We start from the raw sequence: 144,179 nt of genomic DNA, 5'->3' as shown, positions 1-144,179 counted from the left end.
TCTGATGGGAATGTGGGGAGTATGTGCTGTACGTTACCAACCTTCTGGAATACAAAAGTATTCCACCAAATGTCGATTGTGTACAAAATCACCGACTTGCTGGAGTGTGGAAGGATCCATGTTATTTCCACTCCACCACCCACTGTCCACTGTCCACTGTCCACACCCATTATATTGTTGGGCAGATAAGACCCCTCTGACTTCTTTTGCCCTCCCACTGTATGGAACTGAGCTCAAAGCTGTTTACTGGCAGTTAGTACAACATTAGATTAATGGTGACAAATAATAGTGTGACAGAACACCCCTGCACAAGAGCTAACAAGATCAGATTAGGAGGCGATTTTAGGTTGTTTTGAAAATGATATGCTAATTAGATGTGTGGTCACAGTATTAGACTTTCCTTTGTCATTAAAAATGATGAGCAAAAATTAGCTGTGCTTTCACTAGCTGCGGCAACATATTAAGAAAATAATTTTTCTACTTGCCTACCTGATTTAGAAACTGAAAGAGATGTCTTGTAATTTCCTATTAAATCATCCATTGTCTGTCTCCTCATTATTCAAAACATGTTCAATTATTTGTAATTAAGGTAATGAAAGGGACAGTGGCAGTAATGTGGAAGGTAATTGGAGGCAGCCTACTGAGAGAATCATAAACTGTTTCCATTTCATCAGAAGGCATCACAAATGATAAACAATTATTAAATGATGAAACTTTGAAAATTAAAGACACTCCCCTCTGCAGCCGTATTAAGATTTAGTAATGCTGCCACCAATCCGTGGAATGCCAATCTTAATTATAGATTAATCAAGTTACTGTTATCTTATGACCCAATTATATAAATATTGAATTTTCCAATTTCAAGTAATAGCCCCCAACCCTCCTCCTCTTTTCTTTCAATAGACAATAGACAATAGGTGCAGGAGGAGGCCATTCGGCCCTTCGAGCCAGCACCGCCATTCAATGTGATCATGGCTGATCATTCTCAATCAGTACCCCGTTCCAGCCTTCTCCCCATACCCCCTGACTCTGCTATCCTTAAGAGCTCTATCCAGCTCTCTCTTGAATGCATTCAGAGATTTGGCCTCCACTGCCTTCTGAGGCAGAGAATTCCACAGATTCACAACTCTCTGACTGAAAAAGTTTTTCCTCATCTCAGTTCTAAATGGCCTACCCCTTATTCTTAAACTGTGGCCCCTTGTTCTGGTCTCCCCCAACATTGGGAACATGTTTCCTGCCTCTAACGTGTCCAACCCCTTAATAATCTTATACGTTTCGATAAGATCTCCTCTCATCCTTCTAAATTCCAGTGTATACAAGCCTAGTCACTCCAGTCTTTCAACATATGACAGTCCCGCCATTCCGGGAATTAACCTAGTGAACCTACGCTGCCTGTGCACTCTCCCCCCAGTGCAATCCCATTTCTCCCACCATCTCTCTCCCATCACCCTGTTCCTTGCCCTCCTTTGTACATTTGTAAGATTTGAGAAGTTTTCCCTCATTCTGCAAGCAACACCAAACCAAAGAGCTGAGGTTTGGACATTTTAAACGGGAGACTGGGGCTGATAGCGGAGAAAGGCTGCGGTCAGTTTACCAAGGGATGTCACAATCCGTGGGTCCTAAGATGGCCGCAGGACCTCGTGACCAGCCACAAAAGCAAAAACCTTACAGCCCAGTCTCTAGGTTTCTGCAAAGCCACGGCCAGAACAATGGATGGATATTGGCCATGCAGAAACCTGCGAAACCAGGTCAAAGTCCAGACACTGGGGCGCTGACATCAGCATACTCACAATGCCCCAAGCCGACCGACACAGTTAATCTCGTTAAGGGGGCACAATAGCCCATAGAAAACTACCTGGTAGGTGATGGGAAACCAGTTAAACCCATCACCTCGCAACGAAATACCAATTAACACCGTCTGGCCATCCCCGGTAGCCCCTGGACATAAGCGCAGATCAGAGAGAAAACTCATACTATCTTTTTAACAAAGAGATCCCAAGATCTGGCGGGAGATAGGACGGGTCAGAATAGTATAACTGGCCACGACTTTTGGGTTTTAAACTCAAGTCAAACGGATGCAGGAGGAAGAAAAGACAGGCAAGAAGAAGCGAAGTGCCAGAGAGAGAGGAACCGGCACGCAACTCGAGAAGAAATACTGCAAGAAAACCTGCAAGGAACGCAAGAAACGGAAGGAAGAAACTCAGGGGACAAGCACGACCCTCACGGAAAGCAGTGGAGAAGCAGCATGAACAGCCAGTAACCCCAGTAATAGCCCCATGGTGAGCATGTACCCTGATCCTGCATATCCTGGACATAGTTTAGTGTAGAGGGGAGGGTGGTTTGAATAAACATGGGTGTGTAAATGAATATGTGTTGGTCAATTTTGCGATGTGTCGTACGTTCCCCATCTTACAGTCAAGTATATGTCTAATAGAACTGTGTCAAAGTATTCGTGTAGTTATGCATATGTCTTTTAGAACTGTGTAAAAGTATTCATGGACAATAGTCCCAAGCGCACAGTAAAAGCCTTTTCCATTTAAACCTTGGTCTTCAAATCTGGTCTGGTTGAATTTTTCTGCACTATAAACGCTCCTGCATCTAAGTCCAGTGTTTAGAACCGTAGGGGGTGAGTGGGTCGAACCACTCACGGGGAACCAGTGTGCGCGGCCTGGTCAAGGGATCAGAGCAAGGCACAGGGACCTTAGGTCGGGCGAAACTTCGGCGCAGAAACCCCTTACAGATAATGGCGACCACGAAGGGACACTGGCAGCAGGATGATAGTGTACCAGAAAAAGATTTTAAAATTAGGGATGTAATGGACGAGCGCATTGCGGACTATGTTTTTAGCAAGGTGAATATCACCAAACAATGGATGTGTGGTTTGTTGGAGGACAAGCGCCCACTGGATGCAGCGATCCGATGGACGGCCAGTAAAGCCCACAAGAAATCTGTAGAAAAGGCGGTCTGGCTGACCTGCTATAAAAAGCAGGTCCAGCTTTTGGACCGTGTGGTTGTGGCACAGGCAGCCCAGATCAGGGACCTTCAGGAGGAGGTAGAGGAGAAGGCTGCGGGTGGGCACCAGTTGATTGAGGCTCTGGACTCTTTAAACAAGGAGCGCCGGGTCGTGACCAACCGCCACAAGGCCAGGGTAGAGCTGATGGAGTGCCAGATCACTGAGGCTATGCGCAGTAAGGGCAAGCTCAGGGAGCAGTGCGCTTCCCTGAGCCACCAGCTGGAGACCCAGGAAGAGAACCTCAAGGGGGTTAGGGCAGCCTACAAAATGGTTTTGGAGGACAGGTCGGAAGGGGCCGACCACGGGGCCTGCCTGCAGGAGATAGAGGGTCTGCGGAGTGCTTTAAATAAAGCAAGTGGGCTGGTCTATCTAATGAACCCCCCAGCGAGCCAGTCGCTGGCGGTTGCGAAGGTCCCGGTTCCGGTCCCCAGAAAGACCGTGGTGGCTTCGGCCCCCAGACTCCACAATTCCCCTAGCTACGAGGCATCCTGGGAAAGGGGTAGTGTAGGGGAGAGAGAGAGAGGAGGAGCTCCCGGTCGAGGACTCGGCACCGGCGCCCATGTGCCCGGTCCTGGAAACCAGACGGGGACCCACCGCGCTGAATGGGGACACCGGACCCATTCAGAGCGAGATCGTGGTGCCCCACAGCTCCCAGCAGTTAAGAGCTATGATCGGGCATGTAGCAAAATTGTCCGAATCAGGGGACCCTTCATTGCATTTCAGGGAGATAGAACAAACCGCCGCAATCAACGGTTGCGACGAGAGAGAACGGGCAAAATTGTTGCTGTTCTCCCTGGACAGCTCAATCCTCCAATGCCTCTCAGATGAAAGTAAAAGAGGGACCAGGACCTACGATCTCCTATGGGACGAGGTCCTGGAAGTCTTGGGGATGGGCGATGAGGGTCCATTTGCCCGATTAGGGAAGAACCCCCAAAGGTTTTGCGGCGCAACTGTGGACAGTGTATCAGAGCAGCTGCCCGCACGTCCCCGCGCGGGATGTCCTGGTCAGGAATGGGAGAGCCCAGTGGCTCCGATGTTTGGTATCAAACAGCCTGGCGGCCGTCAGGGAGCAGGCGAAAGCCTGGTTTGATCCCACAAATAGCACGGAGGAGACGGTTTTGGACCGTCTCACGGTAGCGTATAGGAACACCCGGAGTACGTCTACCCGACTAGTAAAAGGGAAGGTGCACGTAGCGGAGGCTACTGCACCGGCCCAAAAGGGGTGGCGACAGGAGGGTAACCCTATCACACAGTCCAACTGTTTTAGGTGTGGTAAGGTGGGGCACTGGCGGAAGGATTACAGGGCCCACATCAAGGAAGATAGGGTTGGCACCACCCAGCGCGCCGATGTCCCAGTTAAGCCCGAGATCATCGAAACAATGATCGAGGTGATGCGGTCCCTCATGGCCGCCCAGGGGAAGGTGGCAGTCGCTACCGGCTCCCCGGGTGCGAGGGGGGCACTGAACATTCCCCAATGACATCAGCCCGCGCAGCCCGCCTATCTGTGTCCTCTCCGCTACGATGCGTGGAAGAGGCCGCTTGTGGAGATGGTAGTAGAGAGGCATAGGGGCAATTACCTGTTGGACACGGGGGCTTCATGCACGGTGGTCCACACAGAGGAACCCTTTGACGCTCCCCTGTCCACAGGGGTCCCTTTCGCACTGGCGGGGTTCACAGGGAAGGAACAGGCTGGCGCGCGTTCCATCCCGCTGTCCATTCATTTGGGAGCACTCCGCACCACATGGGAGTGTATCCTGATGAAGTGGACAGAAGGGGGTGGGAAGGGGATTAGGGAAAAAGAGAGGAAAGGGACTCTGTGCACCATGAAGCCGCCCAAGGGTTACGACCTCGAGCGCATGGTGGCGAGGTCCCGGCCAAACTGCAAGAGTGTGTGGGGAACAACCTGATCGTGTTTGCGACCCACAAACACGATTGTGGTAGGGTAGGTAGTTATAAGCCTGGAGCACAGGGGTCAACCACAGGGGCCAGCCCTGTGAGTGGGGACTCACAGCCAAGGATGAGGCAGGTCACGCAGACAGGCAAGGTTGCCTGCGTGAGGGGGGAGGACATTCTCCAGGAATGTAGAGTCTCGCGTTTTGGGTGGGATTCAGATGTGGAAGGGCCTGATCAGCTCGACCAGGGGCTGGATCCCATTACAGAGGAGGAGGAGTCGGAGGGGGACGACAGTAACGTCCCCGACTCAAGCACCAGGAAGGTGGGGGTAGCGGGCGGAGGCTCACCACCTGTAGGTACAGGCAGGGTGAGGCCGGATGCCACGGGTATACCCAGCACCAAGGGGGCAGAGCTGGATGAGGAGGGGCCAGGGTCGGCAGCTGCGGGGGGTACCCGAGCTGCGGCACAGCAGGAACCGGTCCTCAGCCAGGCTGTCCAGGGGGCAGTGCCTAAGGTGACTCTCCGTAGGTCTAGCAGGGAACCCCAACCTAGAAAGTTTTGGCCAGAGGTCAATCACGCCCCAAGGTACGGGAGCCAAGTGAGGAGGAGGGAGCTTACGTTTCAGAGGAGGTTTAGCCCTCGCCAGGCAGCGACAGGCTGCGGAGGATCAAAGGTGGGAGACAGCGTGGTGCAGCCGCAGGAGACGAACCGCTGCAGCCCTGACAGGGATTAGCTGAGCCGCCCTGGGAAGGCGGCGCTGTATTATATTTTAGATAGATAAGGATTAGGTAATATAGATAAGGATTAGGTAATTAGATAAGGATAAGTAATTTAGATAAGTTTTGTGGGGATAGTTGTAAATAAAGTTGATGCGTCCAGGATGTGTGGGTGTGGGGTGCAGGTTGGGGGTCAAGAGACCCGCCCGCAGGGGCGTTAACAAAGCCAAGCGCTCCCCAAGAGGCTGGCTATACCATATTTCTTTATCTGTTTTTCTGGAGTGGAAGGAGGCACTCGTATGGGGGATCGTTGCCACGGCGATCGGATGTGGGTGGGCCTATCGGGGCCGCACCAAGGACATCATCATTTACGGCTGCTCCGGGGACACGGCTCCCATCGCGACCGATGGGACTGGAAGGAGAGAAGCGGAGGAGACCGCAGTTCACTTCCATGAAGGCCGGTGGCCGGGGTGGCTGGGATCGAACTCTTCAGAGTATTCCAGCACCTCAGGCTTTGCTTATCGGGACACTTCGTTATTGTGCCCGAGAGTCAAGATCATCGCCCAAAGGGTAAGCGCCACCGTTGGCAAAAGGATCTGCCTGGTATGCACGGGGAAGGTCCCCACGAGCAGGCGGTGGTGGCTGAGGAAAACAAGCCAGACAATGGCCAACTCCACTGTTGAGTGGGAGAGACTTAACAACAACACTCACCGAACTATTTCTTGGACTAAAGAACAGTTGAGTGTGTGTTGGGACAAATGGTGGGAACCGGATGAGGGGATTTATATGTGTATGTGGGGTTCGAGGTATCGCTGCCCCACGGGCAACAGCATATTTTTCCAGAGACAGTGGCAGGATGACGGTAAGGGGATGAGGTGGGATGTTAGCTCGAGGGCTTGTGGGGTCCCCCTTTCCCCGATCCCGGTAAACGCCACTGAACTCATCACACGACCACGCATAACACCTCCCACAGTTCCGCTGGCAGTAGCACAAGAGGGTGAGTGCCCTAAAACCACTAAGGGACCCGGGAATGGCCTGGTACTGATACCGACTGACCAGGTATTGTACCAGGGGGTGCACTACGCGGTAGCCTCGGTGATTTTAAACCTCACCGAGGTGCGGTTGCCGGAGTGGTGCCCCAGGGAAACTGAAAGACTAACCGGGTATATCAAGGAGAATGGAGAGACCGTTACGTGCGGGTGGGCGAGCAGGACCCAGCCGCAAGCTGCTAGGAGGATGGGCCCCCTCCGCACCGAGTGAACTGTGTTTTGCATTGTCCTTTTTCAAAATTGTATAAAGAATGATTGTGTTGAAGGAATGTACAAAATGTATCGTTTTGCTGTTGTGTTGTTTTCATGTCCTACATTAAAGCTGACACCAGTAGGAGGATGGCGGAGGCATCAGCCTGGGACAAGGTGTAGGTGTATATGTCTGACATGAAAATGTAAATGTTTGTAATATAGTTTTGCCCAGGACACGGGCAGTAAAGGTCAGCCTAAAAGATGGGGACTGTACGTTCGCAATGGAACACTAGTTAGTTAAAACCTTAGGGGTCTGGATGTGGAGAATCGGGAAAACATTGCTCAACCACATTATTTAATTGGTTCGATAAGCTGGGGTTATGCAAATCAACAGGAGGGACTGTAAGATTTGAGAAGTTTTTCTCATTCTGCAAGCAACACCAAACCAAAGAGCTGCAGTTTGGACATTTTAATCGGGAGACTAGGGCTGATAGCGGAGAAAGGCTGCGGTCAGTTTACCAAGGGATGTCACAATCCGTGGGTCCTAAGATGGCCGCAGGACCTCGTGACCAGCCACAAAAGCAAAAACCTTACAGCCCAGTCTCTAGGTTTCTGCAAAGCCACGGCCAAAACAATGGATGGATATTGGCCATGCAGAAACCTGCAAAACCAGGTTGAAGTCCAGACACTGGGGCGCTGACATCAGCATACTCACAATGCCCCAAGCCGACCTACACAGTTAATCCTGTTAAGGGGGCACAATAGCCCATAGAAAACTACCTGGTAGGTGATGGGAAACCAGTTAAACCCATCACCTCGCAACGAAATACCAATTAACACCGTCTGGCCATCCCCGGTACCCCCGGACATAAGCGCAGATCAGAGAGAAAACTCATACATATCTTTTAAACAAAGAGATCCCAAGATCAGGCGGGAGATAGGACGGGTCAGAATAGTATAACTGGCCACGACTTTTGGGTTTTAAACTCAAGTCAAACGGATGCAGGAGGAAGAAAAGACAGGCAAGAAGAAGCGAAGTGCAAGAGAAAGGAACCGGCACGCAACTCGAGAAGAAATACTGCAAGAAAACCTGCAAGGAACGCAAGAAACGGAAGGAAGAAACTCAGGGGACAAGCACGACCCTCACGGAAAGCAGCGGAGAAGCAGCACGAACAGCCAGTAACCCCAGTAATAGCCCCATGGTGAGCATGTACCCCGATCCTGCATATCCTGGACATAGTTTAGTGTAGAGGGGAGGGTGGTTTGAATAAACGTGGGTGTGTAAATGAATATGTGTTGGTCAATTTTGCGATGTGTCGTACGTTCCCCATCTTACAGTCAAGTATATGTCTAATAGAACTGTGTCTAAGTATTCGTGTAGTTATGCATATGTCTTTTAGAACTGTGTCAAAGTATTCGTGTAGTTATGCATATGTCTTTTAGAACTGTGTATATGTATTCATGGACAATAGTCCCAAGCGCACAATAAAAGCCTTTTCCGTTTAAACCCTGGTCTTCAAATCTGGTCTGGTTGAATGTTTCTGCACTATAAACGCTCCTGCATCTAAGTCCAGTGTCTAGAACCGTAGGGGGTGAATGGGTCGAACCACTCACGGGGAACCAGTGTGCGAGGCCTGGTCGAGGGACCAGAGCAAGGCACAGGGACCTTAGGTCGGGCGAAAGCTCGGCGCAGAAACCCCTTACACATTCATCTTCCATCCCACGTTCCTTGTTTTTTTATAATCCTCCCTCTTCCCCATCGCCCGACTCCTTCCACTTATATCCCCCTGGCTTTATATTTCACTTCTCTCCTTTTCTGACACTTTTGCTTCATTTTCACCTCCAGCCTTTGTCACCTATTCCATCCATCTGCCATACAAACCCCCCCTCACCTGTATCCACCTATCACTTGCCAAGCTTTGTCCCACCCCTACCAGCTTTCTGCACCTTACTACAGTCAGTCTGAAGAAGGGTCCCAAGCCTGTCATTCTCTCCAAGGATGCTGGCTGACATAGAGTTGCTCCAGTACATTGTGTTTTACTCTATATTCCAGCATCTGCAGTTCCTTGTGTCTCCACTTAATTAAAGATTGCATCCTAAACCACCCATTTTAGTCATCTTAGGTAGGAAAAATTAAATTAAAAAGAAGCAAATTATCCAAATGGTGAAAAATGGCAAAGTTCCAAGATGTAGAGAGCTTGTGTTCAAGTGCAGCAAGTAATTAGAGAAAATAACAATTATGCCTTGTGCAAAAGGAATTGAATACTAAAGTAAGGTGGTTATTCTTCAGTTACATAAAGCAATTGTGACACCTCATCTGAAGTACTATTTATAGCATCAGTCTTTTTTTTAAGGAATGATGTTAAACCCTTATCTCTCTTCAGAGAATTGTGACTCTTCAGGGAAGATTTACTAAATTAATATCTGGATTGGATAGGTTGTCTCATCAGGAAACATTGATCAAACGAGGTTTGTCTTTGCTGGAATTTAGAAGAAAGAGACTCAGTTAGATCATATAACAGGTTGCTAAAACGCTTCCTCTTGTGGAGGAACCTAGAACTAGGGGGTCACTGTTCAGTTAGTTCGTTTATTTTATTGGTACATGTACCAAGGTACAGTGAAAATCTTTTTTTATTGCTCACTATACAGTCTACAGAAAGACTATACATGATTATAATCAAGCCGTCCACAGTGTGAAGATACAAGATAAAGGGAATAACGTTTAGTGCAAGATAAAATCTAATCATAAATAAAGGGTCATGCATTTGAGGCAGAGATGAGGTGGTTTCCTTCTCTCAGAGGGCTGTAGGTCCTTGGCATGTTTCTTCAAAGGGGAATGAAACCAGAGGCATTGAATCTTAGCATGGAAGTAGATAGGTGTTGATCAGCATGGATTTGAAAGATTACTGAGATTAGGCAGGAATGCAGAGTTGAGATTCCAATTAGATTAGCCATGATCTTATTGAACAGCAGCGGAGTTGAGTGTCCAACAACTGCTCCCGAACAATGTGTTCATAAATTCATAACTTGGAGCAATTTATGAAGTCATCAGGTTTGAGCTTTTAAGCAAATGTGATTAAAGAGGAATCTATATCGCCAGAGGGTGACAAATCTGTGGAATTCATTGACACAGACAGCTGTGGAGGACGAGACATTGGGTATTTTTAAAACGGGGATTGATGGGTTCTTGATGAGTAAAGGCATCAAAGGTTATGAGGAGAAGGCAGGGGAATGGGGTTGAAAAGGAAACATAGATCAACCATGATCAAATGGCGGAATAGACTTGATGGGCTGAAGGGCCTAATTATGTTCCTATCTCTTATGGTCTTATGGTCTTATAATCATGCACATGAGTTTGTAAGTTACTTATAATTGCTACCTTAATAGTTATGGGTATTATACAATTAAATTAAGTTTGAATCACTAAAGTTCATTAAAAGCATTATAATAAATTATTTCACCTGCACTGTTGGGATGCTTAACTGTCACCATACCACCCATTTAATGAAGGTGAAATTTGCCCTCAGTAAATGACAAGTGCAGCCTTCTGATGATGTGATGAAAATGACCAAGGAATAAATTAGCATGTATTTGCTCCTTAGAGTCAATGCTCTTTTTCCGCTTTAGTTTTCCTTCCCAACATGTCCCCTGTCGCCCTGTGCTCGATGGAGAGGATGGTTGAACCATGTGAGCAGGTGCTCAATGTAGGGGGGGAGAGTGATCGTGTCTGTGATGGCGAGGGTGGTTTGGTTCAGCAGGTCGACCAGCACCAAGTCAGCTCTAACAGCATGGATAATGAGTGTCAAGACACAGGGTGTTCCTTGCCAAAAATACAAGCGATGCTAACATCAGCACAATCGCCAGCCTGAGCTGTGGCATCACGCAACCTCATCCAGGTGTGTGAGGAAATAAAGAGCTCCAGGCAGAGCAAATGTTCCAGTACTGATATTTCTTATCAAAGGTTAAAATCTTTCACGGTGAGATTAATCCCTGCCTTGTGGAGCCTGAGCCAAAAGAAAACCCAAGTTAGCCATTAAACCGCTACTGAGAAGGTGGAGAACAGACACCAAGCATTCAAACCTCATTATAATGTTTAACAAATGCTGCTTTCAAGCAGAAAATCAGAAAAGGTTAACACATGGCTCTGAGGACCCCAAGTGGAGAACTCACGACAGAACAATAAATACACATTCCTATGAAAACTTGATCAATGCAATATTTTGTTTTCCTTTGCGACAGAATTATTAAGCTAAATTATTAAACTGGGGCAGCACAGTGGCTCAGCTGGTAGGAAGGAACTGCAAATGCTGGTTTAAACCAAAAATAGACACAAAATGTTGCAGTAACTCAGCGGGACAGGCAGCATCTCTGGAGAGAAGGAATGGGTGATGTTTCGGGTCGAGACCCTTCTTCAGTCTTGACCCGAAACGTCACCCATTCCTTCTCTCCAGACATGCTGCCTGTCACGCTGAGTTACTCCAGGTTTTTGTGTCTTTCATTGGCTCAGCTGGTAGGCTCAGAAGCCCAGGTTCAATCCTGATCTGGGGTGCTATTTGTACGATGTTACCGCACACTTTTCCCGTGACCGTGTGGATTTCTTCCGGGTGGGTATTCCAGTTTCCTCCCACACAGGGGTGCAGTGCTGCCGGAGCTCACCGGAGTGCTGTTCTGGCACCGCTGTGTAAAAAAAAAGACAAAATAAACAGCGGGGACAATTTAACTAGCGGGGAATACAACAGCGGCCGCATATTAAATAAAAGGGATTTTACGGAATATGTTTTATTGTACTAGTTATACACTGGGATGTAGTGATAGGCTATAATCTTGTTTAACCTTCTTGGGAGACTAGCCCCCAAGTAAAACCTGAAATGATGCCCCAGTTTGACAGCTCCGCCACCTAAAAAATTAGCACTGCAAACTGCTCCCACAACCCAAAGGCATGCACATTGACAGGTTAACTGACCATTGTAAATTACCTCAGTGTGTGGGTGAGTTGCAGAATCCAGGGGAGATGATGAAAATGTGGGGGAAATTTAAAAAAATAGGTTTTACTGTAGAATTAGTGGGTGGTTGACAGTTTGCACACTTGATGGGACTAATGGGCCACTTTCTGTATTGTATCTCCCTATGACTCTGTGACATTAAATAACATACCATTACACTAATTTCCTCAATAGATCATCAACATTACAGTATTTTCAGACTGGGATGCTCGAATGAACGCATGCTATTTTCTTAAGCCCACAATGGATCATGTTGCTGTTGTATCAGCTTACTTGTGTTCCTCAAGAAAAGGATGTTGCAGAAATATTCCCCTGAATTGTCAATTTGACAAAATGTGTACAGGCAAATTCAGAATTAGTTTTCCATTCAAAAAACAAAGTTAAGGCATGAACAGTACCAAGTCTGGGGATAACAATTAGTTTATTATTAATGTGTAGGAAGGAACTGCAGATGCTGGTTTAAACCACAGATGGACACAAAATGCTGGAGTAACTCAGCTGGACAGGCAGCATATCTAGAGAGAAGGAATGGGTGACGTTTCGGGTCTGAAGAAGGGTCTCGGCCCGAACGTCACCCATTCCTTCTCTCAAGTTTATTGTTAATGTTCTATAATTGACTTGATGCCACTCTTAACTGTCATTCTCAGTTCCTCTCCGGGAATAAGTGGGTGGATATAACTGGCAATAAGTATGTGGAGAATTAGCAATCATTTGACTTTTGCGAGAAAACAACGTGTTGTCCATCTTTGTCCAATGCCTCTTGTTACTGTGCATTCAGAACGTATTCAGACCACTTCACGTTTTCCACATTTTGTTACGCTACAGCCCTTGTTTTAAAATAGTTTTTTTTTTTATCATCAATCTACACACAATATCCCATAATAGAAAAGTGAAAACAGGTGTTTAGAAATTTTTGCAAAGTAATTAAAAAGAAATAACTGAACTATCACATTTACATAAGTATTCAGACCCTTTACTCAGTACTTTGTTGAAGCACGTTTAGCAGCGATTACAGCCACAAGTCTTCTTGGGTATGACGTTACAAGCTTGGCACACCTGTATTTGGGTAATTTCTCCCATTCTTCTCTGCAGATCCTCTCAAGCCCTGTCAGTTTGGATGGGGAGTGTCGATGCACAGCTATTTTCAGGTCCCTCCTGATGTTCGATCGGGTTCAAGTCCGGGCTCTGGCTGGGCCAATCAAGGACATTCACAGGTTTGTCACAAAGCCATTCCTGCATTGGCTTGGCTGTGTGCTTAGGGTCATTGACCTGTTGGAAGGTGAACCTCCACCCCAGTCTGAGGTCCAGAATGTTCTGGAGCAGGTTTTCATCAAAGATCTCTCTGTACTTTGCTCCGTTCATCTTTCTCTTGATCCTGACTAGTCTCCCCGTTCCTGCCACTTTAAAACATCCCCACAGCATGATGCTGCCACCACCATGCTTCACCGTAGGTATGGTATTGGCCAGCAGTGCAGTGCCATTTTGCATTCAGACCAAAGAGTTCAATCTTGGTTTCATCAGACCAGAGAATCTTGTTTCTCATGGTCTGAGAGTACTTTAGGTGCCTTTTAGCAAACTCCAAACAGGCTGTCATGTGCCTTTTACTGAGGAGTGGCTTCCATCTGGCCACTCTACCATAAAGGCCTGATTGGTGGAGTGCTGCAGATATAGTTGTCCTTCTGGAAGGTTCTCCCATCTTCACAGAGGAACTAGACCTCTGTCAGAGTGACCATTGGGTTCTTGGTCACCTCCATGACCAAGGCCCTTCTCCCACGATTGCTCAGTTTGGCCAGGCGGCCAAATCTATGAAGAGTCCTGGTGGTTCCAAAGTTCTTCCATTTAAGTATGACAGAGGCCACTGTGCTCTTCAGGACCTGCAATGCTGCAAAAATTGTTTTATATCCTTCCCCAAATTTGTGTCTCGACACAATCCTGTATCGGAGGCCTACGGACAATTCCCTCGTCTTCATGGCTTGGTTTTTGCTCTGACGAGCACTGTCAACTGTGGGACCTTATATAGACAGGTGTATGCCTTTCAAATCATGTCCAATCAATTTAATTTACCACTGGTGGACTCCAATTAAGTTGTAGAAACATTGCAAGGGTAATCAATGGAAACAGGATGAACATAAGCTCAATTTTGAGTGTCATAGCAAAGGGTCTGAATACATATAAATGTGATATTTCAGTTATTTCTTTTTAATCACTATGCAAAATTTTCTAAACACCTATTTTTGCTTTTTTATTATGGGGTATTGTGCGTAGATTGATGATTAAAATTTTTTAATTAATCCATTTTAAAATAAGGCTGTAACATAGCAAAATGGGAAAAGGTGAAGGGGTCTGAATACTTTCTGAATGCACTGTACTTATCCCAGAGCAGCAATGGCGGAAAGCAAAAAGCAGTCCGTAATAAAAGTTGTGTAGGAAGTAACTGAAGATGCTGGACACTGAAGACACACATAAAATGCTGTAAAGTATGTATTTCTATTCATACACATCTTATTATTGAGCTACAATGATATTTGAAGTCACTGGTTAACAACATTAAAAAAGAAGTCCCCAGATTACGCTGATCAAATTGCTGAACCACTTCTCAATAGGTTTACACTGTTGGGTGTAAAAAATGCAGAATTTAAATGTTGCTGCAGAAATTAGATTTGCATTCTGCTAATCACACGGCTAAGCACAAACATTGAGGAGTAAAATAAATTTATTTGGAATCCTGGAAGCGAACAAAGTGTTGCCTTCCCTGAAACCGTCATCAAAGACAGTCGTCTCCTGACATGCATTCTGTCCGAACCAATGAGACCAGGAGCTGCATGTCAGCAGGTGTTATTTTATTCCTGTGAAATTAATCAACTCAACAACCCATGAAACATCAGCGGACAGGAAAATTCATTTAAATGGGATATGATCTGCGTGCATGGGTGACTTCTGAGAAGTGGTATGAACATGATGGGGGAGGGCAAAGCATCTCGGGGACACAAAAGCAAACAGGCACGTCTCCCAAATACTGCCTGCTCTGATGGATCAGGTCCACTCCAATGGAAAACAAGGAGAGTAACCTTCTGTTAAATAAATGAGGGCATCGCAGGATGTTAGTTAAACTGGTATTGCTATGTGGTTCTTAATGCATTGCATTAGTACTGCCTTTCTCTTAGTGTGACATGAAAAACCTTTGACTTGATTTCCAGTCTGTTGATCTGCTCACCTGATTTATGAAGTGGAAAAACTAGATGCCTTCTTACTCAAGGGAGGTTTATTAATATGTTCCATAGTTTTGGACCTAATGGACGTAATCACACTTCAACCATCCACTTTTGAGCAGATTATTTTTATTTCAAAAATGATGATAAAACTGGTGATTGGAGTGTTAGTAAATGATGATTTATTCACAATAAAAACTGTGTAAAAACTCTTCACATGTGTTCGAAGCATTCAATAGCATTATGCTCAATAGCGTTTGCACTTTTCTTAAAACAAAAGACCCTTACCACTCAAGTGGCCCCATGGGGTAATATCCCTTCCCTAGTTTAGGGGTGTCCCACCAGACTCAGACCTTCAATATCCAGCAGAGGACGAAGGACCCTAGACTGTGGTCCTCCCCTGAGAGTCTTTGTGTTGACTGCGCCAAGCTTCAGCTCATCCCTCAGAACATTTTCGCTCAGAAGCTGTGGAATTCTCTCTCTCAGAAAGCAGTGGAGGCCAATTCTCTGGATGCTTTCAAGAGAGTTAGATAGAGCTCTTAATGATAGCGGAGTCAGGGGATATGGGGAGAAGGCAGGAACGGGGTACTGAATGGCCTATTCCTGCACCTATTGTCTATTGTCATACTCCTGCAGTCTGGAATGGGCAACATTCCCTGGTGGACATCTCACTGTAAAGATAAAAGGGGAAAAAAGGGAATTCAGGGATAGGAGATGAGTGTACGGAAGAAAGAGGGAAATGAAGCATGGTGATTGGAGTGTTGGTAGATGGTGGAAGAAAAGTGAATGGGGGAGGGGAAGTGATGGGTGGGGGGGGGGGGGGTAGAGTAGGTGGTGTATTACTTGAAATTGGAGAATTCAGTTTGTGTTTGGCCTCACTCTGGCAATGGAGGAGGCCAAGGATAGAAAGGGTAGTATGGAGAGTGGAAAGGGGAGTTAAAATGAGTTAGCAACTGGGAATTCCGGCAGGCCAAGGCAAACCAAGTGCAATTGTAAGAGGCAAGGACGGGTTTTGTGCAGTGCTCTGGATATACCCCTCATTGACAACCTAGCACGTTTTTGCACCAGGCTCAGCCTTGTCTTTCTTTCTTTTTTTACCCAGCTTTGGTGATAGGTGAATGTGCTATCCAGGGTGACGGAAACTTAGGGTGAGCTTCTTTAGACTTTAGACTTCAGAGGCACAGTGTGGAAACTTGCCCATCAGTCCGAAAGAGTCCACACCGACCAGCGATCACCATATGAACTAGCACTATCCCACACATAAGGGACAATTTACAAGTTTTCCCAAAGCCAATTAACCTACAAACCTGTACCTCTTTGGTGTGTGAGAGAAAACCAGAGCGCTTGGAGAAAACCCACGTGGTCACTGAGAGAAAGTACAGACACCATACTGACAGCATCTGTAGTCAGGATTGAACCCGGATCTCTGGCGCTGTAAGGTAGCAACTCTACCGCTGTGCCACTGTGCCACCCCACAACTCTTTCTGTTGTAAAGACTTTAATTATTTTCCAGTATTTTTGTTAAGGAAGAATGTTTCACAACTGTCTTATCTCAATTGGGCCGACGTGCTATGCCTTAAAATTACATTCCAATCAGGGCACGTTGCATGCAAGCATCCTCTGCAAATGTGCAATGACACCAGTAGAATTGAACGCAGTTTAATATGAGACACATTTGCTGTGTAGATGCTGGGAAGGGCAGCTACAAGCAATAACCCCTGCAACAGGCCATTGTTGAGTGTTCACATTCAGCTGGTCTTGTCACTGGGATTAGTTTTAGTATTTATTTTACTCAATGGCTGATCATTTCCATTTACCTGCCATTAAAGTTCGAGATCGCAGCCACACTGTTGTGGTTGCATCAATGAATTTGATAGCATCAAAAGATTTGTGATGTGCCTTGTATAACAATTACTCCCATCCCAAAATACATTGTGAAATGGTGCCTTGCACATGGGGTCGTGCACTAAAGTTGGACCATTGCAGTTTCTCAGGAGCAGTGCAAATGCCTTAAAACTGCTGCTTCATTGCAAGAGTGACCTCTGGGAAGCAAGTTAAAACTTAAATAGCTCTCCCCGTGACAACCAGAGAACAGGTTGAAGCAAAGGCTGCCACAGAGGTGAATGAGGGGGCAAATATTAATCTCCTCTGTGCCTGGGCATCCCCCGTGCAATTGACTCGTGTGCCTTGAGCAGCTTCAAGTGAGGGTCATGTAACTCAGAACTGATTTGTGCAGAAGAGCTATGAACAGTATAAGGACCACCACTGATGCAGTTCCCATAGTGCTGACTGTTGAAAACCGAGGCTGTCAGTTGCAGTGTGCAAGACATTAGTGTCACAGCGCAGATCCTTAATTGACACCTCATTGCCGATTCCAGCTGGACGTGTTCTTAGTGTTTTTGTGAGTGTTTATTAAAGGTCATAGGTTGCATCCAAAAGCTCCAATTTATGCCAATGAAAGAAACATGGGATGTATGGCCTATGACATCATTAGGTGTACATCTATCACATGCTGACATGAATTGCATATGAAAGTGCTTTTTCCCATTTCCTAATGGAGATGATTTCACCTGGAAATGATTGCTGCTCTGATCCAACCATGGTAAAATCACTTTAAAATGTGGTTTGCACATGGAAATGTGTGTAAGTGAATCCATTTTCCTAGGTTTTGGTGTCAATTCCTAACAAATGCTCAGTAATTAGCATCCTGGATTTGAGCCACAAGCCAGCAATTTCTTAGGCTGAATATTTGATCTATCCTGAGTTAATGAACTGATCTGATCGTCAGTGTTCTTAGAAATGACACCTTGCATTTATGTATTACCTTAAAATCTGAAAGACTAGTATTTATATCATAGTCTTCATAACCTCACAATTTCCCAAAATGTTTTACAACCGTCAAAAAGCTTTTAAGCATAATTACCTCTGGTGGAATGACAGCCAAATCGAGCGCAGCAGGTGAAATATTCAATTGCACTGGAAAGCATGCATGGGAATCATGATCCACATTGTATATGGACCAGCTCGACCAAGTGCAACCGAGAAGTTAAGCATGCATCTTGCATGCATGATTGTCGTACCAGACAGCATATGAGCACATGATCACAAGGAATTCAAGCTGCACCAAACAGGCACTGGTAAAAATCACAGCCGCACCCCTGAACGGATCAGTGCTCATTAGCCTCATTAGCCTTGCCTATGCCCCATAAACAGAGGAGCTCATTGCCTTCAACCAAGACTGGAAATCAGGGTATGGCTTTTGAATGCTTCCGACATGCATCTGGGCACCCCATTTTTCGGTCTCTACCTCTAGACATGATTCTTTCTAATCATGTATTGTCTTTCCGCCGACTGGATAGAACACCACAAAAGTTTTTCACTGTACCTCGGTACACGTGACAATAACTAAACTGAACTAGACACAGGTGGGAAAAGTATACAAGAGAGTCCCTCCTTCCCATGTTCTCAGAAATCCCTCAAGATCAGCAGGTAGAAGGGCAATAGAAAAATTCCTGTGTTGCCACGGGAATGGATGCAGTATATTAAAAAAAATAATGAGTCTTCACCCACAATTAAGGTCAGTGAACAGATAGTAAATCTCACCTTGCAATATTTCCTCACCTTGCAATAACCTCTCAAAGCTCTATAGCTCCATTACTACATGGGCGGCATGGCGGCACAGCGGTAGAATTGCTACCTTACAGCGCCAGAGGCTCGGGTTCAATCCTGACTACGGGTGCTGTCAGTACGGAGTTTGTACGTTCTCCCCATGACCAGCGTGGGTTTTCTCCGCGATCTTTAGTTTCCCCCCACACTCCAAAGACGTACAGGCCTATAGGTTAATTGGCTTGGTATAAATGTAAATTGTCCCTAATGTGTGTAGGATAGTGTTAATGTGCGGGGATCACAGGTTGGTGCTGACTCGGTGGGCCAAACAGCCTGTTTCCGCACTGTATCACTAAACTAAACTAAACTAAACTTCAATCAATCAGGACACTTCATGATGATGGAAACCCCATCACATTCCTCCAACATTCATACCAAAATCTCACAGGCGACACACTGCCAGCCATTTAACCATGTCAGATTCATCACTTGGACAATTTCAAGCACAGGCACATTTCAAAAACACATCCCTCCTTCTAGCATGCAACCTCCAAGATCAACAATCATTGGCAAATGAGTCATGCCAAGTGGATCGGCTCGGCAGCCTGGACAACAGCAGTTATTGGGACGGTCTCCACCAAGCCAGAGAACACTTAGATTTGGGTGGCACAGTGATGCAGCAGTAGAGTTGCCGCCTCATGGTGCCAGAGACTCGGGTTCAAGCCCAATGTGGAGTTTGCACGTTCTCCCTATGATTGCGTAAGGTTTCCTCTGGTTCCTTCAGTTTCCTCCCACATCTCACGTGCAGGTTTATAGTTTAATTGGCCACTGTAAAATTACCCCTGATGTGTAGGAAGTGGATATGAAAATGGGATGACAGAGTAGCGTGGACTGGTTGAACCAAAGGACCTTCTTCCATGCTGCATCTCTAAACTAAACAAACAGAAAAAAATAATAATGGTGAACGGTTGGTGAACAATAATAATAATGGTGAACAATTCTCCTGCTCATATACTTCTCGCCCAGCCCACAAAATCCTGATATGCAAGGAGCGGACAATTTAAATGTTTATTTGCTTTCCACCCTTTCTCACACCACACCTGTGCCCTTACACCTTTCTCATTTCAGATACCTAAAAATTAGCCCCACTTCTGCCATTCAATGTGATCATGAGTGATCTGTCCCAGATCTCAACTCCTCTTCTGTGCAGTTCCCCATGACCTTCAATTCCCCAAGCTTTCAAACATCTATCTATCTCCTTTTTAAATACCTCCATTGATCTGTATTGGGAAGGAGGGGGGGAAAGAGAAGGGGAAGGGGAGGGGAAGGGGGAGGGGAAAGGGGAGGGGAAGGCAGAGAGGGATCGGGAGGGGGAGGGGAAGGTGGATGGGTCCTACTTTCTTATGTGTGTTTTACACAGATCTTAGATATGTTCACAAAGCCCAGCTTGCCAGGGCAATTTATCCATCAGCATTGCCCAATGACTGAGACTGTCAAACTCTGCCTTGCATGTGATTGCAAGATTCAATTTGCTAAGTAGCACATGACAGAATAAAAAATTATAATCAAATTGGGATCCATGACATTAAGGGTAAAGTGCTATTCAATACAAATTCATAAACAGTAAGTTCTCATGTAATAATGTATAAATAAATTATATTTTAGTGATGTTGATTGAAGGATAAATGTTGAAGGAATTCTTGTGCTGAAAGGCAGTCTGACAACTTTAACTTCAACAGAACTTTTGGCAGGAAGCCTATCTTCGGCTAAATTAAGGCAGTGAAGCAAGAGGAAGTTCACAACATAAGCCATTTTGCTGCAAAGTGACAATTTGTAGCAATTTATGGAGCACCACATGAGGCAGACATTTCTCAGGAATACACAAATATTTTAATATGAACGTGGATTTGAAAGTATAAAGTGGCACTAAAAATATACTGCAGTTTTGTAAGAATTTATGCAAATCAAATCTCAGAATTCCAAATGACTCAAAAAAAATCCCCTCAGCCCATCTAAGAGAAAATTAATGTCATATGGATATTCAACTGTACTAATGAAAATGTCTGAGTGGAATTTATGTTCACTACAATAGCTTTCATCAGGCAGAACCTCATGGTGACCTGAATGGAAGTGAAATTATGTTATAATTATATTTCTGGTTATTATATAGATAAATCCATTCTTTTCTTGCTAATCAGGCCAACATTTAAGCACCAGCTGTGACTAAAATGTCTCTATCTACTTTTGCATTAAAAGGACCTCACATGAATTGGAAGTCATCTCTATTGCACTGAAAGTACTTTCCTGTATTAAAAAGGGCCTCTCCCAATTAAATAAAACCAGTTCAGTTCAAATCAAGTTTTCTGTCAGTAACCTCCTGATCTCTTCTCTGTGAAAGGAGTTATTAGATTAAACCCTCAAGATGTGCTTCCATGAATCAACATATTAGAGGAGAATATTCTGTAAATGGCAATACATGTAAATAGGAAAAGCATAATCCTTAATTTAATAATTTAAAAAGGAAAATATTCAAAAATAAAATTGAAATCTGAATTAAAAGTAGAATGTTTAGATTCATGAGAACACATGATGGAGTCCTTCAGGCAACTGAGTGGAGAAAGTATGGTGAAGGCATCTTTGCAAACTGTTCATTAGCGGGTCCCATGAAATAAAGTTAGAATAGTCGAAGATGAGACTGGAAATTTCAATGACAAATCATGTGAAGAGATCAAAGGGTGCAGAGACATAGTTCCTTAAAAGTGGCGACACAGGAAAAACAGGGTGGTGAAAAAGCTACTTCCCTTCATCGGTCAGGGTATTCACCAGAGGAGTAGATACATCATTCCTTTTGCGTTCTTGCACAAGGAATTGATAAGGCCACACTTGGATACATTTCTGCATACATTTCTGATCGCCTGCTACAGGAAGGATGTTTAGTTCAGTTTAGTGTAGTATGTTATCGTCACATGTACCGAGGTACAGTGAAAAGCTTTTTGTTGCGTGTTATCCAGTCAAAGAAAAGATGATACATGATTATAACAAGCTGTCCACTGTGTACAGAAAGGACAAAGGGTACAATATTTAGTGCAAAATAATGTCTGATAAAGTCCAATTAAAGATAATTCAAAGGTCTTGAATGAGATAGATGTGATGCCAGGGCTGCACTCAAGTTAGTGAGAGGACAGTTAAGTTGCTTGATAACAGTTGGGAAGAAACTGTCCCTGAATCTGGAGGTATGCATTTTCACACTTCTGTACCTCTTGTCTGATGGGAGACAAGGGAGTGACCAGGGTAAGACTGATCCTTGAATATGCCAGTGGCCTTGCGTGAGGTGAGTGAGGTACAGATTAAGTCAATAGAAGGGAGGTTGGTTCACGTGATGGTCAGGGATATGTCCAAAACTCTGCAATTTCTTGTGGTAACTGGAGGGAGTACAAAAAAGATTAAAAATGGTGTAACTGGGTCTGGCAGGTTTGAGTTACAAGGAGAGACTGGACGGGCCAGGGCTTTTTTCCCTGGAGAGCAGGTGGCTGAGGGGTGACTTTATAGAGGTTTATGAAATTATGAAGGGCATAGATAAGGTGAATAGCCACAGTCTTTTCCCCAGGGTAAATGAGTCTAAAACTAGAGGGCAAATGTTTAAAGTGAGGGGAGGAGAACATTTAAAGTGGACCTGAGGTGCAACTTTTGTACACAGAGGGATGCTGCATACATTTAACTAGCTGCCATAGGAAATGATAGGCACAGATACAATTATGATATTTGAAAGACACTTAAACGGGTATGTCGATGGGAAAGGTCTAGAAGGATATGGGACAAGCGGAGGCAAAGTGGCACTAGCTTCATCAGGCAACTTGGTTGCCATGAATAGGTTGGGCCAATGGGCCTGTTTCCTTGAATCCGAAGAATGGTCACTGCCCGAAACGTCACCCATTCCTTCTCTCCAGAGATGCTGCCTGTCCCGCTGAGTTACTCCAGCATTTTGTGTCTATCTTCGGGCCTGTTCCCGTGCTGTATACTATGATGACTAGGCCTCTATTACCTCAATATCTTTTTTACACCTAACAAGTCAATTGTTTTCTCTTTTCATGGGGTAATGGAAAACACTGCAGAGTAATATTAACTCCATATCACATGATTATTTTAATAAGAAAAAATCTATCAGTCTCTTCCTTGAATTTACTTATCTCTCATTCTTATAAACCTAAGAAATTAAAGGCCTTAAACAAAAAGACACAAAGTCCGAGAGTAACTCAGCATGTCAGTCAGCATCTCAGGAGAACATGGATGTGTTGTTTCAAACCCTGTTTCAAACTGATTCAGATCCATAGGCAATATTCCAGATGTGGTATCACCAGGGTATTGAATAATAGGAACAATCTGTCTCCACTCTTACTCTCAAATCCACTTGCAATAAAAGCCAACATAGAATTTCCCTTCCTAATTTCCTGCTGATTCATATATATTAACTTTTAGTGATTTATGTAAAAGCATATCCAAGTCCCATGTTGTTGGTACCAATAAAGGATTAACTATGGCATTGGAATAATAACAAAAGATATATGACCTGTACAAATGGAGCCTCAGTCATGAATCATTCTGGTTCATTGCAAGAGTCAAAACAAGCTCAAATATGCACAAGAGCTTTCAAACTATAAGCAAACACAAAGTGCTGGAGTAACACAGAAACGGTTAGACAGCATCTGTGGAGGGGAGCGTACAGATGACGTTTCAGGTTGGGACCCTTCTTCAGGCAGTGTGAAGGGTCCTGTTCCAAAACGTCACCTCTCCATTCCCTCCGCCGATGCTGCCTGACCTGCTGAGTTATTCAGTTTTGCTTAATGACAAAAGAAGTATGACTTGTATAAAATCATTCAGCGTTCACCACAAAAGTCAAAAGAAGCTCAAACATGCACAAGAGTTAGAACATAGAACAGCGCAGCAGGGAAACGGGCCCTTCAGCCCACAATGTCTGTGCCAAACATGATGCCAAGTTAAACTGATCACATCTGCCTGTTCATGATCCATATCACCCTGTTCCCTGCACCTCCGTGTGCCTGAACCCCACTATCATATCGGTCTCCTCCACCACCCCAGGCAGTGCATTCCAGGCCCACACTCTAGGTAAAAAACTAGAGATGTCCTGCACATCTCTATTAGTTTCCTCCTCTCACTTTATAGCTGTACTCTCCAGTATTGAACATTTCTATCCTTGTAGTTCTCAAACGATGGTGCTAAAGTGATCATGAGAAGTGACTTGCTTACATTTCTCTTATGTTAGGAATAAATCAATCCCAACACTTAAACTGCACACTTTGCTAAAAGAACATAAAAAATGTGGCAGAGAAAATAATATTGGAGAGAGAAAAAGAGAGAGAGAGAGAGAGAGAGAGAGAGAAAGAGGGAGGGAGGGAGGGAGAGAGAGAGAGAGAGAGAGAGAGAGAGAGAGAGAGAGAGAGAGAGAGAGAGAGAGAGAGGGAGGGAGAGAGGGAGAGAGGGAGAGGGAGAGAGAGAGAGAGAGAGAGAGGGAGAGAGGGAGAGAGAATGTGTTTCATTGTCAAATGTTCCAAAATGGAACAATGAAATTCTTAATTGAAGAAAAGAAGTTTGAGTTGGGACTATATTTCATCCCCAATAATTCATGAGTTATTTTGCATTCTTTCTCCATGGGAGAGAATGGCTGAATAGCTACTCTCTGGGTTCTGTCGATGTCATTTCGCTGTTAATCATTATGAGATGGGGGGGGGATGGGTGGTCACACGATGCTTTACTTTCTTCATAAATCAATGTGCTGGCCCTGCACTCAGCAGCTCTCCACAATGCCATTGTTGAGATCAGGAGATCAGGGTGACAGGAATCACAAATTAACACCAAGCTGAGCTTTAGAAATCATCAACTCTTCAGCGATCATGTTGGAGAAAAGGACAACAGGTTGCGGAATAAGGTAGGAAAGAACTGCAGATGCTGGTTTAAATCGAAGGTAGACACAAAATGCTGGAGTAACTCAATGGGACAGGCAGCATCTCTGGAGAGGAGTGGGTAATGTTTCGGGTCGAGACTATAAGGTTGTCTTTTCACAGATGTCAATATTGCACAAAACTGTCTTAAGTGTGTTGCGCCTTTAGCTCTATCAATTATATGAATGTTATCTGTGAGGATTGATAAATATCTCATATTATAGTAGCCAATCCACACAATTCTTCCATAGAAGAACAATTGCTGTTCATGATACATTTAATGATGTATATTGTTATTCATTAGTGGAGTGACTCTTCAGTGTTTTTTGGCACACCTCAAATACTCAAGCATGTAGGTCAGCAATCTTTTAACTGGATGTTCAAACAGTCATTATGGATCACCACGTTTAATTATTTCCTCACTACACTAAATTACTTAATCACATTAACTTCCATCTACATTCAATTAATACTCAACGAGGGTTCCTAAGGTGCCAGCGTTAATGCATTATCTATTGTATTATGCTTGCATCACTCTGCTAATAAAAAAATAGAATTTCTATTCCACTATCTGAAATAATTTTGCATTAGCTCAACTGGGCATGTTCAATGGAGATAAATGAGATATGAGCACATCACTTAAGGGCAGGCAACCTCAAGATCCACAGTGTGTCTTAAAAATGTTTCCAATGTACATGCAAGGTTTCAAAAGCTTAGCTTTTAAAATAAAAATGGATATTGCTGGAAGCACTCAGTGGGTCAAGCCGCAAATAGTCAACGTTTCAGATGAGGGCCCTTCATCAGAACGAGAAAAGTGAATTGTTCCAGGGAGAAGGAGGAGTGAAGAGAACAAGGGCAATGGGTCACAAGCAAGTTCTAAAGCTCATGATTACACTTGTTGAAGAGAGATAAGAATAAAGAAACAAACTGAAACAAAGATGTACAGCCACATACATGGGGAGAGGAAAATGAGTGAGTTTAGTTTAGTTTAGTTGTTTAGTGTAGTTTAGTTTAGTATAGTAAAGTATAGTTTAGAGCTACAGCATGGAAACAGGCATTTTGGCCCACCGAGTCGAATCAGACAATCGATCACCCGTTCACACTAGTTCTGTATTATTCCACTCCCTACAAACACGGGGCAATTTGCAGAGGTCAATTAACCAATGAGCCCATGCATCTTTGGGATGTGGGAGGAAACTGAGCACCTGGAGGAAACCCTCGTGGTCACAGGGAGAATGTGCAAACTCTGCACAGACAGCACCCGAGGTCAAGATCGAACCCTTCAACCAGCTGCTGCTCCACAGCACCAAAATTGTAATCTTCAGTATTAGGTCCATGCAGCTTCAATATACAAGACAGAAAATGAAATCAACTCCTTAAGCTTACACTGGGCAGTGTGGAAGGCCACAAATAAATTCCAGGTGACTGCAAGCTCAGGATCAGTTTTGCAAATTGTCTGCAAATTGTTTGCAGTCGTCTGTAAATTGATCATCCAGTCCCAATTTTGTTTCTCCAGTGCAGAGAATGCCACTAAATTATAAGAAGTCCAAGTGAGTTACTGTCGCACTTGGAAGGACTACTTGAATTGCTGGCGAGGAAGGAAGGAAGGGATAGATTGTCAAATGCAGCTTCTTCTGCAATTACATGGGAAGTGCCACAAGAAGAGGAGTGGTTGATGGAAATGGAAGAGAGGGCCAGGGAGTTGCAATCAAATAGGTCTTTCAGAACACTGAGCATTCAGTACAAAAGGTAGGATATCATGATGCAGCTCTACAAGTCTTTGGTGAGATGACACTTGGAGTAATGTGTGCAGTTCTGGTCATCCAGCTATAGGAAGGATGTAATTAAGTTTGTGAGGGTGTAGAAATTCGCCAGGATAGAAACATAGAAACATAGAAAAATAGGTGCAGGAGGAGGCCATTCGGCCCTTTGAGCCAGGACCGCCATTCATTGTGATCATGGCTGATCGTCCCCAATCAATAACCGTGCCTGCCTTCTCCCCATATCCCTTGATTCCACTAGCCCCATGAGCTCTATCTAACTCTCTCTTAAATCAATCCAGTGATTTGGCTTCCACTGCCCTCTGTGGCAGAGAATTCCACAAATTCACAACTCTCTGGGTGAAAAGGTTTTTTCTTACCTCAGTTTTAAATGGCCTCCCCTTTATTCTAAGACTGTGGCCCCTGGTTCTGGACTCGTCCAACATTGGGAACATTTTTCCTGCATCTAGCTTGTCCAGTCCTTTTATAATTTTATATGTTTCTATAAGATCCCCTCTCATCCTTCTAAACTCCAGTGAATACAAGCCTAGTCTTTTCAATCTTTCCTCATATGACAGTCCCACCATCCCAGGGATCAATCTCGTGAACCTACGCTGCACTGCCTCAATTACAAGGATGTCCTTCCTCAAATTAGGAGACCAAAACTGTACACAATATTCCAGATGTGGTCTTACCAGGGCCCTATACAACCGCAGAAGAACCTCTTTATTCCTATACTGAAATCCTCTTGTTATGAAGGCCAACATTCCATTAGCTTTCTTCACTGCCTGCTGTACCTGCACGCCAACTTTCAGTGACTGGTGTACAAGGACACCCAGGTCTCGCTGCACCTCCCCCTTACCTAACCTAACACCATTGAGATAATAATCTGCCTCCTTGTTTCTGCCGCCAAAGTGGATAACCTCACATTTATCTACATTATATTGCATCTGCCATGCATCTGCCCACTCACTCAACCTATCCAGGTCACCCTGCAACCTCCTAACATCCTCTTCACAGTTTCCACTGCCACCCAGCTTTGTGTCATCTGCAAACTTGCTAGTGTTGCTTCTAATTCCCTCTTCCAAATCATTAATATATATGGTAAACAGTTGCGGCCCCAGCACCGAGCCTTGTGGCACTCCACTCGCCACTGCCTGCCATTCTGAAAAGTACCCGTTTACTCCTACTCTTTGCTTCCTGTCTGCCAACCAATTTTCTATCCATGTCAACACCCTACCCCCAATACCATGTGCTCTAATTTTAGTCACCAATCTCCCATGCGGGACCTTATCAAAGGCTTTCTGAAAGTCTAGATACACTACATCCACTGGCTCCCCTTCATCCATTTTACTTTCAAATTCCAGAAGATTAGTCAAGCATGATTTCCCTTTCATAAATCCATGCTGACTTGGACTTATCCTTTTACTGCTATCCAAATGCACCGTTATTACCTCTTTAATAATTGACTCCAGCATCTTTCCCACCACCGAAGTCAAGCTAACTGGTCTGTAATTCCCCGTTTTCTCTCTCGCTCCTTTCTTGAAAAATGGGATAACATTAGCTATCCTCCAATTCACAGGAACTGATCCTAAATCTATTAAACATTGGAAAATGATCACCAATGCGTCCACTATTTCTAGAGCCACCTCCCTGAGGACCCTGGGACGCAGACCATCAGGCCCAGGGGATTTATCATCCTTCAGTCCCATTAGTCTACCCAATACTATTTCTCGCCTAATGAAAATTTCTTTCAGTTCCTCTACCCCCCTAGATCCTCTGTCCTCCAGTACATCTGGGAGATTGTTTGTGTCTTCCTTAGTGAAGACAGATCCGAAGTACCCGTTCAACTCTTCTGCCATTTCATTGTTACCCATAATAATTTCACCTGTGTCTGCCTTCAAGGGACCCACATTTGACTTTGCTACTCTTTTTCTCTTAACATATCTAAAGAAGCTTTTACTGTCCTTCTTTACATCCTTGGCCAGCTTCCCCTCGTACTTCATCTTTTCAGCCCATATTGCCCGTTTTGTTACCTTCTGTTGTCCCAAAGTTTCCCAATCCTCTGGCTTCCCGCTACTCTTTGCTGTGTTATACATCTTTTATTTTAGTTTTATTCCATCCCTAACTTCCCTTGTCAGCCAGGGTTGCCTCCTACTCCCCTTAGAATCTTTCTTCCTTTTTGGAATGAAATGATCCTGCATATTCCGGATTATGCCCAGAATTTCCTGCCATTGCTGTTCCACCATCAATCCTGCTAGGATCCCTTTCCAGTCTATTTTGGCCAGCTCCTCTCTCATGTCTTCATAGTCCCCTTTGTTCAACTGTAACACTGACACTTCCGATTTAACCTTCTCCTTCTCAAATTGCAGATTAAAACTAATCATATTATGATCACTACCTCCAACCTGTTAGCTGGCCGTGCAGGCTTTGATTCGCAAAGACTTTTTTCTTTGTAGCGTAGGAGGTTGAGGGATGACCTTATTGAGGTGTGCAACATCATCAGGGCATGGATAAAGTGAACACTCACTGTCCTTTTCCTCGGGAAGAGGATTTTAAAACTAGACGGACCTCAGGGCAATTTTTCCACTCAAAGGATAGTCTATATCTGGAACAAGCTAAAGAGGAAGTTATGGAACGATATAAATATGACTTTGAAAGGATATTTGGACAGGGTTTAGAGACTATGGGCCAAATGCAGGTAAATGAGATTAGCCCAGTATGCAAACTTGGACAGAATGAACATGGTGGGCCAAAGGGTCTGTTTTTATGCTCTACAGCATTTTTATGCTCTGTGAAACTATGACTCTATGGCTTGAAATCCTTATTGTTCCTCTATAAGAACAGACAAACTTTTGACTGCTCCAGAGCTGAACGACCGCCAGGCCTCTGAGAACTAACAGGGACCCGTAGGCCCCTCTGCCACGTGCGGCAGCAGGCCTTGTTTACCGCTGCAAGAAAATAAGACTGAAGTACGAACTTTTGAAACTTTGTCGGTGCCAGAAACGTGGTGACTCTTTGTGTACTGCCTAGGTGAAATCTGCTGTATGATTTTACTGGATTGTATGCAAAAACAAAGCATTTCACTGTCCCTAGGTACATGTGACAATAAAGTACCATCACATTGTTATGACAATAATGTGATAATTATATGTGACATAAATTACCATAGCTCTTCGGGCTAACGGAATCAAGGGATATGGGGAGAAAGCAGGAACGGGGTACTGTTTTTGGATGATCAGCCATGATCATATTGAATGGCGGTGCAGGCTCGAAGGGCCGAATAGGCTACTCCTGCACCTATTTTCTATGTTTCTATGTTTCTACATTGAATCGTTGATATAACCTCATTCAAGAGATATTGTAGCACTTCCACAGCAGTCAGCCCAGATTATGTGATAGGTGACAGGAATGGGATTTGGATCCACAGTCACTGACTCAGAGGCAAGAAAACACTCCCACTGAGACAGATCTGTCAGCCTAAGGCAAAAGGCAGGGGTCTGAGAATACAGACTACATGTTCAATTAATGATAGATGATCGAGGAAGAAATAAATATCAACAGATCAGCTTTCTCAGTAATCTAGCAGTGATCTCACAGCAGCGTGGCACTCTTAATATTTTATGTCACAAGGTGGAGCATTCAAGTTTCCATAAAGTTTTAAAGTTCTGGTGTGTCATTTTTTTCTCTGATTTTTTTCTTAATGTCTACAATGGATCAAACCCAAACCTTTAATGTGCAATTGTACCGGGAGATGCAACCTAGCAGTTTAAATTAGTCTAAACGTTGATAAAATTCAGTGACTTCTGCTTTGCAAACAATTGTTAATTAAATTTAAAATATAAGATCCGCTACAGCTAAAGGTGAAAGTTTTTATTCTGAAATGTGTCCGGAAATCTATTGCTAGAATGTCTCACTTTCCACATGAGAATTAATCTAGTCTCAAAAAGTAGTAACTTTATAAATCCAAACATCCCTTTTCATTCATTTTTGCGTTTTGGCCATTTGTCCAAGGTCATCCTTAAGTACCCATGCCTAACTGGTCACGAAATGATGGTGCCACACCATTCTTTTGAACTACAACATCCATTCAGGCAAGGTACTCTCACAAAACTATTGGGTAGGAAGATCCAAAAAACAACAGATTGGCAAAAAAAGACCCAAAGTTCCAGAGTAACTCAGCGGGCCAAGCAACATCTCTCAAGAACATGGGTAGACCACGTTTGGGTCGAGATCCTTCTTCAGACTGATTGCAGCAGGGGGGAGAAAGCTGGAAAAGAGGTGGGGTTAGGACAATGCCTGGCAAGTGATAGGTGGACACAAAATGCTGGAGTACCTCAGCGGGTCAGGCAGCATCTCTGGAGAGAAGGAATGGGTGGCGTTTCGGGTCGAGACCCTTCTTCAGACTGATGTCAGGGGAGGGGGTGGGATAAAGATAGGATGTAGTCGGAGACAGGAAGACGAGTGGGAGAACTGGGAAGGGAGAGGGGATAGAGAGGGAAAGCAAGGACTATCTGAAGTTAGAGAAGTCAATGTTCATACCGCTGGGGAGTAAACTACCCAAGCGAAATATGAGGTGTGTCTACCTTCGATTTAAACCAACATCTGCAGTTAAAGGGATAGGTGGATGCTGGTGAGGGTGGGGGGGTAATTAATCAGCAGATGGTTGGATGAAGGCCTGAAATGGAAATACAAAAGTATGATCCTTGTGTCTAAAGGATTGACAATATATTTACAAGTCAGGATGGCATGTTATTTGGATGAACACCGGCTCCCCGGGCCTTTTAAAGATAGAGTTAGTAGATTTGGGAGGTTTTAAAGACCAGCTTCAGTGAGTAAATGCAGCACATTTTATGCATTGAGTCATGGAGTCATACAGGTGGAAACAGGCCCTTCATCCCAACTTACCCATGCTGACCAACATGCCGCATCTACACGTCCCACCTGCCTGCATTTGGCCCATAACCTCAACCTATCCTATCCATGTACCTGTCCAATTTCCCTCATCATCCAAGCTTCCTTACACCAACCTGCCTTGTCCTTCACCCTAACAGGAACATGCATGCTTGAGCTTCATCAGCACACTTAAAAAAATATTCCCATTGCCAGAAGTTCCTTTTCCTGGAAACAACCTGCTTCAAACAACTTGAGCAAGTTCCTGTCTAATACCTTCAAAGTTGGCCTTGCCCCAATTTGGAATTTTAACCCTGTCTTTATCCATAACTGGCTTAAAGCTAATAGAACAGCGGTTGTTGGTCCCAAAAGGCTCGTCCACGAACACTTCATCCATTTGCCCGTCCCAATTTCGTAAGACTAGATCAGGCATTACCTTCCCCCATTTTGGGCCCTCTGGGGAAACCTTCCAGAACACATTTGACAAATCTGCCCCATCTAAACCTTTTGCACAATGATAGTCCCAGTCAATATTGGGGAATTTAAAATCCCCTACTATGGCAACCTTATTAGTCTTGCAGCTGCCTGCCTGTAGTACACTCCCAACAAGCTGATCATCCCTTTCTTATTTCTCAGCTGCACCCATAGAGCCTCACTGGATGAACCATGAGTACCGTCATCTCTGACCATTGACGTGACATCCTTCTTAATCAATAAAGCAACACTCCCTCCTCTTTTACCCCCACCTCTATCTCTCCTGTAGGATCTGTACCCTGGAACATTAAGCTGTTGGTCTTATCCCTCTCTTAACCAGATTTCTGTCACAGCTACAATCCCCTAGTCACACGTACCAATCCATGCCCCAAGTTCATCTGCCTTACACGTCAGACCTCTCACATTAAAATAAGTGCAATCCAAACCAATAGTGCTTCCTCGTTCCCTGCCATTCTCATACCTATTCTGTCCACTGAAATTTCTTTACTGACTTCCAGCCTCTCACCTGCCTCGATCCTGCAAAGGATCCCATCCCGTGCCAGTCTAGTTTAAACCCACCTGTGTAGCACAAGGGAACCTGCCTGCACACAACAGTCGCACAGTGCTGGTGGTGAAATGAATGAATAATTATGGAGGTTTAAACAGCATTTAAGCATTTCCAACATTCTCTAACCTGACCTCAGATGCTTTATCACAAAACAGGTGCCATGTAAGGTGTTGTATCAGCCACAATGTTACATCACTCAAATCTCCTGTGTTGGTGCTTTGAGACTGAATTGTAACAGTTCTAACATTAACCTGGAAATATACCCTATCATGTGATGCTCCAGGTGGTTAGACAGTAAGTTAGGAATTGCAATATAGTTGACAAAGATTCCATGGGGAAAAAAATGTGTATAGTGATTCTTTTGAGTCTTTTTGGAATTATATGATCCATTGCTTGATTCTTTCACAGTCACAAGGAAACGTACACCCTGTTGGCCCCTGGCTTTTAGCAATTAAGCAATAATTTTCAAATAATGAAACAGCCAGAGGGGTTTGATCAATGACCTGTGTCTCAGGCATGTTGTTCTGAGAAAACCACATCTGCCAACATAAAGTATTGAAGCAATCATAGCTCAGTGAACGCCATAATAAGCAACTGTTATACTGGAACCATCAGTCATGTTTGGTTACAGACCTGCAAGGATATGACACCTCAGGGAGCAATGTCCTTCCATAAATCTGGGCAGCAATGAATAATGATTTGCAATCAAGTGCCGAAGAAGGTGAGAGAGAGAGAAAAATGCATATGAATGTACACTATGGTTATAAAATGCAAAAAAAATGGCAATGTTACCTTGTTATGTAAAGTATATGGCCGTTGAAGTAATAAAGATGCAATATTATGGGATTTTATCTCAGTTTGTTAATCATGCTACGTCCCATCTATAAAGTGACCACAAAGTGACCTATAAAGTGACCACAACTCCGCTGCCCGTCTACTCACCCACACCCCGATCCGTGACCATATCACCCCCGTCCTTTACAAACTCCACTGGCTCCCCATCCTCCAGAGAATCCAGTACAAAATCCTCCTCATGACCTACAAAGCCCTCCATAACCTGGCCCCATCCTACCTGACTGACCTCCTCCACAGGCACACTCCCACCTGCACCCTCCGCTCTGCTGCTGCCAATCTCCTATCCCCCCCATCCGGACCAAACTCAGATCCTGGGGGGACAGGGCTTTCTCCATCGCTGCTCCCACCCTATGGAACTCACTACCCCAAACCGTCAGAGACTCCTCCTCACTCACCACATTCAAAACATCACTGAAGTCTCACCTGTTCAGTACTGCCTTCAACCACTGAAGGTCACCTCACCCTCTGTCTCCTTTCTCTGTTCGTTTACTTATTTATCTATTTATTCACTTCCCTATGTTCTTTAAATCCCTGTAAAGCGTCTTTGAGTGTATGAAAAGCGCTATATAAATGTAATGCATTATTATTATTATTATTATTATGTTCAACATAAACAATTCAGTCTAACTCAATCGAAACAGTTGATTAACTTTCTGGCATGCATATATAGCAAAACATAATATTCATTTTACCCAGGACAAGTGGGAAAAATTAACATCAATTGACAAGTTGGAAATAATTAGAAATTAGTAGAGTTCTGGGACTTTGCAAGTGATGGCCGCTTTCCACAGTATTGAAAACATATTGGCTCTTTTGATCTCAGACCGTCCTAATGCACAGTGCATCCTGCCTGCGTTCGGAAGTTCCTGCCATCATGCAGTGTGTAAAGAATGTGAAGCTTCTCAGGAGAGACATTAGATTGCTAACAGAACACTGCAGCAGATGGTTCTAGGCTGTCATGTGCTTCCCATCAAGCTGACATGAAAATTACACCTGAACATTTTATGAGCTGCAATTCAGAGCAATTGGGTGCGATCTTCAAAAAAAAAAGAGCACCCGAAAATTATTGGGTTATAACTCAGTTCTCATATCACAATAATGAAAAATAAATTACATTAAAAAGAGGAATGACAGCAGGTGTCCTTTAAAGCTTTAGTTAAACCGTCCCAAAAAGTAAAAATAGGATTTCAAAGTCGAGTAGTTCAATCATGGTTATCATCTCTGGTTAAAAGGATGCCTTGAGTTTTACACCCTACCTCCATTTTCAAGTGCCCAGTCCAACACCCTTTTATTCTTTTGCCAATATCTTTATGATTCATTAATGAAACAGATCAAAGAAAAAGAAAAACATATCCTTTTAATGCCCTGGGGTTGATCTCTAATTTCATGAAAACTAAGGGATAAATGGAAGATCGACGACCCTAGGTCCAATGCTTCCAATTTGTTATATCAATGGCACCTGAGAAAAAGAGGCTTAATTCTCTGGTTTTTATTTGCTAACTATATATATATTCATGGTGAATTCTAATAAAATAAGTATATATAAATCGAAGTCACCCTCTAATCAAATGCAAAAGTTTGGTATGTGTTCCTCTATATGATTTTAGGGCACTACTTTGTAAAAGAGAAAGGGACGTGTCCTGATGTCCAGTCAAATTTTATCCTCTGCCAAAATCACTTTAAAAAACCTGGTTTTGTCATTATTATTTTGCACTTTAAGGAAACTTTTGGTATGAAAATTGAATGCTGAACATCCTACACAATAACAGTGACAAAGCCTCCAAAATATCTATACAGCCACATAAAACATCCTGAAGGAGATGTATGGTTTCTGTTTAAATGCATATCCTGTTCCTTCTTTCTCTAGAAGATTCAGGGAAAGAAAATGAGTAGAGTTGTGCTTGTTTTATCATCACGCTGATGAACCTATAACGTAAGGGTAGGCTGGAAAATGCAGGACAAACTACAATATAGGATTAGGCTGCCACTGGAAGCATGACAAAAGTTACAGGTGAAGCCTGTGCTAGATTAAACTTGGTCCCAAGATCTCTTCCTTTGTCTTAAAGACTGTTTTCCTTTCCCCAATATACCATCAGAAATAGGTGAAAAACTTCAGTGTTGAATTTGTAGTCATCAGCAAATCAAAGGTGTTCATCACTGACCTTGAGAAAAGACCTCCATGACGAGCTAATGATCTCTGAGGTGAGAACTTCCTTTTTACCAAAGGGACCTTGGTGCGCAGGTGTTGAGATATATTCGATCTGGCTGAGCAGAAAAATCATAAGAAAATATTCACACAGACAGCATCGCAGGATGCAAGTTTTAATTAATTTGTGAATCATTATGCAAAGATATTGGACATACATTGGTGATTAAAATAGATGAAATGCCAGAAAGAAACCATTCAAAATTAATAAAATAGAATTTTAACAGCACGCTCTGAAATATTCCTCAGAATAAACTAAATATTCACCATTAATCTGATTTTTATAGGGCCTCATAGTTTTTTTTGCAGTAATTACAGTTTAGTATATCTTGAAAATCTTAGACTGTGTTTAACTAATTTTCACTATTTTACAGCAGTAGTATTTCATAAATGCTGAAATTTATACCGGTTTAAAATATTTTCCCTTGTGTTGAAAGAGTTTGCAAACAGCTCAGTCTGTAGCTTACACCCCAGTGGTACGAACATTGACTTCTCTAACTTCAAGTAACCCTTGCTTTCCCTCACTCTCCATCCTTCCCCTTCCCAGTTCTCCGGCCAGTCTTACTGTCTCCAACTACATTTTATCTCTGTTTGCTTTGTTGTTATCTTCTCCCAGCTAACAATGATCTATTCTACATTTTCCTTGATTTTGCATTCCCTTTGACCTATTTTCACACCTTACACTTCCTTATCTATGTATCTTCCTCTCCCCTGACATCAGTCTGAGGATGGGTCTCGACCCAAAACGTCATCCATTCCTTCTCTCTAGAGATGCTGCCTGTCCAGCAGAGTTACTCCAGCATTTTGTGTCTATCTTCGGTTTTAAGCCAGCATCTGCAGTTCCTACCTGCACAGCTCACTGTGTCGTGCAGGCTGAACGACTGACTGAAACTTTGGGAATTCCACGTTAATTAATTTTGAGATCTCAATGTTAAAACCTGTTTCATAGAAATATAATGGCAAATGCCAGTAGTTTCACCACATTTTCTTCCACAGAATCGAACTCATTATATTCATTTACAATATCCTGAGGGAACCACTTAACACTGCTCCAATGACAATCCCACTGAGCTTCTTAAAAGCACAGCAACTTTTGACTTGATCCCAGGGTAATTTAGTTTTCAGTTTATTACCATTTTAGGAGTATAATGAATACGTGCTGCTATTTTAAAATGACCAAGTGTTTAAATAATAATAGAAATAAATTCCATTTAAAATATATCCACTTCAAGAGATTTTGCTAGAGGAAGTGGGAAATTAAATCTATTGTGTCAGCAAATGAATTCATCTACTGATCACTGGAAAACCTAATGATAAAATACAACCATAATGTTGGATAACAATATCCTTTGACAAGCATTAAGTGACGGTGAGAAGGGGAAAGATTTTTCAGCCAACCCTAATTAGTAATTTTAATGATTAGCTTTAAAAAGTGAAAGCAAAGAATAGTATTATGGATCAAAGGTCTGATTGATCTGTTAACATCTCGTGCTTCAGAATGAAAGCATGAATTCATCTTTCTAGCTACAATTATTCTTCACTCTAAGCTCAGCTGAATGTTTCAGGAAGAACTCCCAAGCAAATGAAATATGTTTCCCCTGGGAGGAACGAATAAGACTATTGTATATTAAGCTGTTGGAGTGCAAAGTGACACCAATGTGCGTTGATATTTCTGCCTCAACCTCTGATTGGCATCACATCCTGCTCGGCCATTTCAACAATGAACAGTTCTAACCCCAGGCAAGCCATTACAAGTAAAGCTTAAGAGGGCATTGAACTGCTCAAGGAAAGATAGATAGAATATTTGGAAACAAATCCTGATACAAGCAAGAGGAATAGAAGACAAAAGTATTGGAAGGGAACGAGGTGGAATAGAGAAGCAGGAGTAGGAGGTGGAAGGCGAAGGTACGCAGGATGATCAGGCACAAGAACAGAAGGAGGAAGGAGGAAAAGAGGAGAAGCGAGAGGTAAAAGAAGAACAGGAGGAGATGAATGACAGAACTGAGTGGAGGAGAAAGAAGAGGACTGGAGATAAGCCACACAGCAGTAGCAAAGAACCAAAGACTTAAGGTTGAACTTGGAGAAAATTGTGGCAGACATGCTGGAAGGAATCCTTACACTCCTCGAACACTTTGTAGATCAAGAACATTATGCTATATAAGAAAATAACTGCAGATGCTGGTACAAATCAATTTATTCACAAAATGCTGGAGTAACTCAGCAGGTCAGGCAGCATCTCGGGAAAGAAGGAATGGGTGACATTTCGGGTCGAGACCCTTCTTCAGACTGATGTCAGGGGGGCGGGACAAAGGACGGATATAGGTGGAGACAGGAAGATAGAGGGAGATCTGGGAAGGAGGAGGGGAAGGAAGGGACAGAGGAACTATCTAAAGTTGGAGAAATCGATGTTCATACCACTGGGCTGCAAGCTGCCCAGGCGAAATATAAGGTGCTGTTCCTCATGTCCTCCAAAGAACATTATGCTGCCGATTCTCTGAAGAGCAGATCATGTGAAAGCTTTGGACCTTTGCAGAACCAATGACAAGATTGTGTTGCATCATTTAGGATGTCCTATCATCAACAGGTAAAATTCGAGCAGTTTTCACTGTTTTCTCCATCGTGAAAATACATACATCGATATTTCGAAGGATATATGGAGACTAAGTGTTAGGGTTTCAGATCAGTCCAGACTGCTGATATCGTAAAGCCCACTATGTCACTGCAGACTGTTGAAGCTCTGTCAAACATTTCCTGGATGCTTGTGACATACATCCAACAATTCCTGATGTACTGATATCAACTTCATTGCAGTCTTCAGATAAACTCTGCTGCCTCCTGCAATTTCCCATCTTCTCATTAGTAAGAAATAGAGGTCATTTAGCCCCTCGTACCCGTCCCACCATTCAAAAGGACCAGGATGGATCTATTACCGCAGGGCTACTGTGCTGCACTTAGCTCATCTCCTGAGTCACATAATATAAAATGTAATGATTTGGTCCTTATCTTCAACAATATTCAGCAAATGAGACACCAAATCCATCTTTGATGGAGAATTTCAAAGATTTGCCAGCTTTGGGGTAAACAAATTTCTGTCCTGAACGGCCAACCCCATGTTAGGTGACTTTCAAGCACGCAGTTTCCTAATGGCAGAGTTTGAGCTAGTAATGATCTTCAGCATGAACTGTTCATGAACCACAAAGGTATAGAAGTGTGAAAGTGCATACCTTCAGATTCAGGGACACTTTCTTCTGTTATCAGTCAACTGAACCATCCTACCACAACTAGAGAGCAATCCTGAGCTACTATCTATCTCATTTGAGACCCTTGGACTGTATTTGATTGGACTTTACTGGACTTTATCTTGTACTAAACATTATTCACGTTATTCCTTTTATCATAGAAACATAGAAACATAGAAAACAGGTGCAGGAGGAGGCCATTTGGCCTTTTGAGCCAGCACCGCCATTCATTGTGATCATGGCTGATCATCTACAATCAGTAACCTGTGTCTGCCTTCTCCCCATATCCCTTAATTCCACTAACCCCTAGAGCTCTATCTAACTCTCTTTTAAATTCATAAAGTGAATTGGCCTCCACTGCCTTCTGTGGCAGAGAATTCATCAAATTCACAACTCTCTAGGTGAAAAAAATTCTTCTTAGCTCAGTTTTAAATGGCCTCCCCTTTATTCTTAGACTGTGTCCCCTGGTTCTGGACTCCCCCAACATTGGGAATCTTTTTCCAGCATCTAGCTTGTATACTCCTTTATAATTTTATACATCTCTATAAGATCCCCTCTCATCCTTCTAAACTCCAGTGAATACAAGCCTAGTCTTTCCAATCTTTCCTCATATGACAGTCCCTCCATCCCAGGGATTAACCTCGTGAACCTACACTGCACTGCCTCAATAGCAAGGATGTCCTTCCTCAAATTAGGAGACCAAAACTGCACACAATACTCCAAATGTGGTCTCACCAGGGCCCTATACAACTGCAGAAGGACTTCTTTGCTCCTGTACTCAAATCCTCTCATTATAAAGGCCAACATGCCATTAGTTTTCTTCACTGCCTGCTGTACCTGCACACTTACTTTCAGTGACTGGTGTACAAGGACACCAAGGTCTCGTTGCACTTCCCCTTTACCTAATCTGACACCATTGAGATAATAATGTACCCGTTCACTGTGGATGGGTCGATTGTAATCAAGTATTGTCTTTCCGCTGACTGGTTAGCATGCAACAAAAGCTTTTCACTGTACCTCAGTACACGTGACAATAAACTAAACTCAAACTTGGGTAAAATCAAAATGTTACTCTGGGGACAGTTGTCATGAAGATGAGATGATCACCCACCTCTTTGTAGACTGTGCATTTTTAAAGGTGGTCTGGAAAAGGATGCTCAGGTTCTTGTTGAGGTTCCTCCCAAGCAGCTGCATTACAGAGGACCCATTGATGTACTTGGTGTTTCAGAGGATACGTACTAGGACAAACGTCAAGTGCTACTGGAAGATGATTAACCTGGTGAAAGATGCGCTATCGTTTGCTCAAAACCTGTTGGTCTTCCGGTACAACGAGTTGTCCAACAGCCAACCCAACGTGACCTGCGTGGATTTTCTCCAAGACCTTTGGTTTCCTCCCACACTCCAAAGGCGTACAGATTTGTAGGTTAATTGACAGTATGTGTAAATTATCCCTAGTCTGTGTAGGATACTATCAATGTGCGGGGATTGCTGGTCGGTGTGGACTCGGTGTACCGAAGGGCTTGTTTTCGCACTGTATCTCTAAACTAAACTAAACTAAGCCAAATTCCAGGTTACAGGGATACATGCTAAGGGATGCACTGAAGCCTGGTACAACCACCACAAAGGCTTTGTGGGGAAAGAATGCACCCAAAGGACTCCTACGGTTAGACTTTAGGGGCTGTTAAAGGCTTCTCAAACTTTGAAGTTTTGTTTCTGCCAAAAGGGGCCACATGAGTGACAATATTGCTCTGTACACAGATACCTGTAATGTTCACATTCAAATGAACAGAACTAATAGTGACATGAATGTGTAGACTGAACAACATTGTGAATGTCAAGGAAGCCATGCACTTAAAAAATAAATCTTGTATATATTTTCATGAATATTGTTTATTTCAAATAAAGAAAATCAAAGAAAATCAAGAAAATAAATTGTGGTACCAAAAAGATGAGTGTCATGTAATTCAGTTATTTGGCTGGTAAATGGAAAAGGGTTCAACTGAAATTATTGACTTTGAAAAGAAAAAAATTCCAAATTTAGTTTTAATTAAAAGTTTGCGTTGTAAAACTGATCAACTCATGTAATACTAATAAAACATCTCTGATGGAAGCACACGTTATGTTTATAATAGCTGTATGCTACAGTGATCACAATGGGTATTTAATGTCATATTTAAGTGTTCATTTCAATTTTGTAATGTCTTTACTTCAAGAATCATCTTTTCTCTGTCTGTTATGTTGTTAGTGTTTCACAAACCTATGAAATTAATTCAGCAAAATTACCTCGTTAATTTAACAAGAACCATCATGTTCCTCTGGCGCTCGGGGTAGTAAAATAGTATCCCCCTAAACAATTAAAAGAGCTATTGTGATTTACTTTATTAATTACACATCATGTTTACTACAATCCACAATTAGATTACTATAGAATATCATTTCATTTGATTACAAAATGCTAAAGGATACCTCCCTTGAGCTCAAGATGCTGATGGAGGTTTGATGGCAAATTTGGGTATATCACATTTTTGTGCAAATTCAGATCAAGTTTTCATCCCATTCAAAAATAACAAAGCACATGCTTTATCCAATGGAAATGAATATTTCTTCTGCCTACCTCCTTGCATTGTCATTGGAAGATAGGGAAAATCTAGAGCATTCTCAGGCTCTCCTTGCAGTGTCACCAAGACTGTAAGGTTATTAAAAGGTACCTGTAAGGTAAGGTAAGCTTCACCCAGTAAGGTGAAGGGGAAACGATTTAATAGGAAACGGAGGGGTGACTTTTTCACACAAAGGGTGGTGTGTGTATGAAACAAGCTGCCAGAGGAGGTAGTTGAAGCTGGGATTATCTACCTCCATAACCTGGCCCCATCCTACCTGACTGACCTCCTCCACGGACACACTCCAACCCGTAACCTCCGCTCTGCTGCTGCAAACCTCCTGTCCCCCCCATCCGGACCAAACTCAGATCCTGGGGGGACAGGGCTTTCTCCATCGCTGCTCCCACACTCTGGAACTCACTACCCCAAACCGTCAGAGACTCCTCCTCACTCACCACATTCAAAACATCACTGAAGTCTCACCTGTTCAGCACTGCCTTCAATCACTGACCGTCACCTCACCTTCTTTTTCCTTTTCTCTTCGTTTACTTATTTATCTATTTATTTTCTTTTATGTTTTAGTAAACCTTGTAAAGCATCTTTGAGTGTTTAGTAAAGCGCTAAAAAAATGTAATGCATTATTATTATTATTATTATTATTATTATTATCCCAATGTTTCAGAAACAGTTACACAGGTACATGGAAAGGACAAGTTTGGAGGGATATGGACCAAATGCGGGCAGGTGGGACCAGTGTTGCTGGGACATGTTGGCCGGTGGGCAAGTTGGGCTGAAGGCCCTGTTTCCACATTGTATCACTCTATGACTCTATGAGTCTATAACTAGCACATAAGAGTGGCAGCAATGCAGTTTTGTTGTAGGGACTGACAAGAGCCACAACTACAGACAATCAATTCCAGAAGAATCAGTAAGGATATAACCATTAGGGATTAAAAATTAATTAATTAATTTTTAGATGAATGCATCCTTTGGCAAGCTGTCATTTCATGATTCTATATGTGTCTGTAAAGCTACATTGCTATTAGATTACTACAAGCCCAGGCAAAAGTCTCCGCCCCTGCAGGGGTTTCTCCTAAATAGACTAACTCCCATCTCCTTAGATACCTAAAACACATGACTAGCTTTCTCAGTAATCCGTAACATAAAACTGACATGTGAATTGAATTCTCCAGCATTGTTACTCAGAGCTCTTGAGTGCTTAACCTTTGGAAGTAAAAACTGTGGCAGCTTCGAAAATTTTGCCATTGGGCATTTCCAGGCTACTGCCAGAGATTATACTGCGGAGCTCAGAGTACAACATCACATTCTATGCGGAAGGTGGTTAAAGCTTTCACGGTATATTATTCACGCTTCAATCATTTTTCCTTGAGAAGGTGATCTAATACAGTGAAGCCAGAAGAGTTCCATCTAGTAGTGGGAGCTCCAAGCAACTATACATGCATCAATATATATGAAAACCTTTGATATTCCTATGGTCAATTGCATTTCCTGCACACAAAGTTCAGAGAAATGCGCAAGATTTAAAATGCGTGTTCCATTTTTCATTCACCAAGTTAGCATGGGACTCCTTCATTTTCTACATTCATTTTGCATTACTTGTGAATAATTATTTGTTGACTCGTCACCATTTGGGCTAAAATCAATTATGATTGCTTACAGCATTTTGTCCTTGCCAATGTCACAGCTTTATAATCTCTATCTTCCAGCAAACCTTTTTTCTGCTTACAGGCAGGGCCGGATTAAGCTAGTGCAGGGACCGTAGCATATGTTATAAAGGGGCCTCAAATACGGGACAAGGTTACGTCACCTCACGTGACCTCACCCAGCCAGCGGCCACGTGCTCCAGCTCCACCAATGACGGCCGCCCGGGCCGGGAGGCGGGTTGCAACCTCCTCCACTAACACACTCGGCGCCGCTCCCCGAATACACTCGGCCCCTCTCCCCGAACTCCGTTAACGTCAACGAGCACCGTTAGCCTATATTGTCCAGGCCTACAGCGTCGGGGCCTGCAGCGGCCTAATACGGGACTCTCAGAGAGTATGTGATGGAGTGGTTTAGTTTAGAGATACAGTGCGAAAACAGGCCCTTGGCCCACCGTCCGTACCGACCAGCGATTCCCGCACACACTAGGAACAATTTTACACATACACCAAGCCAATTAACCTACAAACCTGTATATCTTTGGAGTGTGGGAGGAAACCAAAGATCTCGGAGAAAACCCACGCGGTCACGGGGAGAACATACAAACTCCATACAGACAGCACCCGTGATTGGAATCGAACCCAGGTCTCCGGTGCTGCAAGCGCTGTAACACAGCAACTCTACCACTGCGCCACCATGGGGAGAATGACAGAGGATTGCGAGAAGAAGGCCAGAAAAGTGGGAGCCGAGGGTGCCAGAGAAGTAGAGACAGGGAGGGCCGGAGGAATGTGGAAAAGATAGGGCCAGAGGAGTGAATAGAGGCGGGACTGAAGGTATAGGAGTGAGTGGGATAGAGTAGGGGTAGGACATTGGAGCAGTGGATGCCGAGAGGCATGCAAGGTGTGGGTAAAGGAGGTGGTAGAAGAGTGGAGGAGGAGATAGGGCCTGGGAAGTGAGAAGAGGCTGGGGGATTGTGAGAAAGAGGGCCCGTACTTTTGGGATGGGTGAGAGGGAGTCACAGGATTTTAGGAGTATGGGCCTGAAGAGTAGAGAGAGAGAGAGAGAGAGAGAGAGAGAGAGAGAGAGAGAGAGAGAGAGAGAGAGAGGGAGGGAGGGAGGGAGGGAGGGAGGGAGGGAGGGAGGGAGGGAGAGAGAGAGAGAGAGAGAGAGGGAGGGAGGGAGGGAGGGAGAGGGAGAGAGAGAGAGAGAGAGAGAGAGAGAGAGAGAGAGAGAGAGAGAGAGAGAGAGAGAGAGAGGGAGGGAGGGAGGGAGGGAGGGAGGGAGGGAGGGAGGGAGGGAGGGAGAGAGAGAGAGAGAGAGAGAGAGAGAGAGAGAGAGAGAGAGAGAGAGAGAGAGAGAGAGAGAGAGGGAGAGAGGAGAGAGGAGAGAGAGAGAGAGAGAGAGAGAGAGAGAGAGAGAGAGAGAGAGAGAGAGAGAGAGCGAGAGAGAGAGAGAGAGAGAGAGAGAGAGAGAGAGAGAGAGAGAGAGAGGTACGGACGGGTAGGGGCTGAGAAAAGGCCGAAATTGTGTGGGAAAGTGCCTATAGAAATGGAAAGTAGAGGCCAGGGTGGGGGGGGGGGGATGGAAGGAGGTGTGGGGGAAAGAGGTTAGGAGGAAACGGGGAGAGCGTGATGGAGATGCGCAGAGAGGAGGGTGAGGTGCAGAAGAGGAGAGAGAGTGGGACAGAAGACTGGGAATAAAGGGGGGAGGTAGATTGGTGGAAGAGAGGACTGGAACAGTAGCTATTTGGAGGGACGAAAGTCTGGGAGGCGAGAGGGAAGGGGGTTTGGGGAGAGAGACGCCCAGTGGAGTGGGGAGAAGGAGAGAGCCGGAGTGGGGAGAGAGCAAAGACTGCAGGAGTGAAAGGAGAGAGAAGGCCCAGCAAGGAGAGGGAGGGGCGGAAGGGTAGGGAAAGAACAGATGGGAGATATGCTGAAGAGTGAGCAGCGGAGGATTCGGCGGAACAAGTGTCAGAGGAGTGGAGAAGAAAGTGCCGGAGGAGTAGTTTAGTTTAGAGATACAGCGCGGAAACAGGCCCTTCGGCCCTCCAAGTCCGTGCCGCCCAGTGATCCCCGTACATTAACACTATCCTACACCCACTAGGGACAATTTTTACATTTACCCAGCCAATTAACCTACACACCTGTACGTCTTTGGAGTGTGGGAGGAAACCGAAGAGCTCGGAGAAAACCCACGCAGATCACAGGGAGAACGTACAAACTCCGTACAGACAGCACCCTTAGTCGGGATCGAACCCGGGTCTCCGGCGCTGCATTCGCTGTAAAGCAGCAACTCTACCGCTGCACCACCGTTTTGAAGAAGGGCTGGAGCAGTGGGAGAGATGGGGAAGGGGGTGGGGGGGGGTGATGATACGGTGAAGTGGTGAAAGTGGCCGGAGGACTTGAGAGAAAAGAGCCGATGAGCGAGGAGTGAGAGGGCTGGGATGTGTGGGGAGCCAAGGCCAACATTCGAGCAGAGAGGTCCGGAGGAGTGAGTTGTTTGGGTGAGGCCGGAGGTGTGTGGAGTAAGAGGGCCGGAGACTAGGCGGTTGGGTGGTGACATGCCGGCTGCCCATTGGTCCGTGCAGCCCGCCACCAACACATTCTAACCGCGGCGGTAGGGGAGCAGCGTGCACAACACAGCGTCCCTCAGTGGGACGCCGATTTCAAGCATTTAGCAAGGAGCCCTTGAAAGCACGGGGCCCGTAGCAAATGCTACTTTTGCTGCTATGTTTATCCGGCACTACTTACAGGCCAGTCTTAAACACAGACAAAGCAAAGATATGCTTGAATTTCACTGATTTGGGGGCAATAGATGTGAAGTGAGAATACCGGGGCGGGGAGGGGGTTCCAGTTAGATTTAGTTAAGTATTCAATTAATTGTTTTCTATCCATAGTAGTGGATCAATAGACCATATACTCCTTATGTGCAGTATACTTGACTTTCTAAAGCACTTATTTGCTTGTGATCAATTATTTGCTCCCCCAAAGCTTTGCTTCTCACATCTAATGGGGACAATATCTCTTTGACCTTGAATGTGGACACCTGATGCAGTTCTCTAAGGATAAATGAACATGGCTTATAGGATAATCCATCACCTTTCCTTAGTTTCCTGTTTGTACAGCTCTGGTCATTTATTTTAGTGAACATGAATATACAGCTTTGATCTTGGATGGACTTTCAAATGAGCACAAAAGTTGCATAGAACATAAGAATGTTGTCGACAAAGGGTAAATGAATGTTTCCAAATGAGAGTGAATCACTAAGAATAAGAATACATAAGGAATGCTGAAAATATTGCTTTCAGCTATTCTACAGTCATATTAAAAATCTAATGCTCTAATTACATTTTTGAATATCATAACATAAAATATAGTTCCGAATACTATCACCCAAATGACTAGTATTACATTGCCCTCCATTGTTTCAGTGGCATACAAAACGTTTTGTTGGTGTTTATTGGTGTTTGGTGTTTGCAGAGAACTGTGTTTACATATCTGTTGTGCTGCTGCAAGTAAGAATTTCATTGTTCTCTTTTGGGACATATGACAATAAAAACCTCTTGACTTGACTTGACTTGACATTAACAAAACAGTCAATCATGATTATGGGCCTATGGGTATAATGGTGGTGATCTGCCATCAAAAGTGCAGATACCTGAGTTCAATTACACCAAGATGGTCACGGTCTGTAAATTTAGTTAATGACCTGGAACTACAAAAATAAAATGACGAGCGGTAATTATAACCACAACATTACTTGATTCCTGCAGAACACATCTGGTTCGCTGATGCACTTCAGGGGAAGGATATCTGCCATTTATGCTTGATACGGCCAACGTGTCTTCAGAATGGTACGTGGCCTGGCAAGCCACCCAATTAAAAGGCAATGATGGATAATAAATGCTGGATTTGCCAATGATATCCACATGCTAAAACCTAAGGAGATGGGATTCCTTCATTTTCTACATTTGTTTTGCATTATGAGTGTAAACAATGATTTGGTGACTGGGTATATGACTTTAGAATAAAAATAACTGTGATTGCTTTAAAACCTTTTTCCCTTGACAATGTTATGATCTTTTTAAAAAATGTTAATTTAATTTTAATTTACCCCGTAGGGAATGCTCGAATAAAGCTGATATGGTTGCACAGAAGCCTTCATGGGCAAAATGTGGTGCAAGGCTAAATTCAAGAACTTGGGCACAGGTCCAATTGGAACATAGCCAGAGTTTAAGAGGATATTGGAGCCTTGGATTTAATGGTGGGGTGAAGGGAGAGAGATAGTGCTGAAAGTCTGATACCAGTCTTTGTTAACGTGCAGGTGGATGGTTGGGAATAAGAGATGTAAATACAGCTTTACACTATACCTCGGTACATGTGAAAATAATAAACTCAACTAAACAAAACTAAAGGAGAAGAAGGCGTCGGATCAGTGAGCCATGAGTGGGTGTGTAGGAAGGAACTGCAGATGCTGGTTTAAACCGAAGATAGACACAAAATGCTGGAGTAACTCAGCGGGACAGCAGTATCTCTGGAGAGAAGGAATGAGACCCTTCTTCAGATTCTAATCTATTCTACATTTCAAATCTATTCTACATTGTTCTTGATCTCCATCCCCTTCTCCTTGTTTCCACACTTTACACTTCCTTATCTCTGTATCTCCCTCTCCCCTGACTTCAGTCTGAAGAAGGGTCTTGACCCGAAACATTCCTTCTCTCCAGAGATGCTGCTTGGCCCGCTCAGTTACTCCAGCATTTTGTGTCTATCTTCAGCCATGAGTGGGTGTTTGAGTTTGGATCATAAAGTCAGATATCACAGGAACTAGCTCAGTTAGGCAACTTGGTCAGTATGGGTGAGTTGGGCCGAAGGCCCTGTTTCCATGTTGTATAGCTCTATGATTCTCTGATTCTAAAATTGCTTTTGGACAGTTGGGGGAAGCCGAATGCTCTGCACTATCTAACCATGACCCATGTCAGGTCAAGCCCTTTTCTAATGTCAAAGAAGGCCTCAAACTCTTGAATGAAAGATGTCAATGTCCTCACTGGCTTTCTAAAATTGTGAGAATTCAAACAAACATTGTTTTCCATTGAACATCACTGCACACGTGCAGGTTAGCACATCAAGTGCATGAAGTGCCAGCCATTGAGGTCTGTGCTCTTCTGTGTCGCCCTGATAATAACCAGCCTAACCTTACAGTTTGGGCACCCCAAGTCTCAACTATGCTTCACTTGGAATGAACTAAAATTGAGTTGTGATCTCCTGACCAATTCACACTTGAATTGCATAAAACTACTGATGATATATACATGCCAGTGTTTCATGGAATCTGCATTTTATCTTTTGTGGGGTTGGTGCCTTGATATCATGCTTCCATAACATAGGCCTGGTGCAGTTAGTTGCCTTACAATAGAATGAGTAACTGAGGATGCAGACATTCTTCTTTGTGATTCTGGGTGATGTCTCACAAAATCTTCCACAATGAGATAAAGCAATCTTTTTAGGATATATGGAGCAGAACCTTGTGCACAAAGGCCTAAATGGTAACTCGGCTTTAGTTAATGACCCTCAGTACAAGGCAGCAGTTTTTTAAAGAGGGTCATTGCATTCTCAGGTTGCTGCTGCTGAAAGTGATGAAGTGCTCAACAGTGCATGTGTAATCTCTTTGATACATTTGTGTACTCCCAATGAGCTGACGCAGAAAATGTCTATGGCTAATCTAGAGGGAACCGACGCACGATAATTGATGTATGGTCATTGTGGGCTTCACTGAGCCTGAAGGTATTGACAAAACCATATAAATGTTTCATGTTTTACAGCATTCTTTCTAAATAATGTTCTCTATAAACTTTAGCATCCTTAGAAATATTTCTACAGCCATTACTATTTAGGTATGCCTAATATAGGAAATTTATCACGTACTATAACAGGAACTGGACTGGTCGCCATTTTGGCATTCAGATTCAAACATCCCTCTCCCACACATGTTGTTCACTCTGTGCTAAGGTCAGTTCTACAATAAAGTTCTATTCGTCAACAAATACTCGAGGTAACTCAGGTACCCCCTGGTTGTTAACCTTTTGTCCCTTCAACATCACCCACAGTCCTGTTGGATACCATTGAAAATTAAATAAAGCTTCAGGTCAAACCTCAAATACTTTAAGTGCATCTCATTGGTGAATCAGCGCACATATAATTGCTTTTGGCACAGTTTGAAATAAAAATGTTGTTGCCTAACAAATTATTATTATTATAATGAAGTGCTGAGTAGATTCAGATTTCAATGGTTGTGGAGAGAGTCAAGGGTTTAATGTTCCTGGGTGTGCATATCTTTGAAGATCTGTCCTGGCTCCAGCACATAGATGCCAACAGAAATTGTCCATCAAATGCTTCAACTTTCTTTGAAGTTGAAGCATTCGATATGTCACCAAATATTTTAACAAATCTCTGCATGTGTACACGAGAGAACATAGTGACTGTTTGCATCACAACCTGGTTTGATAACGGCACAGAAACGAAGGAGACTGCAGAATGTGGTGGTCATTCCTGGTCCATTACAGGAATTCACCTCCTCACCATTGAAGGGATCTATAGGAGGCGCTGCCAAAAACGGCAGCTAATATCGTCATTGGTCCATACACCCTGGCCAGGCTTTCATCTCTCTGCACCATGGGAAAGAATGCATGGAAGCCTGAGAAACGTAACCTTCTGGTTCAAGAACAGCTTCTTCCGAGCAAACACCAACCAGGCTCTTATACCATCCTGCACAACCCTAACCACCACACTATTTCAGCAACATTTTACCATGGAGTAAAATACAAAATGCTGGAGGAACTCAGTAGTTCAGGCAGCATCTGTGGAGGGAATGGATAGATGGTGGTTTGGGTCATGTCCTTATTCAGACTGAAGAAATGTCGCCTGTCAATACTCTCCACAGAAGCTGCCTGATCTGCTGAGTTCCTCCAGCATTTTGTGTTTTAGACTTCAGGTTATTATAGATTTATTTAAATGATCAAAAGCCTGAAACTCTAACAAAAAGGAATTAATCCCTAAATAATGAAATAAAGGGAATTAACCAATAATTCCTTTACACGTCAGCCACAGAGTGAAAAGAGATCAAACCCTATAGTCTGACAGTTCTGTATGAATGCTGGAAAGATTTGAGACAGTGATGCCAATGCTGAAGACCCAATTTACGTACTGAGCTCCACCGGTAAAGCCAGGACATATTGATACTCACCGACATTGCAGCAGAAGATTTTCTTTCTTGGATTTGCAAACCAAGGAAAGTATACTTCACTTCACTTTATTTTATTTTTTTTCCTGAGGCCTAATGGGTTAAATGGCTTATTCTTGCATTGTTCTAAGTAAAAGCAAGTGTTTTCTACATACTTTGTTTAAAGTAAATAAATAGTGTTAAATCATATCGTGCCCTGTTGTCGTTTGACGCTCATTGAATGGTTCCACATTTGACTTTGGTGCCATCTGGGCCAGGAACATCTGTGTCCAGGATTCAGATAAGATCATTTCAGGAAAATGGGCAATTTAGGAGGCAAGTGCATATTGAGATCATTGCATTTGGATCTGGAATTTTTAACACATTGATGGTTGTTTCCAAATGGCAAGTTTCTTTATTGTTCAGGTGACTGGGGGTGAACCATACCAAGAGTGGTTTTCCAGTCTTAGTTTTGGAATATGTCATTCAGACAATGTTACCTCCACTCCACTCTGAAAATATCGTTCAGTGTAACAATTCCTTCCTTTCCTGGTAGTTACTTGTTAAATTTAGTGTGAAACAGTAACAGATGTTTGTATTCTTTTGACATGTCTCACTGGTAGCTGAGATTGCCAAAGCTAATTTCATGTAGTAGCTTTTAGGAGCCAATAAGGAAAATACTTGAACCCAAGCCCACAAGTAAACTGAGAGATCTCTACATTGTAGTTCCCTGTTCAACTCCAGTCCAATTGAATTTCAGATCTTACAAATCATACAAGACAAATAGACTGCCCTCTAAACTAAAGCAACTGAATAGCTGTAACCTGATTCTTGATTACAAAAAAGGCAATCTAGAAATGTATTTAAAGTTAGCATTTTACTTAAACACATGCTAAAGAGAGTTTAAAATAACAGTAAGCTTTCTTCCCATTTGCAACATTTTGAATGAAAACACCCTGAATATTACGTTAACCAGCTCGTAGCAGGAAACCTGCAGTTTGTCTTGGAGACTCTACTAGATATTACTGTCCAAAGTGGCCAAATGTAAAATATGAAGCCCACCCAAAGCAACCCATTTAATGCTCCTAAAATTGTAACTAGTTAGTCTGGTGCACTTTAGCTACATAGGTGACAGAGGTGCCTCAAATATTGTTCAGCCACATCAGTCACACTTTTATCACATTGTTTAAAAAATACCTCAGTGGTGAATGTCATAAATTTGCATATCAATAATTAAAGTGTACCAAGCAGCCATTTCACGGAACATCAAGATATTTTGACCAAATAAGTGTTAAAACATCAGTACATTACAAGCCAATTTTCCCTTTACACCCTTCAATGAGATGTGACTACTTCTGGCAAATCCAGGACTTATCACCATCCTTTCTCCCACTGAATGGAATGGAATACTTTATTGTCACATGTGACGAGGCACAGTGAAATTCTTTGCTTGCATACACAAGGTATGCAAATAGTCACCACATAAATGGCGCTGACAAAGTTACAAAGTACCCCCGCCGTCTCCTCCTTTGTTCTTCCCCCCCCCTCCCACACAGCAGTCCCTGATGCCAGGTCTTCCATTGTCCTTCCCCCCACCCTCATGGCAGTCCCCCACGCCCTCATCGACCGCCAACAGCAGGTCGACCTGCGAGGCTTTCCCGCCACCATGAGGCTTCATCGCCATCGAGGCCCAAACTACTGTGAGCCTTCACCACTGCTGGGCCCCAACTGCCGTGAGGCTTCACCACTGCCGCCGCCGCTTCACCACCACCGAGGCTTCACCGCCGCCGAGGCCCCACTGCTGTTGAGGCTTCATTTGGCCCAGGCAGGCTTCAACAGCCTGGGAGGCCTGTGGGGGCAGGTCGGGCCTACCAGGTGGGTTCCGGTCTGCGGCACAGTTGTGAGGTAGATGAGAACATGGCAATGAGCAAACTTCCCGAATTGCTGTGGTTTGTTCGATGAAAGCACTCCCACAGTGTTGCTAGGGAGGATGTTTCAGGGTTTGTGACAGTGATGGAGCAGCTATGTATTTCAAGTCGGAATAATGTGCGCCTTTGTGGGAACTGGCAGCTGGGTCACTGTTGCAATGGACTTCCTGTCTTGGTCATTCTAGGCTTTGGAGGTCCCAGGTATAGTATGTTGCATTGGAGAAAGAATGAGTTTGTATGATGCATCTTGTTAATGGATCATGCTACAAGTCAAGAGTATCTATTTCTGGACTTATGTTTGCTAAACTATTTTTCAGGTGGCCCATTTTAACGATATGGTTTACCCACACAATAAAACATGTTGCTTGATACAAGCAACAACCAGCCTTCTGACTAATTTCATTAAACCTAATGATATTTAAATGACTGGTTTTTGTAAGTTACCAGGTACAGCGATGGAAAGACTATTCTGAAATGTTACACAGCAGAAGCCATTCTCTGCCTCTTCTGTGCACGTTCAAGCCATGAATAAGATATATTTTGGCATTCCCTTTGTTAACTTGTATGAGTCACCCAGATGTTGTGATTCCCCACTTTGTAAAGCTCAGTTCTAAATGATGAAAAGGCTATAGCGAGGTGGGGCATGTTTTACCTCAGAATACTCTACAACTGACCTGCTTTTCTGACCCAAACTTTATTCTGCTGCACCTTTCGGGTTACCAGGATGTTGATGGTGGTGAAATGTAATTGTCAATGTTCTAGATAGGTGGTTAGATTCTCCAGAAGGGATATTCATTGTTTGGCACAGTATGCCTGGAACATTGTTTGCCATATTACCCAAGCTTGAACAATATCTAGCTCTTGCTGCAGGAGGGAGATATGTCGCTTTACGATTTGAAGTGTTGCGATTGACAAATGAACACCATGAAATTATTAGTGACCATTATCAGCTCTGATTCCATGAAGGAGTTGACGATTCCCCTTGACTGACAATCCAACCCAAGCCACCCCCATCTGATGCCTTTTCCCCAGCATTCCAGATCTTTGAGCAACATTTCCTTCTCAAGGGCAAACCAAATGGAGAAAAGGCCTTTGGAAAGGTCTCTGAATGCTCTCTGCATTGCAGCCAAAACCTCCTTCAGTGTTAGGATTCGACCCTCTGTCAACATCTGGCCAGCCCCCATCACCCTGCCACCCATTGAATCCATTACTTTTGGACTAACATAGAGCTAATACATATTTCATCAGCCAAATGCCTTTCTTTCATGTTGTAACCATTCTGTAATTTTGTGAAGAATACTTTAAGATTTTTGCCTTTCTGGGATTTGTGGTCAACCTGTTGATGAGGGATTCTGGAAGTTCACTCGATCTATCTGGGTGACCTGAGTTTACTTGGACATTGTGAGTAAAATTAGATCCAAGGAAAAATAAAATGGGTTCCAACCATTTGCGAGACACCGTTTTCACGTAACAATTTAGAATATATTGAACACCGTAATAATTACATTTACCACTTTGCAGCTTGCTGGAGAGGTTTCATAATGTAGTAAAAGTGGTAAGCGTAATTATTATTGTGCTTAATATATTCTAAATTGTTGGCTGTAGTTTCAGCAGCAATTGAAGTAATGGCCTGTTATTGGACAAACTCCACGACAAACTTCTACCCCTATGATTTTTGCATTATATCCTCAGGTGACTGAAAAAACAGGATGGCTGCTATGATATTTTACATTTTTTATCCATCCCCAAGATAAGGCATCATTAGCAAAGTCACCATTTCTTGCCTGTCCCTAGTCATCCTCAGGAAGCTGGTAAAATCATTGCAGCCCATGTGGGAAAGCCTCTGCCACAGAAATGAGAGGTCTCAAATTTGCACCGAGCTATTATGAAGAAATTACGATTTATGATTCAAGCCAAGATAGTGAATAGCTGGAAGGGGAACAAGGCCAAGAGAGTTCTCGTAAATCACTTGCCCTTGTCTTTTTAGGAAGTGAAGGTTGTGAGTTTGATTTTATTGATTCCACTTTCTCTGCTTCCAATTGTTTATTGTTATTTCTTTTAGCCACCTTGTTAAAGCTAGATTTCCCATCTGCTTGTTCATTTGTGGATTTATACTGGTTCATTAATGGTTTATTCAACCACCTTTATTCGGTTGATGATAATTTTTTTGTTTCTTCATAATCCAAAAAAAATGTTTCGAGACAAATAGAATATAAAAAACATCAACATTCATGCTTACCAAAAACAGAATCAAGACTCATTCTTGGGTGGTTGGACTTGATCTGAGTAGAGATTGGGTCAGACAGATTTGTGTTTGCTTGAGTTTAAGGATGAGAGGGGATTTGATTAAAGCTTACAAAATTCAGACAGGACTAGACAGATTGAACGCGGAAAAATGTTTGGGCTCTCTAAATGAGAGATCACACTCTCAGGTTAAAAAGCAAGGGATTTAGAACTAAAATGAGGAGAAATATCTTCACACAGAGGACAGTGAACCTGTGGAATTTATTACCACAGAGAGTATAATTAAGAAGGCGATAGATGAGCTTCTAAATACAAAAGGTATTACAAGTTAGGGGGAGCACTGAAATATTGTTTTGAAATTGATGATCAACTATGAATTTACTGAATGGTAGTGTAGTGTGAAGGGCCAAAATGCCCACTTTTGCACTTATTTTCTTCTGTGCCTATGTAACTATTGACATAGTTTAGGATGCAATGATTGAAGGACTTCATTACTTTGTTACGTAACTTGTATTATTGTTTGCAAAACTATTGTGCATTATAGTAATTATTAACGGTTGCTAAAGTTGACCAAGTCACAACATATTCATATATTGCTTTACTGTGGCTTAGACAACTACTCCAGATTTATTACTTTGTATTAGTCTGACAGGCCAAGACTTTAAGAAATCCAACTCAAACATGATTTACAGCACACATTACGAGAAAGTTGCTGGTTGGCTTATTTTAGTCATGCCCGCCCCCTCAATAATTGCTTTAATTAGTGTTTTAGTCATTGCGCATTAGTCCACTAAAGCCGTGTTTAATTCAGTGTAGCAAATGGGAAATGACTGTAATTATACTTCAAGCAGTGTCTTCTACAAAACAGCCATACCTCTGTAGGTACTATTTATGGCACATTACCACATGAAGGCCATTTCAAGCCATTTATATTTACTGAAAGCATTCATGCCACATCTTTCTCGTCAGCTGAATAATTTCTATATATACTTCTAATCAATCTGCTATATATTGACAGGTTATGAAATATTAGAAGGAATATCTTTAACAGAATCAAATATTTAATTTATTTACTGTAAAATTGTATAACAGAACATACCATTCTGCCCCAAAAGTAAAAATGACACAAATGAAAATTATTGAAAAAGATGCTTTCACTATATAATACCTAGAATTACATTATGCTATAAGCATTTATACACCACAAAACCACTTAATTTTAAGGCTACTTTCCAGCCTCCTACAATGTAGTATTTTGAGTTCAACAATTACATAAAAGACTAATTAAGTGTGACCAGTAGTTTCACATCAGTTAATACCACAAATTAACAAAATATAACTTCTATTTGGATTCTTGAAGTGACCGATTATAGTTTAATAATTATTTTACATTACCTTTATAATTTTGCTAGATAGTTAAATTGCTCTTGACATGATTGGTATAGAAACAACATCACATTTTATTCAAATGGATTAAAACTGAACAAAATAGTTTGCTATTCAAACAGTTGCTAAGAATCACAATAGATTTTTAGATTGAAGCTTTTTTCCCCTTTTGTTTTGGTAGAAACACAAGAAGATGCCATAGGATGGCACACCTTCCCTGCTCCACTGAATATGATTGATTTTTCTTAAAGAGACACTCATATAAAATAAAACCGACAGAGTGATTTCTCAACTGTGTCTGTGCCCATTGAAGCATGTGGCTTGGATCATCATTTGAAACAGGAGGTCACACCATTCTAGGGATAAATGCTTTCCATTCACTGGAGCATAGCGTAAACAATCCGTAGAACATGATTGTCTGAATCGCCCAACCGTAACCAATGAAAATAAAATCTAACAATGACTTTAACTGTTCACTAAGCAAGTCTGAGAACTAGCAGACACTCAATACACTGCACATTGTGCTGGCTTATAATTGCCACAATAGGGTGAAAACAAAGCTGATTATTTGTTTCTTGAAGCTTATTGCTGAAGGCCAAATATGGTGAATGTAATCCATTTGAATGAGTTACTTTTGATTTCAATTTGGGAGACATATAGATTGGACTGTTGGATATTTGGATTTATTGAAATGACTGATTATAGCCTAATAATTAGTTTGTATTATCAATACCATTTTACTAAACAGATGTTAAATAGATCTTAAAAGGTGCATGGCACAAACATCATATTTTATTCAAATAGATTAAGGCTGAAAATGTATGAAGAATTAATATTTATTGCTTTAAACTTTCTTTGGCTTTGCCTAGATCTTGTACCTCTGGTTAAAAGCAAAATGGATGCTTAAGGTTAGATGCATATCATTGATTCAATTTCTCACTGTGTAATTGGATATAAATCTCAAATAAAATATTTAACTTAACATTTGCTATGTGCACCAAACATTGACAGAAATTATGTTAAAAGACAAAATAATGGCTCCCAAGCAGTCAGTAAATGTGATGAATGTTAGAATAGAAACTCGAACACTGGAACTTTCTAAATCGGGAAAAATCAATTCTAAATTACAGCTCTCGAGGCAGGAAAAATTGCCTTCCACTTGTTTTAAATCATCATTTTGAAAACAGTAAAGGCACAGTAAAAGCACATTTTCACAAATACTGAACTGGCAATAGTGACCCAGAATATAATGATGTAAACATGTTACACATTCAGACACTGGGAATGAATTTAAAACAAAAATGGAATAGAAAATGTAAAATAAGTAAATTCAAGTGTAATTAAGACATTTTAATTGGACCAGTTTGGTGTCCAATTGCTGATGATGCCAGTGGACCAATGACATGCATCTGAAAAATAATTGTTTACATTCTCTCTTCTTGAAATTGGATATTGTCTGGCACTTGGATGGTGTATTTCTTGGTTTTCATTTAACTGTCCCTAACCTGAACAATGTTCAGCAAGCAATGACAGGTTGTTCCAACCTCTGAGGGTCTTGGAATGGAACTGAGAACTAGTCAATCATTAGCAAATGTCCCAGCTACTGACAACAAATAGAGGAAAGGTCACTTACAAAACAGAAGAAGGTTGTTTAAATGTCAGTGTTGGAGATACAGCATAGAAACAGGCACTTCAGCCCATCAAATGCACACGAAACATTGATCACCCGTTCGCACTAGTTCTTTGTCCTACATACCTGGGGCAATTTGCAGAACCCAATTAACCTACTAACCCGCAAGTCTTTGGAATGTGGGAGGAAACCGGAGCACCCAGAGGAAACCCACGGGGTCACAGGGAGAATGTGCAGACTCCACACAGACAGCACCCATGGTCAGGATCAAACCCGGGTCTCTAGTACTGTAAGGCAGCAGCTCTACCGCTGCTCCACGATGTCCAGGACTCTTGGCCTGAGCTTCTCTTGAAACATTGGCAAAGATTTTTAACCGCCAATAACCACAATTATTTTCCTACGTGTTGTGATGATTCCGGCCAGCAAAGAGAATGGAGAGTTTCTCCTTGATTCTCCCTGACTTCAGTTTTATCAGGCTTCCTTCATACCACACTTGGTAAAACGCTGCTTTGAATGTTAAGGGCAGACATTCTCATTTCATCTCTGGAATTTAGACTCCTTTGTCCCTACTTGAACCAGATCTTTAATGTGGTTTGAAGCCGAGTATCCTGGAGAAAGCCAAAGAGAGCATCAGTGTGTACATTATAAATGAGTGGTGTGCCACTTGATAATGCATTCAGTAACACCTAATATTACGCTGCTGAAGACTGTCAGTAGACTGACACAATCGTAAATAGCTGGATTGGATTTGTATAGCTTTTTTTATACAGTACATGACTGGGAAATGTTCCATGGTACAAGATATTTGCCAATGTTGCACTGGAACAACTTGGCCAGAGGAACACTAGTTCTGGAACGTAGGTTTTCCATACCACAGATGGAAAACGGTCTAATCCCATAGTCTTTGCTCTACCGTGTTTGCAGCTGTTTCCTGCTACCACATAGGGTGAACTGAACCTGTCAGTAGGAGCCCAAGATGGATCACACCCTCTGCACTTCTGTCTGAAGTGATCACAAATGCTTTAGCGTGAGCACAGTAAACTGTAGGGTTCTGGTGGAGTATTGTAGCACTGAAGTATTTAGGAGTATGGGGACATAATTCCCTGAAAGTGGCATCACGAGTGGATAGGACAGGTTTGGAGGGATATGGACCAAATGCTGAAAGATGGAAGTAGTGTAGCTGGGACATGTTGGCCGGTGTGGGCGTGTTGAGCCGATGGGCCTGGTTTCACACGGTATCACTCTATGGCTCTATGACTAAGTAGAAAGGTCGATGATGAAGGGTTTTGGCATCAGTCAGGGAACTGAGCATAAAAAGATGAACGTTAAGTTGCAGTTGTACAAGATATTGGTGAAGTTGCGATTGGAGTAGTATATTCTGTTTTGATCACCATGCTCTTGGAAGATGTATGAGGACAATGCCAGGACTCAAGGCTCTGAGGTACAGGGAGAGGTTAGGCAGACCAATAATTTATTCTTTGAAGCACAGGAAACTGAGAGGAGATCTTATAGAGGTATATAAAATCATGAGGAACACAGATACGGTGAATGCATAGGGTTTAGGAATCAAAAACTAGAGGGCATAGGTTTAAGGTGAGAGGGGAAATTTTTTGCAGGAACCTGAGGGACATTTTTTTACAAATAGAGGGTGGCTGGTGTATGGAATGAGCTGTCTAAGGAAGTAGTTAAGCCAGGTACAATTACAACATTTAAAAGTCATTTGGACAGGTACACGGATAGGAAAGGTTTGAGGGATATAGGCTTAATGAAGGAAGATGGGACTAGCTTAGATGGGGCATTTAAGTTGGCATGGACAAATTGGGCTTAAGGGCCTGTTTCAATGCATTATAATGCTATGACTATTTCACTTGATATATGGCAACATTTAGGTCGGAGATATTCCTGGAACCTCTTCCTCTTTTAGCAATTTAATAGCTCATGATAATTCACAAGCGGGTGTGGTGGATCTGCAAAGATTTGCTCAGCATTTCTAGAGAGCCCATCAGTGAAGCGGATTTGAACTTTTGAAGAGCATAGATAGGATGAATGCATAGGGTAGGAGTATCAAAAAAACTAGGTGCCACTAACATCAGTCTTCAGTTGGATCCTTGAAAAGTGGGAGAACGATGACTAGAGGATAAAGTACAGTTCCACCAGTAGATGGGTGGAAATGTCAAAGACCAGAGGGCATACCTTTAAGGTGAAAGAGTTCATCGTTGAAGGGAACGTGCAGAGCAGATTTATTCTACAGAGGGTGGTGGGTGTTTGGGTTGGTGACAGGGGCAGACTCAATTGTGATGTTGAAGAGGCTTTTAAATAGTCACATGCAGGAATATGCAGGAAATGGAGAGAGATGGAGAGATGTGCAGGCAGGAGAGTTTACCTTGGCATCATGTGCAGCACAGACGTTGTGGGCCAAATGGCCTATTCATGTGCTGCACTTTTTTATGTTCTTTGTTCAATGATCAATGCAGTCAGGAGGTGGTTAAATGTAGCCAGGGAATGGTTCTTGATACTGCTATTGTATGGCTTTCAGTAATCCTTTAAGGATTCCTGGTTAAGCTTGAACGTATCAGATCTTGCACCAAAGAGGATTCAGATGGTACCTGAGCCTCCTCTCCATTTGTTAAGAGCTTTCCACCTGCCTCAAGATTTCCCAATTAGGTTGCATTTGCATTAATTAGTTTACATTAAAGTACAGATAAAGTTCAGTCACCTTTGGTCAGAATAGAATGTTATATTTTTCCCATCAGGTAATTTTGAACAGACAATAAATAACCAAATAGTCCAGCATTCTATGGCTGTATCTCAATTAATTCAAAATGCATGTTTTGGGGAACTTAAAATTATATTGGTGCACTTCTACATACAGATTGCAACAACTGTACAATATAGAAAACAGCAATAAAAAGGTTTGCAGATTAAATCTATGTAGCTAAATTTTGTAATGTTATGTAGGCCAGGTCTAGTGGATGAAATATAAGCCTGCCTTTAAATTATGAAATTGTGAAAAAAACAAGATATTGATAACGCAGAGAATCCCAGGGTGAAGAAAAAGGGTTTCAATTAAATTAAAGCATATGTGGTGTTTTCTATTTTAATTTCAGATTTTCAGTATTTAGTATTTTTTCTTGTTGGTTTACAATTAGTAGAGTAAAAAATCTAGACCAGGACAGGATGTCTCTTATATTCACCTCGTTCAAAAATAACAGTAAAATCAGAACCCGCTACAATGGTGTTAACAATAGATGCACTGGAATTGCCAAGGGAACGCAGGACAATGTAACATCATCTCACCTGGCAGAGAAGCAGTGACATTGTCACTGCTTCCATTTAACTGTGCTAAACATAGTCTGGTGATGATCAGAAAGGCAGGTGGCAAGTTCACTTGCTCTTTAATAGCTCACAAATTGCTTTGAAAACTGCATACGTCCATGCGGTGCAGAATATAGTTAACATTTTTAATACATTATCAGAGAAAGGTTAGTGATCCACATCTGCCATTATGCTGCTGTAAATGAAGGATTGGGTCAGACTGTCTCCTTGTCTTCAGCACTTCAAGGTTAAGGAAATTGTAATCTTTGGCTCTTCCTTCGCTCTCACTTCATGGTTGTCTAGATTTCCAAGTGACTCACAGGAAAGACAAATAATCTATGCAGCTGCATTACTTCTTTATAAATGCCCCAATAGAGTGATAGTCAGAGGCACTTATAAAGAAATACTGTTGCTGGATAATGACATGTTCTTTTTGTTTTATTCGTCATTGGGTTTGCAATATTAGAGTGCCTTACTTGTCACGATGCTCACCACACATTATTAATGAGGCAACATATCAATAGTTTAGCAGTGCGATGGAAAAACTCCAGAAAACTAAAATCACACTTTAGAATGTAAAATAATTTGAAGATAGGAAGGAAGATTATGGCCGCCTTCTCTGCCTCCAAATGATCTTGGCATGTGTCTTGTTCCCTTCCAAATCCTTAGAGTGCCTCAGTATAACCCCTCCACAATTCGTTATACAGAAGCAATCTTCAGCGGAACAGAAGATTAATCAGCCCTTTTTTGGGATACCATGAGTCTTCCAATAATGTGATGTTTGTTGCTTGAAGTCCCCAGAAAAAAATCCAGCCCGATACATTAATACTGGTTTTATAACATTCCCATAAACAAGAGAAACATAAATTCATCTCCTTCCATGCTCAGACAGTTTCTTGTATTAGGATGTTATTCCTATCACAGGATTTGCCCCTGATTTTACACTCATCCAGTGCCCTCAAGCCTTTGCTGATGAATGAAGATAGTACAGTGCCACGGGCACATTTCTGGTTCATTTGGCAGCTCGCAAAAGGAAACAATATCTTCTGTCTGCTACAGATAGAGTGGGCTCAGCTGTGGTTGAGTGGAGTCTTTCTGATGAAGATCCAATAATTTTTTTGCTTCTTTTTCTAAGGCTGTCAGGACCATGTAATTGAACTTTAGACTTTAGATCATAGAGGTACAGGACAGAAACAGGCCCTTCAGCCCACCCAGTCCACACCGACCAGCAATCACCCCATACAATAACACTATCCTACACACAAGGGACAATTTACAATTTTACCGAACCAAATTAACCTACAAACCTGTACTTTTTTGGAGTGGTGGGAGGAAGCCGGAGCACTCGGAGAAAACCCACGCAATCACAAGGAGAAATTACAAATTACATGCAGACAGCGCCCCTAGACAGGATCAAACCCATGCCTCTGGAGCTGTCAGGCAGCAACTCTACTGCTGCATCGCTGTGCTATCTCTACAAAAGCTTTGCATCCTGATTGAGCCAGTAAAGTGGATACTCCTGTGAAAGAGAGTCCATTCCCCTAACCTGATCCAATGTTGGCCCCGACAGCATCTCTCTTGTTAGGAGGATGTACCTGTTGGTGTCTGTTAACATCCCAATACAGTGATGGGGCAAAAGTACTGGAAGCTTTAGGAAATTCAGGTAATTTCACCTTATGTAGAATTCTATGACAACAATACTATTTGGAAACGATTTTATTTGTAGAAAAAATAGTTAACTTGTGCAGGCTGAGGCATTTTTAGAATCATGTTTATATATTGCAAACACTGTATGAAAAACAATGAAGCTCAAGTTAGGCACCACTGCCCCCTAATGGGAAATTGCAAGACTAACTTTTGACTTTTAAAATCGTAAACAGTTAAAGCATGGAAAATACATGGCACAGAAGGAGGCCATTCAATCTCCGTGGCCAACCCAGTCGAAGCCCAGCCCTACTTTCTGGCTCCTGTTCCATGGCTCTGTCCATTCACAGCTTAGTTTTTAGTTTAGTCAAACAGCATCTAAACGGACATTTTGACCCTCCGAGTCCACACCAACCAACAATCCCCCATATAATTGTTCTATCCTACACACTAGAGACAATTTACAGAAGCCAATTAACCTACAAATCTCCACATATATTTGGAATGTGGGAGGAAACCCATATGGCACCTGGAGGAGGCCCATATGGTCATGTAACAACTCCATACAGACAGCAACCGCAGTCAGGACCAAACCCAAGTATCTTGCACGGTAAGGCAGGAACTCTACCGCTGCGCCACCGTGCCGACCTTGTGCCTGCACTGTTCCTTCTCACCATCTCCAGGCAATTTTTAAATCTGAACCCTTTCAAATGGTAAGTCCCGGACCCCTGCCACATTCTAGGTGCTAAAACCTTTCTGTATTTTTCCACCAAATTCTTTTAATGTATGCTCCCACATTTTGACCAGTCAGCCAAGGAAAATGGATCTTTTCATATTGAACAGCTCAATTGTTTTGACTCATCGTCTTTGTTCCAAAACAAACAGTCCGAAGCAAAAAATGCATTCTGGAAATAATAGGCCATTTGAATATTTTAAATTGTTATTGAATGAAATGTAGCTGATTTTAGTATACTGCTGAACAAACTCTCTGACACTGAAGACATAATTTAATTAACAATTTTAACTTCCACATCTTTTTAAAGTGTGTAAGAAGGAACTGCAGATGCTGGTTTAAACCAAAGATAGACACAAAAAGCAGGAGTAACTCTAAAGTCTGGTTTAAACTCTAAAACCAGCATCCAAGGTTCCCAAAACTTATCATCCTTGTCTTTCTTCCTCAGAGGAATGTGTTAGTTCTGAACTCTGACAAGCTGCCATTTATATGACTCCCACATGTCATAAAGTCATAAGTGATCGGAGCAGAAGTAAGCCATTCGGCCCATCAAGTCTACTCTGCCATTCAATCATTGCTGATCTATCTCTCCCTCTTAATCCCATTCTCCTGCCTTCTCCCCATAACCCCTGACACCTGTACTAATAGATCTATCTATCTCTGCCTTAAAAATATCCATTGACTTGGCCTCCACAGCCTTCTGTGAAAAATAATTCCACAGATTCACCACCCTCTGACTAGACAAATTCTTTGTCATCTCCTTCCTAAAGGAAATTCCTTTAATTCTGAGGCTATAACCTCGTGTCTTAGACTCTCCCACTCATGGGAGCATCCTCTCCAATCCACTCTATCCAAGCCTTTCACTATTCGGTACGTTTGCCCCTAATGGCAGATGTGGGCTTACCCAATAACAGCAGTTCCCAATCAACCCTCCCCAGCTCTTGTTAAATATAGTTGTAATTAGACCACTCCCGATCTAGTACTTTCCCCTGGTATCCAGTTTCATCCTTATCCATAATTTTCTGAAAACGTGCAGGATTATGATCATTGTTCACAAAAAGCCCTCCCACTGAAACAACGAGAACATTCCAAAGTTCACTTCTCGATAATTATTCTTTATTCTACCACAATGCAATGTAATTGAAATACTAGGTTAGATTGACTGAGCATTGAAAGAATCATTATTGCATTCCATACCAGAATTATTTTTTTAATAATCTTATCTGTAGTAGACAATGAATAGTTCTAATTTCTGAATCATTACTTTAAAAAGATAGACACAAAAAGCTAGAGTAACTCAGGCAGCATCTCTGGAGAGAAGGAATGGGTGACGTTTCGTGTCGAGACCCTTCTTCAGACTGGTTAGGGATAAGGGAAACAAGATATATAGATGGTGATGTGGAGAGATAAAGAACAATGAATGGCAGATATGGAGGTACAGGAGCCAGAGACTTACCTCCAGGCTTAGAAACAGCCTCTTTCCATCAAGCATCAGGTTCTCGAACCACCCTGCACAACCACTACCACAACCCTATCTCAGCACTGAACCACTACGGACTTTTGCACTACTACAGTTGGTCTACACACTTTTGTTTTTACACTATCCTGATCTGGTCTGGTTTACTTTAAATAGCTGACAATTTATTATATATTTATTGTTGTTGTTGCATCTAATGTGCCTGCAAAGCTGCAGCAAGTGAGAATTTCATTGTTCTGGTTCATATCCGGTGCATGTGACAAACAAACACTCTAGAGATGAACACAAACCATCCAGTGCAACCAGACTTCATCTGACAACGTAAGGTTCATGCTATCAAAGCAAACTGCTTCGAGATAATAAATCTGCCAAATGAAAGACATATTGCGCATCCCACTAGCCCTCCAACATTTTAAACAGTTCACCCAGATAGTATTTTTAAAGAAGCAGTTTATTCTTGGCATACTTATATATACCTTGCTTCCTTGGTTTGGGAAGGGAACTTGCTAGCAAATTTATTTAAACAAGATTGATTCATGATAGCTGTAGGGAACAGAAAGGAATGAATCCTTCAATAAAAGACAGATAAAGAGTACAATGAATACACTGGGGTGCAATTATGAAACAAAAGTAAACATTTTCCAGTGTTGTCAAGTTCAAAAATCTAACATTCATTAGAGACCAATTAAGCAACAACTACTAATTGCACATGCCTAATTATTTACGTGCATAAATGTTTTCTTCATTGTTAGGCACCTGAAGACTGATAATATTCCCAAGTGAAAGATGTGGGTAATGAGCATTTCTAGGCCATTTCACCTCATCCAGAAAATTCAATCAACATTTCCTCCATCAGTCACTTTTGAGACACAAACATGATTTCCTCATCAGGGGCATCTGGGTGATGTCATTCTAAAGTATCCTTTTAGGGCATTTTAGAAAAATTCAGATCACACTGTGCCCGGAATGCTAAACATTGGGAACTCCCAGGATAACAAGATCTCTGAGCTGGCAGAGAGGCAAGTTAAATAGTTAGCAAGAATTATCTGACTATCTGAAGAAAGGTCCCAAACTGAAACGTCACCTACCCATTTTCTCCAGAGATGCTGCCTGACCCGCTGAGTTACTTCAGCATTTTAGTTTAGTTTAGTTCAGTTTAGAGATACAGTGCAGAAACAAACCTATCGGCCCACCAAGTCTATGCTGACCAGCAATCCCCGCACAATAACACTATCCTACGCACACAAGGGACAATTTACAATTTTTGACCAAAGCCAATTAAATCTGTACGTCTTTGGAGTGTGGGAAGAAACTGGAACACCCGTAGAAAACCCATGCAGATCACGAGGAGTACGTACTAAATCTGTACAAACAGCCCCCTTGGTCAGGATAGAACCTGGATCTCTGGCATTGTAAGGCAGCAAATCTAACACTGCGCCATCATGCTGCATTTTGTGTCTATCTTTGGCATAAACCAGCATCTGCAATTCATTTTTGTTACATTAAGTAATTACCAACATCCCTGAATCCCTCCGTCATACACTGAAACAGACACCTACCCCTTCCAACATTCCACAGAGTCTAGGCTATGCAACTTGAGGAACTCATTACTGTACAATTTCCCTCTACCAGTTCTTCCTGATTCCCCACATCTTCTCATCCCTAAGAACAACACCAGTCTCCCCACCCAATTCCCCCAAATAATGCAGGAACAACAGGATGACGGTGATGAGAATGTTTCACAACCACTTGATGAGATGCTGACGCTGTGTGTGATTTCAAGGAAAGTATTCAGCCAGAAAGAAAGAGAGATGTGCAGGTGGGGCAGTGGGCAAGGACAATGTTTTGTTTAGTTTAGTTTAGTTTAGTTTAGTTTAGTTTAATTTAGAGATACAGCGTGGAAAAAGGCCCTTTGGCCCACCAAGTCCGCACCGAGCACTGAGCAGATAACACTAGTTCTATGTTATTCCAGTTTCACATCCTACACTCTCGGAGCAATTTACAGAAGCCAATTAACCTACAAACCTGCAACATCTTTGGAATGTTGGATGAAACCGGAGCACCCGGAGAAAACCCATGCGGTCACAGAGAGAACATACAAACACCGTACAGACAGCACTCACAGTCAGGATCGAACCCGGGTCTCTGGCGTTGTAAGACAGCAACTCTAACATTGTGCCACTGTGAATTCCAGATTGATTCTTTTTACAGGATATCACCCTATGAGAAAGGATAAAGCAGGCATAACTAAACTCTCTAGAATTTCAAGGATGAAATATGACCCTTTTAAAACATTCAACATTTTACCAGGTTTTATATGATAGTTTCTAGGCTGGGGTGTCAAAAATCAAGGGTCTCAAAGGAAAGCCTCAGCTCCAGGACTGAGATGAGAGGGAATTACTTCACTGTTTGTGAATCTTTGTCATCTGTGAGCATCTGTGGAGGTTCAGGCTCTGGGTATATTAAAAGCAAGGATGGATAGGATTTTTGATATTAAGGGAATTGAGGGATATGGGGTTAATGTAGGGAATATTGCAAGATAAAAGAACAGCCATGACCTTTCTGAAAAAATATTTAATTAAAAAATTCAATTTGATATATTTTATGGTTACTTTTATTACTGCATTATCACCAAGCACAATCTTTGATGATCTGTGTTAGATGAAGGTGAGGTTTGTAAAAGGGGAATTGAAATGCAGTTGCTATTGTTACATTCTGAAGATTTATTCATGCTGGCTGAGTACAAAGGATCTGTCCTCGTTCCCCTTTCCCTCTTGCTCGCTCTTCTATGTAACTGCTTTTCAAATGGCTGGTGTTGAGTCCTGTCCCTGTAAGGGTGTGCAACATAGAATAGACTTTCAAATCTTAACACCTATTATGTCAAGTCAACCCAACTGTACAGGCAGACAGTAAGAATGAGGTATTAGCATGCCTGAGCTATCAACTTTCAAGGTTTATTTAAACTTTAATGGTAACCCAACATTTAAGACAATGCTGTCCTGGGTTTGCCTCTCTTTCAGGATAGGTTGGTGGAGCTTAAATTAAGAATTCAATGAGCATTTCAACTTTCAACAGAAACCTATCTTACCTGAAAGGTTTTGATTGACTGATTGACGGAAAGATACAGCATGGAAACAAGCACTTCGGTCCACCGAGTTTACGCCGATCATCAATCTCCCATTCACACTATGTGTAGGAAAGAACTGCAGATGCTGGTTTAAATCGAAGGTAGACACAAAATGCTGGAGTAACTCAGCGGGACAGGCAGCATCTCTTGGAGGTCTCTCCAGCATTTTGTGTCCCATTCACACTAGTTCTATGTTATCTCACATTCGCATCTACTCCCTACACACGAGGGACAATTTATAGCGGCCAATTAACCTCAAATTTGCACGTTTTTGGGATGTGGGAGGAAACTGTTGGATTGCAATCAATGGATTGGTTGTAATCATGTATTGTCTTTCTGCTGACTCGTTAGCACACAACAAAAAGCTTTTCACTGTACCTCGGTACACGTGACAATAAACTAAACTGAACTGAACTGAAGTGAACAGAGAGCATGCGTTGACTCTTTCAAAGAATCAGCGTCTGATCTGACTGGTAACTCAACACCCAATTCCTGCTCGATCCAATCTGCTGTCAGTGCTGAACTACTATCTACCTCATTGGTGACCGTCGGACTATCCTTGATCAGACTTGATCGGACTTTACTGGCTTTACCTTGCGCTGAACGTTATTCCCTTATCATGTATCTATACACTGTTATGGCTCAATTGTAATAATGTATTGTCTTTCTGCTGACTGGATAGCACTCAACAAAAGCTCTTCACTGTACCTCAGTACACGTGACAATAAACTAAACTGAAATGAAAACGGAGTACTCGGAGGAAACCCACACGGTCAGAAGGGGAATGTGCAAACTCCACACAGACAGGACCCAATGTTCAGATTGAACCCGGATCTCTGGCAGTCTGATGCTGCAATTGAATCTGTTGTGCCACAGGCCGCCAATACCGGTGTTGATCAACCTTTACCAATCTGCAGTGCACACATGGATTGTGATTAAAGCCATAACACAAACTGCACCTTTTAGGGGAGCATCTGCTTTTGCATCAATCCATTCTCCATATGTTCAGTAATGCATTTTTCAAAGCAGCAATTAAAGAGGGAACTATCTCTCTCACCATGTGTTGGTCGAGCATTAGAAGTGACGAGGCAAAGCTGCGCGTATTATCCCTATATTTACAGGAGATAAAACAGAATGAAAGAAAGCTTTGAGACAACTGAAATGATGGAGCATTCAGAGCCAGGATATTTAAAGACTGAGTGTTGCCAGCTGATTTCTTTGTCCTTTCATCACATCAAAATGATCTTCAGTCATCCAGTGCCTCTGAAGAAAATTAGACTTGCTGGCCCATCTGTTTCACTCTGATGTAGCCCTAATGAGGCATGGCAACAAATTCATCATATATCGTGAATCACGTTCTCAGATGTTTTAATCAAGCGCGAAGGTTGTTTTGAACAGGGTTAATGCTTTTAACAGATTGAACTGTACAGAAGGCGAAATTAAATCAACAGTGCATCAATCTAATAATGTTCAGTGTATTGTTCATTAATGGCACGCAGAACATGCTGAGATGCCCATGTGGTGAGGGTACAGCGACTGATGTACTGTGACTGGCATGGCAGTGCAAAGCCACGGTGATGGAATGATGGTCAGGTCCAAGAGCAGGCAGCGATGAATCATTCAACAATATATCCTTGCTCACTGAGCGTGCAATACGCAATCACTTACAATCATTTGTATGTCACTTGGCAGACTCAGAAACATTTGCATTTTATGCTTCTCTGCTGCCTTCCAAGTGTGGAAGTGTAAATATGAATATTTCTATGAGGTTAATTTGTTTCTTCTTGTTTTAGGTTGTACAGGGTCATACTTTTTCAGAGAAAAACGTTTCAGTTCATTGAATGTTTATGATTAGATTTTTTTTTAAATCTTCAATCATTAGCATAACAAGAAAATATGTTCCCCCAGTACATCTTTACGCTAACAAATAATGCTAGACTTTGTGAGCAGGAACAGAGTATTGTAAAATATTTTGTCCCACTATATCTCCATTTTGTTCAGGGCAGCAAACTTGACCTTTCGACATTGTAACCTTTATTTATTTATAGTGAGACCGTTCTGTATCATAATGTCATGAATTATTTTCTTTTACCACCAACAACTGAACATTTAACCAATTTAAGTTCACCCAGCATCAAAATATTTTTGTGGAGAGATTGTTCCTTATTTTCATTGCCTCTCGCTCAATGTCAGCAAGACAAAAAAGCTAGTTATCGAATTCTGGAAGCATGGTGGAGTATATGCCTCAGACAGCTAAATGGTGCCTGTGGAAATGGTCGAGAGCTTTAACTTCCTTTGCGTTAATATTACCAATGAACTGTCGTGAACCGACCACATTGATACAACAGCCAAGAAGGCATACCAATGCCTCTATTGCTTGAAGAGACTGGGGAACTTTGCCATGTCTCCAATGACATTTACAAACTTCTATAGATACACCATAGAAAGAATACTGTCGGGATATATCACAACTTGCTTTAGGAACAGCTCTTCCAAGAAATTGTAGAGAATTGTAAATGCCGGTCTCAACCCGGTCTTTCATTCTTCTCCCTACTCCCATCTGGCAGACGGTTCAGAATCTTGAAAGCCTACACCACCAGGTGCAGGAACAGCTCTTTCCCTCTGTTATCAGGCTTTTCAATGGTCCTTTCATAAGCTACTGTCCGATTCACCTCTACCCCATTGTGGACATTGGACTTTGTCAATGAAACTGAGAATTATACTTGCCACTCCGTATCTTCCCCTTTGCTCCATCTATTGCACCTGTTTGACTTGATTGTATTTATGTTCACTATATCCGATCTGTTTGGACAGCTTGCAAAACAAAGCTTTTTACTATACCTTGACAATAACGAGCCTAAACCTAAAGGTAAAGAACGATTAACTGGATAAGGTGAGTGGAAGGAAGAGAGGAAGAAAGAGTCTTATCAGGAGATCATATCCTCATGCCATGATTAGGTCACATTAGACCTACCGTAACCTCAGACGGGACCAACATGTAAGATGTGTGCCCTTTGATATTAAAGATAGACACAATGTGCTGGATTAATTCAGCAGGCTAGGTATCATCTCTGGAGAAAAAGGATGGGTGATGTTTCGGGACCTACAAGTTCTTTTTTCTCCAGAGATGCTGCATGACCTGCTGAGTTACTCCAGCGGTTTGTGCCGATCTTTGGTATAAGCTAGCATCTGCAGTTCGTTGTTTCTGCCTTTTGATATTGTTGCTTCAACTGAAATCTGCCAGATTCTACAAATACTCCTACAATTTTGGAGCAGAATAAGAATTATATTACCAATGTGTGTCAAGTAGAACAAGCAATGTTTTTAATGCAGCTGTACGTTTCAGGGCTGGAGCTGTAGATATTTGCAACATCTTTTTGTTTGCCATCCTGTGTCTCATAAGTGGGGTCGTTGAGTCTCTCTTATCAAGGAGAGCTGAATATATTTCATTCTCTCTCGTCAGACACAATGCTTCAATGGTACTTAATTGTCAAGTGCACCTAACTGCAATGAAATTCTTCTTTTGCATACAGTTCAGTGATAATCCTACTATATATTGGGCATTATCAAAGTGTGCAAGGCTGTAAGATAGTAGACCACACTGAGTCAGCACACAAAGTGTGCAAGGCTGTAAGATAGTAGACCACACTGAGTCAGCACACAAGAGTTGCTACATTTTAGGCACCATCTTGAACACTTCAAGGTCAATTTTTTAAAAAAATGTTATGATCTTAACTTGCCCATAAAGACCCATTGTTCTAGCAATAGCACTGGGTTGGAGTTTCAGCAGTTGTCCTGGCCAGGTGATGTGTCGATGTGCTCTACCACCGCTCCACCACTCCGTGCTGCTGTAGTCTGCAGCTGTTAAGCATGTTTGGCCATTTGGAGCGGTGCCCAACCTAATGCAGCCCCAGGTTGCTGCAGCGTCTTCAGTGGCCCTCTCTGCCGAGTCAACCACCCTGACAACTTCTCGACATTGGCTCGTGAATGCATTGTCCTTCACCTCAGATGGCCATCGTTCAGCTTCCGTGCCCCAGGGAATGAGTGGGTTAACATTTGATGAGCAATTGACGGCACCCGGGCCTCTGCTCGCTGGATTGTAGAAGGATGAGGGGTGACCTCATTGAAACTTGCCGAATAGTGAAAGGCTTGGATAGAGTGGATGTGGAGAGGATGTTTCCACTCGTGGGGGAGTCTAGGACCAGAGGTCATAGCCTCAGAATAAAAGGACATTCCTTTAGGAAGGCAATGAGGAGGAATTTCTCTAGTCAATGGGTGGTGAATCTGTGGAATTCATTGCCACAGTAGGTTGTGGAGGCCAAATCAATGGATATATTTAAGGCAGAGATAGATATTGATTAGTACGGGTGTCAGGGGTTATGGGGAGAAGGCAGGAGAATGGGTTGAGGGGGAGAGTTAGAAATAATCGAACTAATCTAACTAATTCCATTCGGTCATGTCCCTAGTTATAAGAGTTGTCGAGAAGAAAGTTTGTAATTTACAAAAGTCAGTGAACGTCAGTGCGCACTTCTTTTCCATAAATCTGGGAGATTCATAGTTTAAAAACAGTAATTAAACCATTATATAAAGCTATTTTGAGAAAAGGGGTCTAAACTTCAAAGGATATAAAAGTTTTCTCCACTTCTGAAAACGGATCTATTTCTTGGCGATGTTCCAAACAGGGACAACAGTTTCCATTTATCCTCTCCCCCAATATTCTAAGACTTAGACCAAATTAGACCTTCGAAAACTTCTAAATTCTACGGAGTGTTGTGGTAGTTAATACAATCACACTTAGGTTCAGGTATCATTCTAGTCTATCAATGCTATTCTCCGAGGAAAGCCAGTTTCTATTTCATCAGATGAGGTGTCCACATCTCCCTACTTCCCACCTCCCCACCAGCGAAGGAATCTGCAGGAGGCGCTACCTCAAAAAGGCAGCCAGTTAGCTCTCAGGGCTAAGGGAATCAAGGGATATGGGGAAAAAGCCGGAACGGGGTACTGATTTTGGATGATCAACCATGATCATATTGAATGGTGGTGCTGGCTCGAAGGGCCGAATGGCCTGCTCCTGCACCTATTTTCTATGTTTCTATTTTTCTATGTTTCTATGTTTCTATCAAGGACCCACACCTCCCTAGCCATGCTCTAATTTCACTCCTGCCATCAGGAAGAAGGTCTAGGAGCCTGAAAACCCTAACATCCAGCTGCAAGAGTTGCTTCTTCCAATCAACCATTAGGCGATTGAACATTACGAACTCTAACTAAGCCCGAACTACGAACTGCTTTGGTTGCACTAGGGATTGGGGGCTTTATTTTTGGTTTTGCACAATGTTGCTTTTTTTTTGTTGCATTATATATTTATATAAAGTATTATATAATATATATAGTACTATGTTTACATATCTGTTGTGCTGCTGCAAGTAAGAATTTCATTGTCCTGTTTCGGGACACATGACTATAAAACACTCTTGACTCTTGCCACAATTGCTTACGGTCCTACAGCGGTGATTGAAGAACTGCATTCCTGCACCTTGTTTCAATGTTGTTGCACTCCTGTATTCTAAATATAAAGTCATTATTTCATAATCCCTTCTGATTGTTCTTTCACAGCAGGTGGCATTTTAATGTTCTATAAAAAGGCATTCCTTTCACTGCTTTATATAATCTTTTGCATTTCTGTCTTCTATCTGACTGTTTTTAATAGGGGGTATTCTTGTTCCTTAGGGGTATAAACTGGTTAAGTATCTTATTAAAATTATCTTTGAATACCTCCCTTGATTTTCAATCACTTTACCCATTAATAGGTTTACCTAGTTTACCGTGAACTATCCCATTAAAGTCAGCCTTGCCTAAAACTAGAATCTTTGTGGCTGTTTCACATTTCTCCCTTCAAATCATTGCAATAAAATAGATCAGATTATGACTGCTATTAGATAATGTGTCATGCTCATGCACCATTAGGCTGTTAACTAAAACAGGCTCATTACTTTTTACTAATTTATTGTGACCTGCTCCCTTGTTGATTCTGCGACATAATGCTCCACACAATTATCATGAATATATTCCAGTAATTCACTGCCTTGAAACCAGCCTGTCGATATTGAAAGCTTGTACATTCACTGCATTTATACATTCTACCACTCCACAGCTACATTTGAGACCCATACACAGCAATGGTACCATTTTAAATCCTTTCCCATTTCTTAATTCTATCCATAAGCTCTCCACTGCCAACTTTCATAGAAACATAGAAATATAGAAACAAAGATGAAGAAAGATTCTAAGGGGAGTAGGAGGCAACCGTGGCTGACAAGGGAAGTTAGGGATGGAATAAAACTAAAAGAAACGGTGTATAACAAAGCAAAGAGTAGTGGAAAGCCAGTGGATTGGGTAACTTTCAAAGGACAACAGAACGTAATAAAAAGAGTAATATGGTGTGAAAAGATGAAGTATGAGGGTAAGCTGGTCAAAAATATAAAGAAGGATGGTAAAAGCTTCTTTAGGTATGTTAAGAGAAAAAGATCAGTAAAGACAAATGTGGGTCCCTTGAAGGCAGAGACAGGTGAAATTATTACGGGGAACAAGGAAATGGCATAAGAGTTGAACAGGTACCTTGGTTCTGTCTTGACTAAGGAAGACATGAACAATCTCCCAGATGTTCTAGAGGATAGAGGATCTGGGGAGACAGAGGAACTGAAAGAAATTTGCATTAGGCGAGAAATAGTATTGGGCAGACTGATGGGACTGAAGGCTGATAAATCCCCAGGGCTTGGTGGTCTGCATCCCAGGGTACTCAAGAAGGTGGCTCTAGAAATCGTGGATGCATTGGTGATCATTTTCCAATATTCTATAGATTCAGGACCAGTTCCTGGGGAATGGAGGGTAGCTAATGTTATCCACTTTTCAAGAAAGGAGCGAGAGAGAAAACAGGGAATAATAGACCAGTTTGCCTGACATCGGGGGTGGGGAAGACACTGGAGTCAATTATTAAAGAAGTAATAATGGCACATTTGGAAAGCAGTAAAAGGCTTGGTCCAAGTCAGTATAGATTCATGAAGGGGAAATCATGCTTGACTAACCTTCTGGAAGTTTTTAAGAATGTGACAAGTAAAATGGATGAAGGAGAGCCAGTGGATGTGGTGTATCTGCACTTTCAGAAAGCCTTTGATAAGGTCCCACACAGGAGATTAGTGGGCAAAATTAGAGCACATGGTATTCGGGGGTAGGACATGGAAAGAGAAATGGTTGGGCAGACAGGAAACAAAGAATAGGAATCAACGGGTCCCTGTCAGAATGGCAGGCAGTGGTGAGTGGAGTGCCGCAAGGCTCGGTGCTGGGGCCGCAACTTTTTACGATATATATTAATGATTTAGATGATGGGATTAAAAATAACACTAGCAAATTTGCAGATGACACAAAGCTGGGTGGCAGTGTGAACTGCAAAGTGGAAGCTAGGAGGTTGCAGGGTGACTTGGATAGGTTGAGTGAGTGGGCAGATGCATGGCAGATGCAGTATAACGTAGATAAATATAAGTTTATCCACTTTAGCGGCAAGAACAAGGAGGCAGATAATTATCTCAATGGTCTCAGATTAGGAAAAAGGGAAGTGCAATGAAACCTGGGTTTTTATTTGTACACCAGTCACTGAAAGTAAACATGCAGGTACAACAGGCAGTGAAGAAAGCTAATGACATGTTGGCCTTCATAACGAGAGGATTTGAGTATGGGAGTAAAGAGGTCCTTCTGCAGTTGTACGGGACCCTGGTGAGACCACATCTGGAGTATTGAGTGCAGTTTTGGTCTCCTAATTTGAGGAAGGACATCCTTGCTATTGAGGAAGTGCAGCGTAGGTTCACAAGGTTAATCCCTGGGATGGTGGGACTGTCATATGAGAGATTGCAAAGACTGGGCTTGTATTCACTGGATTTTAGAAGAATGAGAGGGGATTTTATAGAAACATATAAAATTATAAAAGGACTGGACAAGCTAGATGCAGGAAAAATGTTCCCAATGTTGAGGGAGTCCAGAATCAGGGGCTACAGTCTAAGAATAAAGGGGAGGCCATTTAAAACTGAGATGAGAAAAAACATTTTCACCCAGAGAGTTGTGAATTTATGCAATTCTCTGCCACAGTAGAGACCAATTCACTGGATGAATTTAAAAGAGAGTTAGATGCTCTAGGGGCAAGCGGAATCAAGGGATATGGGGAGAAGGCAGGCACGGGTTACTGATTGTGGATGATCAGCCATGATCACAATGAATGGTGGTGCTAGCTCGAAATCCCAAATGGCCTCCTCCTGCACCTATTTTTTCTATGTTTCTATGTTTCTAGGAGACTGCAGAAATCTTAATGAAGATCTTTGCTTCTTTAGTCATAGGCGAGTTCCTGAGCACTGGCGAGTAGCTGACGTTGTTCCTTTGTTTAAGAAGGAAAGTAGAGTGAACCCAAGGAATTATAAGCCATTGAGCCTCACGTCAATGGTAGGAAAACTATTGGGGAGGTTTCTTCGGAATAAGATTTATTCCCATTTGGAAGAGAATGGGATAATTAGAGAAAGTCAGCATGGCTTCGTACGTGACAGGTCATGTCTTACAAACTTCATCGTGTTTTTGAGAAGGTGATGAAGGTGATTGATAAGGGTGGGGTGATGGATGTCGTCTACATGGATTTTAATAAGGCATTTGATAAAGTCCCCCATGGTAGGCTGATCCAGAAATTTAAGAAGCATGGGCTTATCAGTGACTTGGTGATGTGGATTCATACTGGCTTACTGTTAGAACGGTTATGGTGGAGGGACAATATTCAGGCTGGAGGTCTGTGACCAGTGTGTCGCTGGAATTCCACCAGGATCTGTGCTGGGAGCTCTGCTGTTTGTGACATATAAATGACTTGGACATAAACATGGACGGGTTGGTAAATAAGTTTGCTGATGACACCAAGATTGCTGGGTTCATTAATGAGGAAGGTTCTGAAAGAATACAGCAGGAAATGGATCTGCTACAGAAATGGGTAGAGAAATGACAGATGGGGTTTAGATCAAGCAAGCATCAGTTCTTTGGGTCTAAATCCATAACACAGTAGCACAGCAGGTAGAGCTGCTGCTCACAGCACCAGAGACCCTGGTTCAAGCTTGATCTTGAGTGCTATCTGTGTGGAGTTTGACGTTCTCTCTCTGATTGCGTGGGTTTCCTCCACGCGCTCCAGTTACCACATCACAAAGACTTATGGGTTTGCAGGCTGCCCCTAACGTGTAAGGAGTGGATGAGAAAGTGCAATAACAGAACTACTGTGGACAGATGATCAATGGGCAGCATGGACACGGTCGACCTAAGGGCCTGTTTCCATCATGTATCTCTGAATTAAACTAAACTAAACTAAACTAAATTTCCTGAAAGTGGCAACATGAGTAGATAGAGTGGAAAAAGCATATGGTATGCTTGCCTTCATTGTTTTGGGCATTGAATATAAGAATCAGGAAGTCATGATGCAGCTTATTAGGCTTCATTTGGAGTATTGCCTGCATTTCAGGTTGCCCCATTACAGGAAGGATGAGGAGGCTTTAGAAAAGGTGCAGAGGATGTTTACCAGAATGATGCCTGGTTCAGGGGGTGTTAGGGACAAGGAGAGGTTGGAGAGACTTGGATTATTTTCTCTGGAATGCTGGAGGTTGAGGGGCGAACCTGATAAAAGTTTATGACGTTATGAGAGGCATAGATAAGATAGACAGTCTGAACTTTCCCCAGGGTGGAAATATGAAAAGTCAGAAGGCATCGATTTAAGGTGTGAGGGGCAAAGTTTAAAGGAGATGTGCAAGGCAAGTTTTTTACATAGGAGCTGATGAGTGCCTGGAAATAGCTTCTGGGGGAGTGGTGGAGACAGGTACAATAGTGACATTTAAGAGGCTTTTAGTTTGGCACATGGATATGCAGGGAATGGATGAATATGGATTACGTGCAGACAGATTAGAACTGGTCTGGGAATTGGCCACAGTGGCGCAGCGGTAGATTTGCTGCCTTACAGCATTTGCAGCGCCAGAGACCCGGGTTCGATCCTGACTACGGGTGCTGTCTGTACGGAGTTTGTATGTTCTCCCCATGACCACGTGGGTTTCCTCCGAGATCTTCGGTTTCCTCCCACACTCCAAAGACGTACAGGTTTGTAGGTTAATTGGCTTGGTATAAGTGTAAATTGCCTCCAGTGTGTGCAGGATATTTTTTTTTTGTGTTAGTTTTATTGAGAGACTTCTGCTTTTAAACAATGAAATTTAATTGCGGGAAAACAAATAGTTCAATGAGAGCATCAATTCTTGTCACGTTGTTCATCCCCCCATCTGTTCCAAGTATCATATGTGCAGCTGTACTTTCTCATCCCATTAATTGATGCCAATAACTCATTGAAATAGTAATTCATTATGAATTCCATCAATGGCCTTGCCAGTGAAGGTGGAATAGCTTTGTCAGTTTTTTCAAGGATATCAACTCGAATGAGTTGTTCTTTCCAGAATATCCTTGGTTAGCGTAAACCAGAGGTATTGTTTCACAAAGTGAAAGTATTAAACCACAGGGTGTGAATTCTGTAACTGCAACTGCTTGGAGTTCCACACAGAATTGTCATAGTCATCGCATTTATGTGCTTGGGGGGTTCAGGGTACATTAGATCACAAGAGGTCATGGATGAGGGGCTCATTGAAAAGAAGGCACGGTAGCGCTGCGGTAGAGTTGCTGCTTTACAGCGAATGCAGCGCCGGAGACTCAGGTTCGATCCTGACTACGGGTGCTGCACTGTAAGGAGTTTGTACGTTCTCCCCGTGACCTGCGTGGGTTTTCCCCGAGATCTTCGGTTTCCTCCCACACTCCAAAGACGTACAGGTGTGTAGGTTAATTGGCTGGGTAAATGTAAAAATTGTCCCTAGTGGGTGTAGGATAGTGTTAATGTACGGGGATCACTGGGCGGCACGGACTTGGAGGGCCGAAAAGGCCTGTTTCCGGCTGTATATATATGATATAAGGTATTAGAAAGTCTGGCTATACTTAATCCAAAGACGTACAGGTATGTAGGTTAATTGGCTGGGTAAATGTAAATATTGTCCCTAGTGGGTGTAGGATAGTGTTAATGTACGGGGATCGCTGGGCGGCACGGACTTGGTGGGCCGAAAAGGCCTGTTTCCGGCTGTATATATATGATATGATATGATATGATATGATATGATATGATGATAAACACGTCACTGAGAGAGGTGAGAGAAGAGCGGGTGAAGGTTGCCATGGGGTGATAATGATCTTCCAATCCCTTAGCAAGTCAGGTCGCATCTCTCTCTCTCTCTCTCTCTCTTTCTCTCTCTCGCTCTCTCTCTCTCTCTCTCTCTCTCTCTCTCTCTCTCTCTCTCTCTCTCTCTCTCTCTCTCTCTCTCTCTCTCTCTCTCTCTCTCTCTCTCTCTCTCTCTCTCTCTCTCGCTCTCTCGCTCTCTCTCTCTCTCTCTCTCTTGCTCTCTCTCTCTCTCGCTCTCTCTCTCTCTCTCAGCAATGAGAGAGAAAGAGAACTAGCATTTCAGGCTGACGACCTTTCATATAGCAAACATCCTGAAAACTTTTGATTTCCAGTATTGCAATATTTTTCGATCTTCCCTCGTTGACAGTCAGTTGGAAAATGGTGACTTTGTGACTCTTTTTTCAAAAGTGAAGTGAGAATATGCCAGGACAAGCTTAGTGGTTTGATAATATTTTTTCACTCTGTCCGTAGCAAATAGCTTTAAAATGAGATGGGCAATGTTTAAAGGAGATATGTAGGGCAAGGTTTTTACACATATTGGTAGGTGCCTGGAATGTGTTACCAGGGGTGGTGGTGGAGGCAGATACAATAGTGGCCTTTTAGAGACTTTTAGATAGGTACATGGATATGCAGGGAATGCAGAGATATGGATCACGTACGGGCACATACGATTAATTTATCTTGGCATCATTGTGGAATGAAGGGCATGTTCCTGTGCTGTACTGTTCTAAGTTCTATGTAATGACAAATTTTGAAGTTTAGTACAATGCAAACAGTGGTTAGATGATAAAGTTATAAGCAGAATCAGGCCATTCGGCCCATCAAGTCTCCACCATTCAATCATGGCTGATCTATCTCTCCCCCCTAACCCCATTCTCCTGCCTTCTCCCATAACCCCTGACCCCCGTACTAATCGAGAATCTATCTATCTCTGCCTTAAAAGTATCTATTAACTTGGCCTCCACAGCCTTATGTGCCAAAAAATTCCACAGATTCACCTTCTGACTAAAGAAATTCCTCCTCATCTCCTTCCTAAAGGGATGTCCTTTAATTCTGAAGCTATAACCTCTAGTCCTAGACTCTCCCACTAGTGGAAACATCTTTCCACATCCACTGTAACCAAGCCTTTCACTATTCGGTACATTTCAATGAGGTCCCCCCTCATTCTTCTTAACTTTTAGCGAGTACAGGCCCAGTGCCGTCAAATGCTCATCATATGTTAACCCACTAATTCCTGGGATCATTCTTGGAAACTTCCTCTGGACCCTCTCCAGCGCCAGCACATCCTTCCTCAGATATGGTGCCCAAAATTGATCGCAATACTCCAAATGCGGTCTGACTAGCACCTTATGGAGCCTCAGCATTACATTCCTGTTTTTGCATTCTAGCTATTTATTCCAGGATACTCATTCACTGGCCCTTTGCTCTTCTTCTTGCATCACAATTGGCCAGGACTTGAAACTCTGGACATTATAAAACAAATAGGTTCTAAGCATAAGACTCCACTTTTCCTGCCATAAAAACTTCATCAACTTTGTTCTTTTTCCATCTCCTCTCCTCTCCTGTTGTCATATCCACTTCATCACTAATTGTACAATTTTGTTCCTAAACCTTACTCTGTGCCATTCAATTTAACAGAGCTATCTCTTCGCAGCCTCCATATCATCTTACTTCCATCTCATGCTCATCTATGGTGTGCAACAATCTTTATCTTCTATTAAGGAGCTCTTTGAACCATGGAGCTGATGCAATTTCCCGAGTCAGGAACAAAAGCAAGGTTTTTCTCACATCCTGCTTTTCACTGAATGCGTGATGATCTAAAATAAACTTGACAATCTGTACAAATCAAAAGCCGGTCTCCATATTACCAAAATAAAATTGCAGTATCCTGTGCTGTACAGGGAATAAAATCTGGATAATTTAAATACACTTGCCATGATAAAATGGGCAAAGCAATAATTTTACTTTAACTGCACTCTGAAAAATTACAAGCCTTGACTTAGCTGGATATAATGCTCCACAAATCTGATCAGATAACTGATTAGCCACAATCTCCACACGAGTGAGGTAATTTGTGATATGTGGCTGAGCACATTTCATGTTAATAACACTACAATTAGATTCTCAAATGGAAATATATTTCATTTTAATGAGCTTTTCTGTTTCTTGGGGAAATCATTTGAAGCCGCCTGACATTGTGTTATCACATCTATAAAAGTATGACTTGTTTTTGCTCATTTGCTCCCTCGCAATATGTTTAACTTGATTCAAGTGGATTTGTTAATATACATAAACTATATTACATAGGTAATGTAAAATGTAATGTTTTTATTCACGTTAGTGTGCTTTCTAAAATCAGAATATAATAAGTGAAATTGTCCTTTATCTCTGATCTTTTAAAGTCAATTACTGAAAATTATCTGTCTGAAGAAGGACCCCGACCCATAAGGGCCCCAACCTGTTCATTCCCTCCACAGATGCTGCCTGGCACGTTGAGTTCCTCCAGCACTTTGCGTTTTGCTCAAGATTCCAGCATCTTCTGTTCCTTGTGTCTATAGCATCCATTTTGGATTTGTGCCAACTAGAACTGTTTTGCTTGAAGCAATAATCCATGAATATTTCCCTAAATATTGATATCAAATCTCAAACATTTCACAAATACAACGTAGAACATAGAACATAGAACAGTACAGCACAAGAACAGAGCCTTCGGCCCACTATGTCTGTGCTGAATATGATACCAAGAACAACCCTTATCTGCCTGCACATTATCCATATCCTTCCATTCCCTGCATATCCATGTGCTTATCCTTAACTGTCACTGTTGTATCTGCCTCCACCACCAACCCCACAGGGCATTCCAGGCCCCCACCACCCTCTGTGGAAATAACGCCCTGTGCATCTCCCTTAAACGCTGTCCCTCTCACCTTAAAGCTACACTGTCTAGTACTTGATATTTCTATCCTCGTAAATAGGTTCTGATCATCTATCCTATCTTTCTTTCTGTCATGGGCCTCCTCCAGTGCCATAGTGAGGCCCATCGGAAATTGGAGGAATAGCACCTCATATTTCGTCTGGGCAGCTTGCAGCCCAGTGGTATGAACATCGACTTCTCCAACTTTAGATAGTCCCTCTGTCCCTCTCTTCCCCTCCCCCTTCCCAGTTCTCCCTCTATCTTCCTGTCTCCACCTATAACCTTCCTTTGTCCCGCCCCCCTGACATCAGTCTGAAGAAGGGTCTCGACCCGAAACGTCACCCATTCCTTCTCTCCTGAGATGCTGCCTGACCTGCTGAGTTACTCCAGCATTTTGTGAACAAATACCTTCGATTTGTACCAGCATCTGCAGTTATTTTCTTATACTATCTATCCTATCAATACCTGATATTGCTTGCCATTGTCTTTGTTAACTTTCACTGTGCTCTTTGTTGTTGGTAAGCTGCTGTGTTCAGTTACATGTGCGTTAGTATCCCATGCAGTCCTACTTTCACTGCGAATCATGATTTCCATCTGGAGGTTTATTTTGCAAATGTACATGAAAGGTGAAAAGCACTGGAAAGCAAGTATTTTTTGACATACAGCAGTGAGTAAAATCCCACCTGTCTTTAGGGACCTTATGCAGTCAAATCTTTTGCATCATAAAGAAGTTACTTATATCATAAATTTGCCATCCTTGATGCAAAATGACTCATTACCTGTTTGGGGTTTTTGCTTTTGCAAAGTCCCATTGTGACTTATCTCAGTTTCTCTCCCTGTAACTAAATACAAACTATTTAAAAAGAAAATAATTTATAAATTTACTCAAACATTATTACTATTAAATCATAAGTGATACGAGCAGATTTAGGCCATTCGACCCATCAAGTCTACTCCGCCATTCACTCATGGCTGATCTATCTCTCCCTCCAAACCCGATTTTCTTCCCATCCGCCCATAACCCCGGACACCTGAAATAATCAAGAATCTATCTATCTCTGCCTTAAAAATATCCACTGACTTGGCCTCCACAGCCTTCACTGGCAAAGAATTCCAGATTCACCACCCTCTGACTAAAGAAATTCCTCCTCATCTTCCTAAAGGAACGTCTTTTACTTCTGAGGCGAAGGCCTCTGATAATAGGCTCTCCCACTAGTGGGAACATCCTCACCACATCCACTCTATCCAAGCCTATCAGTATGTTTCAATGAGGTCCCCCTCATACTTCTAAACTCCAGCGAGTACAGGCCCAATGCTATCAAACGCTCATCATATGTTAACCCACTCATTCCTGGGATCATTCGTGTAATCTTCCTCTAGCCCCTCTCAACAGCCAGCACATCCTTCCTCAGATATGGTGCCCAAAATTGCTCACAATACTCGAAATGCAGCCTGACAAGCGCCTTATAGAGCCTCAGCATTACATTCCTGTTATTGTATTCTAGTCCTCTTGAAATAAATGCTAGCATTGTGTTTGCGTTCCTTACTACCGATTTGACTTGCAGATTTACTTTTTGGGAATCCTATAACAGCACTCCCAAGTCCCTTTGCACCTCCGATTTCTGGATTATCTCCCCATTTAGAACTTTATTCCTACTCCCTCTATGCCTTTATTCCTACTACCAAAATGCATGACTCCACACTTTACTACACTATATTCCATCTGGCACTTCTCTGCCCACTCTCCCAAGCTATCCAAGTCCTTCTGCAGAGTCCCTGCTTTCTCTACACTGCCTACCCCATCACCTATTTTTGTATCATCTGCCAACTTGACCACACAACCTCCAATCCCCTCATCCAAATCATTAATATACAACGTGAAGAGTAGCGGCCCCAGTACCTGTGGAACTCCACAAGTGTCTGGCAGCCAACCAGAAAAAGCCCCCTTTATTGCCACTCTTTGTCTTCTGCCATCCAGCCAACCTGCTATCCATGCTAGTATCTGCCCTTTGATACCATGGGCTCTCATCCTCCTTAGCAGCCTCTCGTGGAGCACCTTATCAAAGGCTTTCTGAAAATCTAGGTAACCAACATCTACTGACTCTCCTTTGTCTGTCCTTTGATACGATACAATGCAAAACGATAGAACTTTATTTACCCCAGGAGGGAAATTGGTCTGCCAACAGTCATAAAGCACGACATGATAAATGAAACATGAAATTAAAATGATGAGTAGAAAGTCCAGGATTGGGGATGTGCAAAGTTTGGGGGGGGGGGGGGGGTCCTGCTATTTACTTCTTCAAATAATTCCAGCAGGTTCATCAGGCAAGATCTCCCCTTCACAAAGCCATGCTGACTTCAGCCTATTTTATCATGAACTTCTAAGTACTCCGTGACTTCATCCTTTATAATGAACTCTAAAATCTTACCAACCACTGAAGTGAGACTAACCAGCCTATAGTTTCCATTATTCTGCTTTGCTCCCTTCTTGTACAGAGGGGTAATATTGGCAATTTTCCTATCATTTGGAACCACTCCTGACTCTAGTGATTCTTGTAATATCAAAGGATAAGGGGGAAGTCTTTTAGGACCGAGATGAGAAAACATTTCTTCACACAGAGAGTGGTGAGTCTGTGGAATTCTCTGCCACAGAAGGTAGTTGAGGCCAGTTCATTGGCTATATTTAAGAGGGAGTTAGATGTAGCCCTTGTGGCTAAAGGGATCAGGGGGTATGGAGAGAAGGCAGGTACAGGTTACTGAGCTGGATGATCAGCCATGATCATATTGAATGGCGGTGCAGGCTCAAAGGGCCGAATGGCCTACTCCTGCACCTATTTTCTATGTTTCTATGTTTCTATCACTATTAATGCCTCCACAATATCTAAAGCCACCTTTTTCAGTCCATCTGGCCCAAGTCAAGTCAAGTCAAGTTTATTTGTCACATACATATACAAGGTGTGCAGTGAAATGAAAGTGGCAACACCTGCAGATTGTGCTAAACTACAAAACAAAATAGAAAAAAAAAATTAACATAAAAAATAAATTAATACAGTAAATTAAATTAGTCCCTGGTGATATGAGAGTTAACCGTTCTTATGGCCTGTGGGAAGAAACTCCGTCTCATCCTCTCTGTTTTCACAGCGTGACAGCGGAGGCGTTTGCCTGATCGTAGCAGCTGGAACAGTCCGTTACTGAGGTGGTAGGGGTCCCCCATAATGTTGCTGGCTCTGGATCTGCACCTCCTGATGTATAAGTCCTGCAGGGGGGCGAGTGTAGTTCCCATAGTGCATTCAGCCGAACGCACTACTCTCCACAGAGCTTTCCTGTCCTGGGCAGAGCTGTTCCCAAACCAGATTGTGATGTTCCCGGACAAGATGCTTTCTACAGCCCCAGAGTAGAAGCAATGAAGGATCCTCAGAGAGACTATAAATTCCCTCAACTGTCTGAGATGGTAAAGGCGCTGCCTTGCCTTACCCACCAGTGTGGCAATGTGTGTTGTCCATGTCAGATCCTCTGTGATGTGGATTCCCAGATATTTAAAGCTGTTCACCCTATCCACAGTAGACCCATTTATTTCCAGTGGCGTGTACGTCCTCGGATGTTGGGCCCTTCTAAAGTCTACAATCAGCTCCTTAGTTTTTGTGACATTCAAGAGGAGGCTGTTGTCCTGACACCAGAGTGCCAGAACAGCCACCTCTTCCCGGTAGGCCTTCTCATCGTTATCGGAGATCAGGCCTACCACCACAGTGTCATCAGCAAACTAGATGATGGAGTTGGAGCTGAACCTGGCCACACAGTCATGTGTGTACAGGGAGTACAGTAGGGGGCTAAGGACACAACCCTGGGGGGATCCTGTGTTCAGGGTGAGGGGGTTAGAAGTATGTCTCCCCATCTTGACCACTTGGGGCCTGGCGGTGAGAAAGTCCAGGACCCAGGCACACAGGGGAGTGTTAAGCCCCAGTTTCAGCAGCTTCTCAGCCAGTCTGGTGGGGACTATTGTGTTGAAAGCTGAACTAAAATCAATGAACAGCATCCTCACATAGCCCCCCCCCCCCCCCCCCCAGGTGACTTATCCACCCCTCAGCTCCTATGCTCCAAAGGAAATAATCCCAGCCTATCCAATCTCTCCTATCCAATCTCTCATTCAGCCCATCAAGGCTTCTCCGCCATTCAATCATGGCAGATCTATCTCTCCCTTCTAACCCCATTCTCCTGCCTTCTCCCCATAACCTCTGGCACCTGTAATAATGTTGTCTACAAATTTACTAACAATGTTAACTGCATTGTCATCCAAATTATGAATGTAGCTAACAGTCAGCAGAGGACCCGGCACTGAGCCCTGCAGCATATCACTGGTCACTGGCATCCAATCAAAAAACAACCCACCGTAACCATGCTTTCACTACTTCCTCCAAGCCAATTTTGAACCCAGTCACCTTGGATCCCATGCATTCTAACTGCCCAGAGAAATCTACCATGTGGATCATGTAATAAGCCTTGCTAAATTACACAGAGATTCCATCCATCATCTTGCCCACATCAACACTCTTGATACCATCTTCAAAAAACTCTGTAAGAATTCCCAGGTTATCCCAGGCACAAATCCCCATACTGACTATCCCTAATAGACTATGCCTATTGAAAATACTGGTAGACAAAGTTGGCATGAATCCCTTCCAATAGGTTTCCCACCATTGATGTCAGGCTCACCAGCCTGTATTTCCCTGACTTATCCTTGTTGCCATTCTTAAATAAGGGTAAAACATTAGCCACCTCCAGTCTTCCAGAATTTCAACCGTGGCTAAAGATGATGCAAATATTTCTGCAAGAGCCTCCACACTTTTCTCCCTAGCTCTTCCTGGTTTGGTAACGATGCCCAAGAACAAGGGAGGCTTCAGAAAGTGATAGACCTTGCCCAGTCCATCAAGGGTATTGACCTCCGTACCGTTGAAGAGATTTACAGGAAGCACGGTAATTATGGATCTAATATCATCAAAGACTCACACTATCCTAGCTATGCTCTCATATTGCTACCACCATCAAGAGCCCACAAGACTTTACCGCCAGGTTCAAGAATAGCTTCTTCACAGCAACCATCAAGTTTCTGAACACTGCACAGAACTAATCACAACCCTACCTCAGCCATTATGATCTACTGTGGAGTTTGTTTTGGTTGTACTATGAATTTTGGTGTTGCACTGTCATGGTCTGGTTACCTAGTATCACTAATTATTAATTTATTGCATTATTGATTATTGTATATTAATTTGTGTGTTATTGCGTTAATTGCCTGTAAACGCATAATTACCGGTGTCTATGACAATTAAACATTCTTGGCTCTTGATCAAATCTTCAGGCACTCAGGTTAAATGTGATCCAATATAAAAGTAAATAAGTATAACTGAATTGGAGTAGTACATTGTTTCATTGCTTATGAATGTCAACATTATGTTTCATTGCGTTAATCAACTGTTGCAGTAGATTTTAATTCAACCGCAAAAGGTCAGCGAGAAATAAAAGACAGGAATTTAGTTGGCATTGATTCAATCAAAACTGATGTCAAATGAAATTAGTTAAAGACATTGTTACAAGAAGTGTGAATGGGGGAAGGGATATCACAAAACTAGATGTCACACTCTGGACTTACTTCAGGAGGATTTATTATGACGTACTCCATCCACCTTAATTATGTCTGATATAAAATGTCATGTGATGAAGCTACATTTAGATCTGACAACCAACCAGTAACTGAGCAGCCTAGGTCAAACTGGAAAGGGTTCCTTACTTGATGTCAGTCTGAATTAGTCATTGGATTCAGGCTGTGACTTTACACCTTGCTGGGGACAATGGACCCTCTCCCTTTCTCCTGGACACCTTCTGTGATCCCTGGCTGTCAGGCACTCCCTCATCTGCAAACTTCCCCTCCAGAAATGGCCCGTCCCAATCCATGCCGTAGACTGTGAGAGAGAAATCAATTTTGTGCCATCAACTCTTCCTACAGCAGAGCGTGTTCTGGACTGGAAGCCTCTACCTCTTCAAAATTATCAACCTGGCTGGTTAAATCCATGGGAAGACACAAAATACTGGAGTACTCAGTGGGTCTGGCAGCATCCCTGGAGAACACAGATAGGTGACATTATGGGGTCGGGACCCTTCTTCACAACATCAAAACCCTTCAGGAGTCCAAAAAAAAGTCCCGACCCAAAACATCACCTATCTGTGTTCCCCAGAGATACTGCCTGACCCGCTGAGTTGCTCCAGCAGTTTGTGCCTTCTTTTATAAGACGGCATCTGCGGTTACTTGTTTTTACTGGTTAAATCCATGAGGAAGTTTCTCCTGGCCTGAAAGTGCACCCAGTCAAATTTATCGAACTGTGCTCACAATAATCATCAGGAGCTTTTTATTCAATTCTGATGCTTGACAACAATCTGGAATTCTCTGCCTCAGAAGAAAGTGGAGGTCAATTCTCTGGATGTTTTCAAGAGAGAGCTAGATAGAGTTCTTAAAGATAGCGGAGTCAGGGGGTATGGGGAGAGGGCAGGAACGGGGTACTGATTGAGAATGATCAGCCATGATCACATTGAATGGTGGTGCTGGCTCGAAGGGCTGGAGTGGCCTACTCCTGCACCAATTGTCTATTGTCTATTTTTTAATTGATTCAATAAATAATTGCACCATTATTCAGGGCTTCAGGAAGGCCATAGCTGAAGTATAGTGTATAGTTTTGCGCTCCTTGCCTCAAATATATTTACCATGAAGTGAGTGCAGCAAAGGTTCCCCAACCTAATTCCTGGAATGATAAGCCGATGGGATGAGGAGAGACTGGATCAACTTGGCCTGTGTCTACTTGACCTGTATTGGCTAGATTATTAATCTATTTCAAACCAATAGAACACAGATCGGACTTAAAATGCTGAATGCAGGAGGAATGCTTCCACTCAACAGTATATTTGTGGGGAACAGGTTGTTGAGTAGATTTAGGAAAAATAGCTTTTAAGATGCAAAAAGCATCTTAATTCACTGGAATTAAGGAGGATGAGGGGGGATCTTATAGAAACACAAAAAATTATAAAAGGACTGGACAAGCTAGATGCAGGAAAAATGTTCCCAATGTTGGAGGAGTCCAGAACCAGGGGCCACAGTCTAAGAATAAAGGGGAGGCCATTTAAAGCTGAGGTGAGAAATAACATTTTCACCCAGAGAGTTGTGAATTTGTGGAATTCTCTGCCACAGAAGGCAGTAGAGGCCAATTCACTGGATGAATTTAAAAGAGAGTTAGATAGAGCTCTAGGGGCTACAGGAATCAAGGGATATGGGGAGAAGGCAGGCACGGGTTACTGATTGTGAATGATCAGCCATGATCACAATGAATGGTGGTGCTGGCTCAAAGGGCCAAATGGCCTCCTCCTGCACCTGTTTTCTATGTTTCTATGGCAAGGGAAGAGAGAAAATACATGGTATGGTCGTAGTTGAGAATCCATGAGAGCATTGAATTGGGGAGCAGCTCAAAGAGCCAAACAATTAATTCTGCATCTTTTTTTAAAAACTGAAGGTTCAGCAATGATCCTCACCACAGCTTGCATCTTGCTGATTAGCGAAAGGTCTATTAAGCTGGCCGATCTGCTGTCTATACCAAATGTTACCTTTCATGCCATGAGCCTTTATTTTCTCAGTAACCTTGTAAAATGATTTCTGGAAATCCTAGTACACCAATTCCCTCTGAGCACATGACATACTGCACCAGTCATTCTGTCTGACATAAATGAAATAGATATATCAATCACTTTATCACTGAAGGTTGTGGTAAATGAATGCATTGGATGACAGACTGCACACAAGGTGGTGAGGTCACAGACATAGTTACTGAACTTAGTTTAGTTTAGAGATATAGTGCGGAAACAGGCCCTTCGGCCCACTCAGTTTGCACCAACCAGCAATCCCCACACACTAACACTATCCTACACACACTATGGATAATTTACAATTTTACCAAGCCAATTATCCTACAAACTGTACGTCTTTGGAGTGTGGGAGGAAACCGGAACACCCGGAGAAAACTCACGCAGGTCACGGGGAGAATGTACAAACCCCGTAAAGACAGCACCCATAGTTAGGATCGAACTTATCAAAAGCCAAATAACTCAGATGTATGAAGCACTCCAAGAAGTCTGAATTACGCCTGCCACTTTTGTGGGTTAGAAGAGTCTGTGTACCACGTGTACATGGAGTGTGTGAGGTTGCAGCCCCTGTTCCAATATCTAAAGGGGCTGCTCCTTGCTTTTTGGCTGCACTTTTCAACTACCATCCTCATCTTTGGACACCCTGTGCGTAGGGGAGAGGGTAGGGCCGAAGATGTCCTGGTTGGGTTGCTCCTGGGCCTGGCCAAGCTGGCCATCCACGACTCACGGCGCCAGGCGGAAGAGGGCTCTGCCCGTGCCAGCTGCCTACCCCTTTTCCGGGGTTACATCCGCGCCCGGGTGGTGTTGGAGAGGGACTGCGCGCTGTCCACGGGCACCCTGGAGGATTTCCGGGACCGCTGGGCACCGCGGGGGATTGGATGTATCCTGGATGGGGATTGTAATATAATTGTATAACAGTTTCAATTGGTATATTTGTTTGTATAGTATTCTGGTGGTGGGTTTTGTTTTGGTTTTATTGTAGGTACTTAGTTTAGTTTAGAGATACAGCACGGAAACAGGCCCTTCGGCCCACCGAGTCCTCGCCGACCAGCGATCTCTGTACATTGGCACTTCCCTACGCACGAGGAACAATTTTTACACCAAGCCAATTAACCTACAAACCTGTACGTGTTTGGAATGTGGAGGGAATCTGAAGATCTCGGAGGAAACCCACGCGGTCACCAGGAGAACGTACAAACTCCGTACAGAATGCACCCGTAGTCGGGATTAAACCCGGATCTCAGGCGCTGCAAGGCAGGAACTCTAAAGCTGCGCCACCATGCCGCCCACTATTTTAGTAGGTAAGATGTCCTTCCACTCTTGCTGTGTGAGTCACTGGGTTTAGTTGCAATCAGCAAGCAAGATTCTGAACACAAAAAGCTGGAGTAATTCAGCGGGTCAGATAGCATCTCAGGAGAAAAGGAATAGGTGACGTTTCAGGTAAAGACCCTTTTTCAGACCCGACCTGAAACGTCACCTATTCCAATTCTCCAGTGATGCCATCTGACCCATTGAGTTACTCCTGCTTTTTGTGAATATCTTTGGTTTAAACCAGCATCTGCAGTTGCTTCCTACACAAGCAAGATTCTGGTACAGGTTCTGGAAATGCATTGATTGCTCCAAATTTTACCATGGCAGTTTTAGGAACAGATTTTGAACTCAGTAGACATAATAATAAAAACTGCTACATCTACTAACAGGCAATTGTTGAGGTCATAAATTATAGTGATGAAACAATAGGTATGAAGACTAATGATTCTCAAAATAGATGCAAAACTGAAAAGATATTCTCAGGGGTGATCGTGGAGGCAGATGATAGTGGGATTTCCTTTTGGATAGGCAGATGGATATGCAGGGAGTGGAGGGATATAGTTTATATGCATGCAGGTAAGATGGTCGAGAGTTGGTCTAGGTGCCTGTTCCTGTGCTGTACTCTTCTAAATTATTTGTTCTATGTTTTCTATTGCCAAAGGGATAGGTTACAAAAGTACTGAACTGTACAGGGCTTTGGTAAGATAGTTGGATTTTTTTGGTCTCCTTATTTGAGGAAGATTCAACAGATGGAATTCTAGGATAGAGGCAAAATATATTCAATGTAGTTCATAAGCTCATAAGTTGTTGGAGAATTAGGCCTTTCGGCCCATTGTCTACACCGCCATTCAATCATAGCTGATCTATCTCAACCCCAATCTCCTACCTTCTCCCCATATCCCTTGACAGCCTTACTAATCAAGAACCTATCAATCTCCACCTTAAAAATATCCACTGTCTTGGCCTCCACAGGCTTCTGTATTCATGTACTTGCAAAATAAATGGCTATTTTTATCTTGAGATTAAGCTGTTTCAGCAGGCTTAATGTCTTTGGCAATGCTACATTACTGAATAAAAGACACACCACATGATTTTCCTATCTGATGGGATCTCATTATGAATAGGTGCATGAATACAAAGGACAGAACATTCTGGTTTAAGGGTATGCTATTCATGATAAAATTAAGCTCTTTGGCCCAGTACTATATAAGAATATGAGGTTAACTTACTAAACCATAAGATTCCAAGGGCATTTGACTGTGGAGAGGCTGTGAGAATATTATTCCTGGTGGAAAGATCTAGAACTAGAGGACAGTCTGCGAATCAATAAAATGCCAGTTCAAGGCTGAAATGAAGAGGATATACAAGAAACTGCAGATGCTGGAATCTTGAGCAAAAAACAAAGTGCTGGAGGAACTCAGCAGATCAGGCACCATCTGTGGAAGGAATAACAGGCAACATTTTATGCCGGAACCTTTCATAACTCTGATGAGAAAGCAGGAAAAGAGATGTGGAAATGGAGCAAAGCCTGACAAGTGATAGTTGGATACAGATGAGGGGAGGGCTGATTGGCAGATGGGCGGAATTAGTGACAAAGGCTAGAGGAGAAAATATATTTTGCATCGCAGTCTCATAATCCAAAAGCAATAGAGATAAGTGAGGTCATTTATGTCGATGGCTATTACAAAGCGTAAATCTTCATCCACCTTTTTAACTTTATACATGAGAAACTAGGATTACAAACAAATGGAACTTTGCTATATTTAAAAGACATTGACATTAAGGATCTATTAATCAGTTTCACAGAACGCACCCATCAGCAGATGGTGCTGTTGGCATTACTATTTCTTGATAAGAAGCTGAGCATTCCTTCCTTCCTTAGAAAGGAAGTGAACGGTAACCACTGGCGTTTACCAAGCTTCAAGGGAACACCTTCAGTAAGAGAGTTGTCAAAGTATGAGGTATTTTAGCAGATACTACACAAAGCTGAGAATCAGCAAAATCATGAAAATAATTGTAATGCCTCTAGCAGAAAGATGTAAATGAACTTAGTGAGTGTAAATCTTAAAGTGAAATTGAGGCGAGTTTCTGAAATACTCCTTGGATGATCATCTGTCTTTTGGTTTGAAGACAGAATTGGAATAACTTTATGTTAATTAGGACAATGACAGCAACAGAAGGCCAAAGAATCTCAATTACAACAAAGCGTGCATTGTCAGTATCACAGTATGATTTTTAATGTCCTGGTTGACTTTTTCCAACAATGGACTACCACTTCATGGAAATAGTAGCCAAATTCAAATGGCTACATTATTGCTTGGAATGATGCTGACTTCGTCAGAGGTTGTGTCACTTCACATATTTGTTTAGAATAACATTTAACTAACCAAGATATTCAGAACAACCAAGGCACAAGGTACAAAAACCATTTAAAATCATTAATGACACAAAGTACTGGAGTATCTCAGCAGGTCAGCCAGCACTCTGGAGAATATGGATAGGTGATGTTTTGGGTCAGGACACTTGATTCAGCTTCAAAAATAATTTGCCTCAGAGTCTGTAACCAAGCTTTTAGTCACTCTTTCTAGTGTTTGTCTATGCATCCATTCTATTTTTCCATTTTGCCTCACTGATGTTTTACATTAAAAGAACAACACATATACATTTTCTAGGTACTGGTGGTATTTACAGATTTATTAACATCAGCCGTGTGAAAAAAATAAATATAGTTATTTAGAGTATTGAACAGTGAGAATGGACAGTGGCGAGGGATTACTGTACCTAAGTAGGGAATTCAAATTGATAGTTGGGGGGGTGGGGGGGGGGGGCAAAAAAAAAAATAGGAGTGAGTGAAGTGGTGCAGAGGAGTGGTATAAAGAGTATTTGAGAGAGAGGATGGGACAGGAGCCACCAGGTATTTTCACTGCACACCCACCATCCCAAAAGGCTGCGAGCAGCGGCCATCCCCTTATTCTTACATCATATCATCCAAGGATAATCACCGAGAAGGTGGAAGAAAGCACACAAAAGAAAAATTAAAACATCAAGAGCAAGATGTTTTTCAACACTGCATGGAACACCATTCAGTTTTTATTTAAAGATTCACAAAGACTACTGAAATGTAATGCATCATTTAATATACTTAAACATAACAGCTTAATATTCTGTCTCAAAAATAATTTTATTTACATTAAGTGTTGTAAAATGCTCTGTAAAGTTTGAGTTTACAATAGAATAAATAGATGGGTGGAGGTAACAGGAGTCAAAATAACCTTAAAAAGCAGCAGTTATTTTTTTCAAAATATCTCAAAATGTAAATATGACCACTACATACAAATAATAATGGAGATGGTTTACTTTTGAAACAGCTATAATGGGCTCACACTGACCATGGAGGATGAACTCATTGTTGCTGAATATACTAATTAAATGCATTTTATTTCTAATTCTCATTTAACCTTGCTCTTCAAACTCGTCTCATTTGTTCAACTCTTCATGTTTTAAGATTCATATTTCAAAATTCCTAAAAGTGCTAAATTATGTATCTGGAGTACAAAATAAACAAAAGGAGTGTTGTCCACTTCAATTCGCGAATCCTCAGTTTTTAAGCAGTGCAGCAGCTTTTCACAGGTGGCTTCTTGTTCAAATAACTGTTGGACAAATTAGTTACAGAGTCCACATCAGTTTTGCCACCTCTTTTCCTCACTTCTCTGTGAAATAAATGGATCAAATGTGAAAACTTAGGCAGATTTAGCAAATGCAGTAAAATTCTGACACATATTAATTTGGATTGTAAAATGGATGAATCCAGGTCCTTCTTGCCTGGCACCATCACCAATATCAAATCAATGTTTGAAATGCAAGGGATTGGGATATTATCCATTTCTTCCTCGGTTCAATCCAATCATAGCAGGAAGAAAATTCTTCTATGGTTGGATTGAACCCAGGAAGATATGGATAACATTCTAATCCTGAGCCTTCCCCTAACATTGATTCCTCGTGCTGCTTGTTGAAACAATTAAAAATTCTGCACAACCTATGTTGGCTGGTTGCTTCCTAGAATGTGGAGGCTTAACTGTTAGTTTGAAAGATTTTGGCACAATACTGCAAAACCGTAGTGCAAGATTTACTATATATGCCACCTTATAAGTCAATACTTATTCCAAGTACCAACAGTGGAACAATATTGCTATTCATAACATTAGGAGTGGAAATTCTGTATCGACTATGACCAGAAAAATAATCTTATATTTAATTCAGCTCACTCATCCAATCCACATCCTACTTGTTAACTTGCAACATCAGTCCTATATGTGAATATCATGCCTCTATATTTGACATCTCATGTTAAGAACAAAAAAAGTGCAATATGCAATTGAATAATCAAAATTCTAACTCTTTGACTAACTAATTTCTTTATTAAATACATCCAGGTCAATTAACTCTCCTCCCATTCCAATACTGGCCTCTTTATCCTTGGTCTCCTCCATTGCTAGAATGAGGCCACATGCAAATAGAAGAACAGCAGCTCATATTCCACTTGGGTAGCCTACAACCCAATGGTATGAACACTGAATTCTCCAATTTCAAGTAATAACACCCAAAACTCCCCTTCTCTTTCTTCCACCATCCCTCTCCCAGACTAAGGTGCTCACAATTCTCCCACCATCCTAGTTACCCTTCCCCTTCTCTGTACACTTATCTCCCATCCCCAAGTCCCACATTTCCTTTTTATCCCCCCCCCCCAATCCCTTTCACCCTTATCCCCCTCTGCAGCTTTACATTCTATTCTTTACTACTTTATCTGAAATCCTTTTGTCTATTTTTCACCGCCAGCCTTACCCACCTATCACTTCCCAGGCTATATCCTACCCTCCCCCCCTCCCAACTTTCTCCCCCTACTACATCTGTCCGGAGAAGGGTTCCGACCTGAAATGTGGTCTGTTGATTCCCTCCACAGATATTGCCTGACCCGCTGAGTTGCTCCAGCACTTTGTATTTTTGCTCAAGTAAATATTTAATCATTTTTGCAGCATTCTTTTTAACCTAATAGACATTTGATCTATCTTTTACCATTACTGGTATTGTATTTGACTGTACTCTTACATTAAGAACGACTCCTTGGACTTGCCTGGATACTTAATAAAATCAATGATTACCTTGCAAGGTGAAGGACTGCTTCAATAATGTTCGAACCTTCCCTGGCACTTGTTTCACAGAACAGCACATTGTAGGTCTGACAATAAAAGATTTAACAGGAATTAATTTTAATTTGTCTCCTTAAAATGCCACAGGAAAATTTATTGATGAGTAATATGCTCTGCAACTGAACTAAGAGCAAATGAACTTTTATTAAACAATGCATCCATTTCCTTATCTTCCTGTGAAATTACTGGTCATGGAATCAGAGTACCACAAGACATATATAAACTCTTTGGTCCAACAGGTGCAAGCCAACCATAAAGCATCCATTTATGCTTATCCCATTTTATTTAGGCCACATTCCTATCAACTTCCCATTTCCCTATCCCAGATTCCACAACTCAAACTAGGGAAATTTACAGGGGGCAATTAAACAATGTCTTTGGGAGCTGATAGGAAACTATAGCACCCAATGGAAACCACAGCAGTCACAGGGAGCATGTGCAAACGCCACATAGATAATACCGCGAGTCAGGACTGAATCTGTGAAGCAACGCGTCTACTAAATGTGCTGCTCCAGTTGCTTTGTGCAACTTCACACAATTGCAACCTGCCAGAGGGATCTATTTTGTTTCCTAGTTGTTAAATGGCATTTCCTGTTCATGGTCACGAGAAAACAAAAAGATATGGGGAATTTTGCAAAGGCAAATCATTTTTAATTTGAGTTAACATTTAAGGAAATAGCCTAATCAGTACTTTTCCCCCATCTCAGGATAATTACTAGGACCGAGCTAGAATCATGCCCAATATTAAGTGGAACAGCATGCAATTAAAAGTCAACAAAAAAAATTACCTAAACAAATGCACATTTTCTACTTTAAAAACTTGACTCCTGTAACTTTAAAATCATGCTTCCAATAACTCACAATCTGTGTTTCTCACCATAGCCAGCTTCTCCCCATAACTAGTGGGGATGGATTTCTGCCCCTCTTGCATTGCTCTGTTTCTCAGGTCCACCTTGTTCCCCACCAACATAATTGGTATGGTGTCGTTGGTTGAACACTGAGGAAAAATGGATAATAACCATAATTTTCTATTATTGCAGAGGTAAATCATTGCTATCTTCCCCTCAAGACTATTAATTTTGAAAAGTTCCTTGGAAAACCATTTGACAAATCAGTTTTGAATTTTGGATTGAAAAGCGAACCAGAAAAGTATGTAGCTATCTCATTGGATTAATATTACGCAATTAAGATCATTACTATTTACATTAATTATAACTAATTTGGAAATGCTGAAACTCCATGCCCATCTTTCATTCCGTGTCATGTGCTTTTGACCTATCTGCAGTGTTTTTCACTCACAGAGGACACCACTGTTGCTGCTGCCTCAAAAGGATCCCCTGGTAGTTCACTGAACGTGCTGGTGCAAAGGATCAACATCCTGGTCCCAGCATCCAGGATTTTAATACTTCTCTCAGTGTAATGTGGAGCTTTCTCTCTTTCTCCCACAACTCCTCCTTCATTAGCAACCACCTTTCTGATATCACCTTATAGACTGTGCCTTTATTTGGAATATTATGCTCAATTTGGAGTGCGGTGCTCAGATTTGCCCACCATGCTGTAGGAAGAATGCCACTGATTTGGAAAGGATGCAGAGATTTATGTGGATGTTGCCAAAACCCAAGGGCTAAGCTATGGGGAGAGGTTGGGCAAGCTAGGACTTTTTCATTGGAGAACAGGAGGTCAAGGGTGATCTTATAGAAGTGCATAAAATCATGAAGGGAATAGAAAGGGTATATCCAGAGTTGGGGAATTAAGTACCAGAGGATAAAGTTTTAAGGTGAGGGGCAAACTGGGGTATTTTGGTCTGCACGGACAATTTGGACAGAAGGGCTTATTTCCATGCTTTTGACTATGACTGACCCTTATGTCAGACTCCTGTATAACAAAATCCTTTAAGCTGCATTAAATTGGGCAAGTTCTTAAATAAAATCCCACAGGTCCCATTTCAGAGTACGAACCTTGGTGCAATCTATCATGTGCTGTTTATGAATTATTTTTAGGTAATTTTGCAAATCATTACAAAGATCAGATTGGATATGAACAACAAACACAGCACATGGTTAGTGCATAAATGGTGAAAATTACTTCCTCGGCTTTTAATTTTTTTCTCCCTTGAGCCCTTGGACTTGAAAGTTAATCTTACGATATCTTTCTGAGCATAAACTGACATATTGAGCCCAACTGAATGACTAATGTTGTATGTTGGGTTTACATATCTTACACCACACTGTACAAAGACACAAGAACATAAATTAAATGAGAAGCCATTCACCTCCTCATGCTGGTTCCACTCTTCAATAAGTTCAGTGCAGTAAGTGCCATTAAGGTAAGACCAACCAAACAGGTAAAGATTAAGATCAACCAACCAGGTAAAGATTAAGGTCAACCAACTTCAATCCAACCCCCCACCCCTCCCTCCAATGACCTTAATATCCAAAACTCAATTCACGCAGAGAGAAAAATACCAGAGTACAGAATATAGTGTTACAGCATTAGAGCATTACAGTTTCAGAGAATATGCAGATTTTTCTTTAAAGTGCAAGGTTCGCAATGAGGTAGATTTGAAGATTGGAACGACACCCTAGCTCATGAGAGGACCGTTCAATAGTCTGAAAACAGTGGGATAGAAACTGTTCCTGAAGCTAGTGGTACCTGCTTTCAATCGTACCTTCTGCCCAACAGGGATGGGGAAAAGAGTAAATGACCAGGGTCAAAATGATCCTTGAAGATGTTTTGTGTAGGAAAGAAATGCAGATGCTGGTTTAAATTGAAAATAGGCACAAAATGCTGGAGTAACTCAGCAGGACAGGCAGCATCTCTGGAGAGAAGAAATTGGTGGCATTTTGGGTTGAGACCCTTCTTCAGACTGACCATGTATTATGTATTGCTGCTTTCTTAGTGTGAAATGCAGTTGCAGTTGATTACAAATATATACTCCAGTGCCTTCCTTTTCAGAGTCATACTACATGGAATCAAGCCCAACTTGCCCACACCGTCCAACATGCCCCATCAACACGAGTCCCACCTGCCTGCATTTGGCTCATATCCCTCTAAACATGTCCTATCCAAGTACTTGTCTAATTGTATCTTAAAGGTTACAATAGTTCCTACCTCTACTACTTCCTCTGGCAGGTTATTCATGCATTTACAGAAGATAGGCAATAGAATGGGTGCATAACTTTTGCAGGTACATTTTTAAACGATCAAGTTCAGCAGAAGAGTTCCAGAATGAAGACAAATAAATCTAAATCATCTGGAGAATGCATTCCGTGCTAACAGCATGCAGCTGATAGAAAAGTGTAAGCAAGGTTAGATAGAATTTCAGTAAAATAAAAATATATGGTATACATGGTAACATATGTCAATGTTATTAAATTACCTTCTAGATATAATTTAAATTGATATAAGGGGCCATGCACTCTCATTACTTCATCATATTGCAGAGAGAGAAAGCCTTGATGTTGATCCAAGCCTGAATGTACACAATCCATGCAGTCGTTTCATGGTCACATGATTTTGTTTGTTTTTAAAACACTTACCTCAATCGTGTCGACCCATTCACGTACATTGAGAAAACTTTTCTCACAGGTGACATCATATAGCAATAAAACACCATCCGCACGTCTGAAGTAAGACTTGGCAATACTCCGAAACCTGAAACACAGATTTTTGGGGGGAAAACCTTATGAAACTGAACTAAAATACTGTCAATTATATTTGGTAGGAAATTAAATGAGTTTCAGGTGCTCACTATTATCGTTTCATATAACTTTACAGGAACAATGATAAGTTTAAAGTTAAAAATAAAGCTCTCTCTTTTATTCTCCCAACTCATGCAAGCTTTGGCAATTCACCAGTAACCTGTAGCAGCTAAACTCAGCCTTTACCTGACATGCAAACAAAATAAACATTTCAAAAGGAGTTTGCAGTGAAAATCAAAAATATTATGTCTTGAGCTCAGAAATATTGGACTACTGTTATGTCCAGCTAAGATACATAACATAGGATGAATGTTTATTTTTTAATCATCCTATCAAAAGATAGATCATCAAGGCTACTGGCTTGAAACCGCTAAACAGTAAGGACCCCTTTCTCTTAACCTGACAAAGCTCAAAAGCTGGTTCGGGCAAAATGAAAACTGTTCTTGTTGTTTGTATATTTGGATGTATAGCACAAATTCAAACTTGCATGTTTCTGATTTACCTTTCTTGGCCTGCAGTGTCCCACAACTGCAAAATTGTTTGCTCTCCATCTACAACCAAAGTTTTCATCTGAAAGTCAACTCCTGCAAGAAAACACATGCAAATTCAAATTACGCTGCTCCTCAGTGACAATTCCCATTTCATAATTAATTAGCCATTAGCAGGCCCTATAGCAGAGGCGTCCACATCGCGGGGCTACAAACTGGAAGTGTCCTGAGCTCCCTCCTGAGTGTCCTGGCTCCCTCTGATTGTCGACAGAAGCTTGCGCCCTTTTCAGGACAGTTGATGACAGTGATGTAACATTTGAAACATGGATGATGGACACAAAAGAAGAAGTCACTAGCAATATCCAGCGCATGCTTTACCACGTGCTCTCATGCACTGTTAGACATTATTGGACCAGTCAATATCTCCAACTGATCTTAAGTTCCTATTTTTGGTCATATACTTTAAATATATTTTCTCTCAACTGTGCCCACAATCTCTTCAACTACTCACTCAGGCAGAATTAATCATTCAAAATCTCTGCAGTCTGTTCAAAATATTATTTTTAAGCTATGTTTGCCTATTCTTTTGAAGCATTTTAATGTTCTTCCACTTTCCACCATCTAATGAACTCCAACACAACTGTAGACCCATTGCCCTACAGCTCTGGTGTCCTGGGTTCAATCTTGACCTCTCTTGTCATCTGTGCATGTTTGCCACCATTTATCTTGCATTCTCTCCTATGCCTTCGATGTTCAAACGTATACTTGCCTCCGCCATTTACAGCGTTATTTGATGCCGTGAACAATCATCTCTATACATTTTAAAACAGGGTTTACAGTTAATATAAAGATTCTATTCTCCAATATTTAAGGAGAATTAAACATTCAGATGTGCAATATTTATTCCTACATTCAATGTTATATTCAGCTAAAAAATTAATTTACAACTGCAGGTGATCAGCCTTCATTCAGTAATTAGTCTTGCTCTTTCACTATTCCAAGGATTGTACTGCAGTGGAATGTGGCACAGTTGGGAAGCATCGTTTTTTTAGATGTAAAATACTACATCTGCTTTGTCACATAACAATTTTAAAAAACTATTTGAAGAAGAGAAAAAAAAAACTTTCAATTACTTTTTCTAACATTTTTCGCTCAACCCACATGCCCTGACCACTAATTGGCCATACATCTCATTGCTCAATTTTTCTTTGGACATCAAGAAAACAAAAACAACTTTAATGCCTTACAATGACGAGAATTCATTATTGGAAGCAAAATGTTCTGAAACTCCATAAGAGATAGTCTAATACAAATGTGTTTGTCTTTAAACAGACTGCAATAGTCACGGAGGGTCACAGAGCTATACAGCATGGTAACAGGCCCTTCAATGCACCTTGTCAACCACAGAGTCCTTTTGCCTGCATTTGTCCAATTGCCTTTTAAACGTTTCCCATCTGTATATCTGTCCAAACTTTAAAACGTTTTAATTGTATCTGCTTATAAAGTTTCCTGTGGCAGATCATTCCAGATGCAGGCAATTTGGAGTGAAACAGTTGCTTGAGTTCCTCTTAAATCGCTCGGCTGCGGGGCCTAACATCGCCCGGTGCGGCTCGGCCGCTGGACTTTACATCGCCCGGTGCGGCTTGGCCGCTGGACTTTACATCGCCCGGTGCGGCTTGGCCGCTGGACTTAACAGTGCCCGGTGCGGCTCGGCCGCGGGACTTTTCATCGCCCGGTGCGGCTCGGCCGCTGGACTTTACATCGCCCGGTGCGGCTTGGCCACTGGACTTAACAGTGCCCGGTGCGGCTCGGCCGCGGGACTTTTCATCGCCCGGTGCGGCTTGGCCGCGGGACTTTACATCGCTGATGCGGCTCGGCCGCTGGACTTAACAGTGCCCGGTGCAGCTCGGCTGCGGGGCCTAACATCGCCCGGTGCGGCTCGGCTGCGGGACTTTACATCGCCCGGTGCAGCTCGGCCGCGGGACTTTTCATCGCTGGTGCGGCTCGGCCATGGGACTTAACATCGCCCGGTGCGGCTCGGCCACGGGACTTAGCTGCGCAAGGCTTGGTCGCGGGGCCTTTCATTGCCCGGCTCGGCCGCGAGACGTTTCAGCGCCCGGTGCGATTCGGCCGCGGGGACTTCCACCCCCTTGCGGGGACTGTGCGGGTCGGTCGGGGACGAGCTGTCTGTCCGTGGGCGTGGGGAAGAGAGTGGAAGTTTTGTTGCCTCCATCACAGTGATGGGGTGTTTGGAGTCACTGTGATGGACGTTTGTGTTGGGGTTATGTGTCTTGTGTTCTTTTTTTGTATGACTGTTATGTAGTTTCGTTCGGTACCTCGGTACCGAATGACAAATAAAGCTCTGTTATATGCCTATGCCCTCTAGCTTTAGAATCCTCCAACTTGGGGAAAAAATGCAGCATTTACTTTGTCCATGATCTTCAAAAAGGTCATCCCTCCTCCTCCTCCTCCTCCTATGTTACAAAGAAAACAGTCCCAGTCATCCAACATCTCCTGATAACTCAAGTCTGCAAGTCAAGGTAAAATCCTGATGAATCTCTTCAGTATTGTTTCTAACTGGGCATCTAGAACTGCAAACAGTACTCCAAGTGTGATCCCATCAAAGGCTTGTACAGCTGCATCATGATGGGATAAACAGGTGTTGCACAAGACTCATCAATTTTAACAAGTGGATCCATCCAAGGTTCTAGTGTGTGTTGGGGTGAGTAGAAAACAAAGGCAAAAAAAAATAATTTGTAAAAGAGTTGTAAAACATACCCAAGGTGGCACTGGCATTGCCACGGAACTCATTTTTGCAGAGTCGCAGAAGGAAGCTTGATTTGCCTACGGCTGCATCCCCAGCAAGTACTATCTTGAAGGATTTGCTAGACTGGGCAGGTTTGATATTTCCACCCGTATTATTAGGCTGAAGAGAGATAAAGGTTTTGTTAAATTATTATTCTGGTTACTGCAAAAGGTGTTCATTGCAAATATAATCTTGAAAGAATCAATCCACTACTGATTCTGATGTTGCCTCATTCATTTGGACAAAAGCATAGCTGATAGCATTAGGCTGATAATTATTATGGCACTTGTTTGCAACTCAAGAACTTTCTTCTCCTCCTTCCCATCCCAAAGTTAGAATGTAATGAGGCACAAGAATATAGGTCAATTTATAGGCGATCAAAATGCAAAAAAGGGAAGTTTATGTTTCTGAACAACAAATTCAACTCGCCCATTTAAATGCATCGTTTTTTTTCCTTTTGAAGCCAATAATTCATACCAATGCCTGCTTTCATCTTTACTGCCCTAATTCTTCCTACAATCTCGCAACTGCATTTGTGAAAACGGGTCTTTTACGTTTGAGCTTGCCCTGCAAGGAGCAGTACACTGCTGAAGATTTTACATGTCTTTCCTTAAATTTTGGGAGCTTTCCATATCTTTAACAAAATGCAGGCAGTCACAAGAAATTGTAAGTTGCAGCAGTGTATTTAACTTTGCAAAGATACGAAGAGACAAGGAACAGGGAAAAATAATTAACTATCATATCAAGTCCTATTCTCACCACTCCCCATGTTTATTTAGTCACTGGACATGGCTGACATGTCTCAGCCCCAAAATATCACTGAGGTTGTCCATTTATTCCATGGGTGCTAAATTAATAAATAACTTGCAATACAGCTATTAAATGCATCTACACAATTAAACAAAAGTATAAATGCAATACAAGTCAGATATGGAGCATCATATAAGAATGTGGAATAAGCCTTACCTGTGTTGAAAAGGCAGAGATACAGCGCCGTGTAGAAGAGGCTCCAGAATTGCTCCGGCTCACTGTTTGGGACGATTCCCACTCCACATCGGTGTGTCTATCATCCTGTTCAAGGTCATCATCAATCTGGATTTGAGGCACCTGTAAAACAGTTCAATTCTACTGTAACCTAGAGAGACATCACATCAAGTTGTTTTACCATTTAAAAATTTGATCAAGTAACTCCTCCAATTACTAACTGAAAATAATACATGCATATTTAATGGGACCTAGAATTTCTGTTTCTCAAATCCAAAGAAGATATGCCGATACCAACAATAAATATCCTGGTTTTACAAATGTACAATGCAATGACATCACACAAGGATTCAGGAGCATTTGTTAAATGACCACCAGAAACTGACTTTGTCAATTACTTCTGAGTAATTGATGAAGCAATTAGTAAACAGAAATCTGAACTTTGCGCTGGAATATTATTTAATATGTTGTAACATGCGCTACCTGTGGAGAATCGGTAGGACTACAAAGATGTGATGAACCATTTCCAGAGTTGTTCCAGCTCGCCGCCTGAGATGATTTCCACTCCAGAACAGTGTTCGTACTATCTTGACTGAAAGCTTCTTCATCACAGATTTCAGGCACCTTCAAACAAGTTACAATTACAAATATGCAGTAAGCATCCAGCATCAATCTCAAATGTCACTGGCTGATCCAGGCTTTGCAGCTCTGCACTGTCCTGAGGATGTATAGCTTCAATGTAGAGTTTTGCGAGCAGCTATATCTAAGATGTCTCTCTCTCATGATAATAATTGACCAATGGTCAAGCAATATGCCTACCATCATTTCTTCTACTCCTTTTGACAAACTATGTGGAAAGAATTGTGCTCAAAACAAAAACACAATTACACCAAATGAAGTTCATTACTCTCACAGCATTCTGTATTATTTTGTCAAATGTGCCATTTAATAACAGGAAAGGCCTTGAAAATTGTTCCTTCGGCTTTTGGCCTAATCAAACAAACAAGTGTTTATCTGTAACATACGTCCATTTTAAATTGTTCATTCTTTATAAATCTATACAATACAAATCTATGCAAAGCATGGCGTTGTACATGTATTACTAACTTGATAGAATTGGTCAATGAGGGTAGGGTGGTGGATGCTGCCTACGTGGATTTTAGTGAGGCATTTGATAAAGTACCCCATGGTAGGCTGATCCAAAATAATTAGATGCACGTGATTAATAGTGACTTGATTGTATGGATTCAGAACTGGCTTACTAATAGAAGACCGAGTGTTGAGGTGGAGGGATAAAATTCAGCCTGGAAGTCTGTGACCGGTGGAGTTCTGCTGGGACCTCTGCTTTTTGAGAGGGAGACCTGATAGAAGTAAATAAAGTTATGAAAGGTTTAGACAGGGTAGACAGAGAGAACCTATTTCCCAGGATGGAAATATCCATCAGACGAAAGAGACAACATTTAAAAATATACGGGTCAGGCTTTTTTTTTAAATATACAGAGTGCCTGGAATGCATTGCTGGGGACAGTGGTGGAGGCAGATATTTAAGAAATTTATGGATAAGCACATGGATATGAAGAACTCGAGAGAAGGGATAACTCGCAGGCAGATAAGGTTTGGCCTTGGAGTCATGTACGGTACAGATATTGTTGGGCAGAGGACCTGTTCCTGTGCTGTTCTATGTTAATATATGTAGCATTACAAAGATTGCCCCAAAACAATCAATCACATATAGTTACTTACATCTGTGTCAGAGGCATCACATTCAGAGGCTTCTCGAGTACATTGTGACCTTTCAGAATTTCTTTGATGCTTGGATTCAGCTTCCGAATCATATTCATTTGAATCTCTCAATGTGGACATACCACTATCAAAACAGCTCTCAGTTAAGCTCTCAACTTCACAGCTGACTCTGCGCATGGGGTCACATGCAGCTAGCGACTCACAGTCTTCACCTGGGTAAGAGGATGTGGATGATCTACCAAAATATAACAAACAAATTTGGTAGATTGTCAGTGTCATTGAAGTTTAAAGATGATGGAATGTGATCCTTTAAAGTCTCTTGCAGAATGAATCATAGAATGTCTCTTCTCACCTGCTCCATTTAAAAAAAAATCACCCACAAGATAAGTCATTACTAGGTTGAGCTAAATACTTGATGGGATAGTCCCCTGGAAATTTGGTCCCAAAGTGTTGAATTACTAGGAGATAAATAAATATCTACCAGAATGAACCAAAAATATGATTGATTGTAATATCCAACTCTGGTAAGATCATTGAATTAATGACTTCCTGATAAAAGATTTGACTATTCTAATTAATGTTGTGCAATGTTAGTGACTTCGTGGGCATTAAATTTAGACAAATTTCCATCACAAAATGACATTTCTGCAAGTCTCAACATTTCCTGGTCACAACTCTTCACACATTCAACTCTCCCAGATTATAAGTGCTAACCATTTTATAATTGTAAATGAACCTAGATAAGTACTCCACTGTCACACAGACATCACTAGTTTTGCATGGCAAAAAGGTCAGTCTGAGTGTTCTTCAGCTGGATGAACTATGAAATCCACTCCTCAATGGAGATCATGGGATATTGAAGTCAGGCCAGGTTCCCTGCATGGCTGCATTCTCAGTCCCTTACGATACTTCCTATGGACTCACAACTGGGTGGCCAAATTCTGCTCCAACTCTATTTACAAGTTTGCAGATGACATCATCATAGTAGGCCAGATCTCAAAACAATGAAGGTGGAGTACAGGAAGGAGAGAGGGAGAGAGAGTTCAGTAGCATTGTGCCAAGACAATCTCTCCCTCAATGTCAGCACAATGAATGCTGGTCATTAACTTCAGGAAGCGGGGTAGAATACACACTGCAGTCTGTATCAGTGCCCAGTGCACACTTGGCATTATTACCTGCACAACCAACATGAGGCAAGAAAGACAAGCTCCAATTGACTATGAACTGAACCCCATCACTGTCCAATCTGCAGAAAAATACAATCTGCGTACAAGAACTACACTAAAAATGTCCATATTTTAGGTAATTTACTTGCAATAACTGGGTGACTGTCAGTTTTTTTGAGGGTATAAGAAAATAACTGCAGATGCTGGTACAAATCGATTTATTCACAAAATGCTGGAGTAACTCAGCAGGTCAGGCAGCATCTCGGGAGAGAAGGAATGGGTGATGTTTCGGGTCGATACCCTTCTTCGGACTGATCTGAAGGGATTTTTTGAGGGGTCAGATTGAGAGGGAGAGGGGAAAAGCTAAAAAGATAAGTGCTTCCATTATTAATGGTTCAGGGTTGGATAAATTAAAATAAAACTTGCTGAAGGCTACACTGTATTGTAGAGGCATAGATAACAATTAAAGATATACTAGCTGGGCGTGGACAGTTGGGCCCAAATCTCTCCTGCAGGCCCAGCAACCCTCCGTGTAAACCTCTCCTTCAGCCAGCAGCAGAAGAGCTCTCCTCAACCCCCCCCCCTCATTGGCCGCCACTCCCATTACTCGTGCGTGGTCCCGCCCCCCTCCGAGCGGCAACTCTCCCCCAACTGTGCACACACGGACGTGGTGGTCATCTTACGTAAGTATAAAAGTTTAAAAATTGATTTTCAAATCTCTCCTCAGTGCAAACCTCTCCTGCGGGCCCGGCAGCCCTCAGAGCAAACCTCTCCTGCGGGCGCGGCAACCCGCGTCGGGTGCAAGTCTCTCCTGTGGGCACGGCAACCCTCCCCCAACTGACGATCCATGGACCGCGTTGGCGGCCGGGGAGTGTCCCCCAGGGCCGTGAGCGGGCAAGGGGGGACAGGAAAGAGGAGGGGGAGCCATTCACCTCGGACCCCAGGTGGCCATCACGTCAACCAGCGCGAGCCATTGGGTGGAAACCTCTCCTGCAGCAGCAGCTCAGCAGCCACGGCCATCTTGTTTGACCCTCTGCCGCCATGCTGCACCACGGGAGGAAGGTCAGGCGTGGGGCATGCCGGGACGGGCGCCGGTACTCCCGGCGGGCGGGGGGGGAGGGGAGCGCATTTGTTAAAATTTCAGCTCGACGGCTCAGCAGCCACCCCCACCCCTCACTGGCCGCCACTCCCGTCACTTGGACGGTCCCATTGTGATGTCAAACATGGCTAACGGCCAGGAGAAATGGAAAAGTTAATTTTAAAACTTTAAAATGTCAATAACTTAAAACATATAACACCAATTTGAACGAAACTTCCTCCAGTCCTCCCCAGAGCAATGGTGAGTAAGGTGGGCCTAAAATTGGCATGCTATCGCATACCGTTTTGGTTGTATTTCCGGATAAACAGACACAAATAAACAGCACAAACAAGATGAGATTTTTAGTAATATATATAGATAATAGATAGCTATTTGGTCATGTTAGTGCTGGCTCCTTAGATGTATCTACAGCAAAGCTGTTGATATGGTATTTTTGAGGCTTTCATGGTGTCTAATTAGCACAATTAATTTACCAATGGCCCCAAAGACTTTAAAAGGGAGTGCCAGGAACAGAACTCAGTGGGCCAGATGCCAAATGATTAGGATTTCCTTATAAGATTGTGCATTATCAGTGTTTTATTGTAGTGACACTTCCCCATTTTTTCCTTATAAACCTGCAATTTTTATCCACGTATAGTTTTATATGTGCTTTGAATTGCTTCCAACGTCCTATATCCTTTCCAAAATGGAGAATAACATTGTATACAGTATTGCAGATGCAGTGTGATTAATGTCCTTATAAATTAAATACTTCGTTTTAAACTTGGTTCTTTCAGTTCCCAGGGTAATTATTGACAAGACCATGGGTTTATCCTATTTACCAGCTGTCCACATACCAGCTTTTTGTGAATCATACATTAGAACACACAGACGAGACAAATATAGATTGTGACAAGTGCCTGGTAAGCGCTGTCAGGTGTGGTGGTGAAGGTAGATACAATAGTGGCATTTAAGAGACTTTTCGATAGGCACATGGATGTGCAGGGAATGGAGGAATATGGACTATGTGCAGGTGGATAAGAACTGGTCTAAACATCATGTTCAGAACAGTGTGGGCCAAAGAGCCTGTTCTTGTGCTATACTATTCCATGTTCTATTTATGTTACATGCTTCTTGTCATTTTTCTTGTCAAAATGGAGAGTTCACATTTTCCTCCGCAGTATATTAAATTGCCTGATGCTTGCTCACACACCTAACCTCTCCTAGTTCCACACGGGCCCCTTTCTCTCCACTTACTTACCTATCTTTGTGTCATTAGCAAATTTAGCAATCATAGCTTTTGACCTGAGATTCAAGTCTTTTATACAAATTGTAAAAAATAGCACCCCAGCATTGAACCCTGTGGCTCCCATGGCTACTTGCCAACTAGAAGCCCGACCACTTATGCCTAACACCATTTTCTACTAGCCATTCAATCTTCCATCCATTTCGGTATGTTACTTTCTAAAGTGTAGTCTTCTATTTTCCACAATAATCTTGACGTGCACCTTTCATTCAGACCACACACCTTTTGAAAACCACTGGGTCTTAAAGAAAATTGTGACATTCAAAGATGCTCACCTGTCATATAACATCTGAGGAGAACGGCACCCACAGTGTTTTGGACTAAGTCTGAATGCAGGTCCTGGTGAGGAACTTGAAGCTCGCTGCAATACAAAAAGCATCATTATTTGTACATAACAGTGTTTGCAAGGAAACTGCTAGGGTCACCTCTGAAAGCTTCCAACTCTCAGAAAGCAGTTGCATGGAGAATAAGAGCTATCATTGCCTTGATGCAGCATTCCTTCACTACAGTATTTAGTTCAGCTATTTCCTCCCCGACAGCTGAAATTGTCCCAAGTGCATCTTTGTCGCTTCAAGTGCATTTAAAAACAAAAGCAATCCAAGTTCACAGCACTTTAGGAACTAAACTGATGGTTTAATCAAAAGCTGCAAGAGTTGGCCAGAATACAAAGTAGAAAATTACATGCAAGGGGCAAGGTGCATTTCAGTTAGAAATAACGGTAAACCTGCTTTTCTGGAGAATAGTTTATGTTATCAGAACACTCCAAAGTGCCTCAGAATCAATGGAAAAACACGCAGACAATTTGTCTGCAGTAAACCAGCAGTTAACTAATTTTGGCGCTCTTGGTTGTGAAATTGGGTTGGACAATAGGAAACTTCCATTAGTAACCAGGGATCTTATCCCTCGAACTGTTAGAGTTCGAGATATACCGCACAAAAACAGGCCCTTTAGTCTGCCTAGTCTGTGCCAACCATGAAACGCCACTTTTTGCACTTATCCTCCCCTGACCCATTTTATTCTCCTCACGTTCCCACAACTACACCAGACTTCCCACTCACCTATGTGCTTGGGATAATTTACAGAAGACCTAGTAGCATACCACAAGTAGTTGAACCCGTGGTACTGCAAAGATCCTTTTGGGCCTCCTGCAAATGGAGGACCTCATCCATCAAGGTCTCCAACGTTGCATTGAAAGCAGGAAGCTTACTTTCCCATGAAATACAATGAATCTTATGGCACATTGCAATCACTGCCAGAGCTCCATACAAGTGCCATAGCCAGCCCTCTTAAAAGATATGCAGCGGTAGAGTTGCTGCCTTACAGCGAATGCAGCGCCAGAGACCCGGGTTCGATCCCGACTACGGGTGCTGTCTGTATGGAGTTTGTACGTCCTCCCCATGACCTGCGTGGGTTTTCTCCGAGATCTTTGGTTTCCTCCCACACTCCAAAGACATGCAGGTTTGTAGGTTAATTGGCTTGGTGTAAATGTAAATTATCCCTAGTGTGTGTAGGATAGTGTTAGCGTGCGGGGATCGCTGGTCGGTGCGGACTCGGTGGGCCGAAGGGCCTGTTTCCGCGCTGTATCTCTAAACTAAACTAAACATATGATGACTGTCTTCACTTGCTGCCATGAATGAAATTGGCCTCTTGCTAATGCGACAAGGTTAATCAAGCATAGTGATGCCTTCAACCATTTCCTGGCATTGCCCAATTTAGCCCCAACATCTCCAAAATCTGCAGAATACTCCAGATCGTCACTGCAGTCAGTTGTGATTCTGTGAATTTCTGGAGTCAGGCACGCAGATGAACATCCAAGCAGGCTGCTTGCTCATCTCTTTAAACAACATGTCAACACTAAAGCAAGGCAATGCTTGGAAGTATAAAGCTTTGATGTAAATAATGACAGCCTGTTCAGTTGACAAGAGTGTGCTTTGTATCCAGATAACAAGCCAATTATACACATTAAATGGACACTCACCAAAGATCTATTATATTTGCTAAAACTGCTTTCAAGAGTGGATCGTAGGCCATCATTGCTGTCATGAAGTTTTTGATTAGCTGATCTGTTTTTACAAAAAAATGAAAGCACTTTGAAAAGGACCAAACATTACAAACAAAAATAACAATAACATGAAATATTAAAACATCTCACATTATACACAAAAGCAGATAGCGAAAAAACATTCTACCAAAATACTCGAGAATGGCATTTGATTTCAAATCAAATGCTTGTATTTTACAGCCACTCATACATAATTGCATTTTAATAGTCATGGTAAAAACATTTAAATCAGCAATCGTAAAATTTTGATTGTCCTGGCTTGACTCCATGAGTGACTTAGTTGAATGATATTATAATCCATAGTGATATTATAATCCATATCATAGTTGAATTATATTATAATCCATAGTTACATGTATAACTCTCATCTCTTAGAAGGGTGATTGCATATAATAAAGCTCAATGACAATTAAAGGATGACAGCTTGAAACAAACAGTGGCAACAGAACAACTCAAGGAGCTTCCAGGATTGCCTAACTTAAGCAATAAAAAGCAGCCAAAGCATTGGTGATAATCTCATCTGGCTCACTGGTGTAAGAGTGACATCTATAATAGAGTTAATGAACTTTAAATATGAAAGGTTGTGATGACCTTTGTGTTTAGCAGGGAGATGAAAAATATTGTGCAGGATGAAGAAGAGTTCTGAGAAGAACAGTTTGATAAAGACAATAACCCCAACACAAAGTAGTATCATAATATTAGTGACTTTAGAGAGGTGCGAAGTAGTCAACCAGGTCAGTAAAGTATTATTTAGCAAATAAAAACATAATTACTGGAGCATTTCAATTTGTCGAGTTAGGCTGTCTCTATCCTCTACGTACTCTCTAACCACATCATGATCCCTGCAGTAAAAGTAAAAGAAAACAGATTAGATTAGAATTAAAGCACTTTTTACACAAAGTTGCACAGCAGATAAATATCAATACAACAGATATTTATAGCTCTTTTTACCTTTCTAAATTCAAACTTTGATTCATATAATCACTTTTCAGGGTATCCACTTCGCTCTGCAGCAACATGATGTCTGTTTGTGCCTCAAGTAACTCTTTCCTCAATTTATCATTTTCCTAAAAAAAAAGCAACATTAATACCACTCAAGTGAATTCTGTTTTCCAGATTTTATTACATTACAACTGTAATATCTGAAAAAAGTACAACATCTAGGGCATTTTCCCTAGAGGTAGGAAATTAGGAGATGCTAAACAGGTCATGCAGCACAGGACTATTTCATGGATATTGAAAAGAGGTGGAGTAGAAACTTAGGACTGAGCTATAATAATCAGCTCTTGCTTGCTTATGGTTTATCATCATGTGTACCGAGGTATGCTGAAAGCTGGAGTGCTACAAGGCACGCTGGCACTCCTTCGATGCTGGTTTACAAAAAAGTGCTGGAGTAACTCAAAGGGTTAGCCAGCATCTCTTTAGGACATGGATAGGTGCCTTTTTGGGTTGGGATCTTTCTTTAGACTGGGAAGGGGGGCTTGAGTTGGAAGAGAGGTGGGAGCAGGACAAAATCTGGCAAGGTGTTAGGTGGATACCTGCGTGGGATGCTTTTGATTGGGAGATGGTTGGACAAAAGCCCAAGATGAAGAGACAAAAAGTGTGAGATAAGGAGATAAGGATAGAAGAGGCCCAAATTGTGAAGCTAGAGGAAGGAATATAGGTGAAAGGGAACGGGGGAAGAGGAGAAGTGGGTATGAATCCAAATAAGGCACAAGAAAGGGAGGTGGAGGGATTAGATATATAAAATTGGAGAATTCAAATGTTCATACTGTTAAGTTGTAAATTACCCAAGCGGAATATGAGGTGATATTCCTCTAGAATGCTGGTAGCGAAGGAAGAGGCCCAGGACAGAGAGGTCTGCATGGGAGGGTTAAAATAGTTATCAACCATGAGATCCAGTAGCCCTTTGCGGACTGAGCAAGTATTCGATGAAATGGTTGCTTAGTCTACATTTCGTCTCACCAATGTCAAGGACACCACATCCAGAACCGCAAATGCAGCAGATGCACAAATAACCTTTGGGAATACATAGTTGTGTGCATGACTAACTTCTGATGGGAAGTGTTCATAGTGGGCAGAGCATCGTGCCAGGTATTCGACACTGGCACTGTTAAATTGAAAGCTCAAGAGGTGGGTGAATACCATGTGCTCTAGACAAATATAAAATCAAGCCTTCAGCAAAGGTGACCTCCCACCAGAGTTACTCTGAAGAGATCACTCTCCTAGGAGTGGGACATCCTCATCTATTCAGGGTTTTTAGGCAGCAATCAGCAATTTGCCTTCGACTTCAGCGCAAAACAGGTTTTGCGACAGCGAAGACTTCAAGAAGTGCTTCAGCCATACCTACATCAAAGCTGCACTACATTTTTTTTAATTCAGGAACGGCCATGAATAATTATGACTCAAGCCACCTTCACACTATAGCTGGAGATATCTGTAACATCTTCAATTTGACGAATAAGGTGGGAAATCCAAAGAGGATCAGAGCTGAATGCATAACATTCTCTCAGAGAAAACAAGGCAGTTTAATGATAAATGTAAACTTTTCTGTGGCACAGGGTGCCACTTAACACATGCATATTTCCTGCAACTGAGTCAGCTGAAGAATGGGGTGCAATCAGAAGTGATCAATTTGACTCAGCTTCTCCCGATACACAAATTCTGGAATCACGCTCACAGATGTTCCTGTGTCGACTTCCATGCTAACGTGAGCTCTATTCAACTGGACTTGCACGGACACTTTCTTTGTCTTCCGGTTTACTAGCTCATCGCTGCAGATGGTGTATATATATCGAGAAGCTCTTCCTCTGCCTGCAGTTGATCCACAGAATGCAACTTACTTGTTGTTGAACCTTTTTTCTGCTTAGCGTTTCGACAAGCCAAGATATGGAATTTTACCTAGCAATTAATAACCAGTCGATGACATGAGATATGCCAATATGTTTATTGCACCTTCAAATAAAGAAGACTAACTATTAAACGTCTGGGAGGATCTCTGTTATTAGTTGTTCGAGTTATTACGCTTATCGCTGACCCGGTCTATGCAAGTGGCAGCTTGGGAGCTAATTGAGATAGACGAGAAGCTGGCCGCTACACTAGGTGTCCCATCTTGTGACACGAATAGCACACTGCCTTGAAGAACAGACAAGACTGTGCTAGATGTGAGCCCAAACAGCGATAGCATGACTTTGCCGTCGTCTTGCTACCCTTCCATGGATAACAATTCTCTGATGTCTTTGTCGACTTATTCGTCTTTTGTTTGCTGGACTGCAGCTTGTTCAACTCTTCCGCTGGTTGTCTAGAAGTTGTCCTGACTTCTCTAGAACCCCTTTCTGCCAAATCCATTAACAAAGCAGTTTTACAAGCTGTTTCAAAGGTCAGGTCACACACTGTCATCAGCTTACTTCGGATCCGCTCACTTCTCAGTCCACACATGAAACGGTCTCTTAACGCCTAGTCTTGTAATTACAATGAATTGATAACCTCTTCAGTGTCATGATAAAATGACTAATATCCTCCTCTGGAAGTTGGCATCTCATTCCAAAACGATAGCTTTCAGCTATTTCTAAGGGCTTAGGGAAGTGGACACGTAAATGTGATCAAGCTTTCAAGTCATGTAAAACTCAGTTGGCAGAGAGTTCAATGCTTGGTCATTAGGATGTCAATAAGCTAATGAAGTTAGCATGCGATGCTTCACCATACGGTGTTGGTGCTGTGATCTCTCATGTGTTAGAAAATGGAGAGGAAAGGCCAATAGCATTTGCGTCTAGAACACTCAATGCCTGTGAGAGAAATTATGCGCAAATAGAACGAGAGGCCCTTGCATTGATTTTTGCCATTAGGAGGTTTCACAAATACTTGTATGGTAGAAGGTTTGTAATCGAGACAGATCACCAGTCGTTGACAATGATCCTAAATCCAAAAGCACCCATACCAACTCTGGCAGTAGCCAGAATGCAAAGATGGGCATTGATATTGTCTGCATACCAGTATGATATTCAGTATCGTAAGGCAGCAGAGTTGAATCAGAAGGTAAAGGTGAAAAACCATCATCACAAGTGGGTGAAGTGGTTACCTGGAAGAGTAGTGAGAAAGTGCAGACCACGGACATACTTGGTCAAGATGTTTGGAAGTGGAGAGGTGAGAAAAGTACACATTGACAATGTCATGCCTATGCAAGCACAGACAGGGTTGAAATCAGACCAATTAGACGAGTCAGATAATTGGGTTGCCACTCAAGTACAGGTACCAGATGAACTAGAAATGGTACAAGAAGGTACACAAGTTAGTGAGAGTTTGAATCAGCCTGAAAATGGAGGTTCAAGTGGGGTTGACAGTCAAACAAAATTGACTGATGGACTGGAATCTATGAATGTAGGTCAAAAGGAAGGCTTGACTCGATTCAAAATGAGTCCAAGTGGTTCTAAACAGTCAGAAACGTTTGGTCAGGGAAGATATCCAGAAAGAAGGAGAAACCCAGTGGTTAGGTTAAATTTGTGAAGTTATTTCCTGAAATGCACATATCATTGTATATGCAACATGTATGCATGATGCCCTAATTTTATTCAGGTTATATAAAAGTAAACTATCAGACAAGATTGTAATAATTTCATACCATTGGTTATATTCAAAACAAAATGTCCACAAGGGATTTTTTTTATTAGGGTGGAAGGAGTTGTAATAGCGCCACCTTTGATTGGAGGATTGTAAATGATTGAATAAACCACAGTACAGCTGTGCAGTCATCTTCCGGTCAGCAGTGAGTTAACTTGTTATTCTGTATCTGAGCTCAAGATATCACAGTATGCACTGAACTCGTATTAAAAAAAACTACTGTATTCAAATTGATTTCCTTTTGGTTGAACATGACATTGTTAGAACAAATCTAAAGAAATAACTTTACTTACTAATGTGAGATCATTTAGTTTTCTTTTTAGTGCAATGCTCTTATCCTTTGGACTATCAGATCTGTATTGTTCTTCTAACTGTAAGAGAAAAAGAATGTATCTCACATTTTCTCATTACATAAAAAAAGGAAAACAATAAGGTAATTTTCTTACAACAATTCACTAATAGGGTAGAATTTACACATCCACCAAGTCAATACGATTTAACATAAAGAGCAAGTCTATGGGCACTTTTCTTCCATGGCCAGGACCAGAACTTTAATCAAGTGCAAGGCAATCAGAGTGAAGTATCTGCGCCAAAGCTGCCTGGACTTAAGGATTGCCTCATCATCATGCCTCCACACATCTCACCAGCAGGTGTGACTTCCAGCTTCAGGGTCTTTGCTTAAAACTTGCCACTGGGAGGTACAATTCTGCTGCGAATGGTTGTCAATTATTCAAACTAAACATCAAATTAAAATCAAAAGCTGCACATGCAGGCACTCCACAATGCTGGGGTGCCCCAGAGTGATACAACGGCAACGTGTCTGCATCCTTCTGCACCCAAGGACTATGAAGAAATACAAATATATACGGATCAGGGCATTATGTCACCACCTAGATCTGAGGGCTGCCACCAGGGAATCATCCAGGACTGGAGTCTCTACCCTCACTCCCTTGGATCAGGTATTGAACTCTAAAAGTTACCCAACAGATTAGGGGATTAGACATTCAAAATCAGGTGTTTGTTTGCCATTGTTTATTTAGAGATACAGTATGGAAACAGACCCTTCGTTCCACCCAACCCACACCAATCATTGGTTATGGTTCACGCTAGCTCTACGTTATGTTAGTGTGGGGTCCCAATGCCCCACCCAACACATCACCATCCCCTTCCCTTCTGGGCCAGGAAGAGACTCTGTGGGTAACCTTCAATGAGTGATCCATCTAAATAGAAAACAAGCATGACTTTTGAGGGAAGTTGTAAGAGCTAAAAGACATGCAGGAGAGTTAAACTCTAGGATACAGAGAAAACCTAAACTTCCTGGATACCTGTATGTTATTCTGCAATTGGAATTCCGCAGGGGTCGGTGCTGGGGCCGCTTCTCTTCTCGTTGTATCTTAATGATTTGTATAAGGGGATTGAAGGCTTTGTGGCCACGTTTGCAGATGATGCTAAGACAGGTGGAGGGGCAGGCAGTGTAGAGGAAGCAAGGACTCTGCAGAAAGACTTGGACTGGTTAGGAGGGTGGGCAGAGATGTGGCAGATGAAATTCAGTATAGCAAAGTGCGGAATAATGCTTTTTGGGAATAAGAATAAAGGCGTAGATTATATTCAAATGGAGAGATAATCCAGAAATCGGAGGGGCAAAGAGACTTGGGAGTGCTGGTGCAGGACTCCCCAAAATTTGCAAGTCGAATTGGTAGTAAGGAAAGCAAATTCATTGCTAGCATTTATGTCTAGAGGACTGGAATACAAAAACAGAGATGTAATGCTGAGACTCTATAAGGCACTGGTCAGGCCACATTTGGAGTACTGTGAGCAAATCTGGGCCCCATATCCGAGGAAGGATGTGCTGGCTCTGGAAAGGGTCCAGAGGAGGTTCACAGGAATGATTCCAGGAAAGAGTGGGTTAGCATATGATGAGCATATGACAGCACTGGCCCTGCTGGAGTTTAGAAGATTGAGGGGGGACCTCATTGAAACTTACAGAATAATGAAAGGTATAGATAGAGTAGATGTGGAAGGATGTTTTCACTGTTGGGTCTAGGACCAGTGGTCATAGCCTCAGAATTAAAGGGCGATCTTTTAAATAGGTGGTGAGGAGGAACTTCTTTTGTCAGAGGGTAGTTAATCTGTGGAACGCATTGCCACAAAGAGCGTGGAGGGCTGGTCAGTGGATATTTTAAAGGCAGAGATAGATAACTTCTTGATTAGAACAGGTGTCAATGGTTAAGGGGAAAAGGCAGGAAAATGGGATTAGGTGGCAGAGATCAGCCGTGAATGAATGGCGGAGTAGATTCGATGGGCCAAATGGCCCAATTCTACATATAACTTGTGAACTTGTTATTCTGTAACCACTCTCATTGTACATCCCCAGACCATAATTTACATACATGCAACTTCCTTGCTCGACCCTTAAGAAACATGGTATGTCTGAAGAAAGGTCTCGACCCGAAAGGTCACTTATTCCTTCTCTCCAGAGATGCTGCCTGTCCTGCTGAGTTACTCCAGCTTTTTGTGCCCATCTAGACTATATCACTTTTCTAGCCACTTGCAGTAAGTCAGTGGTGTTTACCCATTTCTTTTCAAGTTTCTTATCCCAGATTATCAAGTTTACTCGCTCAGCTTTAATTGGGAAAAATTAAGACAGAGGGCATTTCGGGGATCTTTTTGATATCTTAACCCATAAATATACCTCAATTTCTTGTACCATGAAACTCTCCCAAATTCTCCACCATGTCTTTTGCATCAGATTTCTTTAAGTTGTTGCCAACTTCATGGAAAAAAAACCCTGAAGTAGGGTCCCAACCCAAAACATCACCAAGGTTTTCCAGAGATGCTGTCTGGCTGCTCAGTTACTCTAGCATTGTGTGTTTACTTTAGATGGTTTGCAGTTATTATTTCAATATCATCTTTTGAAATGATTCTTACCTTTTTCAGTTTTGTAATTGTTTGCTGAAGTTCATTTATATTGGCATCATATTGATTTTGTAGCCCAATGAGAGTCAATTCTGCTTTTCTTTGTTCCTGTAATCAACATCAAGTAGTTCAAGCTTTCATCAATATATATGTAACACACTGCCCATTCAAACTATAAAACTCACATATAAATCTGCTGGTAACCCTTCCAGTTTGACTACATTAGAAGCAAATCACACCTTTAGTTCCTATGAAGAACATGTTTTTTAAAGAATGGAATAAATAATTATTAACCAGATGCATGACATGGCAAAACAACAAATTCCCCTTTACCCCAATTCTCAAAAACTATAATAAAAGAGTTCCAATATCCCTTATGGGACTTGAACCATTTAGAGCAGTGAAACATATTACAGTTGGCACTTCAGTTATTGTCTGCATTTCTATTCACTAGTGGACACATCCTCTCCACATCCACTCCATCCAAGCCTGTCACTATTCTGTACATTTCATTGAGGTCCCCCTTCAATCTTCTAAACTTCAGCGAGGCCCAGTGCTGTCAAACGCTCACTGGTTCACTTACTCGACTTGCAACCTGAGTTCTGACCTTTGATCCAGAAACACAAGCTTGAATCCTACCATGGGAGATGGGGAATTTAGACTTTTGTAATTAAATCAATCTGGAATTTAGGAAAAAACAAGCTAATTTCCATAATAATAACCATAATAGTAAACTGTTAGATCATTGTAAAAACCCATCAGGTTCACTAATACATGCTCTATACATGCTCCCCCTTGGCCAAATCATTCAAAGGCACGGCATTTCTTTCCACTGCACTGCCTTGAGGACATAAAATGTTGGATGGCACATAACTTCCTCCAATTAAATGAGAGCAAGTCTGAGGTCATCCTTTTCGGCCCCCCCGACTCCATCAAATTGATAACAGGCAGTCTTGGAAGCCTATCCTGCCTAGTCAAACCGCATGTCAAAAACCTCGGCATGATATTTGACTCTGCATTAAAATTTGATAAGCAAGTCAACGCTGTGGTAAAAGCCAGCTTCTTCCAACTTCGAACCATAGCTAAAATCAAACCTTCCTCCAATTCGACGACACAGAAAAAATCATTCACGCTTTCATTTCCTCCCGCCTAGACTACTGCAACTCCCTATACACTGGGATCAGCCAATCTTCCCTGTCCCGCCTGCAACTGGTCCAAAACGCCGCAGCGAGACTCCTGACGGGTACCCGTAAAAGGGACCACATCACCCCGATTCTGGCCTCTCTCCACTGGCTCCCTGTACGGTACAGAATCAACTTCAAGCTCCTCCTATTCACGTACAAAGCCCTAAATGGACACTCCCCCCCCCTACATCAAAAATCTTCTAACCCCCCCTCTCTAACTCCAGGTCCCTCAGATCGGCCGACTTGGGGCTATTCACTATCCCGCGGTCTAGGCTTAAACTCAGGGGTGACCGCGCTTTTGCGGTTGCAGCTCCTAGACTGTGGAACAGCATCCCTCTCCCCATCAGAACTGCCCCCTCCATCGACTCCTTTAAGTCCAGGCTCAAAACATATTTCTACTCCCTAGCGTTTGAGGCTCATTGAGGAGGCGCTGTGAACTGTTTGCGTGCTACTGTATGTTTTCATTTTTTTTCTATTGGAACCTAATCAAATGTACAGCACTTTGGTCAACGTGGGTTGTTTTTAAATGTGCTATACAAATAAAATTGACTTGACTTGACTAATGACTTTAAGACAAAGAAATCTAACATCTTAACCCATCTGCCTATTTGTGATGTCCAGATTCACCAGTTAACTATTGACTGTCTTCCTAAAGGCAACTAATTTTAGCTTGGCACACTACATGAACATGTGCAGCATACTGGTGCAGTGGTAGACTTGCTGCCTCACAGCACCAGAGCCCCGACTATGGGGGCTGTCTGTGCAGTTTGTACATTCTCCCTGTGACTGCGCCAGAGACCGTGTTTTCTCTGGTTTCCTACCACATTCCAAAGACATGCAGGTTTGTATGTTAATTGGGCTTCTATAAGTTAGCGTGCAAGATGCAAAAGCGAGATAACAGAAAACTGGTGTACAGATGATCGACGGTTGGCATGGACTCAGTGGGCCGAAGAGCCTGTTTCCATCCTGTCCTTCGAAACTAAGCAAAAATAGTGTAAAGTGCAAAATGCAAGTCTACTTGTGGTTATGTTGATATTCACATATGCAGTGTTATTCGTTAAAATGATTTGGGCTAAAAATGTTATACTCATTTTGTATATTATTATGATCCAAAATGCTAGGGTTAGTAGTTCAAAAACAGTCATTATGCTTGAATGACTCACTACTCTGCAGAAGGCCCAGCAAAAATGTTCCTGAAAACTTAAAAGGCCACAAGGATAAATCCAGCAACTATAGGCTAGATAGTATAACCACAAAAGAAGGGAAAATCCCAGAAACAATAATCGGGAACAGTCATTTGGACAAGTGAGAATGATTATGCGAAGTTAACATCAAAATGTGTACAAGGCAAATTCTGTCGAACCTGACAAGAGTTTTTCTGGATGAATAGACTGAAGGGTCATTAAGGAAATGGAGTTGATGCAATAGACATGGATTTCTCAAAGGCATAAGATGTTATAGAATTGTCATCAAGATTGAAGTCCATAAAAAATATAATATAATTATTTTAAAAAATAACAGCAAATTAACAAAGTTGCAGGAAGCAGAGAATTCATTAAAGTTTTTTTTTCCCAAATGGAAAGCTATGTAGAGTAACCCATCTAGGGATTAACAATAAGACCACAGCTTTTATTAATATCAGTTGATTATTTGAACTTGGATTTAATTTTCAAAGCATATTTCCAAATTTAGAGATGGCATAAGATTTGGATGTTTACACTAAGGAAAGCAGACCTTCAAGGAGAAACAACAGGCTGGTGGAATTAGCTAATAGGTGGCAACTGAAACTTAATGCTGAGAAATGTGACGTGTTATGTTTTCGTAAGAAGAATGAGTGCGTCAATGTAAAGCAAATTGTCCAATTATAAGATTAGTAAAAGAACAGATTGAGTTGTGGATGAGGGAATGTGTCTATTGAAAATGGCAGGTCAATTTGATAAAGTGGCCATAAAAGTCATGAAGTCCTGAGCTTCATCAATAGACTCAGCGAGTGCATGTGCAAGGAGCTTTTATAAAGCATTTGTTCGTACATTTCAGTGCTGACTCCAGTTTTGGCTACCACACTTTACAGAAAATGTGAAGGCTCTAACAAATCCACTGACAAAGTGGAATCCAGTAATGTGGCAATTCAGTTAAACAGTGCCCTCCATAATATTTGGGACCAAGACCCATCATTTATTTATTTGCCTCTGTACTCCACAATTTGAGATTTGTAATAGAAAAAAAAATCACATGTGGTTAAAGTGCACATTGTCAGATTTTACAAAATGAGTATAACATTAAATGTAGAAATAGACAATAGACAATAGGTGCAGGAGGAGGCCATTCGGCCCTTCGAGCCAGCACCGCCATTCAATGTGATCATGGCTGATCATTCTCAATCAGAACACCATTCCTGCCTTCTCCCCATACCCCCTGACTCCGCTATCCTTAAGAGCTCTATCTAGCTCTCTCTTGAATGCATTCAGAGAATTGGCCTCCACTGCCTTCTGAGGTAGAGAATTCCACAGATTCACAACTCTCTGACTGAAAAAGTTTTTCCTCATCTCAGTTCTAAATGGCCTACCCCTTATTCTTAAACTGTGGCCCCTTGTTCTGGACTCCCCCAACATTGAGAACATGTTTCCTGCCTCTAACGTGTCCAAGCCCTTAATAATCTTATAGGTTTCGATAAGATCTCCTCTCATCCTTCTAAATTCCAGTGTATTTATATATAGTCCCCCCATTTCAGGGCACAATAATTGCTCAGGTGTGTTTATTTGCCTCCTTAATTCAGGTATAAGATAGCTCTCAGCACACAGTCTTTCCTCCAGTCTTTCCATCACTTTTGGAAACTTTTATTGCTGTTTATCAAAATGAGGACCAAAGTTGTGCCAATGAAAGTCAAAGAAGTCATTATGAGACTGAGAAATAAGAATAAAACTGTTAAAGACATCAGCCAAACCTTACCAAAATCAACTGTTTGGAACATCATTAAGAAGAAAGAAAGAGAGCACTGGAGAGCTTGCTAATCACAAAGGGACTGGCAGGCCAAGGAAGACCTCCACAGCCGATGACAGCAGAATTCTCTATAATACAGAAAGAAAAATAAAACACCTGTCCGACAGATCAAAAACAATCTTCAGCAGTCAGGGGTGGATTTGTCAATGAGCACTGTCCACAGAAGACTTCATGAACAGAAATACAGAGGCTACACTGCAAGATGCAAACCACTGGTTAGCCGCTAAAATAGGATGGCCGGGTTACAGTTTGCCAAGAAGTACTTAAAAGAGCAACCACAGTTTTGGAAAAAGGTCTTGTGGACAGATAAGATGAAGATTAACTTGTATGAGAGTGATGGCAAGAGCAAAGTATGGAGGAGAGAAGGAACTGCCCAAGATCCAAAGCATACTATCTCATCTGTGAAACACTGTGGTGGGGGTGTTATGGCCTGGGCATGTATGGCTGCTGAAGGTACTGGCTCACTTATTTTCATTGATGATACAACTGCTGATGGTAGTAGCATAATGAATTCTGAAGTGTGTGGACACATCCTATCTGCTCAAGTTCAAACAAATGCCTTAAAACTCATTGGCCGGCGGTTCATTCTACAGCAAGACAATGATCCCGAATAGACTGCTCAAGCAACAAAGGAGCTTTTCATAGCTAAAACATGGTTAATTGTTGAGTGCCCAAGTTAATCACCTGATCTGAACACAATTGAGCATGCCTTTTATATGCTGAAGGGAAAACTGAAGGGTACTAGCCCCCAAAACAAACATAAGCTAAAGGTGGCTGCAATACAAGCCTGGCAGAGCATCACCAGAGAAGACACCCAGCAACTGGTGATGTCCATGAATCACAGATTTCAAGCAGTCATTCCATGCAAAGGATATGCAACAAAATACTAACCATAACTACTTTCATTTACATGACATTGCTGTGTCCCAAACATTATGGTGCCCTGAAGTGGGGGGGACTATGTATAAACACTGCTGTAATTTCTACATGGTGAAACCAAAATGTATAAAAATGGCCTTTATTAAAATTTGACAATATGCACTTTAACCACATGTGATTTTTTCTATTACAAACCTCAAATTGTGGAGTGCAGAGGCAAATAAATAAATGATGGGTCTTTGTCCCAAACATTATGGAGGGCACTGTATGTGCACTGACTGGAGAATCAGCAGTTGTTTTCCTTGGAGCAGACAAAGTCACAAAAGGGATCTGATAGCAACATTTAAACTCATGAAGGTTGTAGGCAGTGCAAGTTGGGAAAATTGGTGATTAGCAAAATGGAGACAAGAAGCTGCAGGTGCTGAAACCTGGAACAAAATATAACTGTTGGAGGAACTCAGCAGTTTGAGCTGTATCTTGGCATACAAGAAATTACATGAAGTTGAACCCTGCAAGGTCTTAAGTTAGCTAAATAATTGAAAGTGACTTTATTTACTGTCAGACATAAAAATTGTGAACTATTAAATCTGGAATCCAGTGCAAGGGTAACAGTGACAACATTTAAAACATTGAATAGATGTTTGAAAGAAAATAATTTGCGGGACTATGAGAAAGGGCAGGAGAGTGAAACTAACTGGAGCGCTCTTGCATAGAATCAATACTGATTCGATGGGCTGAGCAGTCATGTTCTGTTCTATAACCTTCTTGTAATCCAAACAAACATGATATACTTATCATAAAACAAGTTTTCAAAGTGAACTATTGTGTAAAGGTACATTAAGCCTTTAATATAAAAAACAAATTACCAGATAATGCTATTCTTCAGATTGTGAGCTTATATTACGGTGGAATACTACCCCCAAGTGGGTAAGACACAAAAAGTGTTTTACATGTATACTGGCTTTAGTATTATTACAGAAGACATCAGGACACAGTTGCGTGCGTGAAGTAACAAATTAAGATGAAGGCTATAGAAATAAGTAAACATTTAACAAGCACAATGCACTTAATTTTACCACTACTGCTTTGTGCTTACTGTTGGAAATAACAAAGATTGTAAACTTTAGGCATGAAATGTTTAAAGTTCCTTTTTCAGATTTGCTGTGGAAAATCAATGTCTGAAGCAATGCAAACTGCAGCACGTAGAATGTTATTTTTGAAGACAGCTGCTATAAATGTACTTTAGGCTCATTAAGGTGGAAGGATTTTGGCATCAAGGAATGGAATATTTTTCCATTTCAGCCACTCAGCGTCAACATCAATCAATTCTTAAACAGGCGTAATATTCAGATGCAGAGCAAGTACTTTCTATTCTGAAATTCTACCAAAGGAATTGATATATTCTGAATTTTTTCTTGATAAATTTAGGAAGGTAGCAACAAATGTATTTAAAATATTAAAGCAATGCACAATGAGATCCCATTGCCATCTCAAGCCTGTGGTACCTAAGAGCGGTATGTTAAAATTTCATAGGCAACGATCTGCATTTTTCTGAAGAATACAACTCGGGAACTTATTTACAAAGTGCAATAGCATTTCCAAATTCATTATCTGTAGAGCAATCCAAGTAGAGTCAACTGATTGCAACACAATGAAATTCAGATTGGTTCCACAATTCTGTCAGCTCACCACTGGGTGAAGTTGAAAATTACTCTTGATTGGGTTGCAGTTCTGCACCTGGTTTTTTAGACTTTTCAAATAGCTATATTTCTCATCCTAGAGTCAGAGTCATACAGTGGGGAAACAGGCCCTTTGGCTCAACTTCCCCATGCTGACCAACATTTTCCATCCACACTAGTCCCACTTGCCTGCACTTGGCCCCTACCCCCCTAAACCTATCCTATTTATGTAATTGTCCAAATGGCTCTTAAACATTATGATAATACTTGCCTCAACTACCTCCTCTGACAGCTTGTTCCATGTACGCACCACCCTTTGTGTACAAAGGTTCCTATTAAATCTTTCAAGTTCCTATTAAATCTTTCCCCCCTCATCTTAAACCTATGTCCTCTGGTTCTCGATTCCTCTACTCTGGGCAAGAAACTCTGTGCATCCACCTGATGTATTCCCCTCATGTTCGTGTACACCTCTAAGATCACCCCTCAATCTTGCTCCAAGGGATAAAGTCTTAGCCTGCTAAACCTCCCCCTGGAATTCAGGCATTCGAGCCCTGGCAATATTCTCGTAAATCTTTTCTGCACTCGTTCCCACTTGACAACATCTTCCTACAACATGGTGATCAAAAACTGAACCCAATACTATAAATGTAGCCTCACCAATTTCTAATGCAACAAAACCTCCCCATTTCTATACTCAACACTTTGATGAAGGCCAACATACCAAAAGCCTTTTGATTACCCTATCTACATGTGATGTCACTTTCAAGGAACAAAATTAGAAAATGATTTTTCCAAAGATCCTAATTTAGAAAATGCTCTATTTCAAACAATAAAATGAATACCACAGAAAATATAGAATCATATTATATCTTATTTCATATTATATAATTTGTTTTAATCATACCTCTTTTTGGCACTCCTCAACTGCAGTCTTTATTCGTTTATTAATATCCTCTTCGAGCTCACTCAGCTGCTGTGCTGCCTCGTCCTGTGTCCTGAAACAAAAGTACCATGCAACAGAGAATAATATCAAAGTCCATTGCACTTCATTTGCTAGTCTGCACAAATTAAAAGTCAGCAGCAAAGGGAATGAATCCGCTTCGATCTATCTGCTACTTAGACTCTGATTTCCAGATAGAATAAGCTTAATGTTCCAGGGTTTCGATGTTTTAGACATGATCAGGAGAAAGGCAAAAGAGGTGGAGGAGATGTGCTATCGGTTAGGAAAACTGTCATAGTGGCACTCAGAGAGGACAAGTGCCTGTCCAGAAGCCTCTTAAAGGCCACAGTCCTATCTGCTCCACCACCATTACAGGCACCACGATCCATGCACCCACAATCCTGTCTAAAACAACTTTTCCCGCACCATCTCTTTAAATATTGGATCCTCTGACCTTAAAGCTACGCCTTTTAGACTTTGACATTTCCACTCTGGGCAAAAGGTTCCAACTGTCAATCCTACCTGTGCCTCTCAAATTTATATACCTCTATCGGGTCTCCCTTTCAGCCTCCGACGCTCTGAAGAATACAATCCTTATAGTTAATACTCTCTAATCCAGGCAGAATTCTGGTAAACCTCTCCAAAGTTTGAAAACAATGAAATCAATGGCAAGTATGTGGACCTCATGACGAGTGCCAAAGACTATAATTTTGTTTTCCCAATGCTCAATCTATATACTAAAACTCTTGTTTGTTTGTTTGTTTGCTCCTGAACTACTGCCAAAATGGGTACACGATAGCGCGGCAATTTTAGGCCCACCTTACTCACCGTCGTCCCTTTGGTGCTAATGGAAGAAGGGGGGGCAGGGAGGGTGCTGCACCAATGCAGGAGAAGTTTGGGCCCACCGGGTTCACTTGGTCTAGTAAGAAATAATTGCACACTGACAGAGCAGTTGGGTGAAGCAGAAATGTGCTGCTGTTATATTCATGTGGTCCCTTACACCTTACCAAAGGATGCCGTTGTCAAGGACCAATACTAAAAGAAAAATGCACTGGATTGTGTATTTCAGGAGATATTATTGAGGGGCTGGAAGGAAGGGTCTACTGTGGATAGGGTGAGCAGTTTTAAATACTTGGGAGTCCGCATCACAGAGGATCTGACGTGGGCAACGCACATTGCCGCACTGGTGGGTAAGGCTAAGCAGCGCCTTTACCACCTTAGACAATTGAGGAAATTCAGAGTGTCTCTGAGGATCCTTCATTGCTTCTACTCTGGGGCTGTAGAGAGCATCCTGTCCGGCAACATTACAGTCTGGTTTGGGAACAGCTCTGCCCAGGACAGGATGGCCCTGCAGAGAGTAGTGCGTTCGGCAGAACGCACCATGGGAACTACACTCATCCCCCTGCAGGACCTATACATCAGGAGGTGCAGATCCAGAGCAAGCAAGATCATGAGGGACCCCTGCCACCCCAGTAACGGACTGTTCCAGATGCTACGATCAGGCAAACGCCTCCGCTGTCACGCTGCGAAAACGGGGAGGATGAGACGGAGCTTCTTCCCACAGGCCATCAGGACTGTCAACTTTTATAACCCCAAAGACTAAATTTTTGTCGACACTAATAGTAACTTATTAACTTTATTTATATGCTGTAACTGTAATTCTTTTTTGTGCACAACCCGCAGGCATTGCCACTTTCATTTCACTGCACATCGTGTATGTGTATGTGACAAATAAATTTGACTTGACTTGAATAAGGGTTTTAAGCTGTTGCAAAGTTCCCCAATGCTTTACAAAATTAGCAGAGCCTGCTTCAATAACCAAATGAGCACAAATTAAATTGCATGCCACAGAATAATCATTATAGAACTGTACTGTGCAAATCTTTTTGTTAAAATAGTAATTGATGAATTGTCTATAGATGTTGAGTGATTAATCGTCTCCGGAGAAATGTGTGAGTTAATATGGTCTGGTCTCTGGCATTCACCACCATCTTTATTATTAATAAAAACATTCTAGTTTGTACATGGTTCTCCACTAGAATCAAAATAATCTCTTTTGTTTGAGCCACTAGCACCACAATCAGTCAAGTATGTTATCGACCAAGTGCTCATACCAACAAACATCTAGGGATATTTATCTTGTTTTTGTGCACAATTTTATGGTGACAAAAACACCTGATATATATCGCTATTCCACTAAGAAAGATCATATTAATTTAGAAATTACAAATATTACCCCTCACAAAGATTAACAAAAGTTGCAGTCAGTTTCTGAGAGCTACTGGTAATCTCCTCTATGAATTGAAATATACGTCTGAGGAATGTCAATCTTCTGTTCTGCTGCTGCACCCACTACCACATTCTACCATAGATCCCACAGGTGTTGTGTAGAGGCACCCAATGAGTTAAAATTTGGATCCAACCCCTTGGGTTCAAGCCAGTCTGCTGGTATGAATGTGTAAAAGTGTTATTATGTTACTTTAAATGGCTTGAAATGTTTAAAAGTCCTGATAGTCTTAAAAAACAATAAAAAATTAGTTTTAAAATGTAGTTGTTTATTGGAACTCAATAATTGCCTGAACAATCAAAAAGCTATCAGGGATTCCTCAGGATATACCATGTAGGAAGGAACTGCAGATGCTTGTTTAAAACAATGATAGACACAAAAAGCTGGAGTAATTCAGCAGGTCAGAAAGCAACTACTATATACTACCCATTCCCAGTCACTGCTCATGGATTGCATGACTTCATTCTGAGATCAGTGTTAACAGATTTAGATCAGGCTGTAGAAGGTAAGCAGTTCAGCAATGGTGCAACATGCCTTATGTCATTGCCCCAAAAATCAACAGGTATTGACAATGTGGTGCTAATTTGTTAACAGGGAAAATACTGGAACTTGCATACAAATCTTCAAAACAAGCTGGTGAATAACTTGCTTGTATTTGTTAACAAATATGACTCGATTAGTAAGTCACTGTAGACAGAATTTGCAATACACATTTCTGTGAAAGGCAGATTTTAAACAGTAAATGTAATTATTAATTATGTACTAAATATTGGAAGTTCCAGAAGACAGCTAATTGTATTTTAAAAAAGCGTCTCCAATATCCAAATGATGTCCACAATATTTAAATCAACCTGTTTCCACAGCCAGGCTTTATTCAACAAACAAAACGAGTATGAACAAATTTCTGTGGAGAATGGGGCTGTGTAAAATGTACATAACACATACAAATTCAGTTTCAGCTGAAGACCATGTGATTAACAACGGCATCAATTATTTATTGTGTGTATCCCACAGTGGAAATGTAACACAAATAAGTAGGCATTTGCAAAGTTGGCGCAACCCAAGGTTATTCAAGGATATAAAATTACATTTCAATAAAGCTATTGTAATGTGCCCAACTGAGTTTATGGAAATATTACCCAGGGGTAACAAGACCTCAATTATTTTTTCAGGAAACTGTGGTGTAACTCAACTATTTTAAAGAATGAATGGTTCTCCCTCAAAAGTTGGATAAATAAAGATGGTCTAAGGGAACTTTGTGATATTTTAAAAATAAGTTGCAGAAAACAACAGAGCTATTCTTCAAAAGATCAGATGAATTACACAAATGCTCCTTTAAGCACTGTTTGCAGGGAGAGGGGGGAGGGTCAGCTTAATCTTCACCCAGAGTTAGAAAACGGTGAATACAAAGACTGCTAAGTTCAGTACCAACTGACCATTACCTTGTTCGAGGTACTATCTTTCAGGTGACGTTAAACTGAAAGATCAGTTTGCCAATCCAGTAACGTCTATAACAGACACTTGATCAGAATCATCTGGAAACCAACTCAAAGAGAGGTCAAGGGATAACCAAAAGCATGAAGCCACATGGCATTTATAAAGAAAAAACAGAGGTAGGGGAGCTTGGAGGAAATTCCTGTACGAGGCAAGCTAGATGACGTTACAGAAAGGTGGAGAATGAGAAATGTGGAAGTCGACTGCAGATAATATAAATTCTGCACAGAGATGGGTGTAGTGGTGATGGGTTTATAGTCATTGTAAAGGAGTGTTGGAAATGAAGAGTGATCCCTTCAGCACTAGGTAATTTCCACCCAAGGCACTGACTGCTGACTGAGATGGAACCAATTCCAAACAAGCAGAGACTGCATCAGTCCAAGATCATAGATTTGATCTTGCTAATGTGTATTTTCAAAAACAATTGGCCCATTCAACACTTATCTACAAAACATCATGGGCACATTTAGCGGAGGGGTTGAGAGAACAGCGGGAGTAATAGAGCTGCTGTCGTCAACACATGTTCCTCACCAACCCAATATCTAATGCTGTGAGTGAGATGGGTGCCATAGATGGCTTGCTTAGGTGCCGAGAGTTTGTGGTACATTCACTAAGAGGTAACTACCTACCCATTCTGGAATAAAGCTAGGCAGATTTTTACGTAGATGGTCAGACATGCATAAAAATTCTCCTTGATTTGATACCCAGATATCCAAAGTGAAAAATCAAGCACGCTCCTTCAGGACAATGAGATTTTTAATGTCTGACATGTTTCTATAAACCACCACCAGGGTAATTAGTTATACCCAATATCTAAAACATAATTTCTCAGTTATCAGTGTCCTTTATAAAAAAATCTTCATATTTACCTTTTCACAGTACATGCTAGTTTCTCCAGCTCTGTGTTCTGCAACATGATATCTCGAACAAAGTCCTTGATCACAGATTCATATGGCCGAATCAGCTTGGGCTCTGCTGATTTTAGGTTCTGGTAAAGGGCAGCAACTTGCTGAGGTCTGCTCAGAAAAAAATAAAATTAATAAATGATAAAGCTTCAATACTAGTTCATCTAGTCTTTCCTTGTAAGCTGTGGAATTCTCTGCCACAGAAGGTAGTTGAGGCCAGTTCATTGGCTATATTTAAGAGGGAGTTAGATGTGGCCCTTTTTGCTAAAGGGATCAGGGGGTATGGAGAGAAGGCAGGTACAGGCTACTGAGCTGGATGATCAGCCATAATCATATTGAATGGCAGTGCAGGCTCGAAGGGCCGAATGGCCTACTCCTGCACTATTTTCTATGTTTCTATGTTTCTAAGCTACACCAATTATCTATACTCTGCCCAACGCTATAGTTACCATTAAGGGGCCCAGGAATTATTTTCGTCAATATTTCCTATGCCTTGCTTCATAGCTTCACTCCATTAGACCATAAAGACAAGCAGCAGAATTAGGCCATTCTCCCCATAAAGTCTACTCCATCATTCAATCGTGGCTGATCTATTTTCCCCTCTCAATCCCATTCTCCTGTCTTCTCCCCGTAACCCATTAAATGACAAGACACAAGAGCAGAATTATTCCTTCGAGTAATTCTCTAATCAAAGCACACAAACTGATTCTTCATCTCGAATTTCTAAGCTAATATTCAATTTCCACCCTTTCCGATACAATCAGGGCCACTCAACTCTATTGTCATTTTTCCTAATTCTCCTACAGCTAGTGTCCTAGGATAGGTGTTTCCCAACCTTAATAATCTGCATATTATTCACAAAATGCTGGAGTAACTCAGCAGGTCAGGCAGCATCTCGGGAGAGAAGGAATGGGTGACGTTTCGGGTCGAGACCCTTCTTCAGACTGATGTCAGGGGGGCGGGACAAAGGAAGGATATAGGTGGAGACAGGAAGATAGAGAGAGATCTGGGAAGGAGGAGGGGAAGGGAGGGACAGAGGAACTATCTAAAGTTGGAGAAGTCGATGTTCATACCACTGGGCTGCAAACCCTTAATAATCTGCAATTGTGCAGCTATAAATCAAATGCCTTTTGAGTCATACAGCACGAAAACAGACCCTGCAGCCCAACTTGTCCACGCCGGCCAACATACCCCATCTACACCAGCCCCATCTGCCTGTGTTTACTTCCACTTTTACTAATAATTCATACTAAGCAGCCACAGACTCTCATACAAACAACACTTGCACGTTTAATTTGATGTACAAAAAAATTGTACTGCTTCCTCAATATCACAATCAAGCAGCTCTAATTGCTCTGTTCATTGCCTTATATGCTACACCCATGTGTTGAATTGACTTCATATATAGTTTAATTAAACCAAAGGCCAAGAGGCAAATACAACTCAGTTAATACTGTGAGACACACGCTATCACTTTTAATTATTACTTCAATACAATTAACATTCATCTAATTTTCCCCAATGTTTGGTCATCGGTCCCCCCTGCTCGCTCCATCAACAGCAAAAAACATTTTCAAAGTAATGTCCCCTGGGAATTACCAAGGCAGAATGATGGGGGGAAATTATTTGTTGCATTAGTCAGAAATCTAGGAACAAGGCAGCATCAAATCCATTATCAATTCCTTCACAACATCAGTAAATCATCTAAATTCGAACTCTAAAGATATCATTAAGGGAACTAACAGATTTTTTTTAGAAAATGTCTGTAAAACTTATACGAACCATTCCAATAGCAAGAAAAACTAACATATTCATGGAAATGTATTCATTATTCTTGGGGCAACGACAGATTGTTGCTCTAATGACAATTTTTAAACAGTTAGGAAAGGCTGTTCAACAAGCAAAATATCAACCGAAACTTTAATACATGTTTTACCATAATCCAGTTTTTGGAATCAATTTTAAAATGGATTGCATTCCCATTCTCAATTATTACATGCTCAACTCAGATTTTAATGTAAAATTTCAAATGTTTTAAAAGTCAATTTCAAGTTAACATCAAGTATTAGCAGAATAAATTACTTTCATTATTACAGTTGAGATTTGGGGCAGTAGAGTTGCTGCCTTACAGAGAGAGACCCGGGTTCAATCATGACTACGGGTTCTGTCTGCTTGGAGTTTGTACATTCTCCCCGTGACTTGCGTGGGTTTTCCCTGGTTGCACCAGTTTCCTCCCACACTCCAAAGACCTACAGATTGGCTTCGATAAAATTGTAAATTGTCCCTAGTGTGTGACGGATAGTGTTAGTACGGGATCACTGGGCACTGCAGACACGGTGGGCTGAAGGGCTTGTTTCTGTGCTGTATCTCTAAACTAAACTAATAGGAAGTGATGGCAACAACAACTGATGTAAATACAAGGGGTTGTCCTTGTTGACCAGCAACTCTTCTAGTTTCTCAAGGTGTACCACACAGCTGATGAAGGAGGTTGAATGGATCAGTATGTGGGGAGGGGGGGGAAGAAACGCAAAGGGCAGGAAAACACTTCACAGAAATCTGAATGAAACTTTTTAAATAAATAAAAATTGTTTTGAGGTTGTAACTAGCAGAATAAATAAAATCAGTAGATGTGATGTATTTTGATTTTCAGAAAGGCATTTGTGATGGTTCTGTTATTATATGTTCTTATATCCAATCAAAAATGCAAAACATTAACATGCTTTAAGTCTTATTCTGATTAACTGTACAAGATTTTGATCACTGGAATTTAGTGAAGCTTGGCTTTAATTACCAGTTGAGCAGATCCAAGTTTTTGCCAATGTAGTCAATATGCATAATAGAGGTGCTCATGTTAAATCCAAACAATAAACACTCTCAAAATACAATATTTTAATTATCTATGTAGTGCCGCATTACACCTTGCATTTGTTTTATACTATGCAAACAATAGAATTACTACAACCAGTCTCAGTTGAAAAGGAACAGAAATAGGAACTTGGGGACTTCCTGTTGGTTTGATTATATCAGTTGTTAATGAATTTCCACAGAGATTCTCCTGATCTTGTATTAGCACTTTAACAAAAACTCCAAGAAATGATGGACCATCCATTTTAACCATTTCTCCAGATTTGCTATTTTGGACTTTTTTTTGCAAAAGAAAAAGGGCAACTATGGGAATACCTTCCTTTAAGTAATCAATAATACTTTGTTTTAAAGTGTCAACCTTCAAAACGATCTTATCAAATCAAATTATATTACAGTTCTACAATGCTGCACATAACATTGGAAATTGTAAACAATAAATAGCAAATTAGAAAAATTAGAAACGCAATAACATAAAATCATGGTGCGAGAGTCATTATAGCACAGAAGGCAGCCATTTGGTCTATTGTCTTTGCTGGCTATAGAGAGGAATCATACCTATTCAATTTCCTTTTAGAATCAGTTATCTAATTAGGCAGACAAGTTCTCCCGAAAAGAAATACCAGAAAACCAAGTTTTCTTCTCCTAAAGAATTTCAACCCAACCTTTTTGAAAAAGCCTCTTGGCCAAACTGGCCCCATGATCGTGACACCTTCTGTCCTGGACTATGTTTGTCCAACATTCTTTGTAGGGTACGTCGAACAATTACTGTTCCAGGCGTACACTGGCCCTATCCCCGAACGCTACCTCCGCTACATTGACAACTGCATTGTGGAAGAACGTTTTTACAATTGGAAGTCTTTGGTCAGCAGTCAACTGCAGGGGTCAGTGCTGTGACTGTGATGCACACATGGGTGTGAATGTAGGAAGTATGTTTAGCAAGCTTGTAGATGACATGAAAGTTTGTGGTGCTGTGGGTATCTCCAATGTTGTCTCAGGCTAGAGTAGAATATGGATCAGATGGAACATTGGGCACAGCAATGGCAGATGGAATTAATCCCAACCATTAACAGGTGTTGCATTTGGGAAGTCAAATAGTTTTTTAGTTTTGTGATACAGTGTGGAAACAGGCCCTTCGGCCCACCGAGTCCACACCGAACAGCGATCCCCGCACTTTAACACAAACATACACACACTAGGGACTATTCGCACTTATACCAAGCATACAAACCCAAGCCAATTACTCTACAAACCTGTACATCTTTGGAGTGTGGGAGGAAACCAAAGATCTTGGACAAAACCCACATGGTCATGGGGAGAACATACAAACTCAGTAGAGACAGCACCCATAGTTGGGATTGAACCCAGGCTTCTGGTGCTGTAAGGCAGCAATTCTACCTTTATGCTAAGACATATACTGTAAATGGAAGGCCTCCAAGGAATGTTGATAAACAGAGGGACATGGGGGTTCAGAGGGCATGATTCCTTTTGTAGATCAGGGCTTAGTATATAAAAGTTGGGATGTTAGGTGCAATTTTACAAAACATTGATTTGACCAGACTTGGAATATTGCACCACAATATATGAAGGATGTGGTTGCATTGGAGACACTGCAGAAGAGATTCACAAGGATGTTACCTGGATTAGAGGATTTAAGTTAAGAGGAAGGATTGGGTAGGCTAGCTTGGTTTTCCTGGAGCAATAGAGGCTTAAAGGTGTTCTGATCGAGGTACACAAGAAACATATATTAAGTGGGATAGTCAGAATCTTTTTCCCATGGTAGGATTATTAAAAAATGAGATGGCATAAGGCGAAAGGGGATTTTCGTGAAGGTTTTTTTAAAATAAAACAAATTGTTGATACCTGGAACTTGTTCTCAGAGGTGGTTGAATTAGAAACATCTACATTTAAAAGACATATCGATAGGGACATAAATAGACAAGACACAGAAGGATATGCACCTAATGCAGGTAAATGGGTTTAGTATGGATGGTAATAAAGGTCAGCATAGACATGGTCTGAAGGACTCATTTCTGTACAGTATGTCTCTAACAAACATGATAACTCTTTCCATAACTAAGGTTTGGCTCCATTCACAATTATTAGAGTCAGAGCAATAGGATACAGAATTCAGCCATTCACCGACTATGGCCACTGTGCCTTTTCCCCATCCATACTAATATTTGCATGTATTAGCATCCTTGAGACCAAAACAAAACTGGCTTAACCTATTTTCTCCTGGAAAGAAACAGATGCCTTATTGCACTACAAGTGCTGACAGCATGTTATGAAAATATACAAAGACATCAAAAAATTCCACATACAAATTTTCAGAACTGTTTGAAAATAGTAAAATTGATATTAAAATTATCCCGCAGCCATACACCTTTAAAGTACTCAGGACTGGGGCATTATATAAATATAACACCGATTTCAATTAAACTTCTTCCACAGGACCACGGGACGACAGTGAGTAAGGTGGGCCTAAAATTCTTGCGCTATCATGTATCGTTTTGGTTAAGGAACAAGCAAACAAATGAGAATTTTAGTACATAGATAGATGCAGGGAATGGAGGGATATCGATCATATGTAGGCAAATGAGATTAGTTTATCTTGGCATCGTGTTTGGCATGGACATTGTGGACAAAGGGCGTGTTCCTGTGCTGCACTTTTATTTTTGAGCTACATCCCAGAACTTTGGAATAGATTGCTATGGTTACCAACTTCCAAAAATCTATATATTCTTTAATGGCTCCAGTACATTGGGGATACCAAATATTTTCTCTCTCCCATTATTTAAAAAAGGCGGGAGAAAGAAAAAACAGCGAGCTGCTAGCCACTATTAGGGAAAAAATATATGATTTAAAAAATCAAGAAAGTAATGATTGAATATAACAATTTGGATTAATACCAGGGAAAAATATAGCATTACTGCCCTGACCATTCAAGATACTTCAGGCAATGATCACAAGAATGCAATAAATAGAAGTCGGTCATGTGTTTTCTCAGAGTCTGCCTGCCATTCTTTGAAATCTCAGAAATTTCCAGCATCAACCCATATTCCTCGATTCCTTTACTGTCCAGAAATCTGCAAGTTCACAGTTTGACCAAGATTCCACAGCCCTCCAGGGTAGAGATTCCAAAGATTCATCAGTGCAAAGAAATTGCTCCTTACTTGCCTAGTGTAGGTGAATCGAGGACCAGAGGACATAGGTTTAAGGTGAAGGGGAAAAGATTTAATAGGAATCAGAGGGGTAACTTTCTCACACAAAGGGAGTTGGGTGTATGGAACAACCTGCCAGAGGAGGTAGCTGAGACATTTAAGCAACAGATACATGGATAGGGCAGGTTTGGAGGGAAATGGACCAAATGCAGGAAGGTGGGACTAGTGTAGCTGGGACACATGTTGGCCGATGTGGGCAAGTTGGGCCGAAGAACCTCTTTCCGCTCTGTATCACTCTAGGACTCCAATTCAATCCTAAACAATTTACCACTTTATTTTGAAGCTGACTAAAATCTAAACTCATCAGCCAGGGGAAATTTCAGCCCTTCATGCACCATGTTAAGACTGGTAAGAATTTTGCAAGATTCAATGAGCTCTCCTCTCATTCTACTATCTACTACAGAATACAGACCTAATCTAACAAATCCTTCCATACATGGCAAAAATCCAACATAGGCAGTTAAGTGAATCTACACTGATGCCCACAAGTACAGCTTCTTCAGGAAAAGAAACAAACCTCTGCATTATTGTCATGTGGCATATTTGCTCTAATACTGTAATTCCTTAAGAGGAAGTTTGGCATGTCCCCAAAACACCTCACCAACTTGTGCAGATGCACCATAGAAAGCATTTTATCAGGATGTATCACAGGATGGTTTGGGAATAGCTTTGTCCATGACCGCAAGAAATTGTAGAGAATAGTGGACGTGGCCAAGACCATCATACAAACCAACCCTTCCATTGACTCCATCTACACTTCACACTGCTTCAGCAAGCCCACCAGCATAACCAAGGACGAGTCTCACCCTCGTCACTCCCTCTCCCATAAGACAAGAGGTACAGAAGTGTGAACATGTATACCTCCAGATTCAGGGACAGTTTCTTTCCAGCTGGTATTATGCAACTGAACCATCCTATCACCAACTATAGAGCGGGCCTAATCTACCATCTACCTCATTGGAGACCCTCAGACTATCTTTGATCAGACTTTACCTTCCACTAAACATTATTCCCATTATTCTATATCTGTACACAGTGGACGACTTGATTGTAATCATGCATAGACTTTTCACTGACTAGATTACACACAACAAATAGCTCTTCCACTGTACCTTAATACACATGACAATAATAACAAAACAAAACAAAAAAAAAGATTGTCTTCTTGATTGCTTGCTTCACCTACAAGTTGGCATTCCGTGACTGGCGTCCATGGACATCAAAGTAACTTTGTTAAATGTGGATGTTGAATCACCATTAAAATGAAAACATTGCTTTTCTGCTTTGTACATCGCATTTTATTCCTTGGGCGTTCTTGCCCAATTATTAAACTTCTCCAAATCTACTTTACATTGTCTTCATCCGAGTTTGTATCATTGGCAAATTTCTTGAGGGTGAACCCTCAGAAAGCAATGGTGTTCCTGGGCACATTCTTATCACCTGCGCAGACCAACTGGCTGGTGTTTTTTGTGGAGATCATCAACCCGTCATTACTAAGATGAGAGGTTTACACCTGCTTTAAAAGGACATCAATAATATCTGTTCCCAAGAAGAGCAAAGCAACATGACTCGATGACTAACATGTTAGTAGCACTAACACCCATGGTGATGACTTCAGCAGTTTGAAGAAGGGTCCAAACCTGAAATGTCACCCTTCCATGTTCTCCAGAGATGTTGCCTGCCCAGCTGAGTTACTCCAGCATTGTCTTTCCATGGTGATGGTGCTTTGAGAAGCTAGTCAAGGACCTGGACCCACTACAATTCATGTACTACCACAACAGACCAACAGACCATCAGGGGATGTGATCTCACTAGCTCTCCACTGGACCATTTACTGCTCATTGACTACTGCTTGCAATTCAACATTATTGTCCTCTCCCAACATGTCAATCTCAGAGAACTGGACCTGTCAAGTCAAGTCAATTTTATTTGTATAGCACATTTAAAAACAACCCACGTTGACCAAAGTGCTGTACATCTGATTAGGTACTAAGGGGAAAAAAATGAAACATACAGTAGCACGCAAACAGTTCACAGCGCCTCCTCAATGAGCCTCAAACTCTGTCATCTCTATGAAATTGGCTCCTCTAGTTCCTCATTGACAGACCACAATCAGTAAGGATTGGCAACCACACTTCATTCTCGATAACCATTAGTACTGGAGCTATACTCATGACTGTGTGGCCAGGCACAGCGCCAACATTATCTTTGTCGATGAAACCGCTGTTGTTGAATGAATAATGGGTGATGATGAGTCAGAGTATTGGAGGGTGATTGATAATCTGATTGAATGATGCCAGAACAACAATCTAGTTCTTCATATTTGCAAAAAAAAAGAGCTGATTATTGACTTCAGGAAGAGAAAGCTGGGAATTCATGGATGCCTTCATCGATGGGTCAAAGATCTGTTCTGGGTCCAACACATCAATACAATGATATTCATCAATGCCTCTAGAGTCATAGAGTGATACAGTGCAGAAACAGGCGCTTCGTCCCCACTTGCCCACATGTCCCAGTTACACTAGTCCCACCTGCCTGCGCTTGGTCCATATCCCCTATGTCCTCGATTCCCCTACTCTGGGCAAGAGATCCTGTGCATCTATCCGATCTATTCCTCTCAAGATTTGATACACCTCTATAAGATCACCCTCATCCTCCTGCACTCCAAGGAATAGAGACCCAGCCTACTCAACCTCTCCCTCTAGTTCAGACCCCTTAGTCCTGGCAACATCCTTGTAAATCTTCCCTGAACCCTTCCAAGCTTGACAATGTCTTGCCTACAACAAATTTAAGAGTGTGTTGTATTGCACATGCGATTGAAGCTTGCTCTATGCAGGCAGCAGATGTGGGGGTTTGAGGAGTCTGGAAGAAGCCTTGGTCCTGCCCTGCCTGAACACATGCAATGGAAGCTTGCTCTATGCAGGCAGCAGATGTGGGGGGTTTGAGGAGTCTGGAAGAAGCCTTGGTCCTGCCCTGCCTGAACACATGCAATGGAAGCTTGCTCTATGCAGGCTGCAGATGTGGGGGGGGGGGGGGGGGGGGGGTTGAGGAGTCGGGAGGAAGCCTTGGTCCTGCCCTGCCTGAACACATGCAATGGAAGCTTGCTGTATGCAGGCAGCAGATGTGGGGGGTTTGAGGAGTCTGGAAGAAGCCTTGGTCCTGCTCTGCCTGAACACATGCAATGGAAGCTTGCTGTATGCAGGCAGCAGATGTGGGGGTTTGAGGAGTCGGGAGGAAGCCTTGGTCCTACTCTGCCCTAACAAATGTTCTCCTCTACTTCAGGAGAAAATTGATGAGATTTTCTTACATCGACAAATAGGCGATCAAACTTCTTCAGTCTGAAGAAGGGTCTCGACCCAAAACGTCACCCATTCCTTCTCTCCTGAGATGCTGCCTGACCTGCTGAGTTACTCCAGCATTTTGTGAAATAAAACTTCGACAGGTGTACAGTAGAAAGCAAACTGGTTGGTTGCATCATGGCCTGTTTTGGCAACCCAAATGCTCAAAAGTGGTCACCCAAAAGGTGACTACAGATAGTGGTAGACACTGCCTGGTACTGACCTCCCCACCATTGAAGGGATCACTGTCTCTAAAGGGCAGCCTTTATCAAAGACCCACGGCATCCTGGTGGTGCTATCATTTTGCTATTTCCATTGGTAAGGTGGTACATAAGCCTGAAAATAGTGTTCAAAGAACTCCTTCTTCCCAACAACCATATTATTGAACACTGGAAGACATTAATCACTTTCTCAACAACTACGATCTACTACGGTCAGCCTTTTGTTGTAGGATAGACTTCGGTTTTTGCACGATTTTGGTTACCTGGTATTAATGTTATTAATTTATTGTATTATTATATGTATCGGTGTCTTGTCTCGTTAACGGGCCTGTTTAGCTGCAGCGAGCAATAATACTTTGTTGTCCCATTGCAGGTATCTTGGTTAATTAAACATTCTTGACTCTAGAAACTTGGAAATAAGACTATTTCAAACTCTTTCTAATTTCCATTGGGTATTGCTATCAGCGCTCCCCCTACTCCAGAAAAATGAAAGGATAAGTAAGCATTGTTACAATGTTAAGTTTGCTGCGGGTCACGCACTTTCGCGGAACGCCCTATCCAGCAGCCGCTATGCTCATGGTTAAATGTGCATTCCCTTTCTTCAGGCGGAATGGCGCTCCTCCCATCCAACTGCCCCGAAACGGCTCTCGTTTTGGTCACTGAACCACAGTGACTGGAAATATTTACCGGTAGCTCTCTGCATTTGGCCCATCGTACTTCTGTGTGGAGAAAGTAACCCTCCCAATAAGCTGAGCACCTAATCCGTCGCCCGTCCCAATCTATGAAACTAGATGAAGTAATGTTGATACAAGCACGACAAGGGGCACTGCTTCTCCTGTGTGCAACTCAGATTCTCAAATCAACTGGCATTTGAAAGTCGATTTTTTTTATTTTTAATCCCAATTTTACACACGAACTAAACCACTTTTCAGGGCGCAGACCTGTTATTTAGAGGTCCGTAAAGGGCTCGGGGTGGAGTCCACCTGTAACCTAGCAGCAATGCGCAGTGCCAGTGGTGGCGGGGCTGCCCGGGTTTATCCGACCAACACACATTTCGTGTCTCCCGGCGGTTCCCGGGGACGAAGCGTCGCAGAACCAGGGGACAGGACAGGGCAGGACAGGGCAGGGAAGGACCAAAACTTACTCCAGACTCAACCCCCACACCTGCTGCCCGCGTACAGCAAGCTGGCAGCTCCAGCTGGAAATACAACACGCCCTTAAACTACCCCAATGTCAGTCTGAAGAAGGGTCTCGACCCGAAACGTCACCCATTCCTTCTCTCCCGAGATGCTGCCCGACCCGCTGAGTTACTATATCCAGCATTTTGTGAATAAATACCAAAGTAGAACAACGCGTCAGTCACACACGGAAACATTGTGCAGGGTTTGTTTCACCTTGGAATAAACCTGGCCTCTTCGCCCAGTCTCTGTTGGAATTCGTCCCAGTCGGGCTCGACACTCAAAGCCTCGAAGTTTATCATCTCGGAAACTTCTTGAAAGCCTCGGGCGAACTCGCGGAAGTTGATGCAGCCGTCTCTGTTGGAGTCGAGCTTGTCGAAGAGAGTGTCGATCTCGGGCTGTCCTACTTGTAGCTCCAGACAGACCGTGACAAATTCCTCATACTCGATGCGGCCGGACTTGTTCAGGTCGCAGGCGTGGAACAGGGCGCACAGCCTCTGCTCATCTCCCATCCGGAAATGGAGGCTCCAGAGTACACAAACTAAACATGTAAAAAAGGCAATATCCAACCAGGCGACCTGGAGTCAACCTCCCTCCCTCCCTCCCTCCCCGAGAGACCGTGACTCCTGCCCGCACCGCACCGCACCGCACCGCTCCTCTCCTTCATGCACCAGTGTGTGTCCAGGACCCGCTGACTGTGTGTGTGTGTGCGTGTGTTCAGGCGCCTGAGCCCGAGGTGAAGTGACCCTGTGGTTCCGAGCTCCAGCCCCAGTCACTGCAGGACTCCTTCATCCCGCCAGGTAGTGCAGAAGGAGCACCTCCCCCCGTCTGTCTGTCCGTCCCACGCAGCGGCGTTGTTCAAGGTTTCTCTTTAAAGAACTTGATGTACCTTTTTCCACCTGGTCACGTCACGCCAGCTTCACTTCTGCCCTCCCTCCCTCCCTCCCTCCCTCCCTTCCCTCCCTCCCTGTGTCGCCGCCGAACAAGTGCTGGGACCACGATGGCAGTCCATAGCTGGCCTGGGCTCGCTCACCTGCTGCGCTCAGGTTTGGGGGGAAACTCCGTTCAGAAACCGACAGGGTTGATGAGTTCAAGAGAACCGCGTTGGCAACACTTCCTTCCACAGGTGTCGCGAGTCGCAACACAAGCGTGTGAACTAATCGATTTTTGGGTTTTTTTGCGCTCTGAGACATACGCTCTTCCCAACGTTTCAAAAGGAAGGCTGAAATTCTTTCCCAACTACATCTTGCCACGCTTTGACTGGATATTTTGGATGCCTTCGTCAACCTGCTCTCCTTGGCATTTTAATTAATGGAGACTCCAAAGTACACAAACTTCAGGGCACTCGTAATCTTTGATTTTTCTTTTGTGTTCCTCACGACTCAGTTTTTCTCGTCTGCTACTCCTCGGTTCTCCCTCGCAGGCTTTTCGTTTTCCCTTTCTCCTACAGACCATTATTTTAAGATATATTTGAATTGTCTCTCTTATATTAATCTCATTTTTTATTCTACCTATACATATTTCAGCACATTAGTGCATCCGTAATATTCTGCTGTTTAAAAAAATCCAGACCAACTCATGTAAGCATCCATTTCTTATTCAGTTTCTTTGAAAAACGTCTGGTCATGCTCAAAATTTCCTTTCAGTTGTTAAATTTGAAAATGTAAACATCGGCTCAAGTCTTTCAAATTACCTTGACATCAGTCAGTCTAGTTTATTGTCACAGGTACAGTGAAAAGCTTTTGTTGCAGGCTATCTAGTCACCAGAAAAAATACATGATTACAATCAAGCCATTTACAGCAATCCCACGATAAGGAAATAACATTTAGTGCAAGATAAAGCCAGAAAAGTCCAATCAAGAATAGTCCGAGGGTTACCAAAGAGGTAGATAATAGTTCAGCACTGTTCTCTGGTTGTGGTAGGATGATTCATTTGACTGATAACAGCTGGGAAGAAACTGTCCCTGAATCTGGAGATGTGTGTTTTCACACTTCTATGTCTTTTGCCTGATGGAAGAGGGAGTGGCCAGGGTTCGACTCATCCTTGATTATGCTGCTGGCCTTGCCGAGGCAGCATGAGGTATGAATGGAGTCAATAGAACGGAGGTTGGTTTGTGTGATGGTCTGGGCTGCGTCCACAATTTGC

General features: G+C 42.2%; 1 protein-coding gene across 1 annotated transcript; it reads right to left on the bottom strand.

Moving 5' to 3' along the window:
* Window positions 1-94,148: 94,148 nt before the first annotated feature.
* rasef (RAS and EF-hand domain containing) lies at window positions 94,149-143,105 on the bottom strand. Its single transcript, XM_078396989.1, has 19 exons — window positions 143,067-143,105; window positions 142,250-142,574; window positions 131,175-131,321; window positions 126,489-126,579; window positions 118,855-118,950; window positions 116,220-116,297; window positions 112,261-112,376; window positions 112,083-112,151; window positions 111,226-111,310; window positions 109,523-109,608; window positions 105,698-105,932; window positions 104,438-104,578; window positions 103,937-104,077; window positions 102,943-103,090; window positions 100,179-100,260; window positions 99,515-99,629; window positions 96,853-96,972; window positions 95,928-96,004; window positions 94,149-94,478 (listed from the first exon to the last, which is right to left on the bottom strand). The coding sequence occupies exons 2-19, from the start codon at window positions 142,543-142,545 to the stop codon at window positions 94,373-94,375; spliced, it is 2,229 nt and encodes a 742-aa protein (XP_078253115.1). The 5' UTR covers window positions 142,546-142,574; window positions 143,067-143,105; the 3' UTR covers window positions 94,149-94,372.
* Between the last annotated feature and the right edge of the window lie 1,074 nt (window positions 143,106-144,179).

The sequence above is a fragment of the Rhinoraja longicauda genome, chromosome 3 (assembly GCF_053455715.1).
Source record: "Rhinoraja longicauda isolate Sanriku21f chromosome 3, sRhiLon1.1, whole genome shotgun sequence".
Classification (NCBI taxonomy): Eukaryota; Metazoa; Chordata; class Chondrichthyes; order Rajiformes; family Arhynchobatidae; genus Rhinoraja; species Rhinoraja longicauda.
The sequence above is the reverse complement of the archived record's forward strand: the minus strand, read 5'-3'. Positions and strand labels throughout refer to the sequence as shown.

Coding starts and splice junctions, on each gene's coding strand:
- rasef (XM_078396989.1), bottom strand. CDS start 142,545: ATGGGAGATGAGCAGAGGCTGTGCGCCCTGTTCCACGCCTGCGACCTG. Junction 96,005..96,852: donor ATGGGGAGAAGCTGGCTATG/GTGAGAAACACA, acceptor TTTTATTGTCAG/ACCTACAATGTGCTGTTCTG. Junction 94,479..95,927: donor GCAGTCCTTCACCTTGCAAG/GTAATCATTGAT, acceptor TTTATTTCACAG/AGAAGTGAGGAAAAGAGGTG.